Genomic DNA, 127,416 nt, shown 5'->3' on the forward strand with positions numbered 1-127,416 from the left:
CCTCTTCAAGTAACTTCAGAACAGGACTTCACTGAGTCTTTCCAGTTTTCTTGTTCTTTGACTCATTGCTGATGTCTGTTGTGAAAATTAGGTGTTTGTTCTACAGAAAGATCTGGGCAGCTTGTCTGAAAACCTATTCTAAATCATTAGCCACTGGCTTTTATCTGGCCAGTGACCAGAAATATACTGGCAAAGCGCTACTTCTAGATTAAATTGTCAGGGACAAATCCTAGTTAGAAAAAGAAGAAACGAGTGGTAATTTGCCAGCTAATTAAAGAGCTTGTTACACAGTCCAGGGTATTTGTTTAATTATCCATCTTCAGTTTGCCTTCTGAAGCTGCTAGACGCACCGCTTCCCTTTAATGTTTATTTAGGGATTGGGGACATTGCAAACTGCATCCCTGGCCTCACAAAACACTTCACTGGTCTCCTCTCCTACATCCTATTAAAAATGGTCTGCCATCGAAGAAATTGTGGTACAAGGGTGTAGATGGGGAACAACAGATGTTGCTTCCATTTATTATTCTGCACCTTGTCAAAATCTTTATGGTAAAATGGGTCATTGGAGAATGTGGATCTGCACTGCTCTCTCCCCAAGGTTTTACATGGTCTTCTTATAATGTGGATCTCCAGTCCAGCAATGCAGTGCAATACAGTGCAATGGTAAATGATGATAAATAGCTTTAAGACAGACTATGTAACACAGATTAACTTTGTTATTGGAAATAAATAATGCATACAAGTAACAGAAATAGACACTGCAGTATATTTTACTTGGATAGTCATTAGCTCCCCACCAACAGATGCATGAATCAAAATTAGATTCTCTGCACGCACATGTTCTGATACAGTCTGCAGGCTTTCTGGACATTAAAGATGCACATATCAAGCCTGTAAAACAGAAACGGGGCATTTTGAAACTGCTCTGCATTTTTCATTTGGCATTAACTGGAACTGTCATGGTCATCTAGGATCTGTGCCTTGTTTTCTAGGTTTGGAAGAAATTCCATTCGGAGGAGATTGTTTAGAACACTCTAGGGAGTTTCTGTCTTATAGATTTGATCTTATTCCTGTAAATAAACACTTTTTCCTGTAAAAATGACTTTCTTGAGAAAATGAAAACTTTGTTATATTTCAGCTGACCTAGGTAATCTGTCGCACATTTTAGCAGTGCATGTGCAATACAGTTCAGCATGTGTGGGGGGTGGGTAAACTATATGCACCATACTTTGACCACTTAATTTTGAAGACTCTTACATAGTCTCAGAGTTGCAATCTATATGTATTTGGCTGCATCCAAAAATTATTGGTCCCAGATGGGTTTCAGTAGTGTTCCGAAAAGGAACACATTTCATTATAAGGCATTCCATTGTTGAGCTTGAAGGGCATATTAGTTTAACTAAAAACCTACCATTTTCAAGACAACTTGTCTCTTGCACAACTTTGAAGATATGAGTGGCAGGCTATTAAAAATCAATAAAAAGCAATAATAAGATTATAAGGGATCTTTGTGTTATCAAGTTCTTTAGCTCTGGGCAGATTTAAGAAACCTTGCGTATTCCCAACCATATTTTTCTATATGTACAGCACTGGGTCAAAGGAAATATACCCAGCTTTTCCCCAGTGGCTCCAAAAGACTCTCCAACTGAATATCAACAGATATCTGGTCCTAAGGGGATAAACTTTCTGATTTATGATGTCATCATGAAATGTTTCCCAGTATTTGATACCACTACACTTAGGCTGAGATGGAAGAAATATTTATTCTGTACCTGCCATCCTTTAGAGTGGGACAGAGTTATGGAAAGAATGTAGACAGTATTGGTTTCCACATGTTAGTGACTAATCCAGTTCAATAATTTACACAGAACATGTTTAATACCAGATATACTATATTGCCAAAAGTATTAGGACACCTGCCTTTACACACACATGAACTTTACTGACATCCCAATCTTAACACATAGGCTTTATATGGAGCTGGCCCACCCTTTGCAGCTATAACAGCTTCAGCTCTTCTGGGAAGGCTGTCCACAAGGTTTAGCAGTGTGTTTATGGGGATTTTTGACCATTCTTCCAGGATTCTTTGTGAGGTCAGGCACTGATGTTGGATGAGAAGGCCTGGCTCACAGTCTCTGCTCTAATTCATCCCAAAGGTGTTTTGTCGGGTTGAGGTCAGGGCTCTGTGCAGGCCAGTCAAGTTCCTCCACAGCAGACTCACTCATCCATGTCCTTATGGACCTTGCTTTGTGCACTGGTGCACAGTCATGTTGGAACAGGAAGGGGCCATCCCCAAACTGTTCCCACAAAGTTAGGAGCATGAAATTGTCCAAAATGGCTTCGACTGCTGCAGCATTAAGAGTTCCTTTCACTGGAACTAAGGGGCCAAGCCCAACCTCTGAAAAATAACCCCACACCATAATCTCCTCTCCACCAAACTTTACACTTGGCACAATGCAGTTAGCCAAGTAGTGTTCCCCTGGCAACCGCCAAACCAAGACACGTCCATCAGATTGCCAGACAGAGAAGCATGATTCATCACTACAGAAAACAAGACTTCACTGCTCTAGCGTCCAGTGCCGGCGTGCTTTACACCACTGCATCTGACGCTTTGCTTTGCACTTGGTGATGTAAGGCTTGGATGCAGCTGCATGGCTATGGAAACCCTTCCCATGAAGTTCTCTACACGCTGTTCTTGAGCTAATCTGAAGGCCACATTAAGTTTGCAGGTCTGTAGCTATTGACTCTGCAGACATTTGGCGACTTCTGCACACTGTGCACCTCAGCATGCGTTGTCCCCGCTCTGTGATTTTACGTGGCCTACGGCTTCTGGCTGAGTTGCTGTTGTTCCCAGTTGCTTCCACTTTGTTATAATACCACTAACAATTGACCGTGGAATATTTACTAGCAAGGAATGGATTTATTGCACAGGTTGCATCCTATCACGGTACCACGCTTGAATTCACTGAGCTCCTGAGAGAGACCCATTCTTTCACAAACATTTGTAGAAGCAGTCTGCATGCCTAGGTGCTTGATTTTATACACCAGTGGCTAAGGAAGTGATTGGAACACCTGAATTCAATGATTTGGTGTGGTGTCCCAATACATTTGGCAGTATAGTGTAGATTGCATACAATGAACAGAAGACATCTCCTATATGCCAAACATGTAAAATAAGCTCTGAAGATGTTCTGGAAATGTCCAGGATTACAAGAACCTTGGGTATTTATAGGTAGTTGATGCACATGTTGATATTAAACTTAGGGTTTGGTTGTTTTAAGTATTTCCTACTTTAGACAATATTTTATATTGTTAGCCAGCACAGCTGCCAAGAATATATATATTAGTTAATTTGAAATGTAAAAAGCCTCGTTCAAGAAGACATTGGTTGAACAACCTTGTATCCTATAGTACTCCTGAGAGAATTCCATAGGCAATGCTAAGTGTTTCATAAATTTGAAGGGCTTTCATAGACACATTGCCTTTGAATGCAATCATTTTTTATTTCAATTTAAAATAAATTTCTTTGGGATTTTTTTCTAGTTATGTAAAGAGAAAGCATATATATCTCATTTATTAATATCTGCGCATTCCAGAAAAAAAATAATTTATATATTACATTTTATCTGTAATGCTTAAAATTTCCTTTTTTATTTGTTAGAACCTTTGATATAATTGTCCTCATACTTGATGTTTGCGGTTGGTTATTAATTTCCTCACTTTAGATACACTGTCAAGCCTTGCTTCTCATGTTGTATTATGGTAGGGACACCTGGACTAAACCTGTATAGAAATTAAAGCTAAGATAAGGAATCCTAGGCAACAGAAGATAACAAGATAATGAGTGATGTTTTAAGCATACATGGGTGGCATTGTGGCTCAGTTAGTAGCAGTGTTGCCTCACACTTGCTGGGTTGGGGGTCGAATGCTCTCCTGGTGTCATGTGACTTTCCTCCCATGGTCCAAAGAAATGCATTTAGGCTAATTGGCATCTTAAAATTGCCTATATTGCATGATTGTGTGTGTAGGTGGGCATCCTGCCCAGAATGTTCCCTGACCTTGTACTGCTTGGGGTGGGTCCCAGGCAGCTCTGACCAGGGTGAGTGGTTAGAAGATGGATTAATGAAAGTACATAATTTTTTAATGTATCTAAGCTGTGTTCTGTCTGATTACCTGCTATAGTATCTTTGAATCTACTTGTCAACCACCGGCCTAAAAAAACTATGCCTATATGTCAACCCAGGAACTGGTGCCCTTACTGTCAAGCTACTAGCTCAGTTTCATCATAACCTAGGCAGTATGCATGATGTGGAGGATGGCCAGCTGTTTAATTACACAACACTGATGCTCTGTATGGGGTCCCTCAGCATCCTGGCTGACTCACTCCAGCTGTTAATGGTGTAACACAGGGCTCTAGGTTTTAACACCAGCCAGATGTGCTTGTGACAACAGCATCCTATCACTACTGGCACAAGCAATGTTCTCAAAAGCACCTGCACCATTCATCTCATGATTGTGAATGTGTGTTTGACGATTTTCAATTTATTTACATGTAACAGATGCATATGTCCCTAGAGCAGTAGAAGTTAGTGTCTTACATATTACATAAGAGTGTATGGCAATCCATCATTACATCATTAATATATTTACTGTCCTGGCCGCAAGATTTGAATCCACAACCTCCAGGATATATAGGCACAGATTTCTAACAATCTTAGAACCTTCTTGTGACGGCAGAATGGGGTGGCGATATGCCTCATGTCGCAAAAATGTCTCTGACTGCCGGGGTGTTAACAGCTGTTACAGACCTAATTAGGATTCAGTTTATTTTACCTTTAAAAACAGTATATAGAAATCGAATCACTAAAAGTGTGGGTATAGTCACAACAGCAAAAAATTAAACATGCAATTGTATAGCCATAAAAAAGCTTTGGGATTATAGGTTAACTCAACAGCCGGAATACTGCAGATTCCATTTCCTGCAATTCTAGTCAGTAAACAAGACCATATATTTAAATTACAACACCGTTTCCAAAAAAGCTGGGATGCTGTGTAAAATGTAAATAAAAACAGAATGCAATTATTTGCAAATCATATAAAGCCACATTTAATTGAAAATAGAACAAAGATAACATATCAAATGTTGAAACAGAGAAATTTTATTGTTTTATGACAAGTATATGCTCAGTTTGAATTTGATGCCAGCAACGCGTTTCAAAAAAGGCTGGGACAGGGGCCTGTATATCATTGCATTGACTCTTCTTCTTAAAAACACTCTGTGAGCGTTTGGGAACTGAGGAGACAAGTTGCTGGAGTTTTGAAAGTGAAATGTTGTCCCATTCCTTCCTGATACAGGATTTCAACTGCTCAACAGTTCCAGATCTCATTTGTCACATTATTCATTTCATGATGCCCTAAATGTTTTCAGTGGGTCACAGCTATGGAGTCATGCTGTTGTGATACCCACAGCATGCGGCTGTGGCATTGTCCTGTTGAAAAATACAAGGCCTTCCCTGAAAAAGATGATGTCTGGTTGGCAGCATATGTTGTTCCAAAACCTGTATATATCATTCAGCATTAATGGTGCCTTCCCAGATCTACAAGCTACCCAAGCCATGGGCACTAATGCACCCCCATACCATCACAGATACTGGCTGGATGATCCCTCTCCTCTTTAGCCCGGATGACTCTGCGTCCAAGATTTCCAAAAAGAATCTGAAATTTTGATTCCTCAGACCACAGGACAGTTGTCCATTTTGCCTCAGTGTATCCTAAATAACCTCTGGCCCAGAGCCGTTGGCAGCGTTTCTGGATCATGTTTAGATTTGGTTTCTTCTTTGCATGGTAGAATTTCATCCTGCATTTGTTGATGCAGTGACAGTCTGTGTTCACACACAATGGTTTTTGGAAGTGTTCCTGAGCCCATACAGTGATTTCCACTGTATAATTGTTTCTGTTTTTAATGCAGTGCCCCCTGAGGACCCAAAGATAATGGCTATCCAATATTGGTTTTCGGCCTTGTCCCTTATGTATACAGATTTCTCCGGATTCTCTGAATCTTTTAATGATATTATGCACCATACATGACGAAATTCCCAAATTCTTCGCAATATTACATTGAGGAACATTTTTCTTAAATTGTTGCCCTATTTGCCCAGGCAGTCTTTCATGGAGTGGCGAACCTCTCCCCATCTTCACTGGGAGGCTCTTTTTATACCAATCATCTAACTGAATTGTTGCCAGCTAACGTAAGAAAGTTGTGAGATAATCAACCAGGTGTTTTGTTTTAGCATCACGCAACATTTTCAGCGTTTTGTTGCCCCTGTCCCAACTTTTTTGAAATGTGTTACTGGCATCATATTTAAACAGAGGATATATTTGTCATAAAACAATAGTTTCAACATCTTTGTTCTATTTTCAGTTAAATATGGGTTTATATGATTTGCATATCATTGCATTCCGTTTTTATTTACACTTTACACATCGCCCCAACTTTTTGGCGGGCTTCTAAAAGCATGTTTTTGGTAGCAGTAGTAACAGTAGAAGTATTAGTGGCATTTACAAACGCAAGCGTTGTACATCACAAGTTATCATTCAGTTCAATGTGCATGAACATATCAGGAAGGGAATGTAGTCTGCTTCTTCTGTGCTGCTTCGTTTTACAATGTGCATAGCAATTGCCCTTGAAGCACTGACCAAGAATAACCATGCTGGTAAGTTTCATGTGGAAATGGGAGGCTGTGGGGGAGTAAGTACTGCTACTTCAGCGCAGCCCCCTCACGCGCTTGTAATTTCACCCTCCCCCCACTTCTCAAACAAAACCCACAAACGCAATCATTAGTCAAAGACATATCTGTAAATCAGCTGCACGCTCTCTGTATATAAACTATATATAAGATATTTGAATGCGAAGCACCTGACCAAAAATATATATGTAGACCGTTTTGCATATCTCCATCACAGATAAATATACCCCGGATCCTGAAGCCCCTTCTCACGTGTGCGGAAATTACCTTTTTAAAAACTGTATTGAGGCTAAATACATAAAATTGTTTGTGATGATTTAAATGTGTTCTTAGAACTCTAATTACCAGAATGCATTCAAGTAGATATGTTAACCGAGGTCACTCGAAGTTTTTTGTACTTCATAATCCACAAATCTGCTGATCTTTAACACAAATAATTCGGTTGCAGTACTTGTAATTACACCACATTGTGCTTTCTATGTAGGCTAAATGATCATTACAACTTCTGTATAGTATCTGCCTTTCTTTTCTCTTTTTCTCCCCAATGTGGCTTGGCCTGATTTATTTGCTTATTTATAAATATTAATGCTGATAAATAAATCCAAAACTTCTGCGTGTGTAGTAGACAAATCGGTGCTCATTACATTTTTATAGAAACATTCAAACACAATCAAAAATGCTACACAAATGTTGCTTTATCCGTGAATCATCACACTAATCCATTTCCCGAACCGTTCTTTCCGATCCCCCAGAACTTAAGAACAGAAACGCTAAAAAAAGATACATTTACATGCCTGTCATGTATATTGAAGCAGCAGAAGGGCCTCTAGCGACGGCCATTTGTAGTAACTGAACCCCCCCACCCCACCCCTCAGTATCTATTTCACATCTTATTGCTGCGGTGCGGTTGGTTTCGTTATCACAGGAGGGCGTATGGATTGTGGCGGACCTTATTAGTGGTCGCAGTTGGAAGAGAGCAAACATTAGCACACTGTATTATGTTTTAAAGGATTTATTATTATTAGTCCTTTTTAAAGCACGTCGGTGTTTCCTCGGCTGCGCTCCTTCTACGGACAGGCTGTCAGTGAGCGGAGCGTGTCTGCTGACCGGTGCGGAGAGGCAGCGGCAATAGTGCCGTACGGTGCCCCGATGGCAGGCTGGAAGGACGGATCGGTGCAGGAGAAGTACCGCCTGGTCGTGGTGGGAGGTGGCGGGGTCGGCAAGTCGGCTTTAACTATCCAATTCATCCAGGTCGGTAAACACGCGTTGCCTTTTTTTTTTTTTTTTACCAGCCATTGCGCTCAGTGTGTGTGGGAATCTGGGCAGGAGCGGCTTGGGGTGAAAAGTGTTTCGGTCTGGCATCAACGCTGGCCGAGGCCTGCTGTAGTAATTGTATAACACTGGATGGAAACAAATAAGTAAAGTTTTGTGTTTTGTTGTTGCTGCTGCTGCTGCTGCTGCTGTTCAAGAGACGGTGCTCTGTTGTTTCAACGCTGATAGACAATGTCGCGTAGGGATAGTAGAAAAGGAAGGTGTGGACATCTGTATCTGAACACTTTAAATCTAACAAAATTTAGACTTGTCTTTCAGAATAAAACTAATAATTGATGTATATCTTTGTATGGACGTAATTCTCTGTTTCCATAATTAAAACCATCTCATCCTGTAAATTTGTTTTTGGCAGAAATCAACGCACGGACTGATAACGCTCAAGCAACTTTATTGTACGAAAATGTATATACTTTTATTAATATTTTATACTGTTTTTAAAAATATATATGTATTGGAAAGTTAAGTAAATTTACACACTAGTTGATGAAAAACGGTGTCAACTATCGGCGTTATGTTGATGGGTGTTTTAACAGGAAAATATATTTCCCCGAGGTCCTACTAAAAGTTTAAAAATAGTTTTTTAAAATTAGAAGTATCCCCAGTGAGCTCGTGCATATCCGGATCCGTGGGCCAGACGCCGTAACACATCAGTGTAACGGGACTGCTATGTAATTAAATGACGAATTTATCCTCGCAGTTAGGTACTAATGTGAATGCAACCTGGAAAAGGCGCTTTCAAAGCCATTACGAGAGGGCGAGGGCTTCCCCACCTTGGGCCATTAAAATGCTTTCCTGTGCGTGGTAACGGAAGAAAGACAACAGGTTCGCCTTTAGGCTCTTCGGTGGTCTTTGTTGGGTGAGACATAATGACAAATTGCAACTTTTTGGCAAGGTGTAGCGCAGGCTACATATAGTAATATGATATATTAAGTAGAAGGGAAAATCACGGAAAAATCAACAATATATTCCTAAAATATGTAAATCTATAGAAGCGGTTTGCTTTTACAAAAGAAAAAGTTTAATTTAAATTATTGCACACGTGATGCTGTATAGAGTGGAATTCTTGTACGTAAATGTCACCCTTCCATATAAAAATCAAACTATCAACCTTGCTGAGATTTTCTCATTATTGACCATAAGTGTATATTCCTGACATAATCATAGCAGTGCTTATACGCAGTTCAGAAACAACTGTTGTGCATGGGAGCTAGTTATAACTCTGCTCTTCACAGATCCAAATCTTTCCGAGTATCAGCCACTTGCCTAAGCATTCTTCGATGGACTAAGGGAAGCCGTTTCCGTCCTCTCCTTGCTTTCCATCTTTGTTTCTGTTCCTGTTATTTTTTAAATAACGTTGTTACGGCGCTTCTGTTTTACTCAAGGCAAATCAGGACTGAAATGTACGAAGGGCATTTTCGGTTATTTAGAACTGCTCTGTCAGCTTCAGACATGTTTTTTTCCTAATTGAAAATGTGTGTAACGAATCTTTTGGTTTGCACGGCCTGTTGCTGGACTGTCCGATTTTCGCTACGTAACCCCGGCTGCACCTTTCGCGTGGGCTTTAAAAAGTATGACCTGCATGAAATCTGACCAGAGCTTACATCATTAGCACAGGAAGGGCTGAAACTGCTGCACGCTGATGCAGGCCCACCCTTATGCTGCTCCTATTGAGTTTTGTGCTGCAGTGGGTTTAGCAAAAGCCTATTAAACGTATAGAATCTGGTTTGCAACCTACTGTATAGTTTGTGTGAACAGCTTTACCGGCATAACCCACTATTCATTGACTTTGTAATTAATTCTCCCAGCCATTGCAGTTCCTTATTTATCTGCATTTATCCCCTTTAAACGTACCAGTTGTTTTGAGATTAGTACAGCAAATTCCCAATTCAATAATTTAGTCTGCTGATCCCTCTGTTTCCTTACTGGATAACTGACTGGAAGATGGACTGATATTAGTCTGCAGTTAATAACTGAAAAAGTATTGCAGTTGTGTTGGTCAGAATAATTAAATGCCATGATAGAAGATAATTTAAGTCATCTGTTATTTTGACTGAGTTTCTATTTTGAAATTAAACTTTATATTGTTCCCGAAAAACCCATCTGACTTGGGTACTGTGTTGGGAAACACTAAATAAAAATAGATTGCCTGCTTTACCATAGGAATTGAATTACATCATAACAGTTTCAAAATCTGAAATTTGTCTGAAATATGACTGTGGTCACATTAAAATCTCTATGCCCAGAAGACCTGTAAAGCTCCTTTTGGCCTCTTCGATCTGGTACTTTTTAGAGTATAATCATTCAGATCCTCCTAGGAAATGAGTTGACGGTGTGAGGTAAATCTGTCCAGTATTGCAACATTGATTGCAAAGAGGCACAGAATATCCCTTGTTCATTTTTCTGTTCTCCCCCTCATTGAACTCTTTCCCCTGTCCAGCCTAAATAGTCTGAATATAAACCAGACCAGCTGTGAGAGAGCTAAGCGACTGGTGCTGCCTCCGCCTGCCTGCCCGCCCGGACGCGGATGCAGGAGGATGGGATCTATGCTATGCTACACCTGGGCCGTGGAGAGCGCTCACTGCCTCCGCCGGCTCGGCAGCTGGGGAGTGTGGCTCTATGAATCGCGAGGTGCCGAGTGAGACGGCAGCCTTGCCCTGCAGCTCAGATCAGTGAACCATGCCTGGGGTGAATAGCCCAGTGGATCATGTGCACGGGCTAAAAATGAATAGCGGGGCATCTTTGGCGTAAGCAGCCGATGCAGCACATAAGCCAATCCACCAGAAGATCTACTGGCTTCATTTCTCTATATACTGTTCTGGTTATGGTCCACACCTCAAATCTCTTGTTGCGTGAATTTCTTTTGGTGTTAACTGGTCGGGGGGTGGGGTCTGGGGAGGAGGATGTGAGTCATGTTAAGCTGATGACCCTGACATGGCTGGCATTATTTCAGTTCAGAAAAGAAAGCTCTGCCCAGGCCTTCCGTAACTTTGGAGAAACTCAAACTACAGCCTGGTCCCACAGGGCCTGGTGTCGGCATGAAGCAATCCGGTGGGGGGGTCGCAAAAACCACCGGCTGAAGAAACAAAAGGCAGTATATGGTGTTCATTTTTATTTTCAGCAAATAAAATTTTAAAGGTTTAAAATGCCCTGAAATAATATTGCAGGCTGTTTCCAGTGGCAGGCCATAGGGCACGTTGTGACAGACTAATGACAGTCTGCATTAGCGGCACTAATAACAAACGTCATACATTGTCCCTCACCTGGATAAGCATTTAGTAAAATAGATTGATGGAAAAAGGCCAGTGACTCGCCCAAGGAAGATGAGCAAGGCTCACTTTGTGTTTCAGTGCTCAGCCATAAAATACCGACAAATGGTGTAATCAGCAGCGGACAGTATGGCTTCATAATTATCTGAAATTTAATAGCCCAGCTCTTATTGTTGTTGTTGTTGTTGTTTTTTTTTTACCAATGGCAGAGATAATGTTTCCTGTAGGAGCCCCAAGAATATTGGTGTTAAACGTGATCAGGCGGTACTGTAGAATTCTGTTGTTTCCACCTGTACTGACCTTATAGAGGTGGCTGCTGTCCTTTGGTACTCACTGAGGCTGCATTCTGCTCTGAACAGCTACACCAGTATCAAAGGAATATCCAGTAGCGAAAAATTTGCGAGAAGGATGACCTTGACTGGGCAAGTATGGACAAGGCATTTGAAGATTTGAAATTGCTTTCCCATCGATAAGGTGGAGAAAACACCAGATATAGTTTTGCGGATTTGGGGGGGAGGAACAAGTTTTTTGTTGCACTTTAGATATTTTTGGAAAAACAACGTCAGTGATGTTTTATCTGCCATGTCGATGCCTCGGATAGCACACCACTGGTGTTTTGCTTTTTCTGGATTTTCTGTTTGCATATATATATATATATATATATATGATGGTTTGCACACCTTCTGGGCATCAGTTAGTGGCTTTCTGAGTGTGCGTCAGGGAGAGAATGACAGACAGACTGGTTGTTTTTGAGGTTGGTTGCCGGCCAGTGTTCGTTTGACACCTGCATATTCCTCTTTGCACTGGCACCAAAAATGCATGACAACGCAACGCACCGAGCAGCTTTCCCTCCGTCAAAGCAAACAAGTCTTTTTGCTTTGACACCGAATCACTTAAGATGTTTGCTGTTGGTTTTTTAAGGGAATACACAATGTAACATGTTGATTCTAATGTGCTGGGCTAACGGCACAATGTTTCCACTCACAAACTTTTATCACAAGGATATACACAGCTTCCAAATGCCAGAAAGAGAGCTTACGTGGTCTAAGCGTCATCTGTCCTTGAGATGTATTTGTTTCTATATAAAACTACCTCATGTAGCCCTAATATCGACCATGCGGATTTTTTACAGTCTGGCACAAAGAAGACACCAAGATCATTTATGCTTGTTCTCTCTCTCTGGTTGTGTCTGATGGTTTCTTTGTAGTTACTGATGCAATGAAGAGGAGGTTTCAGCTCACTGGTAACATGATATTCACATGGATGGAATGGGGTCTTTGATAGCCAAAGTACTTTTGGTTAAGTTGCATTTGGTTAAGGACATTAGTGGGTTTGAGGTTTTGGCATCTGATGTCCAGTTACGATGTCACTATAATCAGGTCTGTGGCTTCAGTGTCACCAGACACCGGTTTGGAATGTCGCAACATCTACAGACCCCATAAACTACTTTCGGTTCCACCAGAGTTACACCCACCCAACTGAAGAGGCTTTTGTAATTGTTTTAATGTGTGCAGTCACTAAGACTGTGAATGACCTTGTGGTGTGATTTTCACTATAAGAACTGAGGACCCCTGACATGTAACAAAGCAGAAAAATGTGTGAAAGATGGGAAAACTGAGGATCCTTCTGTCGCCCAGACAATGTGCCCAAGGATGGGTGTAGATTTTCCAGAAGCACAGCCAGTCCTACCTTCACTAGGCCTTGGCCACTTGCAGCTTTGGGGTAGATTGAAGGCCAGTCCACTTGGGACGGTGTAGCAGCTGAGCAGAGGGGATATCTGTTTTTAATTCATCTGCTGGTTGAAGGTGGGGGCCTGTGAGGGATCTGAATAGCCAAGAAAAAGGCCAGCTTTGTCCATTCTTTTTTTTTTTGTTTGTTTTGTTTTGTTGTAATATTCTCCACCGCTAGATGAGACTGCAAGGGAGATGATTCATTGGTTAAAGCATTCATGTTCTGTGTGTACGTGTGTGTGTGTGTTTGTTGATTATGTTTGTATTACATTGTGGGGACCAAATGTTCCCCACAATGTAATAAAAACCTGTTATTTTGAAGTTGTTGGGACAATTTTTCAAGCCCCACAACGATCTGTGAATGCAGTCAAGAAAATAAAAATGCCAAAAGTCATGTATTTTGTTTGGTTACTTATGGTTAAGGTTAGGGCTGGGTAGGGGTTAAGGTCGCCATGTTGGGATTAGCGTTTTCCCCATAGAAATGACTGGAGAGTCCCCACAAAAATTTAATTACAAACCTGTGTGTGTGTTGCATGTACTGTAATGATGCTTTGGAAAACCACTGCCTATAAACGCAGCTGAAGGATTCACACTGTCGCAGTGTGAAGATGCGGGACCCCGTCTCCCTCCTGTAGTATCTTGGCCCTCCTGTCACCCTGTTGCGGCAGGTTTTACTTACACACCCATGTATGTGTGGCTTTCAGAGGCCTCGCCTGCACTTGAGGTATCCTGTTTACGTGAGCCGAGCACAGGAAGGCTCGCGTCTGGCGGCACTGGTGCCTGCACCCGTATCTCGCTGGTGAGACGGAAAACTCAGCACCTCTCTGCCGCTGCTGCTCTGAAAAAAAGAAAAACGAGGCCAAGCTTGTAGGAGAAAAAGAAAAAAAAAAAACAGAGATAAACGGGGGTGCATCTCTGCGTGCAGAATAAAGCCGTTTGCACAACGGTTTCTAAGAATGGGGTTGGGTTTTGGGAGAGCGAGGTGGGGGTCGCTTCAGAATAAACTGGAGTTTATCTCATTATTACACAAGACACCCCCGAGCTTGTAAAGGTCACGTTGCTTTGAAAAGCTGCTTGATGGCAAGAATTTGGAGGAACTCAGAAGAAGCCAACATCCCTCATGATGCATGCAGTCAGATTGTCCACTTAGGATGGGTACTCTGCTCTTACGTGATCAAAGTGAAAAGAGGATGGTTGGTATACTGGGTTTGCAAGAACCTTCTGTTTGCACTGTAGTCCCACTGAGGTCATCAGCCGCAGTCAGGAATCCTGTGCAGTCCACATGCTGTCACACTTCCCCATTGCTGACTGCCCGGGTGACCTCTGGCCTCAGCCTACACACCAGGAGCTGGTAGAATCTGACTTCAGATCAGTCACACATATCATGCTTTTAGCCTCTTCCTACTGCCCTTCCAGCTGCCACACCTCAGCCCCCCCTAGCCACTGTACTCCTGTCTGGAAGAATCCAGTTCCCTGAGCTTCGACCTGTCTTGCTGGAAAGTCTTGATTGGCATTTGTTAGCCTGCTAACCCTGTATCATCTTCAGACACAAGCACCCCTAAACCAGAGGTCAACTCTTTGGTGAATCCTGATGGGCATCTTGATCAAAATGCTTTTTTTTAAACAATGAACATTAGAAACGTAGCCTACATATGTCACAACATGGAGAAAGACAAGTCTTGCCACATTTGTCCGTGTACGACAGGTTACCAATCCCTGCAATAAGCTGTCTGAACTTAACATGGTTTTTAATCTGTCCAGTGTTTTTCATTGTTTCGGATGGGCAATCAGCGGCACAGCTGAAGATCGGCTATTGAGCTTTTCCTGGTCCTTCCTGCAAAGTGCAGCTTCTCCACTCCGTTTCCCTCCATCCTCCCTCTGGTCTGTGGGTGGTATTAGGAGGACTCTGCCCTAATGCTGAATTAGCAGGATGCTTGTGCAGTGGGAATCCATACACTGGACAGGTGACATGCTTTAAACAATGACCCACCACTGAAAATGCCATCTCCCTAAGGATGAATTGTACTTTTTTTCCCTGATATATGATGAAAATCTATGCATGTGAGAATTACTTAGAGCCTCCTATCTTCATTAATCAGTGCAAAACAGTGGAGTATTTGCTAAATGGACTCCAGGATGAGTTGAAACGTACATTCATACTGGCTTTCATGGTTTATTTAACCATTAGACTGTTACTGGGTCCACATGCTTCCCAGTCTCTACATTCTGTCTTTGCTGTGTCCTGGGGTGGTTGGGCCCAGACCTCAGCATCTCTCTTTCTCAATGTGTAGCACTTGAGGTCCTGGTTGTCTGCATGCAGGATTCTGAGGTGATGGAGCTTTGCAGCCCACTTCCTAAACCCAAAAAGCTTTGTTTTCTTCATGTTACATTATGTGCACAATGTTTTTTTTCCCAGGAAATGTCACCCCTGATGAAATAGAACAGGATTGTTCATATAGCAACCTTCCTGAAGTACTATGTTTGATTTGTGTAAATTTTAGAGGCTGACATTATATTGAATACATTCATGTACTTCATTATAGCAGACATGGGGGAATCTGGTCTGTCAGTATTCCACTCTTTAGCAAAAAAGAAATGTTTGTATTGATTATATTCTTAATTGTGGGCTTTAGAAAGCATTCAGTCAACAGTTAGTGCATTACTTATTGAGATGTAGTTATCCACTAGGCAGGTCACACGTTGTTTGGAAGATACATATTGATGTTCCTGTAGGGTACATGACATTTTGGACTTGTTCTGTTGGGTTATAGGGGCACCCTTACCCTTATATGCATCTGAAGTATGTTTAGCTTTGGGGGGGGGGGGGGGGGTGGGAGCACTGCTTCTGAAGGGCTGAGATGTCAGGCCAAAGGAGCATCTGAGAGCACCGGTCTCACAACAATCCACCCCCCCCCCCCCGCACGTGCTGGATCGAGCCCCGTGCTCAGCCTGTGGTCGCGTTCAGCAATTGACTAAATGCCACGGCAGAACCACCCTGTCGGCTCTTGGCAGCCACGGGGCCCTGGCTGTCCTGAAATGCCCGGGCCGACACAACAAAGCATGCAGCTCTCGCAATCAGGAGGCTCAGCAGCTCGTAAAAGCACCACATGTTGGTGATGCTGCTTCCCCGAGTCTGCAAGGCGCACATCTGTCATATTAAAGCCTGTGTGCCTTTTAACGATTTATATCATTTATATCATTATTATTTTTTCCTCTGAGTAAGTGGTTAGCGCAGAAGTTTGTTTTTGTATTATTTCTGTCATTGTCTTAAAAAAAAAACATACTATTTAGCAGTTAAGTAATTATTATTACCGAGAGACTGTGGCAGATTTTTTTTTACCATGGTTGTTGTCTGTTTCTCATGATAAAAATTAGAACACCATTGTTTATTTATTGTCAGTTGGCTTATGAGGACAGATCACGGGAGGATCCCGTCCATGAGGTGCTGTTTGTGGGGGTTGCCGGATACAGTAAAAACATTCTTACCCAATGTTGTTGCCAGTGATGTGCCACCTCTGGCCTCGAGCTGCAGCGCCACTCGTCTTCAGAAGCGATGCCAAGGAGATGCCCCCCACGCTCTTCCTCTGCCAAACAGGCTCCTGAGGTCAGGCTCCAGCGTTGTCCAAAACCGTAGCGTTCTTGCTGATAGGCTGCTGAAAGCAGCGAGGCCATTGTATGAGGACCGTTATTACGGCAGCTTCCTGGTTAGCCGGGCCTGTGCGGGACCAATCAGTGCCCTCGGCGGTTGGTTCTGTCCGCAAGGCCACATGCAGGCCTGGAACGGAGGGGGAAAGGAACGGCTTCCGAGTGTCATAGGGCCGGCCGGCAGGGTCCAGAGTGTGGTGTGGCGGACATTTTGCACAAGCTCTGCTAGTGGGTCAGACTATCAGCAGGCGGCCTATTTAATAAAGTAGTTTTTGTGACCAAGGGTTTCCATTCAAGGCCAAGCTGGTGACCTCCTTTTGTTCTCTTGAGTACTGTGCTCAGCTACTAATTAGTTCTTGTTGGTAAATGTGTGTACAGTCATTATCTTCCCCAAAACAAATTTGTTGTTCTTTATTCAAGTTAAATAGATGACTGTAATCATCCATCTTCCAGCCATTTATCCTGGTCAGGGTCGCAGAGATATTCCTGGAAGATATTCCCAAAGTGAAGGGCATGATGCTGGGGTGCATCTCGAACAGTTATCATTTCTCCGAATAATGTGTGCAGGTATGAACAGCTCCAGTTGAAAGTCATCCCTGTGCACGGTTCAGGGAGACACATTTTAATTAGCACCCAGATGACAGCCGGGACATCAGGTTAAGTGACTCACTATGTGGATAATGAATTCAGCAAAGCAATTAGCTGATGTTTACGGCTCCTGGGGTTCATCAGTGGTCTGCTGTATTAGTGAGAAATGAACTGAATTTGTGACCCAAGTTACAGGCTTTTTTCTTTTTAACGTGCATTAAATAACGTATGTTAAATTTAATTATGTACATGTAGTTAAGGAATGGGGTATACAGTGACTCAGCTGGTAATGCTGTAGCCTCACACTTATAGGCTTCTAGGTTTGATTACTGCCTCTGTGTGTGTGTGAGAGGGAGAGAAAGAGAGAGAGAGACAGAGAGAGATGTATGTATTGTGTTGTAGGGACCTCACAATTTGATAAAAACCTGTTATTTTGATCAAAACACAAGGGGAAACTCAATTTTATATAAATCTGTCATGGTAATCAAAAAATCAAAAATGTATTTTGTTTGGTTACTTATGGTTGAGGTTAGGGCTGGGTAGGGGTTAAGGTTGTCATTGTACCTTTTTTTGGTACATAACTAAAATACGTTGTCTTTCCATTTTGATTTGACCTTTAAAATGTTATAATTTAAACCTCTCTGAAAAGTAGAATCAAGCAAAAGTATCAGTGTAGTAACCATATCAATTCTTTGTGTAAAAGCCCAACACAATTTGCTTGTCATGGGCACAAGCCATTGGTCAGATGTTTCAGGGGGTGGGCAGCTGGGTGGGCTGGTGGTCTTTGATGGCTTTTTTTGATGTTGTCTCCTGAAGGACTTGAAACGGTCCAGAGGTCACCAAATAGGCCTGATCTTCAGTGGAACCCTTGAAGCCATAAAGCCTCCAGTACTGACCAAACAGCTAAGTTCTTTTATGACCAGTGGGGGATTTCAGTCTGCAGGGGACAAAGGCTCGGTGGGGGTTGAATCTGGTGTTTAGCCCTGCTCATCTCTAGGTGGCGCTAACAGGAACCAATAGGTCCTTTGGTTGCTGAAGTAATTTGTTGAGCAAAGGGGCAGGTTGGCAGTGGAGAAAACCTTCTGAATGCAGGTTGTCTCGGGTGAATCGGGTGACTCTGCTGTAGGGGAATCTGAAAAGGGCTCCTCTGACATAGAGGTACTCCCATTGGTGACTTGGTTCCCATGAAGCTGGTAACAGACGGATGGCTAAAATCAGAGCATCAGCATGGGCACCCTGCTGTTTAAACGCTGTAGCAGATGTTGCTGTGCTGGTGGTTCCCAGTATGCGGCCACGTCCAGGGTCTACAAGACCCAGCTGCCACTAGGGATGCCAGAGACTGTTAATGTCACGCTCCAGAAGATATTGGAATTGGTTTTGCCCGTCTGATTTAGCTGTTGATCAGGAAATTTGGGCACTGGGGAAATTCTTGCTTATTTTATCTCCAGGAACTGAATGTTTTAATCCTGTTTGAACTGGACTGCTTATGGCCACCCTGCATGCTGAAGGGTGTCAACGAGACTGATATGCAGGGAGACTGGTGTATTAAAAACAGCCGACTAGGTTAATTTAATTAGCCTTTCTGAGGATGCTTTTGGCAGCCTCTACTCTCTCCTGTGGTCATCAGCTCTTGTGGAGCCCCTCTGATTTGGAGGAAAGCCAGGGCAGAGATTTACTGCCAAGGAGGTCACAGTGAGGTTGGCACTCAGCTCCAGGCCCATGGCGACCTGGTGCTCTGTAGCAGCCGTTCGTATAGCATGTTCCATCAAGCGGCTGCTTGGGGATCCCTAAGTCTTAGGAAGCCTTTTGATCAGTGAGTTGCCAAACCTTCATACTTGGTTTCATGTAGCTGTTGATGTGATGTAACTGGGGAAAATGGCCTCAGGCAGTGAGAATCAGGAAAGTCAGGAATTGCCTCGTCTCTTCAGCTTCTGTGGTCCGGTTAGGAGGTAAGAGCCTCATGCAAAGATGGCTCATCGTTTAATTTCCCCACTCCCATTACTTTTCATGTGCTTATTGAAGTTTGTTGCCAGCAGTTTGGATGATGTCATGAGAATAATGGGTGTTATCCTGAGATACTGAGTCATTTTAGACATAGGGGTGTGCAAAACTTGCCCAGTGGTGTCTCCTGTGGAACCAAGACACGTGGAGGCGGATGGGGCGCCCCCACGCTCTGGTCTGGTCCAAGATAGCCCGCCCCTGACCCTGTTTTCATGATTGCAGCTGTGCAGTGATGCTGACCTGGTTTACAGGGTTGAATGCGAAGAGTGGGATTGTTGGATTAGTGGTTGGCCCGAGTGGTAATACCTTGCACAGGCACTGTTTGCATGCACCTCAGTCACAACTGGCTTGGTGCGCCTGACATCGTGTAAATTGCCAACCTGCTCGAAGAAAGCGCCCAGAATGCTGGGGCGCCGATATCTCAGAGGACTGGCCGAGTCTGGTGTAACGTCAGGGGATCTTGGCCAGTCGAGATGGGAAACAGAAAGAGCTGGTTAAAAGATGGGAGAGCGGATATTAATTTGTCCATTTCCTCTCTCGAAATGTGATTTAGAAGAGTCTGGGTTTTGGGTGTCTTGGGAGGGTCCTGTGTTAAGGCCTGGGGGGTGGGGGGGGGTGGGGGGTGAGGGTCAGCATACGGCTTCTCACATGAGGGTACCTTGCCGTCTAGTATGAAGGGCGCTTCGCAGAACCAGGAAGGAACTCCCCAACATCTGGAAGAAGTTAGAGCAGCTGTGCTGTAATTCACTGCTGGTGTTCCCGTAAATGCAGACTAGCCGAAGTGTCCAGTGGGCAGGAAAAAGCACATTTCCCCCACCCTGAAGTGACCTAACTGGTCTCCGTCACTGGTTCCATAAAGAAAATGTATGTCCTGCAGCACCAGACATGTAATCATGTCATTTTATGTGTATTTTTCCTTCTGCTGTAGGACCTCTGTTGGTTTTCTAGCACTCTCTAAAGGTTCAGTTATGGATAGAGTTCTTCAGTAATCAGTAAGAAGAGAAACTGGCTATTTACTCTGCTTCTTGCGTGAATTAGGGAAGTATGAGTCTAAATGAACAAATTTGTCCTCAGTAACAACCAAGTAGCTGATATGTCAGAGGCTGTGATTCATAGTAAAGGGGATTAGAGAGGAAACAGTTTCAGGTCAAGAGGAACTTGGTGGGGGGAGTGATTTTTTAAATGCATGGGGGCAAATTCCTGGGCACCATAGTTCCTGCAGAGGTCCCAGTATAATGTGCTGTTTTCAGGACACCTGGTTTTGGTTACCATGGATAGAAGGGGCTGCCTCTCGGTCCAGCAGAGCCAGGCAGCTTTGGGCTCCTACCTGACGTGCCCCCCCCCCATGCTCTTGCTGTATTTTCCTCAGAAACAGAGCATACCTCACGCAGTCACTTTAACCCATTAGGAAAATTCTGCCCATGTCTTGAAATGAAAAGATTTTCCAGTTCTGCTATACTTTGGTTAACCTTTAAGAATCTTTTTTTAATGACTGGAAAGCCTGGTTGTCATTATTTTGAGTGTTTTTGTAAAATTCACACAACTAATACTTAGAGACCTTCGTTCAGGTACTGTTCTTGTGTTTTGGTTCATTTTAGATTATTATCCTGACTATCATTACTCCTTCACCATATCCTCAAGCCTTGACATTGACACAACTTTGCTGTACATTTACCCTTGTCCTGTTTGGCGTATATATTTTTAATTGGCTTTGCTGGGAATGAAAGGCTCCCACCCTGTGAATGTGAGAGTGCCTCCCGTGTGACGTCATTGTCCCTCCCCCTTCCCCAGCATCCTGAGTGTCCCACGGCATGCAGGCGCCCCTCCCTTCCTCTGGGCCCACGCAGGGCAGCCAGCAGCAGGGAGGGGCTGGATTGAGTTCTGGAGGGGGGGTGCCTGCCTTGTCCAGCGACCAGCCAGCCAGCTGCGAGCGATACACTGCATGCAATGGAAACTTCAGCTGGGGGGGCAAGGGCCAAGGGGGCCCGGGAATCGTCCGGGGTGGGTGGGCGTGGCCAGCAGAGCATTCTTAAGACCAGTGTCTTGAAATTTATTCGACCTTTGATATAGCTGGAATTAAAACCAGGGGAATTAAAACCAGGGCAACCATTGGACTTGGTGATAGAAATATGAGCGTGTCATTGGCACTAAGACATCACCTTTGTGATAATGGTGATGATGGTTGTGATGGTGACCTCATCCGGCATGTGGGCTCCTCCTCCTGCAGACGGGGCTGTGATGTCATCGGGAGAGCTGATGTGCTGTGCAGCGGGGCTGGTGGGAGTGGTGGGTCCTCACGGGGGGGCTGGGCTTTTCAGCAGCTGGCAGACGAGTGCAGAGGGCTGGCCTATGATGTCATAGCTCGGGGTGTTAGCGCTAACAGCTTGGAACGGAGGCAGGAGGGGCCGTGTCGTTGTGGGGGGGCGTTCCGGAGGAGAGGCGTGGATACGCCTGCAGATCCTGTACCTTAATGACTAGGGTCACTTTGGGCGTAAGGGTCCCTGTGGCCATGCTCTCATTTCCTCTCGTGTTGATTCACCAGACTGCAGACCTGATTTTTTTTTAGCCTAAGTCACAAGTCTAAAAAAAAAAAAAAAAAAAAAAAAAAACAATAGTTCTGTTTAAATATAAATAATATGGGCAATGCCATCCTGAAAGATGAGAGGCAGATATGCCCCCCCTTCCAGTGGTTACAGTGTGGGGGGGGGGGGGACAATGAGAGAACATGTGCATGGGTTAGGGGGTGTTACTGAATGCATGATGCCTGACTGACACAGACCCTTTAAGCTACCACAAGAGTGGGACGTGACCTCATCCCACAGTGAGGTATCACCAGCCGGAGCAGAAGGACCCCACAAGGTAGCAAGCTGTATATGCAGGTAGCTACAGAAAAACGGAAGTGATTCAGCGCAGCCATCAGTCAGGACAGGAAATAAAGCCACACACTTCCAGCTGAGCACCGGAACCTTTAATAGTCTGTAAAATGACAAAGCGTGTTCCACGCGGAAGAGATTGCTACCAAAAGCATTTTTTTCATAAAGAATATCAAAGTTTGAAATACAGGATGGACTCTTGAACAGAAGGTGGTGAGTTTGAGGCCTAAATGTCACTGAAACATATGGTATAGTAGTAATAGTACTTTTCCACTAGCCCTGTGTAGTATGTAGGACCACCGGCCCTCATCGCCACAAGATCAGCACCATACTGGACAGGCTTCTAACCCCTATGCCAGAGCCCCGCGGCTGATACCCCACCTGCCCTTTTTTGGTTTTGAAATTTATGCCTTGAATTGAGAGAGGAAAAACTTAAAATAAACCAGAGATTTTTCTTTCAACAAAAATTAATGAGACATCAGATCCCTTACCCACACAGTTTTACTGTACAACCATAACTAAACTGGTGTTGTGTTTGTTTGGGACCAAATCAACTTAGTGGTTTCTTTCTTGTCTGAACTAACTGATGTTTACATGTTTACTTTGTGCTAAAGGGATGCAGTGTGAATGTGTGTTAGTGCGGGTGCCGTGGGGGCCACTTCTTCTTAACATTTACAAGAAATCAGTGTTTGGACTGTAAACACTGGTGCAGGCCACCTTTATTGTTTAACACAGGGCCAGGTTGCCGGCTTCCGCTTGCCGCATGAACCTGTATTTACATGAATCCCAGCTTTCAAAGCAAATCTGCATCTCCACGTGCCTGTGTGCCTCCGTGAGGACCAGCCGCTATCATTAAATGGATCCCTGTAACCGCTGTCGCTGAACCGTAAACATTTTATTTATCGTCACGTGTACCATATAAACAGCTCAGATGCGCTCATGTTTGTGTCGCTGTCTTCTTCTTTTCAGTCTTACTTTGTGACCGACTATGATCCCACCATTGAGGACTCTTACACAAAGCAGTGTGTGATTGACGAGCGGGCTGCACGCCTGGACAGTGAGTGCTGCCGTCGCTGCCCGTGTGGAAAAACCAGCCGTCTTTTTATCTTTGAGGTCCGTAAACAACGGATATAGAGCTAAAATCTGTGGGGCCCAGTAAAGGTTCACCACGAAACACCCGAGTCCGTCTTTACTTACTATGACCTGATTGACTCAAGATACATGGTCACATTTCAAGCTTATTTTAAATCGAGTATTTGGCCTTTTAACATGGAAACAAATGACTGCACCCGTTCCAGTTTCTAGGAACATTAATACTGATGATGGCGCTGATGTAGCCATGACTCAGCAGTTTAGTACTCTGTACCAGTAATCAGAAGGTCACTGGTTCAAATCCTCCAGTGTGATGCCACTTTTAGACCCTTGAGCAAAGCCCTTAACCCTGATTGCTCCTGAGACTGCCTGACCCTGCACTTAGTTATATGTAGCTTTGGATAAAAGCATCTGATAAATTAATAACAGCAGTGTAATTTAGCTTAGCTATGTTGCTACATAGTTCCCATAGGTTTCATTGTAAATAGTAGGGGATGGGGTGTGGGCACCCCCTGGGGGCAGGGTAAAGGTGTGTAAAGGCTGTGCTCTCTCTCTGCTATACAGTCTTGGACACGGCAGGCCAGGAGGAGTTTGGTGCCATGCGAGAGCAATACATGAGAACGGGAGAGGGCTTCCTGCTGGTGTTCTCCGTCACCGACAGGGGAAGGTGAGCCTATGTCCCTGCCCCCCTTCCCTCACTCCTACAGCTTAGTGGGGTAGGGGGAAGGTTAGGCTTAGGATTAGGCTTAGGGATGTTCCAGCTGGTCTTCCTCTCCCCCCACCTTCCCTCACTCCTACAGCTTAGTGGGGTAGGGGGAAGGTTAGGCTTAGGGATGTTCCAGCTGGTCTTCCTCTCCCCCCCTTCCCTCACTCCTACAGCTTAGTGGGGTAGGGGGAAGGTTAGGCTTAGGGTTAGGCTTAGGGATGTTCCAACTGGTCTTCCTCTCCCCCCCTTCCCTCAATCCTACAGCTTAGTGGGGTAGGGGGAAGGTTAGGCTTAGGGTTAGGCTTAGGGATGTTCCAGCTGGTCTTCCTCTCCCTCACTTTCCTCACTCTCATCCCTTGCTTTCTCTCTCTATTCATGTGTGTGTGTGTGTCTTTGTGTGTGTGTTTGTGTGGGCATGTGTTTTTGTAATTATCAAACCATTTTGTAATTATTGCCTGTGTCAATGACCAAATTTCCCCACTATGTTATTAAAAGACTGCAACTCTTTACCTTGTCTGTGTGTGTGTGTCCGCGTCTGCGCGTGCGCGGCCTTTCCTTCTTCCATTTTTATCATCCCTGCTCTAACTTGCACCAGATTTACTGTGTGGTCACTAAGCTGTCAGCTCTCTGTTTGCTGCACTGCATTCCTGTGTCGATGGGAACATTTTGTTTATCCCAGTTGCAGTTGAGTGTCCCACTCACTCGGCTCTCCGTGGCCCTGTTCTGTTAGCTCCCTGCAACTCGCAAATCGCCCAAGGCTGCATGCTGTCCCACAACAGAAGAGTCAGCTCCATCCTGTCACTATTGCGGCATTGTGGCTGGGTTTCCTGGAGTGCCCTAGTGGCACAGGAGGGGTTAATCATGTTCAAGTCATCCCCGTCCACCTTGTTCTCCGTTGGACCCCTTTCACAAAGAAGCCCCATCCAGATTGTCATGTGCAAAGGAAATGCTTTCATTCATCTGGCCTCGATGCTGCATTCCACGGAGCTTTCCCAAGAAGGGGAAGCCTCCACATTCAGACCAAACCTGTGACGCTCGGGGTTTCCCGCGACGTCCTTTCCAGGACCCGTGTTCTCACAACCGCTCATCTCTTTGTTTGCCAGTTTTGAGGAAATCTACAAGTTTCAGAGGCAGATCCTCAGAGTAAAAGACCGTGATGAGTTTCCCATGATCCTCGTGGGCAATAAGGCCGACCTGGAGCTGCAGAGACAAGTAAGTTCTTAAGAGCCCCCCCCCCCCCCTTTTTAAATATGTCCGATCTTTTGTGTGCGCCCTCCCACGGAAAAGTCACTGAGGTCTTTCACTTCCTCAATCACATTAATGTTGTGGTGGAATGTTGTGGGAATTTTTATAATTATTTATCTGTTAATTTTTTAAGCAGAGATGCTTGATGGTTTTTTTCGCAGAGCATAATTTAACCTGCACGTCATTGTGATTGTGATTAACTCCATTGCAGAAGGCTAACTAGCCCGTGTTGACTGCATGGCCGCTGCCATTAGTATTGCCAGTATTGCCATGGCAATACTACTTCACAAAGAAGTATTGCCTGGCAATACTACTTTTACACTGGTGATGGTACCTATGGCTGACAGTTCACAGAGATGTAGGCCAATGTATCATATCAAGATAACTCAAGCCTGCCCCCCAGAGGATGAAAAATACTTTGGCAGCTGAATAAACAAGCGATCTTTGTTATCTCTTCTTCAGTGGAAGAGTTCCTTTCATATTCAGGATCAGCTCAGACCTCAGATCGGCTCAGAGCTTTTGTTCGGCAAACCCAGCTAACAGACGCTCTCCTGCTCTTTGTCTATGCTCACTATTTCATTGTTATGGTTTCACTTAGCCTGATGCTACTTTGTATTTTGCAGTTTCGTAGTAGTAAACAAGTTCTCATAATATTTAGATTTTGACTCTCTTCTGATGTTAGGTTCTAACTATGTTTTGCATAGCTTTTGCTCCAATGCTAACTTACACATATTACTCACTGGTCACTCACTGGTTGGTCAACTTGGCAGCACCTTCGCCAGTTCCTTGACAGCTGTATGCCTGTAATATACTATCTGTCTCACTTTTATGTGGTTTTAGGTGAAAGTGTCAGCAGCATAAATGATTAAAAATATTTATTTTAGTCCAATGAACATTTAAACCCACTGAACTGCATTCCTCAACCATTCCAGCAGGGGGCACAGAAAACCACTCTTCGGTTTTTTTTTTAATGGTAAATGGCTTCTGCACAGGGACTTCCTGTAGCCTTAAGGTGTGCTTTGAGGTGCCGTTCATTTCTCCAGGTGACTCAGGAAGAAGGCCAGCAGTTGGCCAGGCAGCTGAAGGTGACCTACATGGAGGCCTCAGCCAAGATCCGACTGAATGTAGACCAAGCCTTCCATGAGCTCGTTAGAGTAATAAGGTGAGTGGTTTTTAAGGATCTGTCCTGGTGCAAAGCTCCAATTCGGAGGCGATTTATCCTGGACTCACTCTGGTACTTAATATATTTGATTCTGTTGAGACCAGAGGGGTGTGGTTAAGTTACATGAAAGCTCCCATAATTTTACTTAGTGTGCTGCAACATTAAAACCTGGGAATGAGACGCCGTCCTTTCAGCTAAGCACTGCTCTGGGTTCCGCAGGAAGTTCCAGGAGCAGGAGTGTCCGCCTTCACCAGAACCAACCCGCAAGGAGAAGGACAAGAGTGGCTGCCACTGCGTGATTATCTGAGCTGGGGCACCTCCCCACTCCCATCTTTTTTATTTTTTATTTTACCAGTGCCTGCCCTGCCCACTGACATCACTTCCTGTGTGGATGACCACTGCCGCCTTTGCTCACGTGCATGGCCCCGCGGTTGCCATAGCAGCGAAGGCCTTGACTGGAGAAGCTATCCTGGAACTACACTAATAGAACGACTAGGGCAGAATACAGAACATGACGGAAGGTCGCTGTCCGCGCCCAATGCACACGAAACAGCCATCAGACAGGAGTACAGAACCTATCGACACTAAGCACTGCTTCTTAAAACGAGAAACAATTCCTTTTTGTATTTTGAAAGACTTCTATTTGCCTCGTTGTGGAATTTGTACATTATGACAATAGTGCTGTCAGCAAACAAAAGAAGAAAATCCTGAAATGTAAACGAGCAAGAGAATATTTCCACCTTATAGTGTGAGTGTTCAGATTAAGCTTTGTGTGTGTGTTGTGCCATAACTGTTTTCGCATTAATTTGCTAATCAACTACTGTACAAAGGAATTGTGTGTTTTGCATATGCATATTCAGTGAATTACTTCGCAGAAGTACAGTTTTGAAAGTTTAAGAGCTTGGTTTAACATGAATAAACACAAAGGTATACTATTAACTATGGTATAATTACACAATTTGCCAAAAAAATACTATGTTTGGATGTAAATGAAGGAATATGTATTCAGTATCTGTGTCTCAGGATGTGGTCGTTTTGAGATCCACATCCTGACTGTCTACTGTTATTTTTTTTTTTTGATGAATCAGCGATACTATGAACCTGGACATTCTCCACCTCGTACCGCTTTGTCCACGCCTTTCACCCCCCCGCCCTCACAGCCTCGACCAAACCAAGCATGTGTAGGGAGAGGGAGCTGGAGGCCATGCCCATTTGGGATATGTTCTCAGCATTTCAACAGTACTGCCCGCTCAGTGAGGGGCACTTGTGAACTTTCTGGGTGCCTCATCTCAGTTCCCCAGGTGAAACTGGCTTTGTGACATCAGGTGAAGCTGGTAGAACTGGGACAGATCCTGTGAAGATCAGTACAGGTTTCTTAAACTCAGTTTGGTCCGGGTATTCACCTTAGGGTCACCCAGATTCTAATGTAAGCAGTTATTTTCATTGTCTGCTTTGATACTGTAAAATGCATTGTATAATACAAATTGTGTTTTTATATATGTTTCCCAGATTTTCAACAACAAATAAACAGCTTTTAAACCATTGCTCTGGATTGAAGATGAGGTTTTGTCTTCACAGTGATCTATATGTCTGCATCCCATGGGTTTGCTTGTGAATAAGTACTAATGCTTCCCTCATCTTCCTCACTTGAACAAGAAGCATGCCGAGTCACTGGTTACTTTGATGAGAGCTGATGGTTAAAGGCTTTTGGCCATATACCTTTTATATGTTATTTTCTTATCAAACTGGTTAAGTATTTTTGTATACTTGTAAAAAAATTCTCATGGCAAGGTTGTGTGACTGTTTAGTCAACTCCGCTGGTTGTAAAATTTGTTTGGCAGCTTTGAAACTTGGATGAAGAACATTCTGGTTGGCAAACACTTTGCCTTACTCTCAAACTAAGTGGATTGGCTGGACTCTGCTGCCGTGCCCTGTCACACTTATACAGATCCGCCATATCTAATTTGGCGTTGGAGAGTATCTTATGGTTTGGTGGTTGTGGTCCTGATGCAAGAGCACTAACACTCTGCCCTATTCTTCTGCCATATGACTCTCTGTCCACCTGTTTTCTACTGTATGTATCCATATTGTGTCATTTTTATTTCACTTTAGCTCCTCCTGTTGTGTAGCTTCCAGTGCTATAATAAAAACTGGTCAATGTACCTGATGTTATGGTCACTCTCTCTAAGCCTCCTTCTGCAAGTCCCTCGTGCTAAAAGCACACCTTTAGGTTTTAGTACCTGCACCTTTTCATATGTACATATTTTGCTTGCACCAATTTTGTCTTTTTCTATAAATATTCTGCACATATAAAATTTATGGTTCTAATTCCTGAGAGGATAATTATTGTAGCCCCATCACTGCTAAAATACATAATGACTGGAATCATCTGTGTCTACTATGGCTGACTTTTAAACATAGTGCTGAACCATGATCACAGGCTTGACCTTTTATCGTCACTCTGCCCCAGCTTTTGTGAAACGGGAAGCTGATATTTCGGCTGAGCGAGTTTTGTGCCCATGGGGTGGGGGAATTTTGCTTGCCCCGCTACATGATCCAAGCCTTCCGGTCACTCCTGTCATCAGCACAGCCAAGTGGCCGTTTCCCACCTTTCATGCTCACACAGACTCTGGCAAGAGCCCCCATCCCTGCAAATTCAACAATGCTGGGGTTTCCATGGCGCCCAGAGAAGGTCTGTCATAGAGCGACGAATCATCATGTCTGATAGCATCAAAAATCTTATGTTTTAGCCATCGAAACTTTTTTTTTTCTGGGTGAACTAGGAATTATTTACCAGCAGCCTTAAAGAGAGTGAACAGAATATGCAGAAATAATTCATCCATAAGTCATCAATTTTTCCCTGTGAATGTCAGGCTGATTAAATCATTGCTTGGAAAGGGAACTATTGAAGAATATTTTAGAGATTATAATACATATGTTAAATTCACCAAAATGTGAACATTTTATTACGTATGATGAAACATGTCAAAGTATCTAGAGTTAAATAATATTCTTCTTTTTAATAAAAATTATTATTATTAAAAATTATTATCTGCAGGATCCATCCAACAGCAGTCACCCTGTTCATCAAAGACTGCTTTGGTCTTATTTCATTTCTCTTGTTGAGGTGTGGAGATGCCTTGCTGGGTTTTAACAGCCCTCCTTTGTTTTTTCTCTTGCCAGGCTTTCTCTCCTGGGGCCTCATGTATAACAACGTGCGTAGAATTCACACTAAAACATGGCGTACGGACAAAACTAGGAATGTGCGTAAGCAAGAAAAAATCCAGATGCATAAAACTGTGCGTAAGCACAGATCTACGCACATTCCCTTTATAAATCCCAATGAGCGTGAAATTTTACGTACGTGAACGAGCCCACAGCCACTCCCCCGACCCGCCCATATTTATGTATATTTGCATATGTAAATCTGTATAAATGCCCGCTTTGTTCTATGTTTTTCTTAAACAACAATGGACAAACCACGAGGGAAAAAGAAGTATTTCTGCGAGTGTGAAGTGGAGGTCATGTTAACAGAAATCTAGAAAAGAAAAGTGATATTATTTGGTGGTATAAGTGGCATCAGCAATAAACGAAAGTTGACGGAGTGGCACAGCGTGGCGGAGTCAGTTAAAAGTGTTGGTTCCAAAATTCGCACGGTGGCCGAAATTAAAAAGAAGTGGTCGGACATTAAAATCGACGTGAAAAAACGAGCGGCCGCTCACCGTAAGAGTCTTAACAGCACAGGTGGAGGTAGCGGAATTCCCGGTCTCACACCCTTTGAGCAACTAGTTGCTGCGATGATTGGGGACACACTTTTATCGGGTGAGGGGGACGCTGATGTCATCGCGGGTGAGTTTTTCTTGTACCATACTTCTTTGAATTACTTGCATGTTTATGAATAACACGTAGGGCGCAGATGCGGTGTTACTTTCGTTTATTCTGTTTGTTTATTCTTACAGACAACAGTACAAGAGGTGCCCTCAATGCATTAATAGAGTACATTAATAGAGGGAAAGTGCTTTCTATTTACATAAGCAAATTCGTTCTCTGAAGGTGACTTAATAGCAATGTGCGCGCAGTCGTTAGCTTCGTCTACGTTGGGAAAACCGGACATCGCTGCAAATTGCACTTTAATATTTGCCTGTTCAACCACAGTGTAAGGAAATTTTATATATCTGGGCAAGGGCGTAACTTTGGCTGGAACATTGGGGGGGGGGTGGAAGTCTCCACCCATGACAGGGGAAACATGATTATTGGGGGGAGGTGGTCATTACCCCCCTGGAAATTACGCCCATGTATCTGGGTGACAAGCAGATTTTGCCGTCCCATACAACACCGGCATGGCGCGACTCAGTGTTGACTGAGAAATACCCGATCAGTCCGCAAGTTCTCGCTGAAAAGCACCTGTGGCTAAGAACCCGCGAGTGGACAGAACTTGTAAAGGAACAGGTAGCCTATAGCGCAATTCCTCATCGTCTGCTTTTGTAATGCTGGCCCCAGTTTAGCACACAGCTCCAAAAGGATTGCTCTTGGAAATCTGAATCGACTTAGAAGCCAGTCATCATCATGGGCCAGGAAATCAGTATATGATCCCTGAATACGAGCTCTATTCTGACTCTTCCATTTGCAATGTCCTCTAACAATGCAAGAGCAGCCATGGTTGGAATATTTTTTGTCTTTCCCTGCACCGTTTTATTGTCGCAGATTGATTACGATCAGGTGACCGATGGCCAAATAATTTCGGTGTATTTCATGCAGACCGCGTCATGAATGCGAGTCTGACACAGTGAAACTGCAGTAGCACTCTTTTGCCAGTAGGTGCCTCCATTTTGCCAAATCGAGCAGAAACTTGCGTACGCCTTGTCTGGGGTTGCCGTGAGAATGTGCGTGGCGGTACGCCAAGTTTAGTTTTTATACATCTCGACGTGAGCGTGGAAACGGGCGTGCGCAACATTTTCGTGCGTAAGCACCGTTTATACATGAGGCCCCAGGTCACTGCACTGGCATCCGCAATAGCCTGTTCAGGTACTTTGCCTCCAGTGTCCAGCATCTGACCAGCAGTGTGTAGTATGAGATGTGAGCTACTGGAAGGAATGTATCACAGTAATGCTCATGCTTGTATCTTCAGGGCTTCCTGATGGGGATGGAGGAGAAGTGAGCACCTTGGATGATGTCCAGCTCAGCTGGCTTGGGATCTGTGCTCTGATCTAGAAGTTCATGGGCTCAAATTCTGCAGTAGGAAGAGCAATCATACCAGACCTGGACCCTTGAGCAGAGCTACTTCCCCAGCTGCCCCAGTGTTGCTGGCAGCCTTCCCTCCCTTGTGTGTCATTTTAGGTAAAAGCATCTGCTAAATATGTGGTGAAATGTGCCAAATATTCCCACCATACAATTCAGAGCAAAGCAAGTGTGGCTGTGGACCAGCAATAGGGTGAGAATAGTTGCTTTATTTGTCATTTCTGTTTTAAGAAAATAATAATGATTAATGAACATTTACTTAGTGTTGCATCGCCTGAAACTTAAGCACTGTTAATGCTTCCTCAGAAACTTTAATGTACAATGTGATGTACCCACCATTTGGGGGGAAAAAAATATGTATTTCACAGTATTCATTTTGCACAGCTAAACCATTCTCCAAAATGAACCAAAATACTGAAATGCTATTTCATCAAAAAATATCCATGGTATCCAATAGGGGAAGTAAATGAGTCTTTCAATTTCCTGCCAGTCAGTCTGAGGCTTGAAGTAAAAATCACAGTGCAGCCAATATTTTTTTTAGCAAACCTCATTTAATTCCAATTGAATTGTGATTTTGAACTGAATTCTATACAAAAATAACATACATATAAATAAGTCTATAACATATTATACACTTTTTTATCTTAAGGCATACATATTCCATAATGCGTATATGATTTGTCCTGTAGTGTATCATTTATTAATATTCCAGTCCTCTTCCACTGCTGCCATTAGCAGATCTTTCTGCTAGCTCCGAAGTGCTTTTTTCTGTGACACCAGAGCAATCATGTTTAAAAAAAAAAAAAAAAATTAAAAATGCAGCATTCAGTTACTCCAGTAAAACTGGGGAGGTGGTCATCTCCAATCACAGGTCAGAGTGCTTGACCTCACTGTTGTAGTAAGCCTATAGAGTTCGTATAAACTCTTCTAGACTGATGGAGCTGCATGTACAAAGGGAACTGGTTTTTGTGTTATACACTCACATCAGTCTGTGATTCATATTCCTTTCTAAAGATACAAAATCTTTGTAGGCTATTCTTTGAAATAAAATATCACAGCCCACATGCTTCAGCTTTGTGCCACTGCCTTCTAACTGGTATAAAAGAAAAGCTGGATATAACAGTGGATATGATGACTGTATCTCCTGTGCCAGCTGCACACAGTACATTTCAAATGTCATAGCAGCTCCTGGATATAATCAGTGAGGATCATTTGGGACGAAGGGCCCAAAGATGACTTCCCGCCTGGGTCAGCCACAGTATGTGAAGTGGTGACCTTAGGATCATTGATAGAGTCCGAAACCATAATGTCACACATCACCCCATAAGCATTCCATGGCTACAATTCTAATTCTGTGCTCCATCCAGGCCTCCATTTTCGAAAAAGGCTCATCCAGTGGGTCGTGGTGCTCCTGGGGCGCAACCGCTCATCCCTCCAACCCATCCATGGTTACCTCAGTACATCCAGAACTCAGAACATCCTTGCCAACCATCTCAGCCAAGCCTGCTGTGACAGCCACTCTCCAGACTTTGGTCAGATCTTCAAGTCTCCAGGCACACTCCAACCACTTTCCGCCTCCCAGTGTCATGCCCCAGTTCCAGCCCCAGTGTCCATTTGTCTCTACTTGTGGGATTCCCCTTGTCTGTCCTCTTGGGTTCCCTGTCAGTGCTCAGTGTTGTCCCAGTTTGTTGGTTCTCTCTTCTGTCATGATCTCCCTTTTGTCAGCCCTGTTCTGAAGTCCAGTGTTCTGTCTGTCTGTCCGTTTTCCCTCAGGATTCTATTCCTACCTTCATCATTCCTGTTCCCCTGGTTGCAGTGATACTCGGCATTTCATGTGTTGCTTCCCTAGCCCCATCAGCCTGGTCCAGTCTGGTGTCCTGTCTTCCTGCTCCCGTGTACCCAGTCCTGTCTGGTATGTTGTTTTCCTAGTTCTGTTGCTACCTCCCGTGCCCAGAGTGGACGCCTTGGCAGGGTACTGTCAAGATCTATCTCCATCAACCCATCCTGTTCTGCTTGGCAGATATCACTGCTGGCCATCCTGTGCCCTTTGAGTTAATTGTTACGGTCCACACATGCCCCTCGTGCACTCCTTGTTACCAATGTATATAAAGGGTTAGGGTTAGGGTTAGGATGGATGTAGGCACGGAGTTAAATAACTGCTTTTTAAAACTTTTCCAGCTTGCTGGTACAGCAGATATGCTTTCTACATTCCCAGAATTCACACTCGACACTTGTTGTCATTAGTCCTCTGTATTAAATCCGCGTTTCAGTTTGTTTCCCCAGTCCGGTCATTGGGTGTGTTCGACTTGCTTACAGCTGGCTTAAAGCAACGCATTCTGATCCTGACGCAATGCATTATGGTTAGATGCATTGCGACCTCTAACCCGGCTGCACAAACTGGAATCGCCTCCGTGACGACACACCTTTGCCCATATTGGCTGAAAAGTTTAGTTACACGCATGACGTTTGTATCCCAGGCAGTTCCGATGCGTAATCTATTTTTCCCGGATATCACGTAAAGCAGTAAGAACTGGTTTTCAGTTAATTTACCTGGTAAAATAAAGTTTAAATAAATGACATAAATGCTCTAATAGTACACGTTAGTGGTTTATTCATTGTTAGTCACTGTAATGTTGTGCTGCTTTATTTGGTTAATCGTCCAGTCTGTGAAGAAGGCATTCAAGTAAGAATTGCATTGTAGTATGACTCATTTCCTGGCGCATACAATTTATATTAGGTCAGCGCTCACGGTTCGACTTCTGATATTCAGATCGAGTTCTAGGTCAAACTGGTTTGTTTGACATTCAAAAAATTCGAGTTCTAGTGAGTTCGAGAACCGAGGTACCACTGTACTACTAATAAAGAGCATGTTTCCCCAGCAAGTGTCTCCGTATCTCTCTATTCCCACAATGCCTCGGTCTGCCCGACGCCACAGTATGTATACGTACAAGGAAACCAGTAATTTATAGTGTTCGCTAATATCCACGGTTTCGGACCTCCGCGGTAGGTTTTGGAACGTGTCCATCCTGTGGATACAGGTGCACTACTGTACTTAACAAGACAGTTTGCTAACGGTGATGTCAGCGCTGGGTTGCCAACTTTGGTCAGCTGGCTGCAGTGAGATTGTGAATTTACAGGCAAGTTTGCACACACATGTTTGTAATAATTTTATTGCCTTAATAAATAAAGATAATAAATAATAGTCTACCTCAAAGCTTTTGATGTAGCTAATTTCAGGTTTATAATTGAATAATATAGATTTTCCATAAGCATTAAGAACCTGAAAGCGTGAGTTTCACGTCAGATGCGTGTGAACTAGCAACCCAATCGGCGCTCAGTATAAATACACGTACATGGTTAGATAGATTACTTGCTATAATTCACTTAAATTATTCATACACAAGCATTAACATCCAACATCATTTGGTTCACAAGTCAAAACTTTCTACCAGCAATTCAGTTACAGCTGCTCTTATAGGTTGAATAACCAAGCTTCGTGACCGGTGCTTTCGAACCAATTAAGTGGGCTGCTATACTGTGGCCATTTCAGGTACTAATGTTACATTTTCCTTGCCCACTTGGCACCAATGCAGTGAAGGTCGCTTCTACCTTTGTTTGCAAAGTCAGTTTGTTTATGGTTAGGTAATTATCTTTACCAAACATACAATATGTGCCGCGCCTATTTCTCTGGTCACAAGCCGCTACTGCACTGTAGTGCAGTCCATTGTGTGAATTGGTGATCACCCAAAATTTCTAATTGCCCCCCATCCTAAGCAGTACCAATGCCTGATGTCAACCCAGCTGACAATCGCCGTTACAACACGCTATTCTACGGAAACAGTCGGTTTTTATTTTGCGTAACTGGTTATGGTTAATAAGTAATGATTTATAGCTAAAACCCAAAATCTTTGACAAAACGAATTATTTTTCTGCGTGAAACCGAGTTATTTAATGTATAAATTATTGGAATATACATTAATTAAAAGCGAGCTGGTGTAGTAGCACAACGAAATGTGACCTCTGCCTTAGACCCATCCGGGAAGGAGCAGTGGACAACTGACATGCATGGGCAGTGCCAGGGAGCAGTGCTTGGGGACGGTACCTTGCTCAAGTATGACATGCCTTATTTCCATCTGATTTTTAAAGCATTAAATCAGTCTGGGCCAGGACAATGTCACTTATTCAATATAGTGGGATATCTGATGTGTATTGAAAAGTTGATATTTGCCTGATTGGGCATATTTCCGGGCCTGATTGGGAGTGGAAAGACGTTTGTGTTTGTCTCATTTTCTGATAAAATACACACATACTATTACTGAAACTGCCCAGATATGTACTTTCCCCAAAGTGGTAACAGGTCAGTTCAGTTAATACGAATCGAAAGCCAAATGCAGTTCTGAAGGTAAGCCTCGCTAAATGAGCCCCCCTACAGGCGCAATCGTGTCATTGCATTCGGCTGCGCAGCATTTAGGGTTGACCGGAAAATCCGAATAAGGAGCTGCGAATAAGGAGCCAACTTCAGCCTCGTACAAACCCAACCCCACAAACACAGAATCCCCGACTCTCATTCTCAGAAGCAATGATGACATCTGAGAAACAATCATTGCTCATCACTGCATTTAAATAAGATTCAGAGGCAGAGACTCATAGCCAGATAACACAGACGTACATAGCCGAAGTAGCTGACTGCAAATGCAGCATCTCTGCCATTGAAACAGTCATATTAACTTATTACTGTTAGATCAGTGTGGAATAATATTAAGTCACAAACAATTTGTCAGGTGAAATTTAGAATTTTAAAAGTCCAAAATGTTTTTTTAGATCATGGGGCATTTCTGTAATACATCTTAAAGATATATTTTAGGATATATTGGTCAGAAATAAAAACACCGGCAGCGATCAGCAGCGGGTCAGCATGCATGGTATCCGTTTATTATTCCTGCACGCAGTCATCTGTAAGAAGACGTTTCAGACATACTATAGGCTTACTGATCAATGCATAAGTGTGTCCTGAGATGTGCGCTTTGGACTGCACTCATAACAACTTCACATTTTTGGCTTTCATGCCAATAGCAGAAGTAAAAAAGGCAGTTCTGCTGTTTGACATGAGAAATTTCCCTTCATCTTCAAAATGGTACATCCCTCGCGGTGTAAAACCCGGGCGGCATTGGTTTCAGCGCATCTTCACTGCGAAATGAACTGAATGATGGAAATTCAGTTCGTACTGACTGAGTCGCCAATGCAACACCGCAGCGTTTTAAATGCGGTGCTGAATGTGCGTGTTCCCTTCATCTATTCGGCTTCATTAAGATATTACTGCAAAAGCCATCATGGATGGAGTTGGTAGCAACAGGACAATGTCCTACAGCCGTTGGAGTTATGACAAGTAGGTTTTTTATTTGTTGTTTTCGATTTATTTTGGTGTCAGTAATGACTGCACGTGAAATACAGGCGTCACTGAACGAAGTCCTTTTCGGTTGCAAATGCGTCCTACTGTATTTAAATGCCGCTAAATGTGTGTAAGGGATCTTCAGTGTTACTGCCTCATAACCGCAGGTGTATTTGATTCCTCAGACCCACGCAAAACACGTCGATCAGCTCCTAAAATGCTTTTTTGAATGGAAGCATAATTACGTGAGCTTTGAGTTAATGATGATGAACAACGTATTTATTAGACTGTCAAAGTGAGCTTTTTAAAGTTCGCTACAATCAGTCATTTTACAACGTTTGTGTATATGGTATGTATATAGTAGTGTCGTATATCACTTAATAAATAATGAATTGTATATTTATGTGACACAATATGTAGTGTAATGTGTGTGTGTGTGTGTGTGTGTGTGTGTGGGTGTGTAGTGTTTGGCTTTCAGGTAGGCTACAGGATCTAGCTATGTATAATATCAACATGAATAAATTATTAATAAAGTATGTGCAGGCCATATATATATATATACTTTTAATTTTTTTCCTTTTCAAAATAACAGCCAGTACTCTCTAAAGTATACAGCTCTCATACCACTTAGCTGCATTCCCCATCCCTTTTTTCCGGAGTGATTAACAATATGAGATCTGTAAACATTATACGCAACCTTGCTCCTTCTCTATATACACAGTGTGTGAATGAATGTGTCACAGCCTTTTTAATAAGAAATATAAGAAATAACTCAGCAGCCAAAAGCTAACCCCCCCCCCCCCCCCCAAACACACACATTAAGAAGCCCTAGCCAATTACTTCTTTGTTTACTTCCTGAATTTCCCTTCTGACCTGAGACTTCTTCATAATTGGTATTCAGTGATTGCATCCATTGAGCCAGAGACTGTAATGAGGTCACATTTATCCCATTGTGTATTATGGTAAGATCTATGTAACAATAGACTGAGCTTCTGCTGATGCTCCGGTAAAATTTCTGTCTTTTTCATTGGCTGGGTTCTGTCCTGTAGATTGTGAATAGATCGTGAAATATACATGTGTGACATGCCTGCCCGTCATGTCCGCCTGACCCTTCTGTCTCCCTGATGAGCCACGTCTGTTGCTTGTTGCCTCTTGTTAGTCTTTGTCTTTAAGTGCCTGTTTGTCTCGTCATCCCCAGGCCAGTCATTGAAGTCAGTCCGCTTATTGCCTGTGCCCTTCCCCATACTGGTCTTCCCGTTTTGACCCGTCACGTTCCTGTTTATTTCCCTGTTCTTGTCTCAACCACAGTAAAACCCTGTTTTTGTTCAACAAATGCCCGTCCTCAAGTCCGTTCATTTTACGTCATGAGAGAATGACTGGACTCCTCCAAGCACCTAGCAGGTATCCCCAGGAGCCTCTTTTGCTTTGCATCTCAGCCTGCATGGTTTCCCCTCCACTTAGCTTCCTCCCAGTGTCTGAGCCTCTCACTTGGTGATGGTTTGTGGGCAACCCGCTCATCGACTCCGTGAGTGAGAGCAACCTAGAGGGGCCTGAGGAGGATGAGGACCCCAGCGAGTCTCCCGTTGTGCGGGTCGCCCCGCCCGTATGGACACTGTACAGGTCTCCTAGCCCAGTGAGGACCACTCCACTTTGGTGGCCTTCTCAGCCTCCTGGCTCTTCACCGGTGGTCCCTTCATCCCCTGCTGGTTTCTGCCAGGCTGGGTTGGGCCGACCTGGAAGATGCCCCACCAGAGGACTTAGAGTGGAACCCTCTGGACCTTGCCCTGTGTCCTACTCCATGGGTCCTAAGTCTTGGTGCAGTCAGCAGTGTTGGCTGGGGCCCAGGAGAGGGGCTGGCAGAATTTCCATCTCTTGGAGGGGGAGATGGGGGCACAGTATCCACACCAGCCAATCGGTCTTTCGTGCGCTCAACATTCTCTACCTGGGCAACTCTTCTGCTGAGACCAAGAGAATAGGACCTGCAGTGGCTTCCTACTCCCTCGGCGCACTCCTGCTCTGACCCTCCAGGCCCGCTGGCCCTCTGAGGCCCTTAGGCCCTGCTGTTCTGATGGGCCCATCCTCGCCAATGATTGGGCCCAGGACGGTCCAGGTGTCCGGGTCGCCACCCAGCTCCCCAGGGTCTGGGAGCCTCCCCAGATGTGCCCTGTATCCTCTGGTTACACCTTGGTTCCTGACCCGTTACCCTATCCTGCCTCCATTTTGCCCTGGCCTGTGTCCCCTGTTGCTCCATCTAGTGTTTCTGTGTCTTCTATCCGCTTATGTAGTACAGGTATGGTGGGGGGTGGCCTATCAAAGACAGCATATGGCACAATGCAGGTGAACACACAGATTATGCTGTAGCATGCAACATTATTTTTAGGTCATTAAGAGTTTCTCATTGAGAGCTATAATTGCCATTTTTGTTCAGTAGTAGGGGTGGTAAGATGGTCCTTAAGATTCACTGTTGCCTTATGTGGTGAGGATTGGATGCCCAGATAGTAGCCTGGCTCTCTGTGTGTGGAATCCACACATTCCTCAAGGCATTTTGTATGCGTTGAAGTGAACTGTTCTCTCTATATTGCTCTGAGATGTGTGAATGCATGTATGGATCAGGATGTCTGTGTACTAGATATGTGGTGGGATAATGTAGTGATACATAGTTAAGCTTGCGTGTTCACAATTCAATTATTATTATTTTTTTACATGTTTTTGCTAAATTTTTATGTTTTTTGATATGTCAACATTGTCAAATGTCGGTTGTGCACTGAATATTGGCCATATATGTTGATTAGTGCCTGGCCTCGTTTTGATCACTCTGGATTAATTACAGAAGTCAGTCAGTCCCAGTTTTTGGGCCAAACTGTAGCCCAAAGAGTCTCCCAAAATTCTGCCAACTGTACACGAAAGCTCATAGTTTATCTTAGACTTCCTCGTTCTCTCAGTTGGCAGATGCATGTGTCTCTATGTAAATATCAACCGCCAGCCACATGTTGACACAAGACCTTCTTGGGACTGCAGTGTGGTTAAGTTGCCCTATTCAGCTGGAAGGCTGGCCTGTCATTATGGGTCTGCCACTATCTCTGCAGACTTTTGTGAATTCAAATACCAAACTGCTCCGTTCCATCAGTCAGTGACAGATCATTCTCAGAAAATGCTTGTGGTTACTACCTATCTTATGTTCTGGTTTTGGAAAGAGCTTTTGTAGCTGTAGTGACTGAAAGGAAAAGGTTGGACTATCAAAGCGACCCAGATTTTGGGGGTTAATTAGGGAGCAGAACTACAGTATTAGAATAACAGGAGTGCTGCATGTGAAAGGTACTAAGGATTCCTGTTCAGCTAAGCTATTAAACCTTAGTGTAAATAAAACTCTTTGGTTTGGCTCTGGTTATTTCTTTTTTTTACAGTGTATCACCAAAAATTAGATCAAAACAGGTGAATGGACATAATAACTTCATTCAGTGTATTCCTTTTGTCACTCTTAGCAAATGTACTTTGATCTATAACAGAAAGTGGTACAGTCATACATAGTCAGATTGAAATTATTTATACAGTTTTATTCCATTTCAATGGTTTCATATTTCATAGGTGTTTCATATCTAGGCAGTTAAAAATATTAAAAAGATATGGCATTAGCAGATGGCATATTACACACCACTTTGCCATTATGTTGGTGTAATGAAATCAGATTCCAGGCATTTAATCTTACAGTAGGTTGGCTGAGCAACATCTATCATGTTACTCGTCATGTTATTTTGCCAAACTAAGGTGGGTGAAATTGAGGTGAAGGAAGGAATAAGGGCAGTGTAGTGAGCTTTTGGTGACCATCACTTTGAGCTGCATCAGTGTGCCTTTCAGGTAGTCCTTCCTTTGGTGGCTCCCTTTTCTCTTGTCTTTCCCTGTACTCTCTCTCCTCTGCTTCATCATTTCCCATGTTTGCATGCCTTCTGGTTCATATCATACACATCTGTATGTATGCTAGTGAGAGATGCTGAAACAGCAGGCTGTCACTGCCCAGTCTATATCACCTGCCTGATTTGTACCTCACAAGTCTGTTCATGCTTACACCCCATTACATTTTCTGGCACAGTCTGATCCTTTGATGCTGCCATTTTCTACATTGTCTACATATATAACAAACTAAATTGATCATTGTATTGTTCATTGAGAACTGACAATAATGATTCTACTGAGAAAAAAATCTTTGCTTGTCATTTTAAATGTTTGCTTTTTTTGTCTCTTTCTAGTTATGGAAACACTGTATTACCTAAATATACCATATCTTAAATATTAGTTTATATTTCCACTGGATAATATAGCTACTATCCAGTGACATGATGTTTTGGAATATTTATAGCTTGGGTTCACACTCAATTGAAATATGAAGTCTGAGGTATTTTCCGTTTGTTGCAGCCATATTTGTTTGTGGGATCAGTGAGATGAAAAAAAATAACACAAAATGACATAAATTTCTGTCGTGGTTTGTCCTGTTGGTGAAATCTACTAACTTTGCTGCCGCATAATAGTGGCATAGTGGCAGCCATTAGGGACAGATAGGGTCCCACCTGATCAGGGTATCTAGCAAGACCCGTAAAGTTTGGGGCTAGGAGGCAGCATGTGACTCAGTGGGTTAAGCCGCTGTGTCTGTGATCAGAATGTCGCTGGTTTGAGCTCAGCTTTAGCAGAATAGTCACATGTCCGTGGGCCCTTGAAGAAGGCCCTTAATGGTCACATGTCCGTGGGCCCTTGAAGAAGGCCCTTAACCCCCAGCTCAGTGGGCACCACTGCAGGTGTGATGCAGAACGTTATTATTCAGACAGAAAACACAAAGAATCCAAATTTGTAATATCTGGCTGAAAATCCCATTCTGGGCTACTGGAGATCATGTGTTTTTGTTAAAGATAATTATTTCTTGATGACGGATTTGTTTTTCTTGGAATAATTTAATAATTTTATGTTAATAAAAGGTTGGATTTTTCTCAGTTTTGTGTGTGACATGAAGCTGCTTCACCAAAAGGTGGATTTTTTTCTAACCCTTTTTACAAATCTTTAGAGGGGGTGCCAATAATCGCGGAGGGCGCTGTATGTAAGATGCTAATGGGAGCTTCTGGGAAACAAACCCCTGGTTGGGTTGTGAAAATGTCATGAAACAAAGTGGTACAAATCGGGCATAAAGTGTATAAAGGACAAAGTGAAGTAACTGTCATAAAGTATGCCATAAAGTGAAATGCTGTGCATGCACAGATGTGCAAGGTAGAAAGTGGGTTGTTGGTGGTACGGATTGGGTAGTTACAACAGAAGGCCAGCTGCACAACTCCACAGCTTCACGATTCGCAGCTCTGCTGGAGGAACAAATCAGATTTCATAATACTGCATTGCTCTCTGAGGGAGAATTTGTTGTCAAACGGAAAATTTGCTGTCAAAATAAAAGCTGCCAGAAGTATTTAATTATTAAACATATGTTTTGTTATGACAGAAATATAATGTACACAGTATTTTTTTTAATTATGGTACAATCAAGAATACAGAACTATACCAGAGAAGCAATGAGAAATACAAAACTGAAAACAAGACTTCTTTTTCAGATACTAACTCTAACCCTAAACAATAACATTAGATTGCATTTGCATTAAGTGAAAATTTTTATAGTTATGCGGAGTGGTGTAGTTGAACATCTAAAACTCCCATGAGCAAGCTGAATGGGTGCAAAAGTGTGCACTGTCTGGCAAGGAGTTGGGAGGGCGCAAAAACTTGGGTCGTCTGGGGATCCCTGAGGAATGTACGCTACTTGTGATAGTTTCTGGGCCCTACTGTGACTCTGACCAGGATAAGTGGTGAGACAGTGGATGGATGAAACTGATGGCATAAAGCTATATTCCGTGGTCCACAGCTAGTCCACAGACATGGAAGACCTTTCACTATGTAGACTTATTGGTTGAGCAGCTGAATGTTTGAACAGATGCTCTGCACCCCTTCTCCCCACAGACTCCCAAGTTAAGAGGACCCTTTAGGGCAAGTGCTGAACAGGCATCACTATGGGCTGCTCGTCGTGATATTGAACCAGAGTAGGAGCTGAATGGCCAACAGGTCAACGAAGCATCTTGGGCAGAATAGGGCACAGGCCTAGGATAATATTTGTCATGTACAGTATATGCATGTAGTACTTATAAGATGGAAGGCTGAGACATATTTGATTCAGGGCAGTATGTATAAGATACTGTACATGTATGACCCAATTGGTCTCTCAGCTGTCCAGCTATACAAATGCATAGTATTTGTATGAATTGAGTTTCCTTGTTTTTCCTTGAAACTTTAATCCAAAATCATTCCAAATCAGAGAAAATGAACCTCTTCTGTCATCCAGAATATGATGCCTCTGATTAAAATATCAATGTCTGAAGCTTAAACCGCACATTTTTGTGGCTGACTAGACGCCATATGCTGCAACAGGATGAATGCTCAGATAGCTGGGTAATGCGATATTGATTTCCTTAATATATACAACCTGTTTGTCTGTAGTAGGTGCAGCAGTGTGTCTGGGGTCTGTGGCACAAGCACTGGGATGCTGAGGGAGTTTGCTGAGTCCCAGTGCCCTGGGCAGAGCTGTGACGACAGGAGGCTGAGGTGATGTGACGAGTTAGTGAGAGGTTAACGCCAAACCCTCTCTGTCCCTGCAGCATGCATGTGAAGTGACAGATAAGGCCTTCCTTCTCTCTACTGCCCTCAGCTGTGCTAATGTATGTGTTCTAGCCATGTTTAGGTTTTTTGGTTGTTAAATATCACTCTGTGTAATTTTGGGCAATTATGCAAACACTCAGCAGGACTCTGATCGGAATCCCGCAGGCAAAGGGAGTTTCACGGCTGGGCCCAGAGCAGGACCCTGAACACTCAGTAGCTCCAGGGAATGTCTAACTCCACTTTTTCAGAAATGTACACGATTTGGGTAAAAGTATCTGCTAAAGAAGTAAGATGTAAATTACATTTGTTGCTTTGATGAATGTTATAAACTGATAAATATTTGATTTTTAGGCATGTTATTGCTTTCTAACTATGTTATGTTTTGAAGATTATTTAATTACAAAAGCCTGGATATACTGGAAGGGGCAGGCCTACTTACCTCTGTTAGTCTAGACAGGGAGAGAAAATGCCAGAACCCTGGCAGATGGCAGAGGGATACAGGTTTCAGATTGTGCCGATCAGGGCCGGATATGTTCTGCGGAGGACCAGATCTGAACTTCACCGTGTCAGCAGGGGCCACTTCGTATCAATGATTTCCATGGCTCATGAAAGCTACAATAGATGGTCTTTTTCTGGAGGGGCTCATTTTTATACGATCGTATGGAAGTAGCAGTTATTATTCATGGGACTTAAACATAAAGCATTACCCTTCTTTTTTTCATTTCAATGATTGTGTGAGCCAGTAAAATAGCGCCTGGGGATGGATATGGCCTATGGGCTAGCTTTTGCTCAGGTCCGATGTAAAAGCTTAACAACATGGACCTGCAGACTGTGCCTAACAAAGCTCATTCAATCTGTGTTTAGAACTGTATGCTCTTTGCTTTCCTTTATTTTTGAAGCCTTATGTTCTTGAAGCCATACTGAAAAATTAGAGATGGGTTTCAGAGCAGCACACACATGCCAGCCTTTTTCTACTCTATTGGCATGATTAAGTAAGAATGTTTCAACAGCACGGACTGATTTCTCCCTGGAGCACAGTGAGTCTGCATGAAAAAGCGATGACAGAGGACTGCTGTCAGGCATTGTCGAACATCCACAAAACGCTTACTCCACATCTGAGAGTCCCGGGAAGCTACTGCAGGGCAGATTTGCTCCGGTCATCAAAACATGCTTTTGATTTGATAAAATTTCCTCAAAGATAATACGGGACCCTCGGGAGTATGGCCATGACCCTGTATTGCGAGGAGTGTTTATATTTAAAAGATAATGTAGCTATGCTTGCATTTTTATAGAATATCTTTTGGATTATAATGTCATTTTATGTTCCCATTATCACTGGTTTATTTGTCTACATGTTGATAAATTAAACTAGCGAAGAAAACAATTGAGAGAAATTATAGTTTAATTTCATTAAATCATTAGTTCAGTTCATTAAGCACACTACTCAGTGTTATTGCATTGCAATGGATTGCACAGCTACAGTAATTCTTACCCTAAAGAGCATCACCTCAACTAATGTAATTTATGAGCCAAGCACATGATCTTAGGAAATTAATTCTTAACCTTTTGCTTATCAGCACTTTTTCTCATTTACTTAATTTTATACTGAAGAATGAACTGTTTGGTCAAAATTGTTTGTAAATTACACCTGAGGGATGCTTTAGTTGATCAAATCAGTTCTGTTTGTCTCATATTGGTCCCCAAAAAGCATCTTCCAGAACCATAGCCACAAGTGCTGCATTGCTTTTTTCCTGTTTTACTGGGTGTTTGTATTGAAAATGGAGCCACCGATGTTAATACTGTAGCACCGGGTGGACCGAGGCATCGCGAGAGCAGCGAAGGATGAGGAGACTTGCTTGCCAGAACACAACACGCTCTTTATTACTGTCCTGAACAGGACTGTAACAGGCACCCAACAAGCACCTAACCGTAATACACACAGCGGAAACGCAAGGTGGTCAGACGTCAAACTGTAATGTGCACACGTGGTGGAAGAGTTATACAAGAACGCGTGAGGATTGGACGGGATGCACACAAGTCACGGGCAAACACATGCATGAAAAGAGGGAAATGCAAACATTAAGGTCACAGCACAGAGTCGGCTGGTATCCTGCACTCCTACATCAATTAAGGTTAAGAGCTGTACTTAAGAGCCCAATGGCTGCATGATTTTGCCAACGAGGGGAATTCGGACTGGTGGCCTTCTGGTGATGGACACAGTGTTATAACTCACTGAGCCACAGCCCATGCTGATGAAGATTGATGGTGATTAATGTGTTTTTCTCTGCATAAACAGGCCAGGGGGCGGGGCAGATATGATTCAGTTCAGATCTATAACGAACGAACGAACGGAATCAGCAAGAGGTCTTACTCAAAGGCGGAGATAATGCTATAGATTTAAAGCAGGATTTCTAATGCCAAGTCAGGGGAAAGCTGAGTGCCGTCCTGGAGCCGGCATTGCGGTGCTCCTGTACATAGCTGGGTAACAGTACTCTGACTGATGGGTCTAGTCATTAAGTGGGAAAGGAAAATAACAGCAAATGTGTCTTTATTTTGTGTGTTTTGTTAGACTCAGCAAAGCTCTGTGTCAGCTATGTTTCATCTGTACTGAAACGCAGGTCTAATGCATTTAGTGCTTAGTGTGCCTGCAGTGTTAGAGTCAGTGCCTTTGAAAGGGTTTACAGATTAATGGTTAGGGTTAGAGCAGAGATCGTCCGCCAGTCCATACAGGGACAATGTGTCCGTGGAAAAATGTTTTGATTGACGCACAAACACTATGTAGGTTATGTTTTTAAGTACCAAGGTTGTGATAAAAATTTCATTTTGATCACAATGTCTGTGAAAATTTGGTATGGTGTTGCCCCCTGAGACCAAGCTTCCACCTACCAACCGTGAATCATGTGGCTGCAGCTGAATCCGTACGGGATGACAGGACAACATCAGGAGGCAGTTACTGTCTGGCTGAGCATTAGAATGGCTAAGATGCATGATCAAAGTTTTGAATGTGGTCTGAGTGTCTCTGGCAGACTTGTAGGTTCCAGCATCTCTGAAACAACCATTTTCCTGGCCTTTTCACACTACAGTGTTTGTAGAGAATAATGCCATAACCTGACCACTTTCGTAATGAGGGAGGACAGAGGAGAATAGCCAGACTCATTAAAGCTAACAGGAAAGCCACAGAATTGGAGGATAAAATTGAGCGTGGCGCAGGTATAGTTTGGGTGTGGCTGCTGGCCGTACCTTACAAGAAGTTTAAGATACTGCTAATAATTATTTATAATGACCGTCTGCTGATATGAATGATACCAGATTTATATAGGCTGGGCGAAAATGCTAGGACGAGTTTGGAAAATCCTGTTTTTAGGCTCATACAAAATAGACCAAAATGCAAAGAGGTACAAGCAAGTTTTGTATGTTGTTTGATTTGGCAGAAGGTACTGAATTGGGATGGCAAGAAATTTCAACTGTAAGCTTGACAGTTCAGGAGAAATAGGCAGACATGCAAAAGGTGTCACTGTAGTGTCCCCATCTGGCAGACTGGGGTTCCCTTGCCGGAGGGCTGAGGGTCGGTAGAGAAATGGATTATCCAGTTTTGATTCAGACTGGTGATTGTTAACCCTGTCAAATGGCTGATTTTGATTGGCTGATGGTGCCCAGGGTTTTATGATATATGGCTACAATAGTACATGACAGACCTCAGGCTTTGTCATAGTACACATGTCCCAAATTTCACTTGGATTGATCAAGAATGTCAAGAGATATAGGCAGTTTTTAGTTGTAGATAAATTACTTACTTAATTACTGAATTAAATCACTTTTATTGTCACATTACTAGAACTAGGGAACTAGTGAGTGAAAGTCTTGGCTTAGAAGTTTCCTATTAGCAGTATGGTACATTAAATACATGTAAACTGTATGTAGAACAACAATATACATTCTACATGTGCACAAAGGAAATGGTATAATACACAATGTAATACAATATAAATGCACTATACCACAGAACAGACAGAGAAACTGTAGGTGTAATGCAGCACAGTTTAGTGAAGAAGAGGCATTTGCTAGTGCAGTGGGGAGTGGGGGTGATGACCAGGAGGATGGCTGATATCAGCTGGAGTTTACTGTCCTTTTGACCTGGTGGAGAAACTGTCCCAGAGCCTGCTGGTCTGGCTCTTGAAGATGCGGTACCATCGGCCTGACGGTAGCAGCATGAACAGAGCATGGTTGGGGTCCTCGACGACTTTTGCAGCTTTCCTCCAGCACTGCCTGGGGTAGGTGACCTGCAGGGTTGGAAACTCCCCTCCGATGACCTGTGATACATCCGCCTGGTACGGAGGCTGCACTGCCCTCGGCCACAAAGCACTGCAGAGGCTGATGCATTCTGCCAGACCAGTCACCGGAGGGGAGGTACCACCCCTGCAGGCCACCTTATTATGAGGAGCAAGAAGCCATTAGGGTGTGTCAGTGTTCATGCGGCGCAGGGAGACCCAGAGGGACATCTGCTCACTCAAGAATGGAGAAAATGAGGCTGAATAAATTGTTCAGTTTTTAAAGAAAAAAATCAAGTTTATTATTAATAACTTTATTATTGCATAATTTTATGTTATATAATGGGAAAAGGCATGGTAAGGCATGCTCCTCTGTGATTGGTCTGGCAATGTTTATTTGCCGACCCGGTTTATGTCTTTAACATTTGTGGATATTTTCATTTATTGCAGTCTCACCGGAAAGATTCTAAATCATTACAATCAATATAAGAACAGCTCTTATGCCATAATGAATCCCCTGCACTTCTGTTGCAGTCTTTATATGCCCCGTTAAGAATAATTAGAGTGACAACTTAACACAGCACAGACTTGGGGAAGGTTCCTGATATGGCTGTAAGGTTGCAGCACCCTCCACCTGCTCCCAGTACACCTTGGTGTCACCACTGTAGTGCTGCGGAGTTGTTGTGGCACGGGGTAAGGGTGCCCCTCGAGATTTTGGGCATATCATATTGGGCCCCCAACTCAGGCCAATCTAATTACGTTCTAAAGTTTTAGGGCCCCTGTTACTCAGGGGCCCTTTGACTCATCCTAACTTCCCCCCCCCCTTTATGGTGCCCCTGGCAGAGGGTGAGAGATTCTCCTGGTTAGCAGAGATGCCTACGTGCCTCATCGCTACCCGGAATCTCATCCAACCAGAGGACTTTTTGTGGTTGAGCCTGTTGAGCCTGTTGCCATGGTGAAGAGTGTTGGTGGAAATGAGAACTGACAGTAGGTCTGTTATGCTGAATAGTTTCTCTAATAAGGGGAAGGCTTTGGGGCCTGTATCACTGCTATCACTCGTCTATCAGTGTATCCATATTCAAGTATTTTGTAGGGTATACAGTCACTTCATGTTAATCTTTTTGTGAAGTATAAAATGTGTAATTAAACTGTAAATTATATAACCATGTGAAAGCTGTAAGTACATGTTAAATGTATTAGGGTTAGCAGATTACACCACTCACTTAATGTCGATACCCAGCACTCTGACATAATGCAATATTTTCATATATACATATGGTGACAAGGTCCCTATATGTTAGACTGTATTGCCTGTAAGAAATGGAGTGTAGATAGTAATATTAATTGCTGAGGCAGCTAGTTAGCACTGGTGAGCATCATGAATAATTCTCTTATGATGTATTTATGTATGATTTTATGGATTATGTATGTATGGCGCATAGAAGATGATTGATGCAAGCATTCTTTGAAAATTCTCCTTGATACAAGTTTGAAAGTTAAATAGTTTCTCCAGTTTGCCTTCCACAAGTTATTACACACGTTTTGTCCAAGCCCTTCAAAGGTTCAGAAGTAAGTTTACTCAGTGCCCAGACTGCAGTAGCTGAATCAGCAGTGGCCATTCCTTCATAAAGAAAATTCATTTGTATGTTCTATTAATTATGTTTATATGCACTTTATATTTTTTCACATTATTTGTAAATCTTCTTGTTGTTGATTCCCATCTGGAAAATGTGGCAAACCTCTTTGTGCTACACTAAATAAAATACGATTTATCGTCTTTTTGACTGATGTAGGCTTCAAAGAAAATGCTACCTATGTGTTTAGACTATCTGTGTGTTCATTCCAGGGCTGCAAACAAAATATAATATCTTTTATCTTGTGTTATGTCACTACTTTAATATAGTTTTTTTCCTTTCTCCTCTGAGGGCTGTTTAGCACTGGCACAATGGACTTACTGAACAATCTTCTGGGAAATGTGCGTCATACTCGTTAGGCTATTCTGTGTGACTTGAATTCAGGCTGGCATTGAAAACTCGAGGAGATAACCTTGTGACAGACTGATGGAAAAAAGTAATAATACAGAATATTTTTGCGGGGATGAAGATCCCTGAAGAAGGTATCAAAGGTGCTAAAGATCTCTAGTTACAGAGATGACCTGTTGAGTTTGGTTGTTCCTTTTAATGTGTGATTTAATGAGAAAACAAGTACAACTTCTAACAGGCTGGCTGACACTGGTGCCTGAAGTCTGCTGCACCTTGTAGGCCTTTAATTTGCTGTGGGCATCGATCTGTGCAGGGACTGTGGGGAGCAGGGAGTGGGAACCACGCCTGTGAAAAGATAGGCTCACATCAGGGGGTTAGAAGCACCTTATTAGAGAACAGAAAGACACAAATTACTAGCTATCTTCATATTAATAATACTTGTGATAGGGATTATGAATTATTGCATTTCAGGTTTAACAACAGCACAATTACCTGTATTTTAAAACAGGTGAAATTATCTAAGCTAGAGGGACTCGAAAATTACATTCTTTATGCCATATTAATAAACTGCCCTGGTATTTTCCTTTTCATCTGTTGTGTAGCCATTAGTCATTATCTGTTTACAATAATGCCATAAATCTCAGCAGACTGACTACCACAGGTTCTGCACAGGATAATCAGCCCACTCCTAGTTTTCTGCCCATTTTTCCATTGTGTGCAGTGAGCTCAAGTGTTGGAAGACAGAAAAATGTGGCCTTGCTGAATTATTAAAGTGTGTACGCCCTCAAGTGGTCAAATTGGAAAACGCACAAACCACAATACGAAGCACCAGTCAGAGCTGGTATTCAAATACAGCTAATGGTAAGGCAATTTGCTGTTGGCTAAGGGACTCCTCAAGCTCAAGATTTCTATAGATACACTACCCTAAGATGTACTCGTATGTCATATTGCTATTTTACAATCCAAATTTTGGCTTATAGGAAAATGTTTGGAATATAAATAAGTTTGAATGGCAAATGCAGTTTTTTTTCTAGAACTTTATAATCTGCATGATCACTATTTCTGTCCAAAGTGCACCAAAAATACACACTAAGAAAAACTGCATAAGGTACGGTCTCGCATGCTTTATTACATATGTATGTGCGTGAAACAGGAGCCCAATTCCGTGACCCGGTCTTGGATAAGCGGCTAAGAAGCGTGGTTGGAATAAATAAAATGTCTGAGAGTCTGTGCAGAAAAACGCGGCTCCTCAACGATATCTGGGGCTCAAACACACGTGGGCGGCACTTCCGTAGTTCCCCAGAGGGCGGCTTTGCATGGCATCGCATGATTTGGCCTAGACAGACTGTGCTTGTTTGCACCCCATTATATAGATCTGTGAGTGTTAGTGTGTGGTCAACTGAATGATTAAATGGTTTACGTTAGATATATTCTTTCTTACTGCATCCATGATGAAACAGATGACAATCTGTCTTGGCTGGTCTATATGGGATACTGAGCCGCTAATTCATCCACAGTGTTTGCTACAATCATGCTAATATAAATGATATCAAACACATGTGGCTGATCTGACTGGCCCAACTCCTTAGAGCTACACTCTTGCCAATTCCACTTCCTGTTTTCATTTGGTACGATCTACAGTAAATTACACTGTTATTCCTTCATTTAGAAGATGCTGGTCTATAATTTGACATTCCTACACTGCTTACCATTCTAATGCTATCTGCATTACTCAGTTTAGTTATATGATGATATGTCATTATCAACAATCTGAAAAGTAAATTTAACAATTCCCTTTTCACCGGTTCTTCCCACTATTACCCTAACTCACTGCCAGCAGCTCCAGCTCCTCCTGCTGAGCTATACTCTAAAAATCTGTCGATGAGCTTTAAATGTCAGCCTGGTTGGAGCGGGCACATCAAGATAACATCAAGATAACATCAGGATAACATCAACACAGAGCAACATCCACTCAGTGCCTGACAGACTCATTGAATCTGAAGTGGGCTGACCGTTCAGTCGCACATGCAGAGAACAGAAATGAACTTTGCACAAAAGGTGGTCATTTTGGGGTGGCTCGGTGGGTGGGGATTCAAATCCTGCCATCACCCTGTGAGTTTGCATGTTCTCATTGTATCAAGCGGGGTTTCCCTTATGTATGAAGTTAGGCTAATTTGTGTCTATAAGTTTCCCATAGTGTATGATTGTGTAGGTGCCCTGCAATGCACTGGCATCCTGTCCAGGGAGTAACCCAGCCATGTGCCCCATGCTGCCTGAAATGGGCTCCAGGTGAACTGGACCAGGATTAGTGGGTAGAAGATGGATGTAATTGTGATTCTACAAGGATTTGATTTGTAAGCCTATTTTTTAATATTTTGTGGTGGGACTTCGCAGTCATTGCAAGAGGAGAGAAAGGGTGAGAATCTCAAGTTTCCAGATGTTGATGAAGATGTAAGTTAAAATGAGCAGTGATTCCACATGCTAATTAGCTCCTCCAGTGGGAGGTAGGAGGCTCAGAGGGGGGAGAAGATGTCCTGACCAGTCTTGTTCTTGGCACTGCATTCAGCTGGGAGCTCATTTCCTGTGTTCCCATATCAAACTCAAGAATAATTTACACCACATTCTCTAAAAGACTCTGCTGCTAATTGAATGAGTCACTGCCTTACTTACACAGAGTGGGAATGCAAACACAGAATGATTCAGTGTGCTGACGAGTCACCAGTAAAATACAGTCGCAAAAAATGCATGTTTACAGGTGCCTGTCAGGTGTCTGTCAAGCAGAGGGGAGTCCTGCTTGTTGGCATGGTGTCGCAACCACTTTTTGTATCTCCTTCAATGTGAGCTGGTTCCCCTTCTCCATAACAGAGAGGTAGGCCTTATTCTCGAGGGTCCCTGGAGACTGATGTTACATGAAGACTTAAAGACCTAGAAAAATAACCATTGTACTAGCATCTTATCAGGGAGCTGCCAGAGAGATAAACAGACATGTTTAATCTTATTAAATTATTTTGCAAACAAAATCCTCCTGTTGTTTGTATGAGAACATTACAACTAAAGTTGACTCCCTGAGGTTTACATGAGTAGTGTCTATGCTTGCTGTATTTTGGAAGGACTGTCATCCTGTTTTTACAGATTCAGATGAATAAACACAGATGCAAGTGATAAACAAACGGTAAATAACCGAGGGAGTTTTGCTGGAATTGCTTCAAAGGTGCCCTGGTTTCCTGTTACTCCTCCAGTTTTTGTATTTTTTCCATCAGAAAGGGAGAAGACAACTCTGCAATCTGTGATAAGTCCGTTGAAGGTGTTTTTCATGGTATGTTCGACTTTGATTTCATTTATGTGTGACAGATTTATAATGATGGTGGTGTGGTGGCTAAGTCTGTAGTATTGTTTAGGTCGACCAGATATTCCATATCAGGGAACTTCAGCTACTTCAGGTTTTACAAACTACTTTAAAACTGAAAGGCTCCTGTCTTTGGCTAAATGTTTCAGTTTTTCTTGTGCTTTGATTGGTTTGTTTCTTTGATTGAAAGACTCACCCAGCTGTTTCACTTGAACATTAGTGACACCTGTATGATTATAGGTAGGGTTACCATATTTGATAAAAGAAAAAAAAACAGAGGACGCTCTTTTAAATGAGTGCACAAGCCTTGCAAACGCTGTGTGGTGATACATGGAAAAGTGGTGCCTTTTACTTCACTTGGTGCTCCACTGTAACTTGCAACACTGGAGATCAAGTGCTTGCATTTACATGAAATGACTTCTCCAAATTGTGCATAGCATGTAATTGTGTGTGCCCTGAGATGGATTATACAGGGTATTCATCTGCGTTATGCACTATGCTATGCAAACTCTGATCAGAAAGTGGTTAGAAGATGGATAGACAGTTGGATGGATGGATGGATGGATGGATGAACGGAGGGATGGATGGATGGATGGAGCAGGCACATCAAGATAACATCAGGATAAGTTGACTCCCTGAGGTTTACATGAGTAGTGTCTAGGGATGGGACGGATGGACGGAGGGATGGATGGATGGATGGATGGATGGATGGACAAATAAGAGGTTTTGGGGGTTATTGTGTAATCAGAAGATCACCATTTCAAAATCCCGTGATGGGCAGAGTTGATATGGCTGTTGGGCCCCTGAGCGCGGCCCTTAGCCCCACTTACTCCACCTACTGACTGACCCTGCTGTCTCAATTGTGCAGCACTTTGAATGAGAGTATCCACTGAAAAATAATGAATGACATATACTGTACAGTGACTCTCTCATCTGCAAATCACTGTGCCCATGTGTTCCCTGGCAGTGGGGGGGGAAAGATCAGGGAGATACATGATGCTGCAGAAATACAGGGATGTTTGAGTGCAACCAGGCAGGCATCAGATCAAAGGGATGTGCAGGGAGAGTCAAGATGAGAGGGTGTGCAGGAGAAAAAACCATGCAGCCACAACACAGCAAAGTATATCAGCAAACATACATGGGCTCCCTTTTCAGAATGCCACCCTTGGATATACAGGGGTGTTTCAAACTGTATTCTATTATGTACTATTATATATTCTATTACGTTTATTTATAGCCTTCATTATTTTAATTAACGCAAGAAATATAATAAATATATATGTAATGTAAATGATTTCACAGCTCATGGGGAAGGGGATCTGTTTATTCAGATTTTGTTCTGTGGTTTTGCCTGTAATTAGAAGAATACACTGGAGGTTTCACTGAGACGTAATCTCTTGCATATTATTTTTATCAAATCATTGTTTGGGCAGAACATGCTAATAGAATGCAATTATCACCTCTCTGCACTGTCCCATATTAATGAACTATGCTCTTAAGACCCATGAATAGATCATAGAATCCAGCCTTTTCCATGCCCCCCCCCCCCCCCCCCCCCCCACTGAATATGGGAGAAGGAGCTAAGGAGAATTTTCTACTGCGCTATCAGAAAGGCATGGTTTATTTTATTTTATTTATCCTTTATTTTACCAGGAATGTCCCACTGAGATGCATTATCTCTTCTTCCAGGGAGTGGAAGAATTAATGCCTTTTTCTTGATACCCCTATGGCTGCATGCTAAATTTAACTTCAGAGAGACCCTGCCTCCCTCATGGTCCTAATTATGCCCATTTACAGGGGGGGTCTTACACCTGGGCGTTTCCCAGAGGTCCCTGGTCACCCTGTCGATCTGCCATTCATGCATACAGTGGCCAGCAAGGTCACATGCGTGCAGGGCATCCGGCCCGTTGATAGGCAGTCATAAAGGGACGCTGTGCCATCTCCTTTAAGTCCTGTACCTACATACCATTAGTGGCGGGATTAAAGGGAAGGCTCACTCATAAATAATAGCGGAGGAGTATTGCCACTTAAATACTGGCCACTACAGGTGATTTCTAAAGAGCACTCGCTGACACAGAGATAGCCTATGAAATTCACACCTTACGGCCCTGTATGTGAAGAACAAAGAGCGTCACACAGATAGAAGACTAATGAATTTACGAAACACCTGCTGCAGAGCCACACTGCAGGAATCACCTTTCACACATATTCCCATATGCCATCCTCAATAGGATAAAAGGTGTGCATGAAAGAAATCCCTTATGTTAATTAAACCTGTGCGGTAACCGAAAATAACATTATCCTCAAAATCCATAGCACAGAACTGCATTATATGATCAAAATTTGATAAATTATATTTAATGATGCTTTAAAACCACAGTCTCTTACAGAAACATGTCTGCAACAAGTCAAATTTAAGCTGCACGCTTGCAATGGAAGGCAGTGAGCTAGATTAATAAAAATGCTAATGTGAATGAAAGTGTGGGAAGAAAGAGAATAGCGGCTGTATCAGGTGCTTGTGGTCAGTCTCACACACAATTAATCATTTAGAGTATTAGGCTGGAAAAATATAGACCCTTGTGCCACACATGGACAATTAAGATAAGCACAGAAACCATTGGTTGCCATAGAAGCAGGTTAATCTGAAGCTTACTGCTTCACTGTACATAATTGCACTTATGTTGCATACCTGAAAAGGATGTAAGACAAACAAACTAATGAGCTTCCAGTGAAGCTGGTTGAAGCATTGCTCCACACCACAGCATTGTGATTATGGATTTTATTTTATTTTTTTGAGAGGATGACATGGAGAAATGGAAGCATTTCAGCCACTAGTGGAATCAGAACAATGTAATTAAAGCACTAATTTTCAAAAGGCATGATTTGTGGATTCTGGGTGGTGTGTTTTATAGCACACTTAACAGACTGTAACACACAAACACGTCAAGCAGGCATTAAAGTCGGAGCTAAACTGCTCACTATAGGAGAAATTCACATGAAGAAGCAAGCCAACAAAGTGACAGACTAGTTGGTTTTGACAGCTGTCATATGGGGGAAAATATATATTAAGTTCCCCCCCCCCCCACTAATTACCCTTCCAGTGCCATTTAATTGCCCCGCCAGGGTTTCTTGTAACTGAATTTTGTGGGGGGTGGAAAAATCGTAATAAGAGGACTTTCGATCTCCTTGTTTTTTTATCGTTATTAATTAAAATCAGGATGATAATGTATTCAGGGGCGTACAGTATGAACGGGGGGGGGTCTTAGGAATGGGTGGTGTACCCCGCAATAATTCAGTCTTAAATTAGGCTTAATTCAGCACCCTCTTTCTCTTCAGTAAATAGACTTTAATATATACTATAAAGTCTTGCGCCCCCCCCACACAATATCAAACCCTCTCCTATGCCGTTATATGCACGGTTATACCAATTGTAAATGATTCAGTTTGCACATGACATCTCAAAGCTAATTGGATGCTGCATCTTGTGGGGCCAATAAAACAATCACCTTGAGATGGAAAGCTGCGAAAGCGTTAGACGGGGGTGGGGGCGGGAGAGAAAAAGAGCGCAGGGCGAAAGCGGCGAGCTCAAAACTGCGCGCGTTTTGGCATGTGTGCTGGAGCAAATAGGCGTGAGCTCCAGGCACGACTGGCCGCATTTCCACCGCATTCGCCAGCAACGCCGAATGGATAAGGGACGCTGAAGTGCATACGCACCGACCCGTTCAACAGGCGGAGAATGGTCGGGCTGTGCTGCTCCTTTGCGTGGGCTCTATCGTCAGGATTGCCGCCGCTGCTACCGCATGCCCTCAAATCCGAGTTCTGCAGAAGCAAATGTGAGATATGAGCTCTAAGCATTATCTGGACTGGATCCCTTACAGGTACCGTGTGGTGTCTCATCGTGTCCTTTTGCGTAGCTGAAGACGGAGAACTTGTGATGTACGTTTTATGTGTCGATGAAACAGCTTCTCCGCGGGAGGGGTTAGTGTTAGAAGGATGCGGTGCAGCGGCAGAGCATGACTGGAACTTATAATGAAGCTCCGTTCTTCTAGTTATCCGACATATGAGAGATATTCCTGTTATAAAGTGCTGGTGAATGTATCTGATCAGTACTTACATGCATAGTGAAGTTCAGCTGACAGGTAACAAATGAATTGTGATAAATCGGGGGAAAAAATGAGTCCACAATTAGTACAATTGTTTATTTGAAAATTTTAAATACTATTATGGTAGTTCTTATAAACCAGATTATCATTTTGTTCGATAGTTTGCTTTTAAAAAAAACACAAATAAACCTTATTGTGGGTTTGGGTGAAACGTGAACATGGTTGTCTGCTCTCAATGGCATCTTACTGCCTTCGCTACTAAGAGAAATCCTATTGCCATGGTTGCACTGTTCCCTCTGTTCCTATTGGCTTCTGGTTGCTATAAGTTACGGAAGCTGCTGCGTTGAAGCCTTGTTTCTTGGACGTGGGGTTATCTGAGTTTCTGGGTTCTAGTCATTTTGTCATGTTAGTGGAAATTTCGTTTAAGATGCAGAAGGTGTGAATAACATTAAGTGTGAAATCAGGCATAAAAAACAACATGCACTTTTGTATTTTTTTCATATTTCATATTTATAAGGAAAATAAATTAAGCTCAGCTGTTAATTTACTCTGTATAGTTGATTATCAGTTGTGCCTTCCAAAGTATTTTTAAGGTGTCAAGTCGTTGCAGCAGTTGTAAATACTTGCAAGGCATAAGTGAATTAATATTAGTTTGTGAGTGTGAGTGCTGTAAATATTTAAGTAAAGCAGGCTATATAGTGCTGATCCACAGTTTAAAGGAAATGATCTTAATAGGCAGTAGATGTGTACAGGAATCAAACCATTCATGTGCCAAAATGCATAGCATACATTACCTTTGTATCGAGGAGTGAATTTTATGGTTGTCGATTATTTCCGGGACAAAATTATCTTCTAGAGAATGGGGATGACCAGAGGAGCCACTTGCTGAAGGATTATCCGTGTATGGGTGTGGCTTCTCTGTACTTACCATGTCCATCATCAGTCATCATCATCATCAAGCCTGTATACAGCTAAATATATCCACAGATGTGTTAGGAATGTCGGTAAGGGTCCTATCTGCAGGCATAAGCAGGGAGATTCCTAGTGCCTGTTCAGTCTTTTGTGTGTTTTTTTTTTTTTTTTGAAAATCAAAAATGTTGGGTTCCATGTTATAAAAAAGCTATTATTTAACTAATCAGTGATAAAAACCTGACAGCATTGTATGTTACATCTTTAAATTGTTTTTAATTAACAAGAGCAAGTATTGATCACTGCAAAATTAAGACCAATGACTGTTTTTTTAATCAAATTGAATCAGTTTTATTATGGAATATAAACATATGACCTTAGGTGGTTTCTCAGTCAGACCTTAAGAATATGTTTTTTTTATGTTCTCCATAGTGCCACACGTTGATATATTTTTCAGAGATTGAGGAGTGAGCTTGCTGAACTGTATTGACTGTTTTCAGGGTGTATCTAAAGTAGGTCATTCAAAACACCAGTCTCATCTGTCTCAGAGCTGAGAGCTGAAGTGATGTCTTGTGTTTGGCAAAGGGTCGGTTTTTCCCTTGTATGTCGGCCCTGGCTCTGATATGGCGGCGGCATGCCAATGTGAAATGCAGAGCTTCGCCATACACCTGCTGTCTCAACTCTTCACTGTGGAAGTGAGCAGATCTCTCTTTCCCGGCAACGTCTCTCAGGCTCACCGTTTGTCCAATAATATTGACACTAGTGTCCTTTTTAGTGGCTTCCTCGACGTCGTTGCGTGCTGAGCTGACGGAGCTGTGCGTGTCTGTGTGTCTGTCTGCGTGTGCTCATGTAGGTCAGCGGCAAGGCTGGCTGTGTAGCAGGTCTTAGAAAATGCAGAATGAACTTCAGCATTGAGAGACAGATGTGTGATGGCTCGGGGCCAGGATCGCCTTTTGATGGGGCCATCCCTGCCTTTTAATTGGTTAGCTTTTCCTTTTAGGTGTAATGTTATTCCACGGGAACACAAACTAGGGGGCGTGTCCATGTGAGCATCGCAGCCAGTGAAGGAGGGAAGGCAACAGCGTCGCGTGGAGGAGTTCATCTTTAATGGGGCAGTTAACAAAGCTCCCCTTTAGCCCCTCACAGTCCTGCCTTTATATCTCAGGGAAGAAGTGGATTTTCCAGCTGGGAGAGTGCGGAGGCAGCACTATCTGGTGGACCCATAGTGGACAGAGAGGCAGTGTGTCAAGTTGACTAGTGCCTTTTCTAGGTCCACACAAAAGAGGCTTGTGACACGTTCCTCAAGATGCTGTGGAGGAACCTGCATAGTAAATTCTATGCCCATGAACAGAGATCAGTGTCAGGTGACTTCAGCCACTTGCGGGGGAGGGTCACCCTTAGACTAATGTTCACGTACCACTCACTGTGTGTCTTTTGTATACAGATGAGATTAGGTGAACACATGCTGTCAGTGACCTTTGTCTCTCCCTGTCTTTCTTTTCCGCTCTTTAGTGTTCTGGATGACGAGGGCAGCAGCTTTCGCCAGCAGAGGCTGGACAGACAGGTGCGTCCCTACAAAAGCAGGGGAGCTTGGAAACTCTTCCTCATCTTCCTTTTCCTCCTGTCCCTTCCTTTCCCATCCTTCTCCTCGTTCTGCAACTGATGTTACTGGGAGCTGCATGTAAATTTGTTTTTTTTTGCACATGGAAGGACAGCTGTGATCGCACCCCCAAGAGTCACTGCCAGAAGCTGCGATGCTGCCTGTGGGAGACTTATACTGTAGATTGAACACACTTTCAGTCAGGCAGCACAGGAAGGTGCATGACAACAGTAATTATAAGAACAATTACACAAAAAAGTCCTTGATAGGAGAGACCAAAATGTATATAATGGCACAAAAGTTAACAAAGTTTACAAAATGCAACAGTATGACCGGTATCACTTAGTATTTGTGTCAAGCTTAGCTTGCTTATGACTTAGCACAGATTGTATAGTGGGTTGCTTATGTAGGGGACAAAGGACAAGTGAAACAATGACCATGACGGGTAGGAAACAAAACAGAAATAGGAATTGGTCATGCTTGATTTTTTGAAACCTTATGGAAACCTAGTGAATCTCTTAAAGAAATGAAGGTGAGGATGCTAGAAGTGTAAGTCCTCTATCAGGTCCAGGAACCTAGGAGATGTTCCTTAGGGCCATACCGGTCCCAGTCACCACCTACTGATGTCATCAGTAAATCAGGAATCACCAAACTGTATGAACATGAATCCCTACAATGGCTATAATAAGAGGCAAAGGAAGCGACAGAGGAGAGAACAGAGAGGTAAGTTTGGGTTTCAGGTAAGAGAAATGGACCATGGGACTCACCTAGGTGGACGTTGGGAGAGCAATCTGGTAGGAGACAGTATTGACAGTGGATAACCTGGAAAGGCTCAAAGAATGACAGGACGAACTTCTGTGACTCTATCTGCAATGGTAGGTCCCTTGTTGAGAGCCACTCTATGGACAGTCTTAACAGGAAGCCCACCCTGCATTGCCTGTTGGCCTGTCCTTGCTGGTGCACAGAAACACGGACATGAGCTGCCCAAGCCATTCTGCACAGGAAGACAAGAGCCTCAGTGAATGGCCCAGCCACAGATGCCTGCTGACTGGGGAGCAGAGGGTGCTTAAAGCCAAACTGGAATTCAAAACCTGCAGTCCCTGTGGATGTAGACATCAAGTGATTGTGGGCATTTTCTGTCCAAACTAGGACTTCATTCCTGGATGAGTGGTTTTTGCAGGCGAAACACTAAAATAATGATGAAATCCATTCCGATGTATGACCAGGGGCAATGAGGAATGGGCTTTCATGCCAGGTCATAATATTATGATTTTAAACAGCTTGGATCAGGAGGGTGATTGTCAGAATGTGGAACTACAGGAGCGGATCCCAGTAAAAGGAGCGGCCACACTCAAGGAAAGACAAGAGCGCCCCACCTTCATATAACCCCAGTTGTAGGGGAGAACTGGGACTTATTTATTCAACTAGGGATATCTAAGAATAGTAGGAGATTTGTGGAGACTCAAGATGATTATACCATGTCCTCTACATGAGAAGTCCCTATGATCAAACACAATGGTTTATTGCTTTGATTTAACATTCATCAACCCAATAAACCAGTCAACTGTTGCATTTTCTAAGAATGGGGTCAGACATTCTTTGGAAAAAATAACCTATTATCTGTGCTAAAGTCGCATCCAAGTTTTCTGTTGCCCGAGCCATGGTGGGCACCTGCAGATAAGCACATGGAGGTATGGAGCAGATGGTGCACTGCTCAGGTTGCACCTCTAGTGAGCTTTGTGATTTACTCTGAGCTCTGGGCAATGGGTACAGAGATGTCCTTTAGTTGCATGGTAAAGTCACCTGTCCTCTCACATCCAACTATTTCTCTATTCCTTGGTCAGATAAGAAGACCCCAGTTGTATGATTTCTAAGCAGGAGGGCAAGGCTGATGTATGAGCATAAATGATGTCTGTCAGATGCAGCTTCTGATATATCTGTCAGTTTCTGTATAAATAGCAGAAGAGATTACATCCTTCAGATTGCAGCCCCAATTTCAGATGGCTAGCTCATCTTTAACTCCCTCAAAGGCTGCAGTGTGAAGTGCCTTAGTGTCTCACTGACTCTCAGCTGCCAGTGCTCTAAAATCAATAGCATATTCAGCTATGGAACATTGGCTCAGTCATCAAGCAGCCTTCTGGCCACCTACAGGGTGGTCATGAACTTGCATTCGTGAAGGTTGTAAAGCTGCTTCACACTGGTCATAGTTGCTCCTAAACTACTGTAATCCACTCTAATGCATGACCCATGGACACACAGATGATATAGGCTGAGACATAGATGGCCACAATTCAAAAATGAGCAAACACTGAATCAGAAATTCAGGTCTTCTATCAAGGCACTATGGTGCAGAGAGGTTCAGCTCCAAGATGGAACTTCACTCAGATGGATCTCCACTGCTTGGCAAAGCTGGGACTGAGCCTATTGTTATAAGCGGCAGTAATCCAGGCTATGAGAATTTTGATTGCCTCTGTTATCTGGGTCATGGATTCAGCAATTTATGGAGCTGTTGGACTCCAAGCAGTGCACCCTGGCTAGCAAAAGCTGCACAAAGCGGGTCTGCATCTGCTCTGCTCATGACTGGCTGAGTCTTGCTGTGAGCATACCCCAAGGCTCACTGCCAGAAGTTTCTACGCTAGCAGGTTCTGTTCTAGTTTGAGCACACATGCAGACAGGCAGCACAGGAAAAGTATATTAAAACTAGGAATTTTTATTAGAAAAAAATGTTCAAAGGAAACTTTGAGAACACAAGACACAGGTGAAAACCAGAGAGTTCATGGGGTAGGAAGAAGGAGCTGATCAAATTTTTGGAACCTTCTGGAAAGCTAGGCAATCTCCTAAAGAAATCAAGGTGCTGCCCTCTGATGGACATCCTGGGAATTACTTGGAGCTGTGAAAACTTGCACCTTTCCTTTTTTTCGTGTAAGCACACGAAACAAATCTTTTGATCTCCAAATGGGTAGGAAACCGCAAAAAATGATAGGACACAAAGTCAATCTCCAGGAAAGGCTCTGTTTGATGCTATATCCAGGAACCAAAACATGCTTTGCTGACTTGCAAGGTTGTAAGCACCTATAATATCAGTGAGGGTGTAGCAAGCAATGATGCATGCCCCCCTCACAGGAAGAAGCTGCTAAATGTGAAGCTAAATTGAGAATATAGTCTACTGAAGCTGTAGAAACTCAGACTCCACTGACTGGGACATTTTCCCAAGAACTTCTGACAACGTGGATGATCATGCTGACGCAGTCACCTCTTACATCAGTTTTTGCAAGGAGACCTGCATCCCAAGGAAAGCCTACAGTAGGTACAACAACAACAAACCCTGGTTCTCAGCTGATTTTGGGAAACTGTTTCGCTAAGGAAGAGATCAACATGAGCATTGTCTCCATTTCTGTACTCATTATATACCAATGGCGTCGCAAATTTGCAGACGACACCATCATGGTGAAAAAAACCCAGTAAGTCCACTCACTGCTAGAAAGTAAGTCAACTGGTGTCATGGTGAGGCGTGAACAGTCTGGAGCTGAACATGTTCTTTCTTGGAACACCTTAAATTCTAGCTGTCACTGGCACTGCCGGTTCAGTCCTACACAGCCATAATTGATTCAGGCATCAGATCACATCCTCCGTCTGGTTTGGCTCTGCATCAGCACACTCTGAACTGCAACACATTGTGCAGTGTGTAGAGAGCATCACAGGCTGCTGGTTATACTCAGCGAATACCTGTACTCAACATGGATGTGGAAACAGGAGAGATGAATCCTGAGAATAAGAGCCCTAAAGACATGGACTAATCGCTGCGTCTTTTCTCCAGTGCAAAACCCTTACAGCCCTCATCCATGACTAACTGGCCATTTTAGCGGTACTTACCATATAAAATTATAATTTGACTGTGTATAACTTATCAGGCACACTACGCATCTTCACTTTAACAGCTTATTTGCACATGTTTTTTAACATAATTGTGTTTTAAGGTTTGTCTATATATACATTTTACATGTCTTTTGTTGTATTTATCTTGGGGGAAGGGGAATCATATTTTCTATGCTGTCATTTGCGCTAAGATCAGTTCTTTGCACATCTGGCACTTGGCAAGTAAAGTATTCTGATTCTGATTCAGGGGGCAGCACAGCCGACTTTGTAGATATTGGGGCACCGATGCCAGATCATTGGACATGTGGTTCATCATTTACACCTGAGTGGGAAGCAGGTAGCTAATGCTAACCCTAATCAAGATAAAAATAAATCTTTTCTTGCCATTTCTTCTTTTGGTGAGTTTGTCTTGATTGAATGTGAAGGGAATGATGTAAAATGCACTTTGTTCTGTTGTGCTAAACAGCAAATATAGCCATTTATCTCCAAATTATCCTTCATACTTCACATGATCACATGTTGACAGGGATTTTGGTAACAGCAGTATGAATTTAGCCCATCTGAGATCTAGAATGGTTAGACTGCAAAACACAATGAAAGGCCATCAGAAAGACTGGAAAACTGAAAATGGGAAAAAGAGTTAGATAAATCTCCTGTGACCTGTTACTCCTCATGGTCAGAGCAAACCGTGTTGAAATTGGTAGAAGAGAATTGTGACCTGTTTGATGATCTTTTAAATCTTCTTGTGGGTCTTCCATGGACACTTCATTACTGAAATATAACCATTTTACTGAGATGTGATGCAGCATCATTCTGAACATCATCATAAGGCAACCCATTGCACTGGAATTCAAGATGATCTCTCTTTGGCAAGTTCTGCAAGATTTGATGGGTGTGGCAATGTGGCAAGAATAAGTGGAAGAGGATGGATGTGAGCTCAAGCCCTGTGTGAGTAGAAGAACCGATGGCGTGTGGAAAAGCTGCTTAACAGGCTGTTTCAGTGGCTCTGGGACAGACAGGTGCTGGAGGGCTTGTCTTCTCATGGTTTAATCCCCTATCTGGGGTGGTTTTTACAATGGGGAGAGCCATTGGGTTTGCATATTGAATCATTGTTTGCTTTGAATGATAACCTTTCACGAGCTGTCTTTAAAAGCCCCACAGTGAGACCTGACAGGGCTCTCCAAGCATGTGCAAAGATGTTAATTCACTTGAAGAGCCCTGCTGTGCGACATCAAAGCCATTCTCTGGAAAGGTTTCACTAGAATTAAGCACAGTAAGAGTTGTTGAGAGCTTACTGTTCTAGTTGTGCTTTTGTTATATTTCCCATTTCTCAAAACCGAAAAGTACCATCTATAATTAACATAGTAATTCTTTTAAGCTGGAAGCAAAATGCTGTTACTATTCTATTGACGTCAAGGCTTTTTTTTTTGGGAGGGGGGAGAGAACATTGTGTCCCTTGCAGCAGGGCCAGGAGCTACTGTGAAATGGACGAGACGGAAGAGGTGACACACGTACACCCCGTGTGCTTTTTCCCAGCATGCCGCTGGCTGTGGAAGCCGCCCGCTTTCCTGATCACGCTTTTGTTCACGTATCCCACATCCACTGTATGGGTGCAGCAGAACTGGTTATGGTTATGGAGTAAGAACGCAGTGTACAATACTCAGAATAGGGCCAGAAGGTCTCCGGGTCAGTTTGGTGTCTTAAGGACTTGGCTGATTCTGGTTGGGCTGTGCTCTGTAGGTGCCCTGTGAGGAAGTTTGGCCTTGGCCTTGAGCTTGAGCGTGTCAGTGGGTGGTGTGTGGATCAGTGGGTTAGGGCTCTGTGCCTGTGTTTCGAAGGTCCCTGGGTCACAGAGTCATTTTAGTATTAGGCCCTTGAACCAGACCCTTAACCCCAATTGCTCCTGGAACTGACTGACCATGCTTAATAAAAATGATAAATAAAATGTAATGTAAGTATGTGGTTCTGCATCAAAATGATGTTTGCTTCTATGGAGATGAATGTGAGTCTGACGTGAGGCCTCAGAAAGGAAAGCAGTGATCCTTCCTGTGGAGTGATTTGCTGTGCTGCATGACAGACATCCTGCAGTTCTGGTCTCTCTCTACACTCATTATGTTTTTATATGCAGGGAAGCACATAACTGGTACACATTTACACGTTCAAAATAAAAGCGATATGTGCAGCGTATGTAACATAGCAAATGCATACTTATTTTATGTGCATTTGCACTGATATGACAAGAAATTGCTCTGCATTTTAATCTTCATAACACAAAGTACGAATTAGCATATAAAGGTTAAAATGCACGATAATTTCTTGTAATATTAGTGCAAATGCACATAAAATAAGTGCACATTTTCTCTGTTACAACAATTGATTGTCGCACATATCACTTTTATAGGTGAACTTGCGTACCAGTTCTGTGCATTTCTGTTTATATAAACATATAAAGGTTTGGTAATGCAGCTAAGGAGGAGGTAGCACACGTGCAGTTATCCTTTGGCACTGTATTTTGAATGTGTCTGTAGTCAGATATTTAGATGCATCCTAAAAATAAGGAAAAAAACAATAATAATGAAGATGAGTATGAAGATGATTATTCAGACGGAGAATATCAAATTATGTTTAAAAGCAGAGAATGTCTTTCAGTGTACTGCCTACAGTGTTTGAGAATAATAACAGGAGATTGTGTGTGTGTCTCTTTATGTGCACGTGTGTGTGTGTGTCTGTGTGTGTTGCAGCGTGCCTTGCTGGAGCAGAAGCAGAAGAAGAAGCGACAAGAGCCCCTGATGGTGCAAGCCAATGCGGACGGCCGCTCACGCGTCCGCAGGACCAAGCAGAGCGAGGAGCAGGCACCACTGGTGGAGTCATACCTCAGCAGCAACAGCAGCACCATTTACCACGGTAACAGGCAGCTGTTGTGACCCTAATAAGCTTCTGGTCTTTAACAATAGATGAGAATGGGGAATGGTGATGTTTCAGAAGGCTGAGAAGTTTCCTGATCAAAACAGGTTTCTTAACCCAGCATATTTCTGTTTACTGGCCATGGAAATGCCGCCGTACTGGAGGAGATGTGTGGGCAACATCCGCTAATCTGCTAATCTGCTAAGGGAAAGCTCTGAGAAGCTCCTCAATCTAACCGTGATTGATTCTGCTGATGAAGGTTCTGATCTCGTTTCTGTATTTGGGGAAGCCCCCAGTTCCATCCATCCTCGCATTCTGAATGCATGTTGATGTCAGAGTGCACAGCTGTGAGCCCCGAATGGTGTGCACTGAATGTGCTGCGACGGGCCACGACATTTCCGGTGTCTTAGAGAAGAGAGGAAAATGGCAAAGTCCTCGGCCACGTGGGACACCATCCAGCCTTCAAACCTCCATTTCCAGGAGAGGAGTCTAGCCTGAATGGGGTCCCACTGTCCTGACTGCATGAACGGCACCATCTGATGCTTGCGGGCGAATCAGCTTTGAAGCTGATTCGTGCCGAAGGGCAATTTCACCCACGAGGGAGAGGGAAAAACAATTTAGGCTGTGAGTGATGAACTGCGCCACTGTTTCGACTTTCGGGCAGTCTTAATTTAGGGGTCACTGACTTCCTATCCCGCCGCCATTGGCTTGCGTTCCTGACAGCTGCTAAGGGATGTGCAAGAGCAGGTTTTCATCGTCCAAGACAAAATCTGGGCTCCCATCTGGAAAGCCCTCACTGAAATATGACACGATGGCTATGAGAGGGCAAATGACCAGGCAGTTAAAGTAAAGCTGCATTTATACACTGCCTGGTCAAAAAGAAAGTCGCCATTTGAATTTATATCAGCAAATACTTAAGAGCCAATGACTGGATCATTATTACAGCTCAGCAACATTATGCAGCAATAAAGTGAAGTCTGCTGAGTACCTGAATCTACTGAATGGCCAGGTTACACCTCCATCCACCATCAATGGATTTTTTCTTCCCTGTTGGCATGGGCATATTCCTGGACAAGAATGCCAAGATTCATTGGGTTTGAATTCTCAAAGAGTGGTTCAGGGAGCATGGAATCATTTTCATGCATGACTTGGCCACCACAGAGTTGTGACCATAACCTCATTGATGGTCCTTGGCATGTGCTGAAGGAGGCTTTATGGAGGTTCAACTCACTTGTCAATACAGGATCTCGGTGAGAAATGAATGCAATGGATGAAAATAAAGGGTGAGATGTTAAAGGCGGTCCTACGAAAAATTCAAATGGCAACTTTTTTTTTTGGCTGGGCAGTGTATAAAACACACAAACATCCAGGGTTTGGTTACCTGTAGATTGCGTTAGAGTAGCACTAAAAATAATCCTGTGATGCTCACTGGAATGGGCTGTAGGCTCACACTCCTAGAATCAACAGAAATGGAAGATGGTCGGTGGATATATGGATGGCTGAACTGCTGTGTGCAGGTTCCTTTTTTTTGTGGATGGCAGGGATTTGATGAATGAGAACAAAGTGCAGATGAAAAGCGCTCTGCTGATTGTGGTGGCTGGTAGGGATGGAAGGCCCCCCCCCCCCCCACACACTGTCTCTCTCCAGTTTTATTCATTTCCGTTTCTTCGTCAGACATGGCCTTACACTCGCTAGCTCTATTCATATGAAGCCCACCTTGAATGCAACTAATCACCTTCTGCGGGGCTAAGCACAGGCAGGCCCAGCCACCACTGCCGCGTGACCAGAAAGCGACAGACACTCGGCAGATTAGCGGAGCCTCTGTGGTCCCGCTGGCAGGATACCCTGGCTGATTTATACCCTCCGACTCCCGGCGAAAGCATGCCAGCTTGTTCACCTGCTACATTTCCTGGCAGCCTGTGAGTTTAACGCAGATCGGCCACAATGGATTCCCTTGAACGTCTCCCATCGGCCTTATTTGTATTTAACCATCAGTACAGCCGGATATTTCACTGGAGCGAGATACAACTGCGAGCCCCTTTGGAAACTCAAACTAGCAACTCTAAGGGAACGGTTCACTGTCAGGTTACTGCAGACCAGCTTGCCATCTCTGCTTCATTCACACGCCCCACATGAAGTACATCCTGTTTACCCACCTCCGTGGTGAGAACTATTTTTAGGCACAGTTTGTTTTTATGTTCACCCTATGTCACTGATGTTTTACAGAATGGCCAGACACACTCTGTTCTTTTTTTTTTTAACAGTCATGAAATTGTTTTTCAGAATGTTGATTCTCCATATAGATCAAGAAAAATACCTTTAAACTGAAGCTGAATAGGCTTAGTCACAGCGAGGTCTGAATTGCATGTCACGCAGGCTGACTTACTGACTGCTGTGAGGTTTCAATAGCTGAGCACAGAGTAGCGAGAGGGCTGAAAACGCCTGACGCCGGCCCGGTATTGGCACGGCGTGTCAGGATAAGGACACGCAGATGGCTGAGCCGCTCTCAGTTGAGGCTTTGGAGTCCATTCCCGGTTTAGGTCTGGCAGACAGAATGGCTGGATTCCCCTGGTGTGAAGTGCCGCCTCTTGGAAAAGCCAGAGATCAGCGCTCTGACATTTAAGAAGCAAACAGTCGATCTGTCTGGCTCTGCGCTGTCCCCAACCTCGCTGCGCTATTTCCACACCAACATGATTAATCGATCGCTTCTCTCCCTCCGCCTCTTGTTTGACATGATCACTGGTGAGATGGACTTTCACGTCAAGGCACTGGGGATGGGTGTGGCAGGACAGCAGCACCCGGGACCCTGCTGGTCCCCTCATGTAGCCCCCGCAGTGCCACGCTTATAGGTGTGCAGCTGGATTAAGCGGCCTGCTCAATCTGACTGCAGGCAAGAGGGTCCATGGTCCGATGGGGAGGCAGGTAGATAGACAGACAGGTGGACAGACAGGCTTGATGCTTCTTCCGTCCTCAAAGTAGCTGCTTAACTTCACAGTGTCTCTTCTTCTCTTCTGGACTCTCTCTCCACCTCCTCCTCTGACTCCCTCGCTCCTCCTAGTACAAGAGGCTGAACACGAGGAGGGGAACTCGACAGGAGACTCGCAGGCCCCCCTCTCCTCCAAAAAGTCCCGGGCCGCTGCTTCCACGCCACAGTCCAGCAGCGGGAAGAAGGAAAGAAGGGGGAAACACAGAGGTTAGGAGGGCGTGAAGCGCCCAGCAGGCCTCCGAACGCATCAGTGCCCGTGCTCTGCCACATGTGGGAGGACATGGGAACCTCATGAAGCGGCACGGGGTCAGAACTGCCGGCGAGCCGCAGGGTACTCACAGCATCATTAGGAACTGCCTCGAGTCATTGGCGAGGACAGGCGGCACGAGTCAGCGAAGGCTCACAGCAGAGCAGCTCCCGCGGGCGGGAAGCAGGCCGTTCAGGGCGGGAAGCAGGCCGCTCAGGGCCGGCATAATTTCAACCTACCTGCATAATTTCAGCAGCTTTAAAGAACAAGAGGGCGTCGTCCCGGCTCTAATGACTCGATGGCTAATTTGCCTTGATGAGAGCATGTTGAGGATGCTGATGTCATCATTAAGGATGGTGTTTTGGGCTCCGTGATGGAGACACCTAATCAGAGCTGAGGGCTGGCAGGCCAGGAGCCGCCCGCTGTAAATGACAGTAACCTTCCAGTTACCATTCAGTGTGTCCATGTATTTGTTGAACTAAACCCACTAGCACACCTTGTTTGGGTAATCAATACTTCTTGAAGTTAATTCACTCATTAAGCTAATGAATTAAATGAGCTGTTGGTGAAATTTAACAAAGATGGCTGGGATGCCCCTGAGGAGAGGTTTGGGAACCAAAGCTGAATTTTTCTAGCCATCCAACAAGATCAGTAACGTTTTGGAGAACAGAAGAGAATCTGGTAGCACTTTAGTGAAGCTGTCATCTATAATGCAGCACAGGGCCGGATCTAAGGGGTGGCAAGGGGTGGCCGTGTTCCGTCTCGTGAATACTTGGCCACCCAGTCATCACCCCTCAACAAAAAAATAAATATGAAATATGGAGCATTTAATTCTATAAACCAACCCGTCGATCAGTCGATTAGTCGATTGTGGTGTGTCGCCAACTTCATTGTTAATGGATGGTTAATGGATAATGTTCACGGTCTGCAAAACGTGCTGCTTGGCAAAATATTAGCCCATTTCAACCATTGTGACTAGTCTGGCCCTAGTCTGCCCCTCCCTCCAGTCTGAAAACCCCCCGATAATGCACTATACTGTAGATATCTTCATAATGCCTTATAATGGTCGGTATAAGAATTAAGGATGCTTTGTACTGCTTTATGAATGTACTTCTTATGCATTAGAAATGAGAGCTTATGAAATATTATAATCAACACTATAATGCCTTATGCCTGCCAATAGAAGATGTTGTAATGGTTAATTCTTATACCGGCCATTATAATGCATTATGAAGGTATAGATGCATCGTAGATGATGTATGACAATAGATAGATGATAGAAAGATGGATGATAGATCATGTGATGCATTATAGCGTAATCATATCCCCACTGGGCCCTTCAGCAGGCACTTAACCCCGTCTGCTCCAGGGCCCTAACGGTGCCGGGGGTCCTGTGTCTGTCACAGAGAGCAAGATGGGGTTTTTAGAACCACCACGGGGATGGTTAAAGAGACGTACACCTGCGACCAGTGATTAAACATATTACTAAACAGAAGCACTGCAGAGGAAAGTGATGAATCACATCTTATTAAACAGAGACATTTCTGTCAGTGGGTAGAGCAAAGGGGAAATGGAAGGTCTCTCTATATATAACCCTGTGTGAGAATAGCTGTATGCATTTACACATGAATGATGACAGTGTAACCAAAACCTGATTGGCTGACGAGGCTGGTCCTTGGGGGCGGGTGGATTTACCTGTCCGACAGGAAGCGAAGGCCCAGGCGATGATGCGGTGGACCTGGCCAGCCAAATCCAGATCCTGACGGTCAGCCAGCCGTCTGGGGATGGCAGCGGGGGCGGAGCTTTGGCCGGCGGGCAGCACCATGCCAAGCAGGACCTGAGGGTGACCATGCTGAAGAAAGGTACCCGATAGAGGCAGCGCAGCGTGAAGCCACACCAGAGATGGGGTAGATGCACTGATTAGCTGTGGGGTGCATTTATAAAAATGGGAAGACCCCTGTAAACAGCATGGCGCTGCATGAACAACATGACCTCGTGACCTCAGTATTGAAAGTCTCTCTCTCCGCAGTCATTTCCCATGACACCCTGCTGCAGTAATATCACACTCTAACTCCACGCTCGGCTTGGCCCCAGCCGGCTTCCCCTCGTCCCATCCTTCACACACAAATATGCCTCTGGTTAATTAGCGGTGCAGGTGATTCACCAGTTCAGCAGTTAATGATATGTGACGTGGTGATTGGCTCCCATGGTGCACTGAGACCTCCGTCTGTCGCCTGGCCCCTCTTTCCCCCGTCACTTGGCCAGGGGGGGGCAGGTGTGTCGCCATATTCCCCTCCAGCTCCTGGTGCTCAGGGCTTGGCAGTAAAATTGTCTTACATAAACTTAGAGGGTTTGTTACATATGGGAGGTGTGTGTTTTTACCAATGTCCTCTACCTGCAAAGGTACTTCAAGTAGTATGAATTTTGACGAAGAAGAGGATGATGAGGACGAAGACAGTTCCTCTTCCTCCCAGCTCAACAGCAACACCAGACCTGGTTCAGCGACTAGCAGGAAATCCAACAAGGTACTATACATAGTGGCTAAATAACATCAAACAGAGCCATAACCTCTTGCCCTGTTCAGATGAGGATCCATATATTACCAAAATGTCCCCTCATTCATTAGATTCCATTGGCTAGCTTTTCCATTTCCATAACCAATACTCTGCCTTTTGAATATGATGTTTTGCATGTCTCAGTTGATGCAGGGTGATGCAGGCAGAAGCACCATCACCGCAAACCACCCGCGCTGGGGATTGAATCCCAGAGCTACGCTCTCTGTTGCCTCCCACTGTCCAAAGACAATTTAGTTAAAGTACCTTCTCTGAGTTTCCCATAGTGTTTGCCTTTCAGTGGACTTGAATCCTGTTCAGGTTCCTCTGCCTCCAGGCTCACTGCTTGCCTGTCCTGGATAAGTAGCTTGAATATGGATGGATGGACGGATGCCATGCGCTAAAATGCCATCCTTCTGATGTAATGCCACTCTGTGGAATACATCTGAAAAGCCACCGCCATTCTGCCTTGCAGGCCTGCCCCCCGTATCTCACAGTCCCATCCTGCCACTCACTGCAGCCTTGATAAGGAGGCCCTACAGCATGTGCCGCTGAGCCCATCAGTCCCCAGGCAGACTCAATCTGCAAGCCGATCTTAATTTCTAATCTATAACTACGCTTTAAAAAGGACTCGCATGCCTGTCACTCTTTTTTAATGACTCTAAATGTCATTAATTTCAGCCATTCTGTGTTAAATTGTCTGTACCTAATTTACTGCCTGTTGGCTTCCCATATTGTAAATTAAGAACTTGCATGATGAAAAAGAAAGATTTTCAGCACTAAGTCTCTGTAAGTTGATATATAATTGCCTGCTAAAATACTACAAATGGTAATCAAGGTCTTTGCTGTTCTCACATTCACAATCAAAGACCCAAAAATGATTATTATCGCTGTTGGTACATGCCATGTGAATATTGCCTCTATAAAAAAGCCAATGATTTGATCTCCGGGGGATTGCAAGGGTCCAGACTTTGATCTGTAGATGGGATTCTTCACCCCAAAGCTCTGATGAGACAAAAGTGTCATAATTGGATCTTCTGTGGTTTTGAAATAGACTCCAGTGTCTCTGTAGCTTGGAGTGGCGTTATCTGGTAGTAACCTCAGCTTTTCTACATGGAATTAATTCCAGGTTCTGGTGCAATTAGTGTGTCACACTGGCAAATTAGAGACATCAGTCTTGAGTGGTGGTAATGAAGGCTAAAGACGGGGCTGTAACTCCAGTGCCTTGTTTGAACATCAGCGGCGTTTCTCCACATGACCCCCTGACCGCGTGACCCTCCCTCCCAGCAGGACGTGGCCTCAGCATCCAGCCCGCTGACCGGCCAGCCTCCCGTCGATGTGGGTGACCTGCAGGAGTTCTCCCTGAGGCCAGCCCCTCAGGCCGTCACCGTCAAGTGCAGGATCACGCGCGATAAGAAGGGAATGGACCGGGGCATGTACCCCACCTACTACCTCCACCTGGAGCGGGAAGACGGCAAGAAGGTCAGCGCAGTGCTGCCCTTTGCACACAGACAGCAGGAGCCAAACGTCGAGGGCAGAACGCCTCCACTGCTTTGCTCAGGCACTAGCTGTAGGGTTTATAAAACTCCCCTGGAGATCTTTCTTTGTAGGACATATCCGACATTTAAAGACCGTAAATCTTTATAAACATATACAGCAAGGTTATGCTCACAATGGGACATATTGCACTGTGATATGTTTGCCTAATGTTTGATATTTACCAGTGGTTTGAAATTATTAGGTTTTTCATTTTGACTAGTTGCATTTTGTGTAAGGAGATGTATTGCCAAAGGAATTATTTGCATGGATTATTAGACATAAGATTTAGACTGATTTTATGTCATATTCAAAAATGCCCCTTTGTCTTTTTTTGGTATTTACTGTGAAATTCTATTTTTCCACGTTTACTGGGGGCCTGTTGGCGAAATAGGTGTTCCTGTTAGCTGGAAGGAAACGAAAGAAGAGCAAGACGTCTAATTACCTCATCTCTGTCGACCCCACGGATCTGTCTCGAGATGGAGAGAGCTTCATTGGGAAGCTGAGGTGGGAGCGAGCTGCTTTGGCCCTGCGCCCAAATGTGAATAGAGCTGCATATAAATATGCAGCCAAAGTTCAGCCCCAACATTAATAAAGATTGCTAGGAGAACTAACTGTAATTTCATTCCCAGCGGTGCAGAGGGTACATTTTTGTAGAATATTGTTAATCTTGTTTTTAAACTTTAAACAGAAGGGAAATAGCTTTGAATCACCATATTAGTTTTGTGGAGTTCTGTAAAGCCAAGCTCTTAATGAGGTATTGAAATGTCATGAATAAGATTGTAGTGCCATGATTTATCAGAAGGGGGCAGCAGACGCTGTACTGAGGCAGAAGCATTAGGGTGTGGGATCTTCCCTGCTAATAGGGTGTTACTGCGCAGCCTCTTATCATAATTACCGACTGAGAGCAGATGGCTTCCAGGCAGGATGTGTCCATAGTCAGCACAGCGCTGGACTAGTTTGTCCTGCAGGTCATATTGCAGGTTACAGATCGTTGTGCATTTCATAGATCACACCCGCAGCTGTGGGTTGTTTTATATTTGCAGGTCGAACCTGATGGGCACCAAGTTCATGGTTTATGACAGCGGCAAGAATCCAGGGAAGACAGCCTCAGGCGTAGAGGCCGGCAGTCTGAGGCAGGAGCTGGCAGCGATCTGCTACGTGAGTATCCTTTCCGGAAGCTTCCGCTGACACAGTTTCCCTCCTGAAAAGTGTTCTCGGCTCATAGCCTTCGCTTATTGGCTTGTCAGTCTGCTTCACACGCACAGAAATAAGCAAAAAGCACTGCACAGCCAACTTATCAGAGATAGCTTCCACAGGGAGTTGATGTCCAGTATCTGAGCTGGAGAGAGAGATGGGATGTGATGGGGAGACACCTATTGTTCAGACAGGAAATAGCAGGAGGCAAACTCAATGGGCTCCTGCTTACAGTACCACAGTACTATATTAAATGAATACTAGCACAGTAATTTAAAATACGTAAATATTTGTTACTTTTATTGCCTATGTTATATTATCTTTTTCCCCAAAGGTTTGTCTTAGTTAAAGTACAGATCTGTGTTTTTATCTTTAATTTACAAATCTCCATTTTAGGAAACAAATGTTTTGGGTTTCAAAGGACCTCGCAAAATGAGTGTCATCATTCCTGGAATGAACATGGACCATGAGAGAGTGTCAGTGCGGCCTTGCAACGTGAGTGAGCTTCTGTTTTTGCGTGAGGGGGCTGTAGCCAAATTTCCCCAAATCTGTGCCACGTGTAACCCTGAATGTGAGTAACCCCCTCACCCCCCATCCCAGGACCATGAGTCCCTTCTGGCACGATGGCAGAACAAGAACACAGAGAGTGTGATAGAGCTGCATAACAAGACCCCAGTGTGGAATGACGACACACAGTCCTACGTGCTCAACTTCCACGGTCGAGTGACTCAGGCCTCCGTGAAGAATTTCCAGATCATCCACAACAACGACCGTGAGTACTGTCAAGGCTAAGGGAACGTCAGGGTAGATATCCTGGGACAATAGATGTGAGTGGGTGAGGGACCTGGCAAAGGACAGTACCTGTAACTGGAAATTTTTTCAGGAGTCGCGCTGGGTTGCAGGGCCACTGAATGGAGCCATTAAACTGCATCATTCAAATAAAACTTCCACCTGTATAAAGGTGCACAAATGAAAAGGCAGTTTGGGTAAAAGCTCACTACACTTATAAACATTTCTGTGATTATCCACCATTGTTATAGTTTTGAATTTTAATTTTATATTATTTTCAAATGTCTTTTGCAATCCAGTTTATTTTTAGTTTGTTTTCAGTGTAGTTTTATTAGTTTGTATTGTTTTTTATTTTAAAGACGCATTTCTGCATAGTTTTATATATTTTACTTTCAGTTTGAGTTTTGATAGTTTTAATAGGGATAGGCTGAAAGTCGTACAGCTATTTTCTGTATCCGTTCTTCACAGAGCACATTATGTACTATCGTCCTGTCAGGGTCCGTCCCATCTGGCCCTGTCCTGTGTGCTATTTTCCCGCTTGGCGTTGGCCTTGTGTGTTTCCCCTGTTCTCCAGTGCTGCCACGGGACTCAGTGGGCTGAGCATGTGGCTTGGAGGTTGGCCTCCCTTTGGTCGTGTGTTCAGATCCAGCGTCTTTGTGTTTCTGTTTATGGTTCACCTTGCCTGTGCCTTGCTTTATTATGTTTGGTGGTTCTCGTGTTCTATTCTCTCCAAGTGTAGTTAACCTTTGTTAATGTTCTCCAGTCTCTAGTGCTGTTTAATTGTAATTCACCCCTCCAGTTCCTTATTGCCCTGAGTCCTTTTGATAGGTTGAGTTATGCTTTTCACCTGTCCAGCGTCACACCCTGTTAGTTGTGTATTTAAGTGCCTGCTTCTGTTCTGTTCCTTGTTAGTTCACTGTGGCTGAATCCCTGTGTAGCTGTTTCCGTCTGTGGTTCTGCTGATTCCCCGTGATGTAGTTTTCCCTGTTTTGTAATTTTCCTGTGTCGTTCCCTGCCTTTATTTCTGTTTGATCAGTGTTGTTTTGACCCCTTGCCATCCCTTGTGTTTTGAGTTTGCTTCTGTTAAATAAAACCTGCATTTCTTGGAGCTGCTTTATGATCCATCCCCCTTTCATCATGCCTGTCCGTAACATGTTCTCACAATGCTCAAAAAATGTTCCATGTATTGGTTAAACATTAACAGTTCATTACTGTTGCTAAATAGTATTAAAAATGGTTAAGTATTTCATGCATGTTATTTTATTTCAGGTAGTTATGGAAGCAATATTTGTAGTTTTTTATTTTCATATTCAGTTTATGAAAATGTCTTCTATCAGTTTTAATTTTAGTTTTCTGTAATGATAGTAATTCTGCTATTCACTCACTTTTTTCACACACAAGCAGAACCCACTCTCTCCTCGGGTCTATACTGTCTATTGGACCCGTTTATTAATAATCATGTCAGTCATGGAGAATCTGGTTTTTCCACAGCCGACTACATCGTGATGCAGTTCGGCCGAGTGGCGGAGGACATCTTCACCATGGACTACAGCTACCCAATGTGTGCCCTGCAGGCCTTCGCTATCGCGCTCTCCAGCTTCGACAGCAAGCTGGCCTGTGAGTAGGGTGTGAGTAGGGCACGCTCTCCTAGCGCAGGAGCCCTGGACTCCCGACCCTCCCTACTGCCTCGGAAAGAACTCTTATTTCCCAAGAACACGATGGAGAGGCAGAAGAAACACTAGCCCTGGCTGGCTTCTCTGCATGAGACAGACCTGTGGAACATCTCCATGTTCTGATCAGCCATGTGAACATGTTCCACGAGTCCTATAGGGCCAGATAGCTAACTTTTCTCACTCGTCGGATTAAATGTGAATGAACACAAGTGTATGTAGCAGAGTAATGTGTTAACATTGTAGTTCCCATAACCTGAATTTACTTCTACGGACCGCATATGTACTAACTCTCATCCCCTGCAGCAACTTAATGCACCCTTACATGAAGCATGAGGCTCTTTAAGAGTTTGAGAGTTACACTAAAACAACTAAAAATACTAAAAACATACTGCAACCAGGTGGGTCACACCTACACTTCTGACTCAATGAAAGGCCAAATTTTGCATCAGTGTACCGCATTGCACTTGTAGTTGGTATATATATGATGTATACAGATTAAAAAAGAAAGAACCCAGGACTTGAAGTGTTGAAATGCCAACCACTGAGTCATTACAGCACGGTGTCCTCAAACTCACCCTCACACTCACGCTCACGCGTGGTTGTGGTGTGACCTGCCAAAAGTCTACTGGCTGCAGAACTTTCTACATGTTCCGTGTAAATGTTGTGCCTTTGGAGTCGGGGTTCCAGCGTTTTGTCTCACGTTTGCATTACACAATGAGGTATTCGTCGGCCGTCTATTGAGTTAGACGCCATGTGTGGTTTTACAGCACAAGGGTATTATTTGCATCACTGCCAGTGAGGTGGGTGCTTTTTGTTTCCCAGCAGCCCTGGTGGCAGTCACTGCATTTTACTTCACACGTTGAACTTGTCCTAAAACTGGAAGCATAAAATTATATCAACATTTCAATATTTGCCCACTAACATTTGAATCACACAGCTGTTTTCCCATTTCTCTAAAATGAAACGAAACCACAGTGTTTCCCAGATAAGGCAGCTCCATGTGAATATTAAACCTGAAGTCAGCCCAGCCATTAGGGTATATATCAGGATTTGTCACATCAGCAGAAGCCGCCAATCTATCGCGTTTGCTTTTTCTGAATGCTTGTCAGTTCTTATCTCTTGATTGATAATCTGTCCTGGTGGCATTTTCACATAAACCTCCACTAACTGCATTTAACTGCATTCTAAAATCTATCACTGAGAGCCAGCATCCAGTGTCAGCAGGGAGGTCAACAGAAGTGCAACGCCTCCTTTCCAGCTTAGTCACGAGGCCCAAAAGTCAGCAAAGACCAATGAATTTTTCACAGTATTTTTTTGATTAAATTGCATATTATTTCCATGCCATATTCTCTTACCATCTAAACATGCTAACATGACTCAACCCTCAGAATGCTAATTCAAAGATGAATTGATTACCCTGTTAACGTAATGTACTGTATACACTTTTAACCAGTCAAAAATGCAAAATCCAGAAGATATGAAGGCTGTATTTTTCTGTCCCTTCACAATTCAAGCAAATCAAACACAGCGAAGAATATCCATGGGGGGGTTTATTTTTACATTGTTTTTTGTCCTTTTATTATCAACTCTGGTCTTTCACAGAAGCTGTGATGTCTTTAAGTGTTTATATGATTTATTGTTTTGAGATAAACTATTTGAAATGTAGCAAAATCCTGGTCATTTGTGTTTTTGTGGGGAAGATCAAATTGCCTTTAATGGAGTGTGTTATGTGTGTGAGAGTGTGCCTTCCAGTGTTTGTTCAGAATAAAATCTGTATGAATACAGAAATAAAATTTATTCTGTTGAGTTGCCAGAATATTCTGAAGTTTGTTAGAACAAAGTAGTTTACTCTGACATGTAAAACTGTATTAGGTCAATCCATCCATTCACCGATCTTCCCCCGCCGTCAGGGCTGTGGGGCCTGTCGCAGGCAGCATAGGGCACAAGGCAGGGCAACACCCTGGATGGGATGCCAGTTCATCACTGAACCGTACTACATACAGTACACTTCATGCTAAAGTGAAAGTTTGCATTTGAATATATCTATCTAAAATGTCTAGTTCTTGCTGGGCCTTAAAACTCTTTGGATTTTGTTATAGTGTTAACACAGCAGGATGGTTCCCTCAATGGGAAAACTGTATTCAGGAAAATCTTTAAAAACGAGAGCATTGCTGAGTCCTCTGCGTCTTTGGATCATCAAGAGCGCTACTCTGACTCTCAGCGGACAGAAACATACACGTGTGAAGGGAACAGCCTGCAATCTGTGGCCGGGGACAAGCATGCGTAAGTACGTGGAGAGGAGAATCAGGATCGTGCCAGAGCAGGATGGGACATCCCGGAAGATGCCTGGCAGTGCCGCTGTTTCTGCCTGTCACTCGGCCTCCCGTTTGCCTCGCTTCCGGATCACGCCAAACCCCAGTTCCGCAGTGATCTCCGATTTGCTGAAGCCATCTGTGTCTTCAGAGTCGGATGTGTGTGGGAGGCCGTCCGCCTCGTCCTGCGAGTAGTCACCATCGCAGCCTGCACTGCAGAAGCTCATCCTCTCCGCCTTCACCACTGGCTCCGCCCCCTCCTTGCTGCAGTCTTCTGCACCCCCCCTCTGACCTACCTGCTTCGTGCTGTGTGGCCAGTGGCCCCTCACTTCCACCCGTTCCACCTCCTCCCATTCGTCCAGTGAGTCCTGAGTGAAAAGCCTGGGTAGGCGGAGCTCTCCCTCTAGCTCCGCCTCCTCCATCACTTTGCCCACCCCCTCAGCAAGGTCCTCAGCAGTTCGCTCCCCCATCCTGATGTTGCCGTACCTCGTTCTGCAGGAAGCCTTGGTGTATGGAGGGTAAACCTCTTCAGGGTCATCTGTGCAGGCCGGAGGGGGGGGAGGTGCAATGTCAACCATTTCAGTTACATGGAATAAAGACAGGTCACTGACTTTCTTAAGGGACAAGCTAAGTTATCTGTCCTCTGTGCAGATTTTAATTAGCATGTTTAACTATTAGTGTAACTCACAAGTCTTATAAGACCTGCCCTCGATCAGGGCGAATCAGCAGCTGTTATCCCATCAGTTTGTGGACATCTGATCTGGCTCTTTTTGAAGCATTACATTAATTTTTAATTCAACAAAGTTAGTGTCTAACTGTGCGCTGAGATTTGGAGCATGTTGCTACTGTATGCGAAAGGCGGAGCTCTTCCCCTACCCACTCCTAGCTGATGCTGCCCTTCAGTGAGTAAATCGTTTAGATGACATTTTAATGGAAGTAAGAAAGCTCATTTTTCTGCTTTTGAGTAGAGCTTGGGGGATAAGAAAAAACAAATGTGGTAAACTGCAGCATTATCTGTGATTGTCACATCCTGTGACAGTCACAACCTCCAATCACTACTGCAAAGATGAATTATTTTAAGAAAACAACAAGTCACACCCTTTAACTATGTGCCAGAGCACTAAAACAGATTGGGCTGAAATGATAGGAATTGATGCTACAAATGAAACAGTATATCACAGAAACATAAACCATGGGTTTTACTTAAGCAGCAAAAAATACTGTTTATCTGATATAAACAGATGGCTGTACAGGGAGCGACAGGCTGTATCTGTACATTTTTAAGGTTAAATATTTGTTATAGCAAATCAGATTCTTCTTCTGAGATATTACTGCATTTCCTCTGCTGCATCTTGAATTTGCGACCTTCAGCTAAAAATGATAGTCATTTGACCACCACGCCCCTGCCGTCTCCTCAGGTTGTACCTTCCCACTCCTCGAGCTGGCTCCCCAGGGAGACGCCCTCCACCAGCTTGCCCTCCCGCATCACCCTGGTGATCTCCTTCAACTGGTGCAGCAGCCTCTCCTCATGTTCTGCTGTGACGCTCCTGACCCTGTGATGGAGAGAGAGCAGGGTGGGGGAGGCTGGCCAGCTTCTGTCACTCTGCACTGCCGCTCTCTGTGCCCTACATGAGTCAGCGTCAGCCACTTACAATCACAGCTTCTTCACTCAGTAATTGTATTACTTTACTATTGATGCACTTCTAATAGAACAAGCTCACCCCACAAATAATTTCTTCAGGCTAAGCTACATTTTAGCTGGTAATTGGTATTTAGCAATTGGTATATATTACATTTTACTGCTTTTGTAATTTCAGCATTAGTGTCTCAATTTAAGATAGGCCATAACAATAGTTAGCAATTTAAAACCTTTAAATAATTAAATACTCGATTCGCAGTTTAAGTAGTACAATTACAGGAAAAAAGATGGACAATTTTAATCTTAGATTACTTTAAAACATGCAAAGACTGTTTCAGTTTCAAGTCAATATATATCATCTTTTTGTTAAAGAATAAATGGAGATACTGAAGTGGGTTATTATAGAAAAAGGAGTTGCATAATTTTAGTGTTCATGAGGATTTAACACAGATTAATCACAAGGTGAATTGAATTTGCCATTCCGACTGGTCATATCTGATACCGCAGCGCGGGGCACCCCGCAGCTGTGAATAAGGCAGGATTACCTGTCAGGACTGTCACCCGCATTTGACACTATCTTCTCCATCACCTCCTCTGTCTCCTTCAGCTTCTCCTGTAGCTGGGCCAGCTCATAATCGGCTAGAAGAGACGCTGCAGTTAGGCGTTCCTGAGGCTGCAGGCCGGGGGCGAGACTTTCAGCTCTCCTGGAAGAGCCCGGCGCTCTCTGACCAGCTCTGCGTACTTCAGCCAGGCCGCTGGCTCTTCAGGACCACACCCCTCACTTCACCCCAGCAATCGCATGTTTTATTGATATAAACATTCACTGATCTACTTTAACACACAAAAATACTGCATCCTTCACATACTATGGGTGAATAATTTACAAATGAAATAGGGTCAAAGTGAATGGTGGGATCTTAAGGTCTTTGCACAAAGTGTTGTGTTTAATTCTGGATATATGTACATAGAGAAAAGCGTAAAGAATTTCATGAGATTCTCAAAAATGAGAGATTCACATTTGAACCCTTACAATGCCATCATATTTGTTCTTCTCTCCCTTTGGCCTCCATTTGATGAATGAAGCAGAAGTAAACTTCTTTGTGCTGAGCCAAAAGACACAAGGTAATTGGTACTAGAAGGCCCAGGGCTGATACAATGTTACTTAGTGGGCTAATCCAGGTCTAAGAAAGACCCGGAAAAAGCTCCCAGAGAATTAGACGGGATCTTAATCTTAATCTACCTTATCTGAGGGACTTGTTTTGGCCATAGATACAGATATGTGCTGCAGGAGTCTGACAAGGAAGGGAGCTCTACAAGAAGAATTAGGCCTGAACAATGACCGAAAAATTACAAGGAAGTGATTGACAGAAGGAAGCTGCCAAATGGCAAAGAACCATTGCTCTTCATTAGCGGGCTTGCTTGCATCTGACTGTGGCATTTTACATTGTAGAGGGTCTGGCAATGCGCACTCAGTCACAGGCCTCATTATCCTGGAAGATGTCACAGCTAGAATCAATAAAAGTGCTCATGAATGCATTACTTCAGGTCTGACCCGAAACATCCTGTCATTAGCTGAATATGTGCATTTGTACTTACTTATTTTTCTTTTCGTATTCTCTGATTTCTGGGCAGGAAATCTGGTTTCTGCTTTGACATTTTTACTCTTAGATGTTATCTGTGAAAGAAATCATTTTTACTGCAGATGTACGTATTTAAAATAGAATTGCACATCCGACAAATACACTGACATTTTATGAAAGGAAATGAAAACATTTATATAAAAGCCATTTAGTAATAACAGTACTTTCGCAGGCCATTTTTAAGGACAACTGCTTTTCACAGATAGACCAGAAAACTTTCTGACATGTCAGATTATAAATGACAGGGTTTCCCCCAAAACCCGCTTTTGAACTTTAGTCCTAGTTTCTCCATGAATAACAGTGCTGCCTGAGTAATCGGGGCAATGGTTCTGAAGTCTGAATGTGAGATCATTAAAGTATATATGAAATTGAGCCACAGAAGTGAGATTAGCACCATTTGAAGTATATTCCTACAGTAAACACCACAAATCACATGCAATTGCCTCATTTTCATGATTAAACTGCAACACACCCATACAGGCCACATGAAAAAAGCTCACCTTGAAGAGGATGTAGAGGATGTAAAGGAGGATTCCGAACCCATATATTGGAATTATTCGCCCCATGAGGTTGGATTTTCCTCCACCCCCACCCGCACCCCCACCCCCACCCCTGCCCACTGTCCCCACACCCTTGCCCTTGGTAAGGCCATCAGGATTGTAGGCTTTGCTGCTGGGTGGCCTTATGCCCCACTGGGCTTGGCCATCTGACATCTGCTGCCGTTGCATCATGGGAGGAAAATGTCCAGGTCCAGCTAGCAATGGGAACAGACATCGAATTTCAATGCACTTCAAATGAACTCGGATCATAAATTTTCCATATGTGAGTATCAGAAAGACACCCTGCTGCACTGTATAGTGTATAACTTCTCTACTTCTATGGCATTCTGTACATTCCAGGATCTGCTATATAGTTTTTAATCTAATATAGCAAACACTGTATTATAATTAATTTTATCCCCTAACTTCATTTATTCATACCACATACCAGTAGGTAGAGAGGGAAGTTTAAGAGACAAATGTGCAAATGAAATGAAATTCAGTACTTCTAAGTCAATTTTCTGTATATATTAGGGTATAAAGATGAAACCTAGCAGGACGGTGACAGGAGAAATTAGATCGAATAAACAGAAACATCAACAAAAATTATAATTATGTTGGACTTTATTGAAAAATAAATGACGTAACAAAAACCCACAACATAAAAAGGCAAAATACCAACACAATGCAATGACACAAGTTGCATAACAAATGCGCAAAATGCATAACACATGCATAACAAAAATGCACAAAAGTTGACACAAAATGCATAATCATCAAGCACAACAAATTCACTGTTAAAGAGATACACATATATAGAAATTTCTTACCCATTTGATGATAATTTCAGACTATTCATAACAATTTATGATAAAAATTGCTCTAAAGAAAAATCGTAATGCAAACTTGCAGTAGTTCTACCAAATTTACAAAAATTTATTTTGACATTGCCATTTATTAGCTAAATAACTTGAAATATAAATCCAAAACAAAAAAATTACAGAACACTTACATTTAATAAGAAACATCCATCACAGAAAATAAAACATCCATCACCTTACCATCTTGTTGCCCTACATCCTTTTTTCCTTTAGATAAAAGAATTTTAGGTAGGAGAAGGGAGACACAGAGGACGATGCACGAGAAAAGTGTAACCTTCTGAAAAGTGGACATAGACATTTTGCCGCATGAAGGAATAACCTCGTTTATTCACAGGTAAAATCAGTCGCTGCGGCTTCTGCCTGACGTCACTTCCTCTTCTTGCGGATAAACGGAATTACGTCACAAAAAAGAAGCACAGTCCAATCGAAGCGTTCAGCTCTCTCGTGAAGGGGGCGTGGTCTGTTAATCGTATTTAATGTATTTTTCGTGTGCCAGAGTCGCGTAAGTTAGGGTGCCCTACAAGTGTAAACGTCAAGGGTAAAAACACAACTGTGCTCCATCGTAATATGTTAAACGAAATCAGAAAGGCTGATGAGATAAGATTATTGTTATATTCCTATATTGCGGTGATTTTTCTTTTTTCGATGTGTTAAGATTCTGCACTTAGACGTCCAGTAGATGGCAGTGGAAGTACTGGGTTAAATCAGAGAACTTCATCTTCTTCTCATATCATCGGTTGTAATGTCAGTCACTGAGTGGTGATACGTTTCTGCTGGTTATCGTGTTTTGTTATTCATTCTAGTTAAAGCGCTGAATAAATGCATGTGTTATAGGGAACGATATTGCAGTAGCTAGGTTTGCGGAAGTATAGCAATTTGGCACTTGTTAAAATGAAAATTCTGGACCGTGTCAAATGACTGTATACTAAGTAATTGCATTTTCCCCTGTAAATATGTGCCCGTAAAATTTCTAGTTGTATATGGACTTTGGAAATTAAGAAATCTGATTATCTATCAGGAGTCTGTGTTGTGGTTGATCTTAGCTTGAATTAGATTTTTTTCAGGGAGGATGGGGGAAATGGAGCAAGAAACTAGTGTCCCAAGCTCCTCTCCAAATACTACAGAGAATAGTACCATGGTCTTGTCATTACTGAAGTTGTAAAACATGGCCAATCGCATCATCTTTCTCAGGTTCCCCAAAAAAAACATATTGCATCATGGGATATGTATGGTCACTCACAAGAATAACACATGAGCACCTAGTCAACCTTGACTTTCGAGTGAGTTGACTCAAGGTTTGCCGGAAATGTTCCCCTTAACCATTATGGATCTGCTGGAGCCTTTTGATGCTGGAAGCAAGGGCCTGAAGCAGAACATTTCTTGGGATATGCCTCACAGGTACCTGCTCAGCCTGGTGATGGCAACAGAGAGAAGAGTTGGGAACCTCCACATGGCAGATGGAGGGTGCTGGAGGAGGAATATAGACCTCTGTGGTCTTTGGGGTGTTCTGAAATCTAATATGGGATTGGAAATGATAAATGGGAAGGAAAAAGTAGACCCTGTGGATGTATTATGATCTGTCTTTGTTCAGTCTTTATTATCTCATTAAGTAAGTTTCAAAGGTCACTGTCCCATTTTAGGTATTACTAAAGTGGCAGTAATTCAAGCAGTTCACTTTTAAATTGGAGGTAGTTCCTGAAATGACATAAGAACTTAATGTCCAAACTGAATGCACCTGATGTTATGATTCGCAGCACCTGAATCATTCTTTATCTTGATGTTTGTCTTTGTTTAGTAAGTGTGGACACTCATCTGAACTCCCAGAGGACATGTCACCGGGATGGTAGGATCTTAATATTTCAGGAAGTAAGGAAACAATATTAGCAGCACTCCAACACGTGTCCACGATCACCTAGTTATGCCTAGTTGTCCCCTAGATATGTCCTGATGTCCTTGGCCGGGGCCCTGTCACTGTAATGGCATAGGCTGGCAGTAGGCAGTGCCGGGCATCACCACATGGGAATCCCAGTGACGTACAGCTGGTGACTAATCATGCCGCCCCTCGGCATTAGGGTGTAGATTTGTGCATGGACAGGAGGGACATGTCCCTACAATATTGTAGGTGTAGCGTATGTGTTCAGGGGGCAGGGCCAGCCCTGGGCATTCTGGTGCCCAAGGCAAACAAATTTTGTCAGGTCATTTATTTTAAAAACATTTCGGTAGGACAGGGTGTTTGCCTATAAACTAGCTAGTTGGCATCTGTTTCAGAAAAGTACTGAAATATTAAAACTAGTGTAAGTAACTATTGGCATGGAATGCAGCCAGAGGTATTTTTGAAATGACGCCCTAGGCGATCGCCTGTGTGGCCTACGGCATGAGCTGGGGCTATGGCAGGTGTTTTAGGGCTGATTTGGTCTCTACCACTGTTGGAACCAAACCTCGGCCTTGCCTCAGCCCATCTTGGAAAGGGTGGTTCTGAGGAACGGCAGCAGAAGCAGAAGATCTGCTGGCTGGATCTCATAGCGAGCACTTCCTTATGCCATCCTGCTCCGGCAGCTGGGAAGGAAGCTTTTTCACATACCGGCACACCTTTGCCTTTCTGCTGTGGCATGGATGTACACAGCATGGCCCTCTGAAAGAGCTATGCTCTCTTTGCTGTTTTTGCTTGAAAACTTTCAGCAAAACTGACACTATTCACTCTGTAATTATTGGCTGCGGTCCTTTTACAACATTTTAATCCTGGAAAACAATTGTTTGGCTAATGGCTTATGGTTAAATTATCAATGCCAACCAGAATATGATTTTAGAACTCATTATACTGGCATTGCCATTGAACAGAGTTCGTATTTTGAGGCATCTTAAGCACAGAATGCTGTTGTCTTTTAAGTCTTTGTGGTGGACGATATTTACTTTTCAGTTATGTTACCCAGAGGAGTTTGGTGACCACCCTGCTTGTTCTAAAGATCATGTTTTCTGTGGTGTATAATGATCCTTCCACACAGGCGTCTGTGTAACTACAGTCAGCCCTCTGAATGCGCGGGTTCTACATCTGCTGATTCAGCTATATATTCTGGGGAAAAAAACCAGAAAAAATCAAAACTTGAATTTGCCGTAGGCTGAACCCTACGCTGAATCCACATGAATGAAGTGACATGTAGGTAGACAAAAGAATGAATTTATCTTTTCTCCGTTTAACACAATACATTTTCTATATGTACTACGATGGTTGCATCTGTGCTGAACATGTTCAGACTTTTTTTCTCCTCATTATTTCCGAAATAATACAGTAAAACTATTTATGTAGCATTTACATTGCATCAGGTGTTATAAGTGATCTAGAGATCATTTAAAGTGTAAGCGGGGATATGCATTGCTTATATGCAAGTACTACACTATTTTATATAAGGGACCAAAGCATCCACAGATTTTGTTATCTGAAGGGGCTCTTGGTACATCATTCAGGGACACCCTGTCCGTCACAGGACAGAGACGGACACTCTGAATGGCATGCCAGTCCATCACAGGATACAGACAGGGACACTCTGAATGGCATGCCAGTCCGTCACAGGACACAGACAGGGGACACTCTGAATGGCATGCCAGTCCGTCACAGGACAGAGACAGGGGACACTCTGAATGGCATGCCAGTCCGTCACAGGACAGAGACGGGACACTCTGAATGGCATGCCAGTCCGTCACAGGACAGAGACAGGGACACTCTGAATGGCATGCCAGTCCGTCACAGACACAGGCGGAGGACACTCTGAATGGCATGCCAGTCCGTCACAGGACACAGACAGGGGACACTCTGAATGGCATGCCAGTCCGTCACAGGACACAGACAGGGGACACTCTGAATGGCATGCCAGTCCGTCCCAGGACACAGACAGGGGACACTCTGAATGGAATGCCAGTCCGTCACAGGACAGAGACAGGGACACTCTGAATGGCATGCCAGTCCGTCACAGGACACAGACAGGGGACACTCTGAATGGCATGCCAGTCCGTCACAGACACAGACAGGGGACACTCTGAATGGCATGCCAGTCCGTCACAGACACAGACAGGGGACACTCTGAATGGCATGCCAGTCCGTCACAGGACACAGACAGGGGACACTCTGAATGGCATGCCAGTCCGTCACAGGACACAGACAGGGGACACTCTGAATGGCATGCCAGTCTGTCACAGGACACAAACAGGGGACACTCTGAATGGCATGCCAGTCCGTCACAGGACAGAGACAGAGGACACTCTGAATGGCATGCCAGTCCGTCACAGGACAGAGACAGGGGACACTCTGAATGGCATGCCAGTCCGTCACAGGACAGAGACAGGGGACACTCTGAATGGCATGCCAGTCTGTCACAGGACACAAACAGGGGACACTCTGAATGGCATGCCAGTCCGTCACAGGACAGAGACAGGCGACACTCTGACTGGCATGCCAGTCCGTCACAGACACAGGCGGGGGACACTCTGAATGGCATGCCAGTCCATCACAGGACACAGACAGGGGACACTCTGAATGGCATGCCAGTCTGTCACAGGACACAGACAGGGGACACTCTGAATGGCATGCCAGTCAGTCACAGGACAGAGACGGGCGACACTCTGAATGGCATGCCAGTCCATCACAGGACACAGACAGGGACACTCTGAATGGCATGCCAGTCCGTCACAGGACACAGACAGGGGACACTCTGAATGGCATGCCAGTCCGTCACAGGACAGAGACAGGGGACACTCTGAATGGCATGCCAGTCCGTCACAGGACACAGACAGGGGACACTCTGAATGGCATGTCAGTCCGTCACAGGACACAGACAGGGGACACTCTGACTGGCATGCCAGTCCGTCACAGGACACAGACAGGGGACACTCTGAATGGCATGCCAGTCCGTCACAGGACACAGACAGGGGACACTCTGAATGGCATGCCAGTCCGTCACAGGACAGAGACGGGACACTCTGAATGGCATGCCAGTCCGTCACAGGACACAGACAGGGGACACTCTGAATGGCATGTCAGTCCGTCACAGGACACAGACAGGGGACACTCTGACTGGCATGCCAGTCCGTCACAGGACACAGACAGGGGACACTCTGAATGGCATGCCAGTCCGTCACAGGACACAGACAGGGGACACTCTGAATGGCATGTCAGTCCGTCACAGGACACAGACAGGGGACACTCTGAATGGCATGCCAGTCCGTCACAGACACAGACAGGGGACACTCTGAATGGCATGCCAGTCCGTCACAGGACACAGACAGGGGACACTCTGAATGGCATGCCAGTCCGTCACAGGACACAGACAGGGGACACTCTGAATGGCATGTCAGTCTGTCACAGACACCCTGGATAGTATAGCAGTCTATCATTCTTCATATGGTCACTTACTGTAATATGGGCAGTTTTAGGCAATTCATCAAATCATATGTTTTTGGACTGTAGGAGGTAACTGATGCAAACACGAGGAAAACTCAGGGCCTAAACCCAGAAACATGGATGTGTGAGGTTACTGTGCTAAAGACACCAGCCGTCTTGCTGGCTCTTGCATAATTATGGCATGAAAACAAATATTTTTAAAACTGTGAAGGACTAATCTGCACATTCTGCCCTTATCTAAGTCTGACTGCTTAATGAACTTTACCCTCTGTAATTTCACAGGTGTCTGAATGGTGAAACCCGTCCTTTTCCACAGCGGCGAGATGTGGCAGGTAAACAGAATTTAATACCCACCAGAACATGTTTTTTTATTATTATATTTTTTGACCTGGAGTGTGGAGGGACACAGATGGCGTTCATGGACGAAGTGGGGGGCAGTGAGAAGTGGTTTGCTCTGCCTGACTGGATCCAGCAGGCCGTCGCTCGCCGGTGGTCAGAACTGACCACTTGCTGCAAGGCATTTATGCTACACAGCACTTGCAGCTCATTAGCTGTCAGCCCAATGCCTCTCCTGCCCAGCCTTTAATTACTTAATTATTCTTTATTAGGCACACTTAAATTGGTACATGCATGCTTCATGACAGACCAAGAGCTTTCTGTTCCCCTTACAGAAGGCAGAGAGCTTCCTGCACCCACAGTCTCATGTAAAAGGTCTTTTTATTATCAATTTATACAAGACAGGCCTCACTTATTGTTATGCTAACGGCACCATACAGCATTGACTAAAATGCTCGCTCTCTGTCTTGTGAGCAATAGATTCACATGGCAATCAACGCACCTTCACCAAACAAAATTGCTTTCAGAAACAGAAATCGTTTTCTTTCTCTATATTCATGCAAGTGATTTGTTGTGCAATGTCACCTTACTCAGTGGTAGAGAACCAGGTTTACATCCCCCCCCTGCCCCCACCTCACATCACTTTCTCTCTCCCTGCCTTTGTCTGAATCAGTCAATTTATTTCCAAATTGCAAGTTGAGTGTATGAGCAAAAGGTTTTTTTTTAGTCATGGTGAAATATGAAATCGATGCACCTCTATATATTGAATAGGTTTAATTTTCAGGTGATATTGATGGGGACGAGGCAGGCCGTGGGTGTCATGGAGGACATACTGTAACGAATCCCAGGCCTTTCTCGTCTGGGAACAAAGCGAGTTCTGGAAAAGTGAATGAGATGGATTAATGCGTCCCAAAAAGCTTTGCAGCACAGGCTGAGCTTTGCGTGGCTTTATTGCTGCCGTTGTCGGCCTGGGCCTGTTGGTTATTAGCGCTGCTGAGAAGACAGTGGCAGAGAGGCTTCGAATAACGCAGGTCATGAAACTGGGGGCTGACTTTGCTCCCAGCTACATTTGTGATTATCCTCCCAAATATCAACTGTAATTTAAAAATGTCAGGCGGTGGGCTTAGGGCAGCTGTGAGCGATGTGATTGGTCAGTGTCATCAGGCCGGGGATGAATGGAGCTGGGGGGGCACTGTAGAAGCGGCAGAAAAAATAGGATTCCAGTATGTGCAATAGATAAGTGTGGTGGCACTTAAAAGATGGTGGAGAAGCAAACCTGAATGGGTCTCTCTATCTTCTGCAGCTCCGTCCCATAGGTGGGATGGTTATGTGGTTGTGTTCACGTAGACCAGGGGTGCCCAATCTTATCCGCAAAGGGCCGGTGTGTGTGCGGGTTTTTGGGATAACCTGTAGGTCAGCTGTTCAAACCCAGGTGTGAGGACTCTTCAGCCAATCAGTCCTCTAATTAGTAATCTAATTAGGGAGTTGCAGCGAAAACCCGCATACACACCGGCCCTCTGCGGATAACATTGGCCACCCCTGACGTGGACACTCTTACTGCCCTTAGATCTGCACATTAGAGCTGTCTAAACCATATAATAGAATGAATGAGATACTCATTTTTGTCTCTAAGCCCACTCATGATTAATTATTGGATGGAGACTTTGAATGGTTGAATGAATCTGCGTTTCATTTGTTAGGTGAAATGCAATAACAAGTAAACACAGTGAGGGTAGATGTTTTGTTATACATGTGTGGTGTCTATTCAAAGTTTGTGTGCTGCTTCAAGGTGTGACGAAGTTAAAGTGCAGACTCACCCTAAGCATGGTCCTTAGCTCAGGGCAGTGAGTGCTGCTTCCTGTCGGCCATCACAGCGGCTCAGGTATGTCCTGTCCTGAGAGCACAGGCAGCTTGTTTGCTCTGTGTGATTTAACACGTCTCTCTTATTTTATCTCATTGTTCATGTGAAAGCACTCCCACATTGGGTGGGGGGTGTGGAATCGTTGCAGTACTGCCGGTGAAATGGCCTGCTTCTACATCACCTCCATCTCCATTCGGGGAGAGAGAATGTGTGTCTCTGAGCGTAAGTCCTGTTCCGCTATGCTCCTCTCAGCACTGTGGCACTGAATGAAAGTCCTATTCCACTACGCTCCTCTCAGCTCTGGGATGTGGCTCTGAGTGTAAGTCCTGTTCCGCTACGTTCCTCTCAGCTCCGGGATGTGGCTCTGAATGAAAGTCTTATTCCACTACGCCCATTTTATTCAAATCACGGTCCTCAAGGTCAGAGCACTGCTGGTTTTCTAGCCTTCCTTTACCTGTGAGCCAGGTGTGAAGCCTCTGACCAATCAGAATCAGTCATTCTTAAACTAACTACCTGGGAGAACTGAAAACATGGCCTGGATTTGGAATTGAGGTCCAGATTTGAAGAACCCTGCACTACGCTCCTCTCAGCTCCGGGATGTGGCTCTGAGTGAAAATCCTGTACTGCTACACTCCTCTCAGCTTTGGGATGTGCCTCTTTCAGCTCCATGATGAGGCATTGAGGGGCAGTCCTGTTACGCTATGCTCCTCTCAGCTCCGGGATGTGGCGTGCTCAAGGCAGTTGGCAGGTTATTTCTGCTTTGGCACTGCTGTGCGTTATGGCTGGGCATGGGGGTCAGTGCTATGTTTGGAACAGTGCATAACAGTGGGCACCTCCAACTGGGCCCTTGAAACTTGCTTGCTGCACCCACCGAACCCTCCACTGCATCTGCCAGCATGCACACCTTGTTTCAGTGGCCTGGCCCTCCTCACCGCATAGGCCTCTTGGTTCACACTGGGCGCACAGAAGTGAAGCCTGTGCCCAGAGCGTGATGCTCCAGCATTGAAGCTGAGGTGGGCACATCTGGGCACATGGTACCTGTGTGCTAGTAGCGAATATAACCTACTGCAGACACCATTGATGAAAGTCCATGACATTCACTAAGTGACATATGTTAATTTCCCATCCCACTATTACCTCATTCTACACCTATATGCGGCTTGGACATGATTGCTGGTTCTCCAAGCCAAGTTCAGTCTTCATTCTGTCGTCCTTTTTTCACAGCTACCACTCAGGTTTATGATGCTAGGGTACCACTTCTTCTTAATAATGTCCACACTGCTTATTACCAATTACCTGCCAATACTCCAGGGTTCACTGCCAAGCATGTAAACCTTAAAAAATGGGATCCAAGAGACTCAGAAGGTTTTTATTCATTGAGTCACGTTACGTCATCCTGCAAAAGCTCTATGGTTTTGTTGTATGGTGCAAGGCAAAGAGAAGGCTGCTTGTTCACTGGTGCTTCAGCACTAGTAGTAATGGTGAAATTCACCTTATGGGCAACCCTATTAAATGCAAAGCAGGCTACCAATAAACACCAGTATGTCTCCCACGCATATACGTAAGCACACTGATGCCCACAACCAGCGCTAATACAAGATAACGATTCGTTGTCTACAAAAGGCGAGATTCTTTTTGAATTATTAACAAGTTAACTTTGTAGTGGAAGCACTTTATCCCAAAGGACAAACAGCCCAAATGTTTGGGAAATATAATTAAGCGGAAGCTCCTTTTAAATGTCATCGCGGCCCGTGCCATGTTTCAAATTGTTCTGCATCAACAGAATTTAACGAGATGGCTAAGGAATCCGTTTGCTGCGAGCATGTGATAAGCCACAAATACAGTGGAGTACTTTCATTGATTGCCAAACGGAGGCATTCTGTATGCAAATCGCGGAATGGAGTGGCTTAGCTGATGCAGCCTCATGGACACCAAATAATGGCCTTTACAATTAATACTTTTGCGTGCTACCCATTGAAAATACCAACTCCTGTTTAATGGCTGTAAAACCTACACAGGCCTTAAAACATAATGAAAAAATGTGGTGTTCCAGAAGATTAATGGAAAGCCAAAAAACAAACAAAACCCCCAAGCAGGCACCCCCCCCCCCCCACACACACACACCACCACCCCAGTTTTTGTTTTATGTTGCAACACATTTTGGATTAACTGATAATCTCTGCACATGAAGGAAGGTCTTCCAGCCTTCAGGGGTTTGACTGGGTGGGGGTGTGGTGGGGCCTTCACGACAGTAGGAAGTATTGTCTCATTCTTTGCATGTAATGCACCCGTTCCGCACTTGTCAAACAAATTCCTTTTGTCGTCTCCTGTCAGCTGTGGTCCCACCCTTCAGCAGTTTTTATGTGGCACGTGCTCATTTGTGCATGTAGGGTCAACAGAAGATGCTGAAAGATCTCATGCACCTTGGAAGAGATTTTGCTGGGAAAGCTGGAATGGAATTAAGTCATGGCTGTAAGCAGTAGATATGCAAGAAGTTAGTCTGCGGCTTTGACTAGTGTGTCTACTGTGTTCTAATACTGCAGGTGGCCTGTGTATATTCATTGATTTAAAAAAGGCCTATAATCAAGGTGATGGGTGAGTGGGTGTCTCTGTGACCTCCACAGTTCCTGTATGTGTGGCATTTGCATGTTCCTCATGCTGGTGCTGGGTGCTTCGCATGCTGCAGGGTCTGCCCATAGTCTGTGCAGCTGTGTGACATGGTATCTCTAAATTGCCCTTGGTGTGTGTTTTTGTTTGCGATGTGTTTCCTGTGATGGACTGGTATCCCATCCAGGGTATCTGGCACCTCGTTGCACATGCATCCTGGCATCAGGCTCACCGCAACCTTGTACTGGACATGCAGTTATTTAAGATTGATGGAGTGTCTAAAATCTTACCATAGATGGGACCAGTACCAGTCAACCCATTGGGTGAAGCAGGCATTGACCTGAGGCGCCATCTACATGGGCTTCCACCAGACAAAACTCAATGAGATGTTTTGCCAAATGGCATGATTCACAGCAGCTTCTCAGGCTTGAACCCATAAACTTAACCTTGGCGTGTTAACTCCTCTGGGGGGGGGGAGGTCCATCCACTTTTCATGGCTACTGTTTGCCATGAAGCCATGTGTCAAAGCCCGGCGTGTGCCTGAGAGAGGGAGCCGAGCCGCTATGTCACTCCCTGGAACAGCACATCTAGCTCGGTCGCCATGAGTAGCATAAGCGTATTTGGGGGCTCACATGTCGAATGTGACACTGAGCTTTACACTCTGCGTGGTGACAGTGAATGAGAATCACAGCGGCTGTCTGACTTGCCGGGCCTGAATCGGCATCGGCGGGCGCCATCGTGTTTATCTCGTCGTCCACTGCCGTGATGCTGCCAGAGTCCGGAGCAGCTTAAACGCCGCTACTCTCCACATAACCATCCTGTCCCGCATGCTTCCAAATGTCAGGTAAAGGGATACGATACTGGCACTGGATGAAGTGGTCTGCGGCTCACTGGCAGCATGTAGTCTGCGATGCTGCTGGACAAGAAGACGCCGAGGGAAGGAGTCGCACAAAGGAGCCGCACAACCAGCAGTTTAGAGAGCCATGCGTGTCAAAACAACAAATAAGACAGTGAACGAGTTTGCCTGTGATTGTCAGCTGCCGCATTGGCATAATGATTAAAGAAACATTTCCCATGGTCACGTGCTTCAGCCCTCTTTCCAGCACATGCAGAGAAAGTGTGGTGTATGGGGGTCGGGGGGGAGGCTGCATTGACAGATCTGACCCCCTGGCTGGGAGATAAGGGGTCAGGAAAATTTCCCCTGGAGTTACCCCTCTCTGCTAGAGTTACCCCCTCTCTGTTGGAAATACCCCACTCTGCTAGAGTTACCCCTCTCTGCTAGAGTTACCCCCTCTCTGTTGGAAATACCCCACTCTGCTGGAGTTACCCCTCTCTGCTAGAGTTACCCCCTCTCTGTTGGAAATACCCCACTCTGCTGTAGTTACCCCTCTCTGCTAGAGTTACCCCCTCTCTGTTGGAAAAACCCCTCTCTGCTGGAGTTACCCCTCTCTGCTAGAGTTACCCCCTCTCTGTTGGAAAAACCCCTCTCTGCTGGAGTTACCCCTCTCTGCTGGAGTTACCCCTCTCTGCTGGAGTTACTCTGCTAGAGTTACCCCTCTCTGCTAGAGTTACCCCGTCTCTGCTGGAGTTACCCCACTCTGCTGGAATTACCCCTCTCTGCTAGAGTTACCCCGTCTCTGCTGGAGTTACACCATTCTGCTGGACTTACCCCCCCTCCACTGAAGTTTCACTTGGTTTAGTCCCAGTTGCACCTTCACACAGAGCCTACTCTGCTTTTCTTCAGGGTTGTGAGGCAGTTTTCCTCATATCTGGTCCCAGAGAGGATGGGCTTTGGAGATCCGGTGGGCCTGCAGCCCTGGAACACCAAGACGACCTGCAGCCACGCTCAGATATGTCGAGGGAGAGGGTGACTGTTTCACCCTTGAATATTGTGGGAACTATGTCCTTTCACCCAGAAATAATCAACTCCACTAACCCTGTTTTACAGCAGGATTGTGAGATCAGAAATACGATCGGAGTCTGGTGTCACACTTTGTATACTTGCATAGCATCAGAGATGGTTCAGTTTACTATAGAAAGCATGAGTCCTTGATGATGAGCTATGATGGTGATGTCTAGGACAAGGTTTTCTTTTGATCACTGCTGATAGTGTCGCTAGTTTTGATTTGGTCATTGTAGCTCCCTGAACACAAGAAGATGCATTAAATATGCAGCTATAATAGTAGTTAGCCAGTCCATCCATCCATCTTCTAACGTCTCATCCAGGACAAGGCCATGTGATAGGTTCTTGAGCCAATATGGAAGTTGACTAATGGACTGTGCTTTCTGATTCTGCATATAGTTATATAGGTTTTGCTGTCTGATTAAAAACCAGCTTTTATATCTCTTACCAAATTCAACTTTTGCGCTTGTGATTATGGTGCCCAACATGTTTTAATGGGATGATTATTGGAACAGCATAACTGCTCAGAGGAGCCTTATCTAAAAGATCCAAGGATTTCCACAAGTTTTCAAAACTTCAGCGACAGCGGGAGCAGATCAATCAGAGGCGCTTGCTGCCTCACATCTCGCTCCTGTCGCTGAACACTTTGCAGTCTCGCCGGCCGAAATAACCCCTTATTACTCAATAAGCAGCAAGTGTATCAAAGAGGATGTTGTTACGTAAAGGCGCTTTAATGGAATACACTATTACAGCACTGGAGGGAGGAACAGGAATGCAATTTAAATGTAGCCATGATTGGCTTCTTAAGTGCAATCATACAAATGCTGTGCCTCACAATTTAATACTGATGGTGCCCTGGATCCTGCTCTAAATAAATATTTGTTTTGTGTACCAATGTGAATGCTTAGCGATAAAGCCATGGGTGATATATTCACACTCTGGACCGGGTGGTGTCTTCCTTACTAAACAGTAACCTGGTTTGTTGTCAGCTAATTGGATTCTCAGGGAAGCTCCTTACGTTTTGATTGCTGGAATGCAGCTATACACCCACTGGCTTGTACCACTGAGGACTCATGTTGTCATCCCATGTGACACTTGTGAGATTCTGACTGGCTGAAAATCAACCACATGGATTCATAATGACACATTTACTTCAGATGTAAAATGTCCCGTAACAACTCTTCCCAACTCCCAACTTGTCAAATGAATACATCTGTCCTCGGCGCCGTAGGTGATTTCAGGTGATGGGCACGCACTTCGAAACACAAAAGCACGTTCAACCCCCGGCATGCCCACAAATGCTTTAGCCTGGTCCGAGTCCCACGGCAACAACTTATCGGCGACCGGTGCGGAAAAGCGAAGATGGTATGTGCTGAAAATAAATAAATAAGTCGATGTCTGTATTTCTGTCGGGCCCTCGCTCCTCCTACGCATGTGCGCAGGCCTCACCTCCACGACAGCGGCCGCCGTGTATCCATTACACTAAACGCAGCGGCGTCTATGCTTCACTGTCTGAGACACAGAGCAGCCACTCGTCCAGCGAGCTGCGCCGGCATGATAAAGGAGCTGCATTGTTCCCCACCATCTGGTGCCTAGATAAGCCTCGCCTGTACACAGCTGATAGTGAGAATAAGCACTGTAAAAGCTGGCTGTTAAATATTTCCCCGGCCCATGAAAAAGGTTCCATTAAGCCCACTGATCCCAATTGAATATTAATGAGCTAATTAACAGATTTATTGTTCTACGTAATTTCTTGAGGGGCATTTTTTTTCCGAGTGCTATTATTTTTTCTAATTATTTTTTGCACTTTGTATAATTGAATCTTTGTAGCTGTCAGCATACCAAGCATGTCCTGGCAGCGGAGAAAAGAGCTATGCATGTGTATGTTTGTGTGTGTGATGTTAACTCGCTCTACTCATACTTTACCACCAACAACAAGTAAGTGTGTGTGTCTGTGGGTGAACCTCACAGCTGGTCTGTGACTTAGTTTTGTCTTCCACCATAGAGCAGTAACCCACATATAACCCTCACACATAAATGGTCTTCCTACATATTTAAATACAGTGGAACCTCGGATTACGAGTAACGCGGTTTACGAGTGTTCCGCAAGACGAACAAAGATTTTTAATAAATTTTGACTTGGAAACCGAGCAAGTCCTGGTTTATGAGCACCAAGTATCATCAAAAATCATATGGTACACATGCGCTCCTTGTTTTTCTTGTTTTTACGTGCGCTCGGCTTCAAAACAGGAAGCGCATGCGTGCGCTTCTTGTTTTGACACCGAGCGCACGTCATCACAACTGAACCAATGGTTATTCACTTTCTCATGCTGCGGAATTGTGGGTAATCGTCTCCCATGCTCGGTCTCAGTCGGCATGCCTCACTTGTATAGTCAAAATTTTGTAGAAAAGCACCACCTGAATAAGGGCGTAGCAGTGTGAGCGATGAATCTGTTTAACGACAATGCAATGTCCACATTTTTGCGAAATCGAAAAGGAGGCAAAAGAGGCTGTCATTGGATGGGTTCCTTGTTAAAGTCGCACAAACAGAAAAAGATTCCAGTGAGCCAACAGATAGCAGTGATTCCGTTAATTATAGTGAAAGTTGTCCTACAAAATAACCCTCCTCTTCTTCTCTCTCGTCTCCCTCACACCATCCACGATTCTTTTCAATGGTAAAGCGGAGGTTAATTTGTTTTATGTATTTTTACTTTATATTTTGTATTAATAATTTTTATATGAATATTTTTGAGTTGTGGAACGGATCATATGAGTTTCCATTATTTCTAATGGGAAATTTGCTTTGATATACGAGTGCTTTGGATTACAAGCATGTTTCTGGAACGAATTATGCTTGTAAACCAAGGTACCACTGTACTCTTAATACGAATTTGGAAGGTTCCCAATCTTTAAATAGTCCTTACCATCTATTCATTTTCTGCACCCGCTTGTCAGGGTTGTAGGGTTCCAGAGTCTATCCTGGAAATTATGGGCACAAGGCAGGGAATAACCCAGAATGGGGCTCCAACCCATTGCAGGGCACACACACTATTCACACACCATTCACACACACACCTCATTCACACACCATTCACACGCACACCATTCACACACCATTCACACACACACCATTCACACACACACCATTCGCACGCACACCATTCACACACCATTCACATGCACACCATTCACACACCATTCACACGCACACCATTCACACATACACCATTCACACACCATTAACACGCACACCATTCACCCACACACCATTCACTCACACACTATTCACACACATCATTTACTCACACATCATTCACACACACACCATTCACTCACACACCATTCACTCACACACCATTCACACACACACCATTCACACACACACTATTCACACACACACTATTCACACACACCATTTACTCACACATCATTCACACACGCACCATTCACACGCACCATTCACTCACACACCATTCACACACACACACACCATTCACTCACACATCATTCACATAGACAGATTCAGGCAATTTGGCAACTCCAATTCACCTCAGCATTTTTTTAGACATTGGGGGAAACCAGATTTATCCCTTAAACACCAAAAGTAATTGATTGTATTGTCAGTAAACTTTGTAGCATAAAGCTGGCCTGATAAGTGACCCTCTCGACAAGGTAGACTGTGTATATTATTGAACATTTCTGCTTCTTTTGAATTTACTTTTCCTTTTTAAATGTACTTCCTTTGAACTATGTAGAAAGGTTGGGACCCATTTCTTTCAGGCTTCTGTAAATCCAGAGCTTCTATAAATCTTGATGGTTTTTCCTAGAATTAAATGTTTGGTCAAAACAATGAGGTTGAGATAGATTCTCAGGGGAATTTGATCATTGTATCAGTTTGAGAAACAACCTAATTGGTTTTAATGCAGTGAAAACAGTGAGTGATGTATTAATACATTAAAACATATATGCGTTAATTGCAGAAAATACTCTCTATATAATAAATTTCTTTTCACTACCTGCACTAGGATTATATCACTCTTCCTGTTTGGTCCATTAGAACTAATATTTAATGCTCCTTTACATGATAAAACTGAGATATGATTCATTGATATTAATCAGTTAATTGACTGAATGACTGGCAATCATTCAATGTCCAGGCTGTGGAAGACATGTAATGTCATGGTTTTAGTGCACTATGTAAGTAATAGCAAACTGGTGACTTTGTGTGCAAGCAATGTTAAGCCTGGTTCATTACAGGGGAAGTTACTACACAGATAGAAGTGAAAAGTCACATGAGCTAATCCTGTGTTCATAAGCCGGCAGGTTGTGTAAAGTTATTAAAGAACATCACTGAAACACAAGGGAAATATTCTTAATGGCTGGTTATTTTCCTTATTACAAAAGAAAGTTTTTTCTGTTTCGGAGTGTATGTTAGGCCTGGGCAATGCACCACCTGGGTATTCTCTGCAGAAAAAGGTATCTCGAGCTTGTTCCGTACTGCCGGAGTCCAGCTCCACGGCAGCAGCCACGCAGGGAGACTGTACCACATGAGTAACAGGTGCGGGGGTGGTCCAGGTTTTGTGATGGACGTTTCACAGGCCGTGATGAGAGGGCGGGGGAGCGGCGCCGTGACAGCCCCCAATCTGTACGGGGGCCCAACTGCGTTTGTGCATGCTCTGCAACGCTCAAAGACCACAGCTCTCTGTGACTCTCTGTGACTCTCTGTGACTCTTTTAAAGCAGGACGTGAATGAGGTGGGGGTTACACACGGCCCCTGCGTTCCCGATAACTGAATTGTCATTATCTTATTTCGCTATCTGCGAGCGAGCCCCCATTTGATTTATCTCAAAAATAAGGCTCATTTGAAAAAAAAAAAAAACACATATTACTGTGGTTACTTCACCGGCATAACTTATTAATTCATTTTGCTGTTGTATGGAAATGTTTGGCTCATTACAATAATTTTGCCTGATACCCCAGCCACACAATATTAAGAGCAGGGCCCTGAAGTCATGGACTGTGTTATTACGCTATACATCACGAACGGCGTTGGGCTCATAAAGCCTGTCACTGAAAGGTTGCAGAGTCTCACCGTGTGGCCCCACTGGGTTTCTATATTTCCTTCAGAGAGGAATAACAATGTCTCAGCCATATTGCAGCTGAATACTCATTTTCTGCCAGTTAAGTATTGCAGAGATTCTCTATTTCCCACGTTTCACACTCTTAAATTTGCCTCGAGTGGACCAGAAGGCCTTTCTCATCAAATCCAATATTTTTGTCTCTTTTTCTCACTCTCTTTTTTTGTGGCAGTGAAAATCCTCTATCAGTACTTCATATATATAATTTTTAGTTTTACTAACCCTTAAATTGTACTTGTATGAAAAGATTAAAATATTTTGGAAGCCACATAACAGGTCCAGTGTTACAGAGAATCGCTCAGCGATGAGCTGAGCAAAATGAAACCCTATCCAGATTGAATTCTGGCATGAAATAAGCTGTAACATAAATGATGGTGTTTTCAGTAGGAAATGTCAATATACCAAAATAACAAAGTGGTAAAAGCCCCTTTGTGTGTTTCCTTGTTTCCAGTGGTTCTCTGCAGTACCGGCAATACCCTGTAAATGAAGGTACAATTAGCCTCTCAAAACCGTTACGTTATTGAGAATTACCTTCAGTGGTTTTCAGTGCTCTGTAAACCTGCCCCAACTCCCATTAATTTTTATAGTTGGTCTATTGTGTAAAACTTTGTAAGGCTGCATTATTTCTGTTGCTGTTATTGCTGTTATTTAAAGAAAATAGCCGTAAAAACAGACGCCCAGTTTCAAATAGGAGGTGCAGTATTTCATTTAATTGCTTAATTTCCATGTTTCTGTGATTTTTCTATTCTCTGCTAAACAGTGACTCATATGTTTTTGATGTTAGATGCCAATAGCAAGGTGACAGTCGATTCAGTCATAATTGCCAGAGGAATCACACAATGAGAGCAAATTTTTGATCATGACTGGAACATAGTTTGCCTGGATCGGAGCGGAAACAATAAAGCGTGGTCAGTGTTCTTTAAGTGTGCTGGCTATAAAGAGAAATCTCAAACGGCAGCTGTTACATTTTGCATTATGATCATTGTGGCTTTGTATGACTCTTATATCGCCGCATGTCTTTTGGGCAGGTAGGTCTCCTTTTTAACAATCGTTTTTCTTCCTCTGAGCTCCCCTCTTGCTTTGTTGGGGAGGCTATTCTATTAGACAAAGGCCCTTGTTGTTTCCTTTAAGCATATTGTAATATGAACATTGTGAGACATGGAATTGGGAGACTGATTATCTTGAAAACAAGTTGGCCATTTTTTAAACTGAATTACTTTTCTCTTTTCATTTTGCCTGTCTTGGCTTGAGACATGTTTGCTATTTTTGTTTCTGAGTGGTAGTTACTTCGTTTAGAGGGCAGAGTAGTGTTGAAAACAAAATGTATCTTGTAAGCGGTATCCTCTTTATTTAAGGTGCATGATGACAGAACTGGCGCACTTCTGCAATAGGTTGTTAATTTCCTTGTTTTATTAAACTTTTCATGTTCTATTTTTTTTAGGTTTGTGAGGTAGCTAATTACGTTTGTTTTATTGCCTTGAGGCAGTATGGGTGATAATTTGAGGAAAACATTGACTTTCCAAGCTATCTTTTTGAGTCCAGACCGTGGAATAAGAAGCAGTGTTCTGAGAACACCACATTGTGAACAGCTGATGACACCATCCTGTGGTAAAACATGCAATAGAATAGCCACATGTGCTATTGTGGTGCTATACAAAATTATGGATGATTAAGGATGATTCTTGCTCCTTGGTCTACCACAGCGGTAATCGATGCTGAGGAAGCGAGCGGCCTGAATGTACTGAATGTGATGACCATAACTGACAGAGTCTGAAAGAGGCTCTGGATAAATGAAATCCCATATTTCTGAAGGCCTGTTCCCTGCGTTCACTCTCTCCATCACAATCTTAAGAAATTGATATGAAGATGAATGGAAGATGAACTGAAGCATCATATAAAGCTTCTGTCATACAATTCTGCAATTGAAAGCATAATACATAAAATGAGCTATAAAAGTTATTAGCTGTATTCAAGAGCAAAAATGAAACCTTAACGGCTGAATAGCTTTATCACATTGAGTCTTCAAAAGACAAAAACAATCAGCTAATTTGGGCTGAAAAGCTTTAGATGGCAAATGTGGATTGTGGACTATCTACATGGCTGAAAATGGAAGGCCCATTTGAAATAATTAACATCAAATGGTAATATATTGTAATGGAATGATACGTTGCTAATTGAATCGCTATCTAATGTGGATTTAATTGGATATCAGGCTTATTTCCATTTGGAATCCAAATTAAAATTAATACATTGCTGCATTAAGGAGAAATAATTACCAGGAAAACGGAGCTTGGCTTTTCGCATTGCACTACTGGGCTGCTTCTCCTTGCCGTATTCTTGCCAGGCTGTCACTTCTCCACCGTCGGAGATGATCTGAGTCGTTTGTAAGCGCATAAATGACATCTGATCCTGGGTACTTCACAGTGGGGTAGAATGCGGCCCAAACAGGTGCTGCACTTCCATTTCTCTGTGAGAGGCCTCACCGGAACCAGCACAGAGCTCTCTCTGGCTCACCGGCATTATCGCCAAGCCCCGCCACCCAATTCAATGGTCCACGGATTCCTCAATTATTTCTACGTAACAGCATTCCACGGTGGAGTACAGCCCCATTATCCAAGCGACTGAGACCATCGGAACTTGTTTCACGTGTGACCTTTCGCTCTGATGGATCACAGGTAAGAATTTACTGGGATCAATTTTCATCTGAAGCCGAAAGTACTGGGCCAAAACTGCAAAATGCACACTTAAAGAATATATAAAAAAATATATATCAGGTGTTTAAGGGATAACTCTGGTTCCACCTATATATATATATATATATATATATATATATATATATATATATATATGTGTGTGTGTGTGTGTGTATATATATATATGTTGTACATACACATAACTGGACTGTCTGAGATGGACAGGATTATGAAATGCTTTTGTGTCCTTTGCTTTTTCAGAAGAAGGCCGCCACGTGCTTGCTTCACATCAAAAAGAGCGTTCCTCTCTGTGTGCTTAAAACACAGATGGTTGGCTACCTTCATTAATTTGTCATATACCAAGTGTTTCATAACTGGTTATGAAAATATATTAGTCATTCTGGATATCTGTGTACTTAGTCCTGAATGTGCATCCTGCCAGCTTTAGAAGACGTCTGCCGACTGAAAAGTGGCTTAAGTCATTTTTGGACGACAAGAAGCAGACTGAGTGATGGGATGATGATAGGGGAGGAGCCCTGAGCTGTAGCGTGAGGCACCTGAGCCATCGACCTGCCATGCCCGATACCCTTTACTCCCCGACGCTCTAGCCAGCCCTCCACACGTTGCTAAAACAGCATCCAGGTGGAGCTTTGCATGCATTTTAACTCCAGAGCGCCATAAACGGGAGACTGGAGAGGCCTCTGTGTGCACGACTGACTCACGCAGCGCAGCAAGTAGAAGCTCCATGCTGCACGTTCTCTCTCAGACCAGCTCCCACAGAGCAGCTCCAGCTTACGCATGCATTTTTATTTTCCTTTAAATTATATATATATATATATATAGCGCTGATAGTCCCTAACTGCAAGCTTTATTTGATTTTTAAGAGTTCCAGTAAGAATTGTTCCAGTAAGAATTGTTCAGTGGAAAAATTTCTCAATAAAACTGGATGGCAATCTTTTATCCTGATAAGTGCTTGCAAAAGATTTTCCCCATATTGTAGTCTTTGGAAAATTTTGAATGAAATTATTATTGCTTAATAATTGTTTTAATTATGTACATGCTGTGATATTGCTACACCATCCTGAGAAGTACACTGACACCCTGTTAAGAGTCCTCCAAGCTTGTAGTGAGGTCTTTGCAATTCAAGAGTCCCATTTAGGAAAATCTGCTTATTCTCTCCAGGGAAGCTGAAAATGACTGAAACTTCAGCAAAATTGAGACCCTGGAACCTCCAGACTCCAGCGAGCACAGCGTCAGATGCTGCGTAACGCAGGAATGATTGAATACACCATTTGTGCATTAGTTAAGTACAGCTGTGGCTAAATTGATGTTTCATCAAAGCTCTCTGCAATTTGGCAGCAGGCATGACTTGATATGTATTCACACAGATGTGCACAAAACATCTTTCCTCTTTTCTCAGGCAGTGACATTGCTCGTTTTTTCAGGGAGAGCATCCTTCAATTGATGGTTCGAGCCGGCTTCGGAAATCTGAGTGCAGCAGGTTAGGATTGTAATAATGTAAGAAATAGACTGCAACATACATACACAGACATACTCTGCTCTATAAAGAATAAGGTGATTCTCTTTCCCTTTGCCATGAGATGAGAAAATTGCTCATCTAATGAAATCCAATTTTATATTTCATTCTGAGAATCTCAATAAACACAGAACAAGCTGCAAATAAGCTTTTCAAAAAGCTGATTACCAAAACAATTTATTGCCAAGTCCAGGGTCATGGTATAATAGAGTGAGTGAGAGAGTGTGTTTGTGTGTATGGGTGGGGGTGGGGGGGGGGCATTCCAAATCCCTTTTCCTGGCCCAGCTCTTTGGCTCTTATAAAACCAGCCAGCTAATATGAGAGCAAGCAATTTAATCAACTTATTTAAACATATAAACCCCCATCTTTTTGCAGAAAATGGCAGAAAACATTTTTGATTGAGGTCATCCACACTTCTATTAGTGTAGCAAATGAAGTGGAATTCAAGGTTCCTCCATTATCAAGGTCAATTTACATTTTTCAGGTCTGTTTTCAACGCAACCAGCCCTCAGATCCAAGGCAGATGCAGCAATTATGCTTCCAACTACAGAATAACAGCTGAGCACATACTGCTTTAATATCAGTAAATAATTTTTATACTGTCCTGTGGCACTTCTGTTGATGGATCTTCATATAGAGTAAATAAAACAACTTGCAATTACTGGTCAATTAAAGTTTTCCTCAGATCTTATTTATCGCAACACAAACAAACAATTGCACAGTTTTGTTTACCTGCCAGCTTCTGTTGGTTCACCATGTTTCACTGGGAATACATTAGCTGTCCAATGAAATCATTATACTCGCCACAATATAAATCCCAGTGTTGGATTTCGGATTTGTATTTTCTCACACGGACCTTTGTCAACATGTCTGGTGCCCTCTTGTGTTAAGCAAGTTTAAAAAGTTTCTAATAAAGTTTCATCCCTAAAGCATTTACCAGTTTGGTAGAATTATTGTTTTGTTCTAAACATATTTAACATACATTTAGCTTTACTCTCTTCAGGGAGGCGTTTAATCCCTGTTTTAAGATAATAAAATGAAATGCAGTTCATTCACAGTATTCACAGTTCTACTTCTTTCTACCTTCATATCATATTCCCTGAATGTCACAAAACTACATACATGTTTTTGATGAAGCACAAAAAAATGTAATTGCAGTTTTTATTATTCATTTGTTGATGGCTGCTAGTTTAAGGGCCTTGAAACTCTTCTTTGTACTTTTTCTTTGAACATAAAAGATAAATCACTAGCATTTTTGGTTAGTTTTTAGTTATGGTATATTGCAATGGGTAATGGGTAGATTTTTATTTAGCATGTTTAGCAATTATTTGTGTGATATAATACAATCGAAAACATCACACTAATACGTAAAAAAAAATTGCACATAATTTCTCCAAGGGGTAGTCATAGCCACCTCAACAGCAAATAAACTTCCTATCGTTAATCTTTATTCATTCAAAAATAATGACCAACTTACCTTCATAATATAAAGCGTCCAGGCAGACCACAAGTAATTACAGGGTGTAGATTTATAGTATAACATTTTATTGTATAATGTAACACAGATTATTCCAAGATGACCTGTTGGTGTTGGAATGTGTTAGTAATTGTAGTGCATGACTACAGACTCACAAGACGGCAGCACTGCACTCCATCCACACAGTGATGAAACTGTGGGAGGCCCAGGGGTCAGGAGCCCCAGATGTACAAACAGAAGGTCGCTGGTCGAGGCCCAGATGGGCCACTGATACTGCAGGACAGCCGGCTGTTTAAAAGTGCCAGAGAATAAAGCAATGAGGTATCGACAAAGTAAATAAGGGAGGAACAATGCATGGAGAACAGCCTGTTCAGTCGTCTTTGCTGTGTACGAGTCCCTTGCAATTCCTGTGCATCTTGAAGCTGTGCAGCACTATCCTCCGACATGCGGGGTCTGCCCAGCCCCCTGAAGCTCTAACAGGGAGCTGACACACTGCTGCTGCCCACTGAGCTGTTTTCCACGTTATTCGTCCCAAAAACGAGCAGCTGACTGCTTTGCACAGCACCTGCTTGTCTGCCTCTGCAAATCAATCTTGAAGCTGCAATTAAAATTACCTCTCATGTGGTGTAATTCCCGTCTTGCTAATCCTTTTATTTGAACATCTGCCGGTCAGTCAGGAAACGTAATGAATTTCCAATTAATGCACAATGCACACCCGGTCGGCCTGCCATGGAGCTGCTGCCAGCATTCCTCGCTCTGTGCTCGGAACGGTGCTGTCTGCTTGGGGAGGCAGGATACCTGCATTTTCATTATTAAGATGTCGACAACTGTTATTTCATATCACGCTCGTGACTGCGAGGAGTTTCATGTGGGTCCCACAGCTCAGGGATGAGGCTGCTGTTACTTTGCTGTAAAACTTGTATCTCTTCCTGATGCCATTCATTATTATGGACTAAAACCATTAGATGGATGGATATACTTTATCACAAATGAGACATTTTGCATAATCAAAGATGATCAGCAGCTAAACTGACAGGTGACCCAGAAGATGATGGTTGTCCTTATACCCACAGTACTGTTACAGCACAAAGGTGACATCTTCATCCTGGTGTTGGCCTTGAGATTACCTACATCAACCCAGTTTTTGTGGGACAAACAAATACTGCCACAGAAGCCTTTAAAGCTATTCAGATATGGTACAAACATTATTTTTGGAGTTTCAGACCATTGCTTACCAGAAATGTTCATAAAGAAGGTTTGTTCTCTATAATTACAGCCTCTTTTAAACTTAATTTAAAAGCTTTTTAAAACAAGTACTGAAAACTTCTTCTGTGGCGAATGCAGAAAGAATCCTTTTTTTAGGATTAAACTACAAAGAGATCATTTTGAGTCTGTTAAGTGCTACATATCCTTTAATAAGCTCAAAGCAATCACTTTCAGTCATACTTCCATTACAGCAAAAACGGCTAATTGCTCTAGATGGTATACAGGCTGCAAAGCACAACTCCTGTGGTTCCAGACTCATAAAAACAGGAAACGCAACCAAAACATAAAGCAAACTGGCCTCATTACTCATTCTGCATATCCTGTGTATAGAATACCTACTCACATCTAAAGTATTTGTGTGCTGTAAATGTGAGGAGGCAAGCATTTGATTTGGAGCATTAAGAATGTGTTGTAAAACAAAACTGCTGATAACTGAGCAATAATGTAGTCACTTCAGCGTGTGTGTGTGTGTGGCATATTTGTCTGGAACAAATGAGACACACTTCCCCTTTTAACACCTTCATTCATTAAGGAGGGACACATTCAAGTCTGAATTATTTTATTCCAAACTGGACAACTGAAGCTTTTTCTCGGAATGTTTGATCAATGTATTCAGACAGTGAAATATTTTTACTTGGTTCAGTTAAGTAAAAATGTTCGTGTGATTCCTTAAACTCCATAAAAAGATCGTGCTGGTTGCTTTAGAAGAACAGACTGAATCTTGACTCACCAGCTTCTCCAAAGGACTTTGGTATGGGGTGGGGGATGCAGGGGTGGGGGGGGGGGACAGAAATAGGACTGAACATTAATAATCTGTAATTCACAATGGTAATAAAATTGCATTACATTTTTCATAAAATAAATGTTCCCGTTTATATATACACAGAAAAACATACTGTACAGACCCTCTAAGGACCCATTCCTGAAGGGGGGGTGGGGGGGGGGGGTGGGCATCACAGACACAGGCGACACAGTGTGCAGCTAAGCAAGCACAGCTGTACAGGGCGGCCTCACAACTGCTCAGTGTTGGGGAAGCTGTGTTACAACATTTACAGTTAGAGTCTTCAGGGACTGAACGGGCATCAGAAAGTACTGCAGATGAGCAGGGTGGCTCCCCCCCCCTCTGCAGCTGGCCATCCATGGCACTGCGGGGACCAGTGACGCAGCCTGACCGCCCCCGGCTATTGAACCTGCGTCTCAAAGCTGCCGTTCAGCTGCCCTTCTTCGTAGTCCATCTGACACAGAATCATGTTGTTCTTTAGGAAAAACTTGTCCCCCACACAGAACCTGCGGGCAGAGACACAAAGACACGCTTTAACCAAAAGGGTGGAGCCCCGGGGCAGTGTTTGTAACTGTGCCATCTTCACTGATCTCGTGCCAGTCAAGCTGCCCCTGGAAAAAGCCATGGGTCTCACTACAGCACTTAAAGCCTGTTTATTGTGGTCTGGTAACCGCCGCCATGTCTGCAGTGACTATCCTCCATCGGCCATGACAGGACTGGAGCGCAAAGCCATTCATGTGAACATGAAGGTGCTTCTTTAAATTAAAGAAAAAAAAAGGCATAAACCACATTTCCAAGCAGACAAACTGGACGCCTGGCACCCAGTGCCACCACGGCCGCACGCCTGCTTGCTATTTCAGGGCCTGGCACTGGCCGCACCGGTTGCCTAGGAAACCTGCCACCCCTCTTCGGTGGGGTTTTAAACCACTGGGGGTTATTTAAAAAAAATATTGCTAAATTCATACACGAGATGTGGTGTTGTGATGCAGGTGTGTGAGGTTAGGACACCGTACCTGTGATCAGAAGGTCACTGATTCAAATACTACGGCCAGCAGAGTAATTCTACTGAGGGGACCTTGAGCAAGGTCCTTAACCTCAGCTATTCCAGGGACTGGCTGACCCTGATTTCTCAGTCGTATGTCTATTTGGAAAAAAATCCTTAACTAAAGAAACAAGTGTATGCAGGGTCTGCCCTGGAGAGGCATGCTGATCAGAGGTCAGTGCCGGACAGACCTGCATCACTTCACAGGTCAGCCATGTGTCCAGTTAGTCTGTTAACACAGAGGTGCTTTGACACTGGTTAATTATACCAGCATTACTCAACCCAGTCCTCCTGGACGCTCAGACAGTCCATGTTTTTTTACTCTGATAGCAAGGAGAGAGCAAAAACGTGGACCGTCTGTAGGTCTCTAAGGACGGGGTTGAGAAGCACTGCATCACACACCCACAGAGAGAAAGGGCCAGTGGTCTGCGTGATCGTGAGTCACCCGCCTCACTCATGGCGGAGGATTTTCTTTCCGTGTTTATGCAAGATGTGCTTTTAATCCACCATGTGTGTATGTGTGTGTGCACAAGCTGTGGAAAAGGCCAGTGCAGCTGAAATGATACACGATTTTAGAAAGAAAGAAAGAAAGAAAAGAAAAATCAGAAAGCCCCGTGAATGAGGGCCCAGCCAGCGTCGGCCCTTAGAGGCCCCTAACACGGCACCTCTCTGCGCATCGCCCCAATCCCCTCCCATGATCCCAGGGATATAGTCAAGGATGAGCCCCCGAAAAACTTCATTTTGTCAGCTGTAATTCCCCCACACCTTGTGCTTTCAGAGTGAAAATCTACAGCGTCTGAAGTGCTAACGCCGGCTTTACTTCCTGCTGCGGCTTAAAGACACCATTTAGAATGAAGTCTTCAAAATATGATCAGGCCTGACATTGATATAGCTGTCAAACTGAGGTCGACTCACAAGCTTAAATTGTTTTTCATCCACACTTATAATCCTGCACCCCACAAAATCTCTTACTTCAAAGATTACTTCTAGACTTTTCTCGCTCGCCCGTTTTCTCATGATTTGCTAACCCCAGTCAGCTTTTGACCCAATTCGTGTTTAAAAAACTTTACTGAATGTAACAGGACATTTAAGTCATATCATAAAGTCAAAGTATAACAACTATCAATAGTCAGTGTGCATAAATTTTGTGCTAATCAATTGACAGAGGGAAATATATTTTCATGTGGGGCTAATTTCTTACATTTGCTACAGAGTCTTTGCTCACCTCTGGTTGCAAAGTTGGCAGGCGAAACAATCCAGGTGGTAAACATTGTCTCTTGCTCTCATGACCATCTCGAAGGCAGGGATCAGCTTGCTGCACGCAGCGCAGTTTCCCGTCGTGCCGAAGAGCCTGGGAGACAAGCAGATCGGGGGTGGTCACCTTTCCAGGCACAGCGATCATGGGAACAGCGTGCAGTGGCGGAACACGCGAAGCATTCTGGGCACGTGTCTTTAGCGGCGAGGACAGAAATCAAGAAGCCAATTTGTCACTAATGATCTAATCGAGGTGATAATGCGGCCTTAGTCCCGCACTTTCAAGACACCCATCTGTCAGCATGTGAGACCAGCAGATTGCTAAGTTTTCCTTCCCGAAAGTAAACAGTTAACGAGGCTCCGCTTCTGCCAAATCCAGCTGCTGTTTATGATCAGAGCAAAACCACATCAATGTAGCCGAAAAGGTGAAGGAAACCAAGGATTCAGTGCTCATTTTGCCTCATTTTGCCTGCTCTCTGAGGAAACGGGAAGGAGGAAGAGCAGGGTGACCTTGCAGGGGTAACCAAGTGTGGTAACCAGCAGATCAGAGAGAATCTCGATGCAGCTCTTTACCCTAAAAAACATGACCCCTGTTTTGGGGCACTTTAAATAAAGCATAATGGACCTGCAGTCTGTCTACGCGCACATCCATCAAGAATTGCGTAGAAGGATGCACTTCAAGTCATAGAAATTGCCAAACAACAAAGAAGTATAATAGAGAAAAATCCTCAGTTTGAAAGATTACGTCCTGTACATGACCATCATAGGTATAATCTCTAATGGAAAAACAGAGGGCTTTAAATGGGCCCTATTATGCTTTTCCGGTTTCTCCCTTTCCTTTAGTGTTTTATTTAGTTGTATTTGCATGTAAATGGTCTGCAAAGTCTTACGGCCCAAAGTACACACCAACTCTCACCACAGAAACCATTCTTTTCCAATATGCCTTGAAACGCCTCACTGGAATTCTAGCCCTTACTTCCGTGACATGGTGAGGTCACCTTGTAACATAGTCCTTATTGGCTGCCTACATGCAAGGCTCTGTCGGCAAACTGTAAGACAGGGAACAATGTAGGGTATGCTGGCCAATCAGAGCACACTGGTCTCATTGAGGGTGGGGCTTAAAGCTCTTACAGTGTGAGAAATACAATGTTTTTTGGAACATTAGACCCCAAAAATAAAATTATGAACAGTGAAAATTAGCATAACAGGACCCTTTTAAGCACTGATATTTTCAGGTATTTTCTCCCTCATCTCTGTTTGAGCCCATTAGATTATAAGCATATCCACAAATACACAGATATGTAGGTGTGCCTACATCATTTAGCAGCCCAATGCTGAGCTTTTATTCCTGGTGATTTTCCATCCATATGCAATACTGCTTTAAAAAATTATAAAAAAAAAAAAATAGCAATGTCACACTGACAAATTAATTTGGTTACTATTCACTTCTTCCCCTGCACAAAAGATTTTTATTTTACAAAATCAGGCACCAGAAATTTGAATACATGTGTAAATGACGCAAACTAAATTGTGCTTCTATGATTTATGTATTTAAAAAGTGTTCTTATGCAGAATTGACTGCCATTACGGAGAATATCAGGACACCATGACAGTAGTAACTGCCAGCACACAGCAAGATGCTTTAAATGTTCTACCTGACAGAACCTGACATGTGATTCTCTTACATTTTAAAGCTGTTATCCAGAGCTGCTTACACGGATATAATTCTGTGTACTGGTGGAACGACATCAAGTGTCTCTTCATTAACTGAGTGCAAAGTATGACACGTGGAAAGGCTGGGATGGGGGCGACAGGTTTTGACGTTAATGTGGACGATTCATTTCTTAGCTGTACATTAAAACACTGGCTGCTGACCAACAGGGGAAGCAGGCGATCAGCAGGGCTGTGTTGGAAGAGCACTTATGGAAAATGGATGGACAGGAGAGACAGGACAGGGGGAGGAGCAGGATCCTCTGAGCAGGCCGGCTTTAAGTCCGCAGCTGGGATGGAGCGGAGGAGGCGGGTGGTGCAGGGGGCGGGGTTCCGTGGACAGGGGCAGCGCACATGCCGGTTCCTCCCAGTGCCACAATCTACTCAAACACCAGGCAGCAGAGACACAGTGAGCTCATCAAGCACGTTTCAGGGCTTGCAGGCCGGTACCTACACTCTGTGCCAGCGGTGGCCAATCTTATCCGCAAAGGGCCGGTGTGTATGCAGGTGTTTGGGGTAACCTTTAGGTCAGCTGTTCTAACCCAGGTGTGAGGAGGACTCAGCCAATCAGTCCTCTAATCTAATTAGTAATATAATTAGGGAGCTGCAGCGAAAACCCGCATACACACCGGCCCTCTGCGGATAAGATTGGCCACCCCTGCTCTATGCCATTGCATGACTCCAGTTACCCAGCATGGTGAAGCACTCACGGCCTGGAGTAGGTGGTGATGTCGAGGAGGCGCCCTGGTAACACCCTGCCCACCCAGGAACGCAGGCCGCAGATGAGAAACAGCCGATTATTTCAATTTAAAGACACTTTAAAAAGTTGGTCAATTCATAGATTAGGTTAGCGCTCTAGAGGAGATGCAAGAAATAAACTTGTTATACTCAAGTATCAGAAAGTCTCCTATGAGGCTTAACTGAATTACGGTACTTGTCAGCAGTCACTCACCTCTCTGAATACTGCCAACGACTCAGCATTAGCTCTGTAACAGGGCATATTTGAAGCCACATGTGTCAACTTTGTTCTCTCAATTGTCTTCTTATTTCCTTACATTTATTACTGCCTGGCTCTGCTCTGTGCTGTCAGCCCCTCCCTCACCTACTTTAAGCGTCTTTGGGTTCTTGAAAAGCTCTTCACAAATTAAATGCACAATTTTCTTTCTGTATGGCTGTTTGTGTGGAACCTCTGGATTTCCATGCTCACCAGTGCAGCCATGTGCTCAGAAGTGCAAGCCTCCCTGTCTGTAATCCATACCGGTGGGACTGCAGAGTGGTTAACCACTGATTAAAAAAAAATAAAAATAAAAAAAATAAATCCCTAATGAACGAGTTAATTTAGGGAGCCTGATCTGATTTTGCAGGCATGATTGAAGGCAAGTTCATACGAAGCTCTCAGCACTTAATGGATCATCAAAGCTGGATATTCTGTGTCTAATCTTTTACCTCATGACTAAACAACTATAAATCTACTTGCTTGTAAAGCATTTTCAATAGAATTGAGTTCAACCCCTGCTAACAACCATACCTGACAATTTGTGTATGAAAATGTACCATCTATTAGGGTTACTAACGGAAACTACGAACACCAAGACTTTAGAAATCACTATCGTTTAAGGTTTAAGATTTACAGCTTTGAGAAAAGTTAGTGTGTGAATAGAAGGAGATGCTCCCTAATTACAGTAAACCTCAATGGCCTCATTCTTCTGAGCATTAATTCCCACCATATTCTTCACATACACAGGAAGAGCGCAGCCATTGGATGGTGTCAGTCCTCTGTCCAGGAACTCGAAAAAGTACAAATGTTACAGAAACACACCTATCTAGTAAATTCTCTCACTCAGTTTTATCTGGATTACCAGACAGATGTTCCTTAACCTGTGCGAGCAAACCGACGTCACACTCCTGGGATGTTCCCTTCCCCAGCCTGCGATCAGCCTCCGGCTTCTGATGTGGACGGCCTGCGTCTCGGCCTGCCTGAGGATTTCTCCTCTCTCTGTGTTCATGGCGCTTCCGTGAGTTAAAGCCAAAAGATCAGGGGAGGAACATTAAAATTGGGGCTTTGGTTTATGTTGGGTTTTCTCAAATCAAAGTGCAATTTAAAATTTATTTTTGACTTTACTCTTCCAAAAACTGACTTATTGGTTTAACATTTCAAATGCACATTAAGCTCTATAGTGGGGGAAAAAAAACATGTTTAAGTTTAGTTACACAGAATTAAAACACTAAGCAAACCAGAGAGTTTGATGGATTGCTTAGTCACATCGGGACCGTCGGATCTAAAGCATGGCGGTTCTGCCTTCTGCAACAAGGTCACCGGATTCTGAGCCCTAGAAAAATGAAGCCACTAATTAATCCATTGTTCCCTGTAATAATGAGAGAGCAGCAGAAAGCACCAGCAAAGCTGCCTATTTATGGAATAAAATGAATGTCAAGTGGATTTAGAAATAGTTGAGGGCAGCACAGATTTCGGTGGGGAGGCACCTGTATGGCATCCTGTAAACCCCCCCGTGCCTCGCCCTCACACCCCCCACCCCGACAGAGGTCCTCTCATAATTAGTATCACTTGGCAGGACTCCAAAACCCACACAAACGGGGGTGCACCTGATCCTCCCAGCTCCCTTTAATGAACTCCCACTGAATAGGAGCTGGTGGTGGAGAGGGAGGGGGGGGGAGGCATTAAATTGTTCACTAGTGTTCAGCTTCATTATGAAGGTGAAGAGACATTCTTCTGGGGGGGGGGGGGGGGGGGGTGCTTTGTGAAGCCAGCATCACCTGCTCTTTAAAGCCTTCAGCACAGAGTGGCCACTTTCCCGTACGGGCAGGCAAAGTTTTTAATTTGATTCATAATAGAGTTCATCTCAAGTGTCTTTAGGCACTAAGCAGCACACATTTGTCTGGGCCAGAGGAGCAGATGAGGGCGCTACATTTCATTAGGCCATTAGGAGGGGAGCTGGGACAAAGGGCAGCACTGGCCCGGCTGCTCTGGGCGAGGTTTGCCCGGGCACCCGAGAGCCCACCTCTGCTGTTAGGAGGAAGCTTCTGCTTCTCATACCTCCACCCTGAGATTTAAGCCCTGCTACCAAACATGATCACCAAGGAAAAAAGAAAAACGAAAACACACAAAACCTGATTTTGACAAAAGCAGGCATCTTCAGCAGGACCCTTGGAAGAACATCCATTTAGGATATTGTGTTTAATTGTGCCAAATGCACAGCTTCAGGCTCAATAATCTCATCTCCTCATTACATCCTTTTTATTATTACTTCATCTCTGCCATCTGCCCCTTCTGAGGTGAAACAGAGAGGGGTTCAGTTAACCGAACTGAATGTATCTGCAGCATCGATTTAAGGCACACCTTTCCTGCACCTTCGGTCCACAGGCAGGCTGTAGCCCAACGAAGGGTCCCTCTGGAGACAGACAGGGGGTGGCTGGAAGCCCCAGGGAACCATTGCCAGAAGGCCTCAGGGGATGTGACATAATGCCCAGCTATAATGTTTAATTTGGCACGGGGTGCAGGGGTGAGGAAAAGGGGTAGAAAGGAGAAGCATAACTGTTGGTCATCAAGGTCTTCTTCTATATGGGCCTCAAAGGTAGGTCCCATGGCATCGGTCATGGAGCTCTAAAAAGGCAGGGAACTCACAAGCTCACATTTAGGGATAAATGGTCCTTGTGAGCAAGAATCTTATTTTGAAGACTCCCGATGGTCGGAACATCACAAGTGATGGTATAGCAGGTACACGTGACACCATCAGGTCAGTACTCTTGGAAGGACGGAGCCAGTCATGCAGGGCTCTCACCTTAAGTAGTCCCGGCGGCACAGGATGAGGTTGGCCTTGGTGTAGAGGGTGGAGCCCACCTCGCCCAGCCGGCAGTCGCAGCAGGCGCATTTCAGGCAGTCCTCATGCCAGTACTTGTCCAGGGCCTTGAGCAGGTAGCGGTCCCTGATCTTGCGGTTGCAGCCAGCACAGCCCTTCTGCTTGCCCTTGGGCTGCATGGAGAGCATGGGCACACCTGCAGGGATTGGGACACACACATTATGGCTTTAGGGCAGGGAGTTTGAGGACCTGCTGACAACATCTGCGTACTCATGACACTAGGCTGGAAGGCAATCTTCATACAGAACAGCCTCATCCACCTTTGATATTGAACCATCCTGATGGACGCCATCCGTCTTGTGAGTTTTACAGCACAGTCCTCCGTCCCTCCCTTCTCACACTTCTTCCCCCATCCCTTCTTCCCCCTGTCCCTCTCCCTCCATCCAACCCTTAGCTGCTGCTTACCTAGCCAGTAACGGCTCAAGCAGTGACAGATTCCACAAATTAGCCGTGTAGCCCAGGCTGCCACTCGGAGGAATAAAGGTGCTTTTAGCCACCAAAAGCACAAATGAAGTCCATTTTAATAAGCGCTGTAAACACTAACGGTCCGTGTGTGCCTGACATTTGCGTTGGGGCTAAAAGCCAGCCCCAGGGGCCCCACGCTGCCCCCCCCCTCACCAGGCCGGCTCTTAAGACACTCTCGGGCATGCCAGGGTATCGATCCATCCGGCGCAGCACGACAGGGCCCGCGACAGCCCCGTGCTCAGAGACGAAGCCTCTCTGCATGATGGGGTCAGACAGGCCATCGGCACTGGAGGCCTCACTGCTCTGTCCTCGAGTGAAAAGCCAGTTCATTAGTGCAGTTAGAGGAAAAAAGGAAAACTCCATTGTACAGGGCAGGTGAGAAGGGGAAGAGCAAGCACCACACTGCAGGCTCTGGTTTTTACGGCCGACTTTCGGTGTTTCTCCTTTGGCAAAAGCCCTTCGCTTCCCCTCCCCTACCAGCCTCAGTGCCTCCTGCTGTGAGTTCGGCTGGAGAACACGGCCACCTCCCCCACGTTAAAAAGACAGTTGTTCAGTAACTAACCGTGGAGTTAATTCAGTGTTGCACCACTAGCGTTTCTCCTTGAAAAAGAGTAAATATGTAAGAGGACAGAGCTTGTTAGTCAAATCCGTAGCACTGGTTTGGGAGGGAAGACGGTGCTGGGGTGTCCCCTCCGTAGTGGTTCTTTACCAAGGCAGAACGGTGGCAGCTAATTGGTGGAGCTCAGCTGATGGGAGCCATCAACGAGGCCCCCGCCGCCCTCACCTCCCTCCACTCTGGAGCGGCTCCCTCGAAGCCCAGCACATAAGGATCACAAACCGGCTATAAATACCAATGTTCAGTGTAAATGAAGCTAAAAACCTCGGTGCCGGCGGTGGCGGGCTCTGCCTGAATCTCACGGCTTGTTAGAGCATCTCGGCAGGTGCTCCTGGAGCGCGGGTCTGTCAGGCACGCTGCACTAGGAGGAGCCTAATGAGAGGAGCGAGCAGGGGCCCAGACACGGTGCGGCTCAGGAGGAGAACCCGGTGCCTCTCCCATTCCCAGCGGGACACTCGGGCATGTTTCATTTGCCATTGGTCACAGCTAATTGCCTATTCTGTTCGAGATCTGTTGACAAAGACAACTAATTATACATAAAAGGTCAGAGTCCGCAACTCTAACCGGGGTTCCAGACCAACCCTTGTCAAGGAGCAGCACTCTTTCTCCTGCGTCACAGTTCCCCATACCGCTCCTGCACAGCACGGATCCCCATGCTCCTATTTCCACCACAGCACTGCTTCCCACATCACAGCTCCCCATACCGCTCCCCATTCCGCTCCACCTCACCGCAGCTCCCCATACCGCTCCACCTCACCGCAGCTCCCCATACCTTCCCCCTCAGCGCTGCTCCCCTACGGCATCAATCGGGCAGCACAGGCCACAGGGGACAGAGAACCACACCCCCTAACACCAGCCAGAGTAGCATCCCTCTAAGCAGCTCATCCTAAGGCGTGGGCCGCACGGAGACCTCTGCTGGCGGTGCCTTACTGCTGCGACCAGGATGTTTCTCAGAGCATGTTCTCTGCCTGCGGGGGCTTTCTGCCTGTGCTGCTGTTTCCAACAAGAAGCTGAAACATAAAGGCACTTCTAACCACTTAAGACAAAAGCTACGTAACACTACCACAATGCAACACCAGAAGGTCACCAAAGGGGAACAATACAGATTCCTATTTCAGAGAATGTGCCTCCTTGGAAAGAAAGGAAGCTTGACACTCCCAAATACTGTGGCCATTAATAAGCAGAAGGTGGCCAGTTTCTCATGTGGCCAGGTCACCTTACAAGTACAAACTGTATGGTTTGCATTTAAATTGCCAGGCCCTGTGGTCTTCATTAGGAATACAAGCTTACACATAAATCTATATATATAAAAAAAGCTATGATCTCTGAAAGTGCACATTAAAATGTGAGGTTTAAGGAAAGAAAAAAAAAAACAGCACACGAGAAATTCTTGAAAACCGTCACAGTGAACTGAATCTTCCAGTTACTAAATTGGATCAGCACACACTCATCTGAAGCAATTTACACCCAGAAGACAAATTAATTATTGAATGAATGACACCTGGGCACCTCACATGCAAGTCACACTACATGTGTTGCTCGAGGGTACAGCAGCAGGGTTGAAGTCAGCCACCAGTAGACAAGTTTATCCAAAACAGCAAACTGGACATTTATGAAGAAAGCTGCCATAGAACTAAACCAGTGTACTAGCTGCTGCCTCCATGGGTACAAATGAAGACCTCCATCATTATAAACCAGCATTTGGTGATTGGATGGGCACAACTACAAACACGTCAAGGTTTAGGAAAAGTTCCCGATGAAGTCAGGAGAAAAAAAATAAAATTCTAGCATCGGGTGATTCACAAATTTCAGGCCTTCATTGGTATGACCTCTCTAAGGGCCTTAAAAGGTTTGCAGGTTAGTAGAACTACACCACAGCAAATAGGGCGGCCACTGTAGCCACGGTACCCCGGAGCCGTGCATCGTCGGGCATCCCAGGACATACGGGCAAGGGCTTGGGCACCTGTTGTCCTGTCATCCATAGGAATTCATTCAGTCAATTCAAAGCTGCAGAGGAAGGTCGGTCCACTGACAGTTATACTATCCGGGAGAAGCAATCAAGACACAGAGAAACACTAGCTGATGCAAAAGACCAAAGTAGGGCAAAGAGAGAAGGCTATTTATTGTAGGCGAACAAGATTTAGACATCAATATTTATGGCTGATATGTGCAGACTCCCTCAAACTCTCAGGAGGATAATGAGGCAAAACTCCCAAGGGGAGAGGCAGCTCCAGAGCCACTCAAATATGTAGCAATTAGCATTTAGCATCTTATTAGGGCTGGTAATAACGGCAAGCGGTCATTGATCATGTCCAGACTTTATTCCCTCTTCCCACATTCCAGGGCCGGCCAATCAGACGGCGGCCGAAGCGGGCAGCTACGAGGCCGCATGCCAAGGAGGAAGCGCTTCATTAGCGGGGCCCACTTCTGCAGAACCTTGCAGCCTGGTGCCACTAACAAGTCCCGGCGCTGCATCCTCGCGCTGACCCCAGCCGCACTCAGGATCAGGCAGGGTTTTGTGTCTGGGGGAATAATTGCCCTTTTCACATGTTACGAGCATTCGCGATCCCCGGCATTACGAGTCCCTCCCCAGCCCGTCTTCCCTGGCGTAATTACTCGCGATCCCCTCCAAATGAGAGACCCCGCATTAGGTGTGCAGTGGCGCCCATGAAGTGGGGGCGTCTCAGCAGAACGGCCTGGAACACAGCCTTGTTTCTTCACCCATCATTCTGGCTCATTTCTCCAGTCTGAAGTCAGCAATAAAGACCCCCCCCCCCCTCTCCGCTTGCCCTCAGATTGTCTGCCCGCTTCTGTGTGGCCTGGCTTCCAGTGCGGCCCTAATTAATGTACAGCTTCATCACCCCCCCCCCAATCCCTCTCTCCCCCAGACTAACCTAGTATTTTTAAACTTATTCACATGGGGTTAATTAAAGAAGCGCATCTTGGAGACATGCAACAGCTTTCTAATTAAATTCATTACGGCTTATTTTGAGAAGTGGAAACTGGCAGCGTTTCTGGCTATTACAGACGGCGGCTCGCTGCAGCACACGGTTCCGCGCGGACCCGGTGAGATTACAGTTCTGGAAGGTGTGCTGTCGTCAGCCCGGCCCCAGAAGCAGGTCTGGCTCCTAGTCCTCATTATACAGCGCAAAAAAAAAAAAAAACCCACAAGATTCCCCCCAAACTTCTGAAGGGGAGTTCTGTAGTGTTCTTGTCTTATCATACAGAGACCGAATGTAGGACACAATGAGACTTGTGACCCAGTATCCACCGAGGACTCGTCAAGCTTTGGAGTCCCCGCCCTGGCTGCGGTATAAACAGCCTCATATCCAAACGGGCACACCCCCCCTCCCCCCCCAGGAGTCACAGGTGGGGCAGCCCTTTTGAAGACCGGACAGTTATTGAATAGCAGTCGAGGATCCCACCGCCCCCCTTTACCCAGGTCCTCTGCCGCCTCACGGCCATCAACATCCATCTCCCCAGGGAGACACTTGATAACAAGGTACAGCTCCACTCTTTCTGCTGATGTCGAATAAGGCTGACGCTACGTCGGAGATGTTCCCGAGGTACGTGCGTTTGCCCACGCAGTCGCGCCACACATGTGCCGCTGTCTGCAGCGTTAAGACGTCGTCATCTGCCAGCCGCTTCCTCACAGAGTGACCGTTTGCGGAATCGCTATGCTTTCCTGTCAGCGCCTGCTGAATAAAGCACTAAATACTTTACACGGCATAAGCACAATAAATGTGCACAGATACAGACAGGGATGGGGAAGTGCGAGGCTGCTGCACTGAGGGCGGAAGTGATGCATGAGAGGCTGATGCTGCCTTGCAATTACAGCAGACTGATGGCTGCAGCAGGCGGGAGGCAGGTGACCCCCTGAAGGCCTGGGCAGACACTGAAATGGGGTAGAAAGGGCCTATGGATTAAATAATGCGGGGGGGGGGGGGGGGGGGCACATGCTCCACACGCGACCCTCCAATGTTCACGGAGGATTTGATAGCCCGACTGCTAATGGGATAAATAATGAAGCAGGCGGGGAATGGGGCAGGGGATCCTGAAGGGGGGAGTTCCGTTACTCAGGGGCAGCAGGTCAAGATTTACTCAGAACCAGGACATTAACAGCAGAAGTGGACACACGCATCAGCTTACTTATTAACTAGGGGTGTAAATCATCGGTCTCTGGGCAATTTGACAGAAAGTACATGTCATTTGCCATATCATGATTCATGGATTATTTCATAAAGTAAAATATTTAACTTCACCGAAAGACAGACAGAAATATTAACACGCAAACAAGTAACAGAATTAAACCATTTCGCCAGATTTGAACAACGTTGCATCGTTATTATGCTGTGGAATTCTGATCGATCTGCGGGCCAGATTTAATAATGAATTATTAATGTCACAGGCCAGCACTGACACCTCTTTTAAATGGTGAATGTGTAAAATCCCTTGTCCTTCACTACTGAAAATGGCTTATCCAATGGAATCATTTCCATTATTGTAGCAGTTGTACAATTTGTTCTGGTGCTGCTTGAATACTGATAGTTGAAAATTGACCAAGACTAACGCAGAGGGATGCAGATATCTTACATTTTTACTTTAACTCGTTAGCTACCTCAGTGTCTTGAGCATTGCTACCATAACTATCAAAAATGACCTTTGTGTTACAAGTGACATTTCTCTAAAGCATCACAATGCAAAGATTATCATAACCATTAGAGAGCATTGTGTTACAGTACCAGGACGAGTTTCCCCAAAAGTGTGTTAGAGCAAAGATCAGCATTGCTTCCATTTAGAATTTTAATGAACCTTCTCCTACCATTCTGTTTCGTGAATTCATGTCTCACGTGGCTACTCTGTGCCTCACCCAGTAGCATATGACCACAAGTGCTTATAACCCTGAAGCAGGTTATTTTACCAGAACACCCCCCCCCCCAAAAAAAAAAAAAAAAAAGAAAAGAAAAAGAATTCTGACTTTACAGATCGATGCATTGAATTACCACCCTATTAATCGATTCATGACTATGCATCTTTACGCCCCTATTAACTGATTGCTTTGGTCTGCCTGGTGGCGGAGACCAGTTCCAGGTTCGTTTGGGGGATGGGAGGATTCACCATGTAGACATAGAAGTGCAAACTTCTTAATGCATGAAATAACATGCATGAGTACGGCTGCAGGTACCAAATAAGCCTGAGCAATGGCGACTCCTGTAGGCTGTCACACATCTTGTAGATTCCTGTTGGACAATAACCTTATGATGCTGTTGTTGACCTCTTCAGCATTGCAATAGAAAACTGATCTAAGCATGCAGACCTCATCGTGTTTCTAAAGCAGGCTGACCACTGGCCTCCACCAACCACTTTGCCACTGAAAAACATTGAGATGGGTTGCAGGAATAGACAAGATCTCCAGCAAATACAATTAAAATAGCATTCAAAAGTAATTACCCCAATTACTTTGTATTGAAAATTCATTACCACTTCTACACTACAAATTGCCAGGATCCTCAAACTGCTCTGGCTTATGGTCACCATGTCCAAAAACCAAAATGCTCTGAAAGATGACAATTCCTCCCCGAATGGCAAAATTGAAATCTCATCTTGAGCCAAAAACACTTTACCTGCATCATAATTCAGCCATGCAACACCCTCCCAGGGTTCACTAATCCTTACCAGCTCTCCTGGAAAACAGCAGCATGGATAGGAGAGAAGTTGGCCATTAATGAGAGTTTACACTGACCAGACACGTCCGTACACACATACACACTCCAGCCTTCCATATTTAACAAGTAAACAACACCAACCAATGCGCATCTGGGGACAATTTTAGGAAGGATTTAGCAAGGTCTTCTGCTGTTAACAAGCTCAAGGGAAGATCAATTTGTACCAAGATGGAAACTTGTATGAATAAACAGATACACTGTAAAGCAGAAGTACTTTGTGTTCAATTTACACATAAATTATTCATTACAGTGATTACCAGCTTGTAAACATCGTAATGCAAACAAAAAGATTTAGTTTCTGTGGCTAAATTTGTTTTCCATTCTTTTTGCTTTGATGAAGCACAGGGCTCACATGGTGACAGACTGCTCTGTGTGAGAGGTCTGCACCTGGGACCGCAGCATGATGAACACATTAAGGAAGGGCACTGTACACTACAGCAACCAGAACTAAACAAACCAAGCTAAACCACAGAACTCTTCAGTTTTAGACCTGATGGTAATGGTTCTGTGGGAATGAACATTTCAACACGGCAGACTCCACAACAGAAAACACTGAAGATGCAACTAACTGTTCTTCCAGAGACAAGCTGACAAGGTTCAAGATCATGGTGATGCCAACTTAATGAGCATTAATGAAAATGGATGGATGTCACGCTACTGTAGGGAGCCCTTTGCGGAGCCAGAGGTAGACGAATTGTTACTTAACGGAACAGCATCTTGACTGATCCATCCTTCATGGGAATTAAAATTTTTTTATTTTATTTTTTTTTTAAAAAACCACGATGACATGTACTCATTACTTAAAACACACGCTGCTGTGTGCCACAAGAGTCAATATCAATATTCTCCAAATTGCAGGTGGGGGGCAGCCCTGGAACATCAAATATTGGTAGTTCGCAGACCGGTTAGATGAAACAGTGGAAGGAGCCTGAGGGAGAATCCAAACGTGGGTGGTTCCTGAACACAGAAGTATGAAGGGACGACGAGAGCAAGCCGGCAGAGGCGTGGACCAGGAACATTGAGAGTTCAGGCTGCGGCAGACTAGGGGCGGCTTCCTGGGGAGCCACTCGGGGCGTACGGCGGCAGACTCGGGGCGGCTTCATGGGGAGCCACTCGGGGCGGCTTCATGGGGAGCCACTCGGGGCGGCTTCATGGGGAGCCACTCGGGGCGGCACGGCGGCGGACTCGGGGCGGCTTCATGGGGAGCCACTCGGGGCGGCACGGCGGCGGACTCGGGCCGGCTTCATGGGGAGCCACTCGGGGCGGCACGGCGGCGGACTAGGGCCGGCTTCATGGGGAGCCACTCGGGGCGTACGGCGGCGGACTAGGGCCGGCTTCATGGGGAGCCACTCGGGGCGTACGGCGGCGGACTAGGGGCGGCTTCATGGGGAGCCACTCGGGGTGTACGGCGGCGGACTAGGGGCGGCTTCATGGGGAGCCACTCGGGGCGTACGGCGGCGGACTAGGGGCGGCTTCATGGGGAGCCACTCGGGGTATATGGTAGCGAAGCAGCCCCGGGGAATTACATGTGGTTAAGATGCCGAGCGGAGAGTAAATTAAAAACCACCTACTGTAAAATCATCAATACGTAGCCGTGCGTCCTCTTTCAGCCGAGCACATGTAGCTTAGTGGGAGCCGCTCCGCACAGCCAGGCGAGGAGGACAGCAGCATGCTGCCGCTCACACAGGCTTCGAGGGGAACTCGCAGGGTGCTCTGGGGTAATTATCAGCAGTGGAGCGTAAATGCAGTCATCATCAGGATATGATCGCGTGTGCGACCCGGGCAGAGCAAGACAGAGTTAAAAAGTGAAAATTTTAAAATTTGAGCAGTCCTTTGTTTGGCAAAGCCGAGGTTTGTGTTTAACATTCAGCCTCGGCAAAGACAGGAGCCCTGCCTTTAATAAAGGCTAACAGCGGCACTTATGAAAGTGGATCCACTTTGTTCTCCGCTGTCAAAGAGGAACTTTTAGCCTTTCCTGGGTTACAGAGACTGGCTGTAGGCACAGGACAGAGGCAGGGCCAAAGTGGAACCACCTTATTCCCAGCTGCATTGCAAATCTTGCCTAGGAGCACAGAAAGCTAGATGGCTAAAACAATCAGTGACTTCTGGTGCCAGGAAGGGGGAAGAAAAAAATAATATTTTGAAAAGAGACACCAGCTGCCATACAGAACATCAAATTGCAGCAGCCCCATCAGCCTTAAGCGCAAATATTTAAGGGATCCTTCTTGAGGGATTTAAAAAGCTAGTTCTCTTTGACGGTTCACACCTGTACAATGAACAGGCGAGATACAAGTTGTCATTGGGGCTCAGTGACATCTTATGGTCTTAAGCCTCAATGTCACACGATTCACATGATATGAATGCAGCCCCATACTATCAGGGTGTCAAAGTACATCAAAGTACACATTTTTTGCAGGCTTAAAACCATGCAAAAATGGTGTTCAGTATATGCATCCTCCCCATCCCAAAAATAGTGCCCAAAGGCATTAATTTCAGGATAAATTCCTGGAATGTCTCATTTTCTAATTTAAATAACAGTTATAGTACTGGAGGTGTTCATTCATTTAAAAACTCCTGACAACTGTGGAATTAGCCAATAACAGTTTGGATTCAGGGGGAAAATTGTAAAGCATGTCAGCTCATCTACATACTGTACATAATCCTAGAAAGTGTTACTGCTAGTTTGCAACAGTTAAAGTAAAGACTATTAAAATACAAAAAAAGGCTTACAAAAGGTAGACCAGGTTGGGGAAAATACAAAAAAACCACCAAGGGGGGGGGGGGGGGGGGGGTAGCTCAACCCCCACCTTCACACTAAGAGTATTAGAGCACTAAAATAAGATGAAATATTGCATTAAACCCAGAGGGGAACAGTGTTGATGAAATTTCAATATTTGAAATTGGCAAGTTCAATTTAAGAGTAAGAACAAGCCACACTAAGCCTGGAAAATAGCAGAGAGAAAATTACTTTGCAGAAGGAAAAGTGAAAAGACTGTAGAAATGTATAAACAAAATGTATAAAATGTAATCTCCAAGTGGAAATTAGAAATCAGCCCACAGAAACAGA

General features: G+C 44.2%; 4 protein-coding genes and 2 long non-coding RNA genes across 13 annotated transcripts in view; 4 read left to right on the forward strand and 2 right to left on the reverse strand.

Moving 5' to 3' along the window:
- The first annotated feature begins 7,621 nt into the window (after positions 1-7,621).
- On the forward strand, positions 7,622-27,930 carry rras2 (RAS related 2). 2 transcript variants are annotated; one of them, XM_023806732.2, is made up of 6 exons: positions 7,622-7,997; positions 23,151-23,238; positions 23,838-23,940; positions 25,083-25,191; positions 26,268-26,386; positions 26,606-27,930. In XM_023806732.2, the coding sequence occupies exons 1-6, from the start codon at positions 7,896-7,898 to the stop codon at positions 26,691-26,693; spliced, it is 609 nt and encodes a 202-aa protein (XP_023662500.1). In that variant the 5' UTR covers positions 7,622-7,895; the 3' UTR covers positions 26,694-27,930. The 2 variants fall into 2 exon arrangements, with proteins under 2 accessions (XP_023662500.1, XP_023662510.1); XM_023806742.2 differs by lacking the exon at positions 7,622-7,997 and adding an exon at positions 19,936-22,394.
- A 1,669-nt stretch (positions 27,931-29,599) lies between these two features.
- On the forward strand, positions 29,600-34,502 carry LOC140593445 (uncharacterized). Its single transcript, XR_011993795.1, has 3 exons — positions 29,600-30,235; positions 31,515-31,817; positions 32,992-34,502. It is a non-coding gene; the product is annotated as an uncharacterized lncRNA (long non-coding RNA).
- Positions 34,503-36,830: 2,328 nt separating this feature from the next.
- LOC111841360 (tubby protein homolog) lies at positions 36,831-79,462 on the forward strand. 7 transcript variants are annotated; one of them, XM_023807058.2, is made up of 12 exons: positions 36,831-37,010; positions 59,809-59,860; positions 66,514-66,676; positions 69,735-69,869; positions 71,616-71,771; positions 72,313-72,434; positions 73,749-73,943; positions 74,392-74,504; positions 75,044-75,158; positions 75,591-75,689; positions 75,795-75,966; positions 77,475-79,462. In XM_023807058.2, the coding sequence occupies exons 1-12, from the start codon at positions 36,955-36,957 to the stop codon at positions 77,606-77,608; spliced, it is 1,512 nt and encodes a 503-aa protein (XP_023662826.2). In that variant the 5' UTR covers positions 36,831-36,954; the 3' UTR covers positions 77,609-79,462. The 7 variants fall into 7 exon arrangements, with proteins under 7 accessions (XP_023662826.2, XP_023662835.2, XP_023662851.2 ...); XM_023807067.2 differs by having other exon boundaries at positions 73,752-73,943; XM_023807077.2 differs by lacking the exon at positions 36,831-37,010 and adding an exon at positions 53,194-53,254.
- ric3b (RIC3 acetylcholine receptor chaperone b) lies at positions 79,189-85,031 on the reverse strand. The gene is made up of 6 exons (XM_023807101.2): positions 84,848-85,031; positions 83,748-84,001; positions 83,204-83,282; positions 82,153-82,246; positions 81,394-81,521; positions 79,189-80,506 (listed from the first exon to the last, which is right to left on the reverse strand). The coding sequence occupies exons 1-6, from the start codon at positions 84,963-84,965 to the stop codon at positions 80,028-80,030; spliced, it is 1,152 nt and encodes a 383-aa protein (XP_023662869.2). The 5' UTR covers positions 84,966-85,031; the 3' UTR covers positions 79,189-80,027.
- A 5,310-nt stretch (positions 85,032-90,341) lies between these two features.
- On the forward strand, positions 90,342-106,722 carry LOC111841528 (uncharacterized). The gene is made up of 3 exons (XR_002837701.1): positions 90,342-90,391; positions 105,780-106,098; positions 106,619-106,722. It is a non-coding gene; the product is annotated as an uncharacterized lncRNA (long non-coding RNA).
- A 2,922-nt stretch (positions 106,723-109,644) lies between these two features.
- LOC111840356 (rhombotin-1) overlaps positions 109,645-127,416 on the reverse strand; it is a 20,998-nt gene continuing 3,226 nt past the window's right edge. Inside the window, exons 2-4 of the mRNA XM_023805091.2 lie at positions 117,465-117,678; positions 111,926-112,051; positions 109,645-110,164 (exon numbers count right to left, since the gene is read on the reverse strand). Coding sequence (XP_023660859.1) covers positions 110,059-110,164; positions 111,926-112,051; positions 117,465-117,678 — 446 coding nt within the window. The 3' untranslated portion in view covers positions 109,645-110,058. The remainder of the gene's footprint in view (positions 110,165-111,925; positions 112,052-117,464; positions 117,679-127,416) is intronic.

Source organism: Paramormyrops kingsleyae, chromosome 11 (genome assembly GCF_048594095.1).
Source record: "Paramormyrops kingsleyae isolate MSU_618 chromosome 11, PKINGS_0.4, whole genome shotgun sequence".
NCBI lineage: Eukaryota > Metazoa > Chordata > Actinopteri > Osteoglossiformes > Mormyridae > Paramormyrops > Paramormyrops kingsleyae.

Bases quoted from the DNA above. Each gene is read 5' to 3' on its own strand.
- LOC111841360 (XM_023807058.2), top strand. From the start codon at position 36,955: ATGGATGGAGTTGGTAGCAACAGGACAATGTCCTACAGCCGTTGGAGT. The intron at 66,677-69,734 runs GTAACAGGCAGC...CGCTCCTCCTAG, and splicing joins CAGCAGCACCATTTACCACG to TACAAGAGGCTGAACACGAG. The intron at 72,435-73,748 runs GTACTATACATA...CCTCCCTCCCAG, and splicing joins CTAGCAGGAAATCCAACAAG to CAGGACGTGGCCTCAGCATC.
- rras2 (XM_023806732.2), top strand. From the start codon at position 7,896: ATGGCAGGCTGGAAGGACGGATCGGTGCAGGAGAAGTACCGCCTGGTC. The intron at 7,998-23,150 runs GTCGGTAAACAC...TCTTCTTTTCAG, and splicing joins TAACTATCCAATTCATCCAG to TCTTACTTTGTGACCGACTA. The intron at 25,192-26,267 runs GTAAGTTCTTAA...TCATTTCTCCAG, and splicing joins ACCTGGAGCTGCAGAGACAA to GTGACTCAGGAAGAAGGCCA.
- ric3b (XM_023807101.2), bottom strand. From the start codon at position 84,965: ATGTCTATGTCCACTTTTCAGAAGGTTACACTTTTCTCGTGCATCGTC. The intron at 83,283-83,747 runs GTGAGCTTTTTT...TTTCTTTCACAG, and splicing joins TCCTCTACATCCTCTTCAAG to ATAACATCTAAGAGTAAAAA. The intron at 81,522-82,152 runs GTAATCCTGCCT...TCTCCATCACAG, and splicing joins GCGGGTGACAGTCCTGACAG to GGTCAGGAGCGTCACAGCAG.